Source organism: Rhamphochromis sp. 'chilingali' (assembly GCF_963969265.1).
Source record: "Rhamphochromis sp. 'chilingali' genome assembly, chromosome: 14".
In the NCBI taxonomy this organism is placed as follows: domain Eukaryota; kingdom Metazoa; phylum Chordata; class Actinopteri; order Cichliformes; family Cichlidae; genus Rhamphochromis; species Rhamphochromis sp. 'chilingali'.
The window spans coordinates 5,218,376-5,344,060 of NC_137941.1; the positions used below are offsets into that span (position 1 = coordinate 5,218,376).

Below are 125,685 nucleotides of genomic sequence, written 5' to 3' on the forward strand. Positions count from 1 at the left end.
CCCGGAGGGGAATATGCATGCACAAGGTCAGGGTACCATCTAAAAATACATACACATTGCAACATATAAGATCACTGATTAATTCTACGCATGGAAACCTAGGGTAAACCGTGCCCCAGGCATTAATGTGCTTTGGAAAGGAGATACAAAGACAGCACCGGTTGGTAACTGTAAATAAAGCGTGAACCAAAGCCAGCTTTTCAGGAGAACAAACGGAAATCAACTTCTGGTTTGCGGCTGCTTCACTGCCTCGGGGACTGGGCAGCTTTGACCTATAAATAACAAAAATTTCTACTAAAGGCGACTCTGATGTGGATCTTTAAACAGTATGCAAATAGTTTTCACCAGGAACAACACCAAAAGAAGATAAGGGTGTTTATGAGACAGACTGGAATCTTACTTAAAATGCGGCTGAAGGAATTTTACAGGACAAGCAGTCAAATCTTCAGCAGTTTCACCAAATTTCTCCATATTAAAGGAAAGTTGAATCATACAGCTCCAGCACAACTTTCTTCCAGAAGGATTTTGCCTGAGATCTTGTCATATGACCTAAAAAGAACCACTGAATCAAGACATCCCAAAAATACTGATGAAGAGAATGAAGGAATGGTCCAAATTACCATCTCATTGTTGTGCAAGTCTCATAAAGAGGTTCTCTGAGTTGAGTTCCGCAATTTCAGTTTAGTGTGATGAAAATAATCAGTAATTCCATATATATGTATGAAAACTGGTTTATCCACCATGCTCTCAGCCACTGGTTTGTGAGGACACTTTATAAGCCTAAAGCTTTTGTGCGCATCGTGTTGTTTTGGAATCAAATATGATGAAAGACAAGACAGCCAATGAGAATATCATAGATACTCTTATTTTTTGACTAATTTTCAGCAGAAATTACTCGAGCCCAACCAATATAGGACTTTTAGACCTATAACAATATTTGGTGATTTAAAAATCTAAATTTCTGATATTTCAGCATTTTCCTAACATTTTTTATGTGCAGTTAATTATTTATGTGCTTACGCTCCACCTGACTACACTCTGACCAACTAGTTGTTGCGTTTGTGGCTACTACACAATGTCAACACTTCATGGCTGAAGGGTGTTTCTCCCATCTCTTCTTTACCTTTACATTTTGCATTTACCAACTCTTCTAAAAGCTGATACAGATAAATATTCAAACATCTAATATAATATCAGCCTGTGGATCTAAAATTTACTAAAGGAACACAGTGTAAGTATTTTGGCAACCAAAGAATTTGCCTCCTGCTGGCTAGGAGAAAGAATGCAGGTTCACTTTTCAGACCCAGTAGCTATGCAGATCATTTATGGTATTTATGGGTTTATTTATCACTATTCATGTTTCTATTTCACGTATCATCCCTATGTTTTCCTTTGTGCTAGAAAGTTGTGGGCTGTTCGTCATGACAGGCATGCACACGTTTGGTTACTGGAAACATTTACACGGTGCGAGTGTGATTTAAGGCGTCTGTCTGATCAACTGCCGGTCTCTCCACTCTATACTCACTTCTTATCCAATGGATGCTGGGATAGACTGTAGCAGAACTCAGAACAGCAGTTAAGAAAATGGGAGTATCATTTTCCTTGAGGAATGTTCTTTTTTCAAAAGGATATCAGGGTATTGTTAATTGTGAACCAAGTGAGGAAAGTGCTGGGTTTCATAGCGCCGTTTCAAACCCTGCATCCTCCACAGCTGGCGGCCCTTGAGAATTCTTAAAAAAAAAAAAAATCTACTTTTCAGCAAGTCATCAAAATGTGCTGACTAAAAGAACAACCACTTTTCTGTTTTTTTGATGTAATAGTATAACTGGTGTTTCCTTTGTTTCCTGAATTGGTGATGTGCCTCTCATTCCTCAACCTGACCGCTCACCATTGATCATTTATTATGCCCGCTGCCTGCCGGAGCCATCGATTGAGAGGGAGGAAATAAAATAAGAGTTGTGGAAGTGAGGTATGGTCCTCAGTGAGCGTGAGAGCAAAGGTGCCTGATGAAATTTCACACTCTGTTCTTATTCTCCGCTCATAGTTGACGAGCCTGTAGATGTTCAGCGTTAAAGGTACAGAGCGTGACACATGACAATTCATAAGGTTTGCATGTGACAGCCTGTGAATATAAACACATGAGTGCTTATGCTTTTTTGTGTGTGTGAATGACTAATTCTCAAACTCCAGTGAACTAGAACCCTCTTTAGTTTTTACTGTCAAGCAGCAGTGGTATGGTGCTGGGATGATTGGCCCAGAATCTAATCACTCTAATGTCTGTGGCAGCCCTAAATCACACTCTGTGGCAGGAGTGTGACGCCTGTTCTGTCCTTCAGAAGGGAAGCCTTTCATGACTCCTTCCATATTGTAATTATTCCAACTGGATATGAGCTACTGCACTTATTGGCTGGGGTAAGGCACCGGCTGCCTCTGCTTTCATTGGCTGGCTGGACACCTCTCTGCCACCTGCCATTGGCTGCCTGGAGGAGAGTGGGAGGGGAGCTCACCCCATCCTCCCCCTGTGGCAGAGCTTGTAAATGTAAAGACTCTTTCTCTGTCTATTATCTGAGTGACTCGGGCTTTTGGAGTCTGCCTCCGAGCGCGTGTGTGTTTGTGTGTGTGTGTATGTTGGAAGGAGAAAAGAGATAAAGAGAGAGAGAGAAAGGGAGGGAGAGGCAAGCGGCGTTTATTCTCCCCCCTTTAGCCTCCCCGTCTCCCTGCTCCCTGTCACTCCATCCTTCCTCCCCTCTCCTGGACCACCCTCCAGCCCCGCTTCGAGCCGGACCGAGACCCCCTACCACCCAGACCACCCCGGGACCCTTTGACTCTCCTCACTTCTCCGTCCCACCAGCCACAACCTCTGAGCAGGTAAGAGTCTGCTTTTCTCAGTCTGCACTGAGCTGGAAAAAGTACTTGCTGCCCTCTCCTCTTCTTTTTCTTCTTCACTCACCTAAAGCACCTCTAAAACTGCCGCTCTTTTCTGTTCTCTTCTCACCTTTTTCTGTCTTCTTTGCCTTATCTATACGCATATTACAAGTTTTCCCTGCAGCACTTCTTTCCCCTTAGAAAAGTGACACGGAGATGCTATCAGTGAGGTCACCATATTTTTGTTCTTGCACTGATATTCTGCTTTGATATCAACTTCCTCCTCCTTCTCTACCCTGCAATCGCTGCATCTCCTCCCCTTTTGTCTTTTGCAATCTCATACCCTCCAGCTTTAACCACGTGCAAATTCACTGAGAAGTCTTTTCTTTTTTTCTTTTATTTTGAAGTCTGCCCCGGAGCACAAATTGACAAGGACAGCATGCTGTATTTTGGTAGCGGAAAAGGCATCTCTAATTGATTTCTGAAAAGTGTTTATGTTAGTTGGTGATGGCTATTTATAGCTGCTGACGTGCAAGGCACACATGCTTTCGCTAGGCCACTTCCTAGCAGAACACGGGTCCGTCCACTGGCTCCAGAACACATGACATTGCACAAAGTGTAATGACTTTACAAGGCAGCGACTTGCTTGATTGAATCAAGTAATCTTTCTACCCAGAGAAGTCCAATATTAACATGGCCCATAAAGCATTCCTGGCAACAGCAGAGGAGGAGAAAAAACTGCTTAGTTCTTGAGCCGCACATCCTGTACTTCACCAGGAAGGGGAAGTGGAGTGTGTATATGTCTGTGTGTGTGTGTGTATTTGTGACTGAGACAGAGATACAGCTAAAGTGCTTTAGACATCAATACTGCCAGCCAAGAGATTTTAAAGCCACTCAATCATTTCTGAAAATTGGACCTTACAACAACATCAGCTGCTGCTTCCCATGTGGGGTTTTGAGGGTGGTTTTTGAGGCGCAGGTAGAATGCATAATACTAATTTAACTTGTGTTTTCACTCCACCGAAAAACCTCCTCTTATATGCAGAGTTACAGGTGTGAAGAGCTGAAACGATTTTTATTATCAATCTCTCTGCTAAATGCAACATGGCAATTAAAAATGCCCGTTTCTTACACACCACTTTCAACTTTGCATAGTTTATTTACATGTTCACATTTTCCTATGTGAGAAGTTAAAAACACCATCATTTGCATGTATATTCACATTATATTTCCATAATGCAATCATACTAAGCCTGCCTGTGACTTTTAACTTAAAAAGAGCTCATTGTGTCTTGCAGACAGTTTGACCTTTCTCTCTGTGATAATCATTTTCTAATTTAGACAAAAAGAGCATCTGTGACAAAGCCTTGTGGGAGCGTCAGTCGTCCCAATAGGGCCGCCTCAGGGGAGAGCAGCATCGTTAGTGACAAACAAGAACAGAAAGAAAACACAGAAATCTGTAACTGTGAGCAGTACTTTGATTTGGCATCTTTACGGTGTTTTTGACTACAAATATGTCAGTGTAGAGAGGATTTATGATGCTGCCGACTGCATGCTCATACTCATTTCTTCAAGTGTCAGGCTGTTAGTTTATTAGGAAGTGTAAATTAAGAATGGAAGGAACGTGCTGGTGTGTGTTTGCACCAGTGCACAGCAGAAGCTCAGCTGGCTGTGGCCAAGATGCTGACTCTCTTCTGTCTTTCATTAATCCAAACAATTAATTGTTATTCAGTAACGAAATCTTAGGCTTAATAATGTTGTAGAGCTACTATGGTGAAAGTTCTAATCAATAAGTGTAATCTTGATTAACTCAATTAGTCCTTAACTTGATAAACATCCATTTATTAAACTTAAAATGTGCCTTTTATATGGAGACATTCCTAAAGACATTATGGGGGCAAAAAAACGCTATGGTGGGGGTGGGGACATGGTCATCCAGTACCGAGTTGGGACCAGGCTAGCGGGTGCTTTTGACATCGCTAGGGCAAACTGCTGCCCCGCATCCTCTACTGTGGGACATCTCCAGGTGGCAATGACAGAGGCAATTATGGGCTCAGGTAGCAGCAGATTCATGCGCCTGAGGATACCTGCACCATACCAAAAGGCCACGCTGACAATCAACCAATACCTCAGTTGAGCACCATAAAGTGGAGTTGATGGCAGACCCTTGCAGGTGCAGACGTTAATGCTTCCACGGGGTCACCTACAGACGCTACCTGACGTCGGTTAGATGAATCCCATTGACGAAAGCTTCTCTTTTATATCAAGATAAAGACAATTCTTAGTGAGTTTGGAGATTTAGAGAGGCTTAAAAAACAGACCTCTGTAAAGGAAAGGGGTGCAAAACCAGCAAAAGAGTATAGCAGCAAAAAAAAGTGATTTATTGTTTTCCAAATCATTGACAGACAATTAAATGAAAGACACAAGAGGATGCAAGGGACAGGGTGACAGGGAGGCTGTGGTGACTGCTCAAAGGAGCATCTGAAAAAAAGACGACGGCCTAAACGGAAATTAAACAAAATGGCAAAAGTTGGAATAAAAGATGTAGGTCTGACCAGTAAACGCCATCATTGTGAATGCACCGTTTTCATCAAATAGTCAGCTGCATTTAGTGAATCACAACTTATATTCATGAATTCAGACAGTAATTCTACTGTAAGTAAAAAACATACACCTCAAAGCAAACCTAAAAGGACTATAGGTACATGAAATAAAAGTGGCCTTGTTTTCCTTCTTATGGACACAACTCTCTCATGAGCCCAGGAGCTCCCGTGCAGCTATATTTAATGCACTTACTACGCTCTTGCACCGTAAGCTCTCATAAGAATGCATATGCAACATCCCTAGAAGAATGAGATATTTATGAACCCCTGTGATGTGTTTGCACACGCCTGCTTGCGCACTTGCGTGGCTTTATAAGCCACCACTTTATGCTTAAGCTGAGCTGCGTGTATTTAATGCAGACAACGAGTGTTGCTCACCGTGTCATGGCAGTTTTATACCTTCACTTCACAGAATGCCACAGCTGTCAGTTTAGGGCACTAGGTGTTTGTGGAGGTTTGACTTGAGCAAAACACACAAATGAAGTGCTGAAAGAGCAGCAAATGAAATGTGAACAGGCAGGAATTGTTTTTACAAAATAAAGACTGATTAAAGCTGAGCAGAGATCTATTAAAGGGGTGCAAAATGTGTTAATAGAGCTTGTTCATTTCCCCTAATTTTCCAAATCTAATAACTGCACTGGAAAAAGATGCATCACATGTATCCAGTACTTCCTCCTATGTAAAGCCAATGCAATGCAAGCAGCTGGCCCTTTGTGGCTTGGCCCTTTTGAGCCATTCCGGATCTCCCACTGGCCTGGCCCAGTGCACAGTGTGGTGGGAGCTGCCTGTGTGGGGACTGGCTCAGTGTGAAAAAGACCTGTGACACTCACTGGATGCTGTCATGCAGTAAAGGAGAGCAAACGGACACGAACAAAAGGCCTGACAAAGAATTCCTGTCTTTACACTGTGGAGTTCTTCCCTTTGAGCTAATAAATGATAAACTAACTGAGGACTAGTGTATATATTTCCATAATAAAGATTGATTACAGCATATGAATAACATGGAAAGTCATTTTTACTTCATCTTTGCTTTTCAAGTGGCATTTCAACCCCACCTCTCAAACCCTGAACCCTCCCTTTTTGTGGATGTGATTTAACACCATAAAATGACAGCCTTAAGGATTAAAATGTGTACACATGTGGCATGCTGTTTACATTCAATCATCTAATAGCATAAGATTAAGGTCTTGTTCTGTAAACTACACTTTCAGGATAAATCCACACTATTAAAAACCAAAAAAAAAAAAAACCCAGAAAAATCATCAGGGTTCTTGGTTGTTTGTTTGGTATTTTAATGAAGCGTTCCGTAAATAATAAATTCAATGTGTAGGTAAATTTAAAAAAACTGGGTAAAAAAAACAACAAATAATCCAGAAAATTCCTAGAAAATCGTAGAATTTCTTCTAGCAGTGGAGGGAACCTAGGTGTTTGTGGAATGATGACACAGAAAAATAAAATGAAATAAAATAAAAATATAAAATAGCTGCAGGTATAATGCCATGTCCATACTCTGCACATGATATTTGGCATACATATAAATACAAGTGTGTCTTTAAATTTTTCTCTTGCCAACACAAACCTGGTGTGTACGTATGGACTGAAGCCAAAGTGGTTTAGTTCTCCTAAATCAACTGTCAAACTGGTACATATACCAAATCAGATGACCTACAATAAAAAAAGCCTAAAGCTGCTCATCTACGGCAAAAATGATCATGATATTTAACAGGGGTGCTCATTAACTTTAAGAACACGTTGCATTTACTGTATATATTCTTTTATATTCTATTCTGGAACCATGATTTCCTGCAACTGTGACTCAACAGTCAATCATTCAGTGCAGACTGAACTGAGCCTGACGCAGGCTGGTGGGAGTGATTTTGGACTTTTAGGAATGGGTACTGTTGTAAAAGGAATGGGGGTGTCGGTTTTATAGAACACACAAGGAAATTATCATGAAACAATTTGTGGCAGCTATTTCAATTATCTTGTTTTCATAATTGGAGGAACCCAAAATTTAATTTGAAAAAAGGTTAATTTTCCATGTATTATACAAACCAACTGACTCCAAGTACAGCAGACGAGGTTCATGTGGTTTGAGCAACAGTAATGAAAATGAAATTAAAATGTGCTTCACTACTACAGTCACACTATTAGACAAACCAAACCAATCATCTAGTCACCTGTGTTGCATGTTTACAGGAAAAAAAACGACATTTTGTAATGAACAACTAATGGTCTTGGTGTCACAAACATTTAAAGCCACTGTGCATCAATGCCACTCACATGAGCAGGACAGAAAATTTAAAACCATTTTCCATACTGTATAATTAACCAATACACCTTTAATTTGGGGTGTACCCGCCATAATTATAGGGTGTTGCAAAAACTCTGTGATACTTAGTGAAGCTGCTAGATGGCTAACTTTAGCTAGCTTGCTTCCTTGCCAACGTTACCGTTAGCAAAATACTGAAATCAGTTCTTTGTTGATATCAGTGATTAGTGGAATACATTTCTAAGCTACCATTCATCACTGTTGATGATGTTGGGAGCAAAAAACAGCGACTGAGGCAGTCAGAACTTAACAGGCTCTTTGAGGCAGCTGTGCTTAGGCATGCCATATTTTTTAAGATACATTACAGTGCTTTCATACATCAGACAACTAAAAATGAATAAAACAACTTCAACCACATTGAAAAGACCCTTGCACTTAATTCAAATTAGCAGTTGGTCAGATGCATGAAAGTATATATATTTTTTCATTCTAGCTCGAGTGGTTGAGAGCATCAAGCGGTACAGCAACCAATGGGCATTTAGAGAAATTATACCCTGGGTAGTTGATAAAACACTTGCATAGGAACTGTGCAAACAAACCAGTGGGCACTCCTGAGGCCACCGTCTGTTTTTTTACATTTCACTCCTGCCTTTAGACCAGTTGATTTGTAAGCATTTCTCTGTCACTGAGCTGGGCCATAAACTTAAACAATCTATCAGGTGTCATAATTCAAAGCAATGGATGGGTGTGAGGCACTGCTGAAATTGAACATGGCATCTCTTAAAAGTTGAAGCTATTGGAGAGAATTATGATCTATGAAACCCGAGGGCCGTTCTGTCTCCGCGCAAAAGCCACTGGCTGATGTAATTTAAGCTAGCGAAGGTTTTTGAGATCAATCAGGGAGGATGGAGAGTAGGGAGGGGGCGAAATGGAAGAGGCTGCTGAGGGTTAAGAAGCAAAAGGTGAGGCAGGAACAGAGCTTTAGCCTTCCCCGCTGCTTTCCTTGCATCGCTATGGGTGGTGAAGTATGGTCATAAATAGGCAGCCCCTCTGCCCCGTGTACTATTTTTATACTCGCTAATACGGGCAGTGGTGAAGTGACAAGAAAATATTATTGTTGGCTTGGAGTAAAGCGGACTGTAGTGATTAAAGAGCTATGCACAAACCCAGAGTGGAGGGTTGTGTCAGAATTAGCCTTGTGCTCCTCTGTTTTTAGGTTTTTTCTTAATTAGATTAGAGCTCCACTGTGTTCATTTATTACCGTGTCTGACATGTGTTGAAAGGTCCATTTTATGCTTTGAATACGAGTGCAGTTACTCATTACTTTTCTATTTAAAAGAACAAGCACTTCTATGCAGATTTATTGTTTTCTCAGTTAAAACAACAGCAAAGCTGTGACAGCTTCAAATGAATTAAATATTCCAATTGCTCATGGGAACACTGATATTAAGATTTCTCACGGGAAATTTAAAAAAATGACCTGGAAGAAACAAGCACAATGGAATATAAGATTGATAGAGTTTGAGTAGTGCTAAAGAAGAAATTGAGTGTCCAATTTTCCTGTAATTCCATCCATGTCATACCAATATCAGCTGCTCTCACCATTTCAACATCGACAGTTTACACCTGCTGATGCAGTCACATACTGTGACCCAGATTGTGACAGAGGAACACTGTGCATACCTTATTGGTGTCTCTCACATGTAACAATCAATTATTCAGAGGACTTTTTTAAATCCACACACCCACCCACTGACTCAGAATTTCCAACCACTCCTGCCCCACCCTCCAGAGAATCATCAGCCTCATGACAACAGCCCAAAACCGGTGCTATTAATTTTATTTTTGGCGTTTGACCTCAAAATTCACCTCACTGCTATATGGTATGCACCTAGGTCATTGTGTGTGAATTTAATTAAGCTACTATTTATTCATCTACTAGTATCATTATTATTATTATTATCATAATTGTTCTTCTAATGACCTAAACAGCACAGACTAAATGATGAATTGCAGTCTTTTTACCCAACTCTATAATAAATTAGTGTAAAGACTAAGATCCTAAATTTTTCAAAACTCCTCTACAATTAACAGTCTTACAGCTTTTCAAATCAGTCAGATTTTATCCACTTTTGACAAAGAAAATTGTCAAAACTCTTCCTATGAGTCACACTATGCCAGCTGGAATAGAATCCAGCCCTTCAGGCACCAATAAGTAAGATAGGCAGTTAAGAATATGGATGGATGGAAATAAATAATCAATGGTTGGTTAAAAAGTTTGTGTAACCCCAACCCCTCACTGTTCTTCTGAATGAGCAGCTGGCTTGCAGTCTGCCATTTCTTGCTTCATCCAAGTCTGAAATGTGTCAGAAGCAAGCAAGACACTAAACATTCTGTTGTTTGCTATAAGAAACAACATAATCAGTATTATGCACACACACGTTTTTATATATATATATATATATATATATATATATATATATATTTATTTATTATATACATTTTTTTTTTATCCCTGCAACATAAAAATATGTTGTATATAATTTAGCTTTTTTAAAGATACTTTTCCAAAAGGCACGAAACTGATCAAACAGTGGCCAACATAGTTGTATGTTAGTCACTGCTCTGCAAAGCTAAAGTCTCGATCTTATAAATGGTCTTGCAACAACAGCACTATTATTCTTCATGGTTTGTGCTATGCAATAACAGTTTGTCACACAGCTCAAGAGCTCTTATACAGCGTTCAGGTCTAAATTAGTTGCTGCACACTGGACTGTCAGTGAACCGCAGAAACAAAGCATTCAGACATCGAAGCTAACATCAACTAAAAGCTGAAATTATGTGTCTGAACTTCCTGAATTACACAACACAAGTCTGTGTTTGTATTGGCCATTTGAGAGGAAAGGTGGTTTCCAATCCAAGTAGACATGTTAGGAATTTTCTTTAATGCTTAGGTAGCATGTTGTGGGCAGAAAACGTATACATACCTTAGATTTGTTATGCGTTTCTGCCCAAGAGGAACAGATTTAACAGAATATGTTCCTGATGGGTCTGTGAGCTGATATGCTATGTTTGGCTTTCTCCAAATGTACCTCTGTGCATTATGGCCAAACATCTCTACTTTGTTCTTGTCTGTCCAAAGGATAATGCTCCAAAAGTCCTGTGATCGTTTAGATGCAGCTGCTAAAACCTAAACAGTGCTGCCATATTCTTTTGTAGAGACGAGAGGCTTCCTTCCAAACAAGGGATACTTGTTCAGTCTGTTTCTAATTGTACAGTCAATAAGTTTAACATTTAACATGCTAGCTGAGGCCCATAGAGTCGGAGATGTAGCCCTCAGCCTTTTTTAAAATTTCCCTGAGCATTTCACATCTTGGGGTGAAATTGCCATCTTTAATGTTTTCAACTTGTGAAGAACCTTTCTCACTGTAGAATGACGGACCTCAAATTGTTTGGAAATGGCTTTACAACTGTTCTGGAAGCAACAATTGCTTCTTTAAGACCTTTACCTTTAAGACCTTGCCATTGTGTTAACACACAATTGCCAAAACTTGAGCTTTTATGAAGGTGCTCACACGTGTTGATGATCAATTAATCAAGCCCAAGCATCACCTACATTCTACCCACCCCCTTATTTCCTGTGGCAGTAAGGGTGTATTTTAGTTTTTCCACAGTTGCCTTTGATTTTGTCCAATCCAAGGCAGTAGATAACGTCTGGGTTCATAATCTAAATTAGACTGTCACAGTTGAGCAATGCTGTAACTGCGCTCTGCACCAGGGTCTCCTGTAGTGCAGTAGGTCATGAAAAAAATGAGAACAATAGACTAGAAACTACACAGATTGCCTTCATTCACAGTAAATGTGAAAGCCATTTGTAGAACGCACACATGAATCGCGCTACAAGGCAGCTACACTGAATATGATGACTCACATGGAGTAAAGGACTGGAGAAAATGACTGTGTCCTCTTTAAAGAAAAAAGGAAAGAAAAAAAACAGACGTGTCTGCAGCTTACAGTGAAAATGCACGTCTGGTAATGTCAGGAGAAAGTGTAACAGATATTCTAAAGCTCATCTCTTAGCCTGGGCTCCTGGCACTCGCCACTGCCTCTCAGCATTTTTGCTTGATTAAAAAGCACCCAGGAGTTAGTAAGCGTGTGGTAGGTGCGAGCGCACACCCTGACAGCTTAGCATACTGATTATTCAAGCCTCTTAGGCTAAGCCACGGCACTCGACTGATGAACGTCAACTCCCCTCTCTCCCTCACACAGTCTCGGTTTCTCCTCTCTTTTATTCTTCAGTTGAAAGAGTGGAAAGCCAGTGACAGCTTGCAGAAGGCAAACCTGTTGTCTGGGAAGCAGAGGGGATCAGTGACACAGTGATTCATACAGTGCAAGGCTTTATTTAGACATAATCCAGCCAATGTTGGGTCCGCTCACTACTTTTTATGTGCAACTGGCTAACAGGAGCCAGGCTCGAGTGTTTCTCCTGTGGGGTTTAACACATTATCAGAGCTTGTCTATGGCAACATTGTGAGGTTAAGACATCAGTTAAAAACAAAAAAGATCAGTCGTCCAATGTACGTCTTTGATCATTTCTGTTTTGTTTTTGTAGATGAATTGTACTTTCCACATCACTGCCCCAGTTCAGTTACAGTGATGGGAAACACTCTGATTTCTGTCAACTCAGAGAATAATGTTCCTGTTTCTATTTAGATGCCCTTCAAGATTAAAAAGAAACATTTGAAGAACAATGAATTGCCACCAGAATACAGTGTGGATTTTATCCTGTGTGTTGCACTGCAGTGTAAGCAGTGTTCCTTTCTGTATTTGTGCTGTGTGCACTCTCAGCTTGCTGGCAAGGCCATGGCTGCTACCGCTGAGCCACACCTGACCAACAGATTGGCCCCAGCTGGAGGCCGAGGCCTGAACAGACACTGTGGAGGCCAGTGATTCAGCCGATGTCGTGGACTTGTACAGGTGTAAAAAAACAACTTCAAGAGCTGTGCATAAATCCTGGGTAGCAGAGCTGCTGATTAATAATCTTTGATTTTTTTTTTTTTTGTATTAGTAATCTTGATTATTATTAAACAAATTTCATTATGTTGTTGCTTCTCAACTTATAGGATATTTTCCTGAACTTTAAATAAAATTCTAATGAAAGAAAAATAAATAAATGAGAAAAAAGGGATGGCCTTTATTATGGAGTATTTTTGACACCTGTCCCACCTCAGGGTGGCAGATGGGGGGTGGGGGTGAAAGAGAAACTTAGGTGGTAAAGGACAATGATGGGAAATAGAAATCAACTTTAACTGCTCAATCTCCACCACCCAGGAATAATGAGGATCTGACACATCCTCTCAAGCTGATCAAAATAGTTTGGGGTGGGGTTTTTTTGGTTTTTTTTTTTTTTTTTACAGAAGCTGCCCAGAGCAGATGAAGAGGCAGGAAGTCAGACACGAGAACAGCACAGAGAATCAAGACCAATTTCAAAATAAAAGACCAAGTGGAGAATTAACGCTCCACTTCTAACACACTCTTGGTGTGACTTGAAAGATGAAACTAATTGTAACGCAAAGGCAACGTCAAAGGCACATGCTGGGTATATTCCTAGTGTGACCCTCTGCAATCCAGAGACAAAAGTAGCAGCAGGCAACCATTAATGATTCTTCCACACACTCCCCTACAGATATAGTCTTTCAGTCATCTCAGCTCCAGCTGGCCTAGGTGCTAGGTGACTCTGGGTTTTATGCAAGGGGCAAAGGCACATCACTGTATAAAAATGGGATGCATTTGTTTTATAGCACAAGACAAGACATGTAATCTTTGCATATCTTGTTTTCATAACTGTTGGAAGCTAAAACCAAAACTAGGATGGAGTACAAAATAAACTGCAGCATGATTTGTTCAGTGGTTACACTAGATTTTCTCACCGTGTGAGTTTGAAGGACAAAAATAAGAGAGACATTGACTGAGTGGCTATTTTCATTTCAAGCCCCTCTCACAGCAAATAAGCAATTCATATTTTCCCCCATAGTGACAGTGGCGGGCAGATGTTTTTGCCTGTTTCTAAAGAGGCAAATATGAACTAAATGGGCTCAACTGGGTACTTGTTTGAGCATAACACTTTAAGGGAGACTGCTGCAGAAGAGACTGTCATTCGGATTGGCGTCCATGGCTCAGACAGTCAACTTTTCCCGTCTTATTTATTTGTTGTGAAGGCTGAGAATGCACTTGACTGCTACACTGTAGACTGGAATTACCAGAGATGCTTCATCTAAAGCTTTTTAAAGCAAGGAAGCATTTCTCCAAGCAAACTTGTTGGAAGTTGGTAAGACTGTCTAAATATTGGACTCCCTGATTCTGCAAATTCTCGCTTCAGTGGACGGAAATCTTGTAGCATGCACTTTGTCTGCACCCAGCTGAAGCTCCACCCCTCAGAGTAAGTGGTCAGGGAGCTGAAGGGGGGATTCGACAGTGTTATGTTCGACATACTGTTAACATTGAATCATTAACCTGAGGTGGCACAGCATTGAAAAAAATTAATTAATAAGAAAAAAAAAGCTAATTGCTTAAAACTTAATTATAAACAGCAGGGGTCTTATTAACAAGTCACTCTCAGGTAATGATGTAGTATACACAGGATCATAAACAACAGTTTAAATCACACTAAATATCCTCCCTGTTTGAAGTCTTACACATACAAGAAAAAGAAAGAAGAAAATCCTTGGACACCGACCATTTAGAGTTTAGGAGTCTGAAGCCTGAGTGCATCAACAAGCATTTCAATAGAACTAATAGTTAATAAAATGGTGTGTGAGTGTGTGTGGCATCCTATTCGCATACTACTTTTAACAGCCATTACAAAGTGTATTGTAGGTGTGCTATCAACAACATTTAAAATAAGATTAAATATAGGACAACTGTCAAAATCGAGTAAAATCAACTAGAGTAAGAGTATTGCTGATAAAATTAAAACCACATAGAAAAGTAATACAAGTATAATTCAGAGACCTAGGACTCAGAAACAACACTAACATAAAGATGATTGAGCATGGTGTTTCATGTTTGTCTCTTATCCTTGACCTGCAAGGGGAAAATAATGGTATAGCAGTGTTTTCCGTTTCCCTGACACACTTTTTCCCAATGCTGTCTTTATTTATTCTTTTTTAATACATAGGTGTATATATATATATATATAAAAACACACATACACACTTCTGTGTGCAGCTCCAGAAGCATCTGCAGAAGAAGCTGCTAAGTCAGCGAGAACTCAGCCAAGTGAGCTTAAGCAGAGGGGGGAAAAAGAAAGAAAGAAAAAAAAAAAAGGAAGCAAGACCGCTTCAGGAGCTTGAAAAACTGTTCTCCGGGTTGCTGCCACTGGCGTATACTCAGCATCTTAGCTAGTGGGTTTGATGGGAAGAGGAGGAATGATGAAATAGGGGTAGGTCTGAAAGAGGAAAGCTTCAAATCTTATTAGCCAAGGCCGCGATTTTCCACCTCTCTACGTGTACAACCTAATTCATTAATCAGTAAAAATTCCAGACATCCTCCAGGAGACACATTTAAGAATTCGATCATGTACGATCAGGGTTGACATTTGAATGCTTTGTTGCTCTGAAATAATGCTTTAAGTGTGCAGTAACTCCTGCAAAACCTAACAAACATACATGCCTTAGTGTAGATGCTTTCCCTTCTGTCTTTCCCTTCTTTCCACATTAAGAGGAAATGCTCTTAACCCTCCCTTCTTCCTCTATTATTCATTCAATGGAATACTGAAACTGCAACTACTCATACACTGAACCAGCACTCCCTCTCCTGCCTTGTTCTCTTTGCTTTCTTCTATGCTCACTAACTCATCCTCTAATCTCCCGTTTGCTATGTCACCTCATGACAGAAGAGACATGACATTTCACAATGCTCTTTGAGACACACGGCATCTGTTTTAGCACGGCACATAATAACAGCGGCAATAAGGGAGACTTGTCGTTCACTGTCTTAACGCTTCAGTCAGCTTTTCTTTAACTAACAGACACAGCTCTTCTACTACATTTACCTCTCTGTTGGTTGACATTGTGACGCCAAATCTGGCACAAAAACTATAAGAACATCCTCTTGATGTTCTTTTTAAATTTTGCACAGCTTGATATGAGTGGAGCTACAGTCTTCTTCCCTGCAGGGAAATCCAAAGCGGAAGCAGATTATTTAAACAGCAGGGTGTGATCTCCGTGCGCCCAGATTTAACAAAACTTGATCCACTGGCTAATTTGCTTTTGTCGTCCTGTAAAACGGAGCTGTGTGACGTCATTGATAGCCCATGCAATGACAAGCACACACTCTGTAATTTCTCTGTAAACTTTTTTAAATTATCAGTGTGAAATCCCAAGCTACCACTATAAAACTACTTGTCTTTGTGTGTACAAGTTCAGAAACATAAATTTCCTCCCTCCCTCTTTGGGATTAAGTGGTTACATACTGGGACATCAAAGAGCTTTGGTGCCATCTCGATATTAAGGGAAGGCTCTGTGATGAAGGTGTGAGGATGTCAAATGCTGCTTAACAACACAGGATATTCCCCTGACACACAAACGGAAAGACAAGCACAGTCAGTGCCTGTTTAACACACCAATGAGCCAAACACACCATTTCATGATTTTGTGCTGCTTGTCTTTTTTGTGCAGTCTCCTGCATCTTGCACCTTTCTATACTCCTTCGTGCTGTCATTCATGACCCAAATTTTATCTCTCTTTCTGAAGGCTTTTCACAGGTTTAATCATGTTGCACAGCTAAAAAAAATGCTTGTGAGTGGGACACAGGAGGGGCCATGTACAGGAAAATTGCATCAATTATAGATTCAGCGACTGGTGCTCAACCTTCTAGAATCAATAGCCAAATACAGTCACATGTCACTAATTTACAAGACTGATGCAAACAAACAATATGAGTTCCTTTAATGGAGATACCATCATTTGGAAATGCAAGGAGAGAGATTGATGTGTTTGATATGTTGTGATTGTTGTGTATGTTTAGACTTTACTGGGCAAGCAGTGCCTGCCTTGCTTGCACAGATAGCACACCCATAATATAAAGAGGACATATACACAACCCTAAAGGCTTTACTGCTTGTCTTAATGATGCTGACAGTTGGACATAACAAAATTTTCTTTAACCTAATACCTTGAAATTCAAAATTGCCTTGTTTTATTCATACACACCGACCGAATTAGATCTAGCACTAAACTTTGAACCTGACCTTAGAAAAGTTGTCCAGTCCTTCGTTTTAATAAGATTAATGACCAGAATTGAACTGATGTGCCATTTCTAACTTTCTGGAATAAATGAAATGGTAGTTCAAAATGCAGCATCGAGGTGTGTTATTGGTTTTACTGATCAGTTTAGAGCTCTTCTAGCGCTTGTCCTAAACAACATGGTAGAAATGTGGACCCTGTGTGAAACATTTGAAGCTTTAAATCCTCCAAGGCACTCCTGTCTGTTTCAAAGTGTCAAATCTAAGGTAGCTATGGTTTGACATCAGGATCCCTCGGTTTTCAAATGACCTGTCTGGCTCAATTTTTTTTTTTTTTTTTTAACTGTAATTTTAAGACAATTTTATATCCCTGTGCAACATTTTCTCAAATTATTGCAATTATGTATGTGTGTTTGTTGTTTTTTTTTGTTTTTTTTAATTGCTTGTCATTTATTAAGTTGACAATATTGTTGCTTTTTTGTATTAGGTTTTGTAAAACGTATGGCCTTACACAACTTTAGATTTGTCCTTTTTGTTTTTTTATCCCTAATGGGCATTTGATTGAACTTAGCATTTAGCATTTGCACCGGTATCAAAGGATTCTAAAACTTAGTTCTCAGTGGTACAATATAAATAGAATTGTTTTTATTCCAGATATAAACACACATTATTAGCACACACATGACTGCCTCTTTCAGCAGTACAGAATTGGTCTACACTAGGCTGCAAAGGATATTGAGATGTGTATAAGCACAGGGGCAGTCACATATTGAAATCTCCCTAGACCACAAATAGGACAACTACAGTATTTTAATCACTGCAAATCTGCACATCCAAACTTGTAACATCAGCTCACTGGTACAAAAAACAGAAATAAGACTGGATGATTTTTACATTTGATGTCTGGCTCCATTAATTTGTGTTTTCCTCAGAGTTCCAAGTGCCATCAAAGGGTCTTGTTAGCCAGTGACCTCATTAATGTGGTTGGATCAAACAGACTTGTATCTGATTCTAGCGACCATTTAGCAACAGGGTTCTCAGCTGCAGGGTCAGAACACCACAGGGGGTCAAAAGTCAATTTTACTTCACTGAGTCTTTATTTATGGGTCACCAGGAGTACTTTCATCCCCTATAATAATTGCTAAATATACAGGGGCACCTCAAATAAGGTAGTGCAGCTTATTAAGACATTTTTTGATATACTTTGGATAAAATATGTAAACACATTTTTATCTGCCTATATAATTTATATACTGTTTTACCTTTTAACTATGGAATCTTTTGTTATATGGATTGTTGGAATGTACGATGATGACTTATGATGCTAACCTTTTGAGTCAGGGCAATGGTTGGTCACAACAATCCTGCACACCTTGTGCAATTTGATATGCAATTAGTAAAATATGTGATCAATGCTGGTATGAATGTTTTACATTTTCAAAAATCGAAGGTCTGATATAGGTTAGAAACTGAATGTCCTTGTGGCTTTGAGCCTACATGGACTACCAGGCCTTGTAGAAAAAAAAAAACCTAAGTAAAATAAGGCCGAAAATAACATGTTAGAGATTTTTCTTTTCAATGCTAGGATGATACTGTATGCATCTCATGAAGAGGGATCATAATAGGGCATTCCTTTGATCATTACCCATAGGGGTAAACATCATACTGTATTCAGCACAACAACATGTCAGTCAGGCTCTATTTATTATTCAAGGAAGCAATTATAGTAATGATAGTAATTTTATTCCAAAAATAATAGCTCCTTTGTGTACATCTGCTTATATCTTTGCTTGTGTTTGAGCAAAGGAGAAACTGAACAGCTGAGAAACTGAGTAACTGGCTCCTAACTGAGAAAATTCAATTGAGATGAGAATGCTCAGTTAGTTCAGCATTATTAAATCTGTAATTTACCACCGTAGGGAGCAATCAAGCACCATATGCAATCCATCTTTATGGAAAGGAGAAACTCAGGTAATACACCCTGTCAGAGAAAGTGACTGGTCAACAGTTTGCAACTGGTAATTTATCAGATTTATTAACGCTGGCAGTTTTCATCTGCTCAAAAAAAATTGTACTAGTAAGGGAAAAAACAGCTGCACAATTTCCACACACAAAAGGGGGTGTGTCTCATGATGCATGAAACATATTTGGCTGACTACGTCTTTGTGTACAAACAGGTGACAAATTAAAGGAAAATCTGTATAACACATCTTAGTAGGCGTTGTGACACCAAGTGCCACCACACCAGCTTCAAAAAGCCTCATCTTTGGAACTATGCTGAAGGGATGGACACAGTTCTTCCAAAAGTTATTCCCGCAGGAGTCCAAAATCTCTCGCAGGTGTTCGGTTGAGTTGAGTTCTGGATACATTTTCAGTGCCCTAAGGATGGTGGCTCATGCTGGAAGAGACCATTTTATCAAAGGATAAAGGTCACTCTGAAAAACTACAGACTCTCCATGACTAATGTGAGACGTGGCCCCTCATTTGTATTTGTTTCTGTAGGAGGTACTGTGAGACTTTAGGGAGTCTAAAGGCTATGGAGATGCACTTGTGGGCAGTGCTCCAAAAAGGCAACAGCTTTTTGTCCAGGGGAGACTGCACAATCTAGGGGAAAGCTCACTGGTTATAAAGTTGGCATGAACAGGACGATAAGAGACAACAGTTCTTTCTGTGAACTATAATTGATGGCAACTAAATTCTATTTTTTATATCCATAATAAAACAAACTATTACACATTACAAATCCCACAAACTACACTAAGTTGCAACAGCTTCTCTCACTTAAACAACTCAAAATAATGTGCATATAATTTTTAAAGATAACTGGATGTCAACTCTTTTCTCTTTTTTAATCAATTCCATAATTTTCCTTGAAACTGCTTTGAACCCGTGTTCATACCAGCGCTCATGCTGGGGCTGGTGGCTTGTAGCTGGTTAAGCTTAGCCTTTGTTAGTTTCTTTAAATATATCCATGTTTACCTGGATGGAGGTATTTTAAATGTCTCAGTTTTTCTGGTGTCTCTGTGGTTTGTTTTGGCAAAATCTCTGTCTACACTCATGGTGAAGAGCTGCAATGTCAATCAGTCTTAACTGTAGTAAAGGTGAAGAAATAAATAATAAATAAGTTGCCTTTTTGTCTTTTCCATAGCAGGGGGTAAATTAAAGGAGAAACAGAGAAAAATTGGTGTGTTTCAAGATAGTTACAGAGTGGAGAGACTTGCTTTTAGAAGCAAAGAAGAACAGTGCATATTTTCATTTACTCAATTTTATTCTGATACTGCCCCCTGGTCACAACAGACACCCCCAACATGACACGACTATGCTGGACCTAAAGGGGAACAACTGGACCAAACCTTGTTCAGACACCCCCCAACATAATAGAGCCATAAGACCTAACTTTTTTTCTTGGATACGTCAAACGCCAGGACGAGTGGAATACATTGTACAGCTTAAAAGGGCTAATTATAGACTTTAATTTCTCTTTCATTAGAAATATTTGAAAGAAAGATATGAATACTTGAGCTGGACATAAGTGGAGCAAAGAGGTGGTTAGCTTCTTTCCTCCTGAAGATGTGTGCAGGATTAATAAGGCTCATATCCTCTACTCAGGGAAATACATTACTCCTAAAGCACAGAGGAATAAGCTAAACTATAATTAGAGTGATAAAAAGGAAGAAAAATATTGATAATGTCTTTAAAAGATTTACATTAAATTGGGTTTAAGTCTTCAGTGGAAATGAGTAAAGATATCTTGCTTGAGCCATATACTTTCAAATGAAAGTTTCTTGGATGGATGAGCAACAATTATCTGTTCTAATATCAGCATTCAGAAACAGACGGCAAGAGATTAATAAACACCAGTGGCAGAATCTGATCAAGGGTACTTGATCTGATGCTTGCAGGGTACCTATCCCGTCAGGCAGAAAACAGACGTGGCTGTAAATCAAAGGAATACTCATAAAACTGACCTAGCAGGTCCTGACTCACTGCTGATCAAGGAACTAATTGATGGCAAGACTTATTTATTGAACAAGTTGCATGTCGCAGCAGATAAGACCCAATTCCTCTATGCAGCTTGCAAAAAAAGAAACAATCTGTGGGTGACCACCAACTGCTGGCTGGAGGCACTACACTCACTTTTAAAACAGGACTTGAGGTTTGAAAACATTAACTTTTCAATTTGTGCATATTGTCAGATTAAAACATGGCTGTTCAGAACATAGATTGTTTACTTGCTTTGACACAAAAATGGCAGCATTTTTCACATGGGCAGTTATATACACGTGTATACAACTATCAGTGTGCTCAAAATTCACTCACACAGGTTGTGAATTTACCTGTAGAGGTGGGTGGAGCTGTGTATAACTAATCTGCATGCAGACAATAAAGCAGCTTATGGCAGACATTGTACGCCAAATGCGTTGCAGATAAGAGACCCTTTCATTTTGTAGAGAGATACTTCCATCACATCAGTCCTAAGCTTAAATCTGAAATGAAACAATCAGTGATTTGTTTCACATGATAAAAACCTTTCACACTGCACAAATATGTGGGTAAATGCCTTTTAACTTAGTCTTCAAAAGTGACAAGGGAAGTGTCAGAAGAAAACAAACAAAAACATTTTTAGAAATGTGCCATTAGTATTCCCAGCTCCGTGTCTCAGTGCTCATTCATGCAGATGTCACACAGGATGAACTGATTCTAATAACCGCTGTGAAACGTAATTCATCAGACAGTAACGTAACAGCCCATAAAATTAACCTGACAGGCCTCAGTTTGCTCTCTGCATTTGTCCTTTATGCAGTTTGACTTCATTAAGTGGACGCTCAAGTCACATTTTCACATCTCAGGGTCAGGCTTCCCCTTTTATATATATCAAGATTCTGTTTTGCTGCACACACAGTAATCAGAAAGAACTGCAGCAAATTTATGGAATAAAACAAATTTGGTGAAAATATAATATATAATAGGACAGGATGCGAGACAGATATTAAAACGTGAGGCTTATAAAATTATAAACAGTATAGAAGATTACTTTATTAATATAGTGGAAAAATACCCAATTAAAAAAATATTTCTCATTTATATATAAAAGGCTTACAAATGAAAACATGCAGAACACTGCAAATATTAAGGAAAAAAATAGGAAAGTAAATATTATAACTGCTGATAAAGTGCGGGAGGAGTCGTGTACAGTTTGCCATAAAGGAATTGAAAGCTAACTATGGAAAGAATTTGACTGGAAACTAAAAAATCTCTCACAATCTCTTCATATGTGAAAGAACCCAACTGTTGGAGAAAATGTGGAAAAACAGGAGCACTCACATATCTTTGGGACTGCCCAGTAATCCAAGGATTTTGGCTACGGGTCAAAGAAGAAACTGATCAAATCTTACCAGTGAATTCTCCATTAGAGCCACTGATCTTTTTTTGGGAGCTACACCAACAGAGACATACAGCTCAGACCAAAGGCACAGTCTACTGATACTGATTGCTAAGAAAATGATAACTGTAAACTAGAAAAAAACAGAACCACCATCCATAACTCAGTGGGTACAGAGACTGAAAAAGGTCCAACACAATGGAGCGAATGACGACAAATCTGCAACTGAAACTGGCCATTTTTCAACAGAGGTGGAACTGCTGGGTTACACCGTACCTGAGTGACTGAAGGATTTGGGTTATTGTAGCAAAGCCACTATTGTGATAGAATAGTTAGAAGGAGCTGTGCTTTTCTAGGACCGATATGGTTTTGTCACAAACTTCCCTTTTTGTATCCTTTTTTTAAAAATATGATTTTAATTCAAGTCGTATGTCAGTGAATACTGTCGTTTTGTGGAAAGATGAAAAGAAGTTAATAAAGACAGGGGTTTTTTAAAAGTGAGGTGCAGTTAGTTTCATGTGTTGGCCTCATGGTCTGATACGCTCTCACACAATTAAATCTTTTTTTAAATACTTTAGAACAAAAAAAAAAAACATCCTTACTGAAATTTTCATACGCACGATGCAACTGTATTAACATGTAAAAATGCTAATTCTGAAAATTGTGTAGCAAGTTTTCATGTGTTGTATCTTTTCAAAGACAGAATTTATCATGTTTGCTCTTTCTCCAGGTTAATATTTTTGCCTCATATTGATAATAGCCTGTTTCGACTAAGTGCACTATTCTTTATTTTGTATGTCTTTCTTAGTTTGCCTCCGATTCTTGTTGTCCAGCGGTTGTTGTTTTCCTAATTTGCACTTATTTTAGACTGATTAACGAGATTTCAGTGGGACCATTCTCTATTTAACTGAATAACCAGTTGAGATAGTAAGTAGAATGTTTATACTGGTTTTGTGCACCGTTTTCTCTCCAATCTAAAAATGGAATTGGCCTAAATGAGCTCAGTAACCATTGTTCAATGTGTTTGTTAGAATCACAGACAGTACAAAAGATGGACATAGCTTCTAAAGTTGGAAAAGTAGAGCAAATGCTTTAGGGTTTAAACCTTTATTACTTATTATTAGGGCTGGGCCATATTATACCGTTCACGGTAATACCGGTATAATGTTAGGCAACGATAGGAAAATGAAATATCGCGATAGAATGGGAGTAAAACGCGCATGCGCAGTGCCTTTGTTTTCATACGCACATGGCCGATTGTTGAGTGAAACAGATGAACCAGAATTGGTTTGTAAAAATGGTGCAACTTCAGTGATGTGGAACTGGTTTGGTGTTTGTCCGTTAGATACACAACAAAGCACATTTTTTTGCAGAACATGCAAGCGGCCGTCGTTATTGTCATATTTGTCGGACTAAGATGCTCTTAAATCTGGGAGTAATCTGGGTCCTAAACTCCGTATACTTCAGGTCAAACAACACTGCAGCATCACTGAGAGTTAAAAACTGTCTAAATTCTTTCATCTTTAATAAAACGATCAGCATTGCTGCTTTACCAGGTGTAACTATAAAGTTTAACTTCCAGGCATCCATGAAAACAAAAGTTATTACATTTAACGGAGTTAGAAGTTAGCAGGAAGCTAGCGGAAGTTAGCTCGCTAGTTTCGCTAGTTACCTAAGCATGATATAGCATGTTCTGACGGAGAGATTTCTGAAAAAAATCAAACGTACAGCTCTGCTATCACTTCCAACATAAATGAAGACAGGAAACTAAACAGCAGTGACGTTTGTAGGGTTACTGAAGTTGGGCTAGCTGGTATATAATGATGTGCTACGTGATCGCTAGCGACACAGCTATGTTAGCATAACATAAACAGTGGAGCTGGAGGACGAACACTAACACTTTTCCACTTATAAAAGTTAACGTGAAGGTTCTTCATGGTTAGAGACAAATGCAATCGCATGGCAGGATGCTGTAAACGGACCAAACTTCAGTCAGGAGAACAACTGAGATAATCCATCCACAATACGAGGTTAGTCATTAATATACTGCAACAACATGGGAATAGAGCAGCTGCCAGAGAATTCAACATTAATGAATCAATGGTACAGAAGTGGAGGAAGCAAGAAGAATGAGTTTAATAAAGTTTGATTTATCTGACTGCTTTGTTTCGCTTAATGTGCCTTATAATCCCGTGCACCTTATGGTCCGAAAAATGCGTACTGCACACTGCAGTTTAATGTTGCAAAGCACCTCTTTTTAACTTCAGTGGATATTATACATGGTTATGCTCAGGATATGTCAGCCCATTTCTACTGGAAATGCCTTTTGGTTAAACTTTCAGCAAGGAATTTGCATTTGCACTGTTAAATTTTTATAAAGCTTTAATGTACATAAAAACCAGCTTCTTGTTTAAGTGAAAATAAATGGAAGGTTGTCTTTTTGCGCTAGTAATGTTGTGGAGTTGTATTTTGTCTCGCATCAATTATATCGTCGGTTATATCGTTATCGCAAATTTTCAAATATATATCGTGATAAATATTTTTGGCCATATCGCCCTGCTCTACTTATTATTTTTAAAAGCCACCAGGGGGCGATGCCTGCGGTTGCTAAAAGACTTCCAGTCCTGTTGAAGTTTAATGGAACACAGTCCTCTGTCCTGGCTTCAGTGATCACATTCCGGATGATTTTATAGCCACACTCTCATTTTACATCACAATGAATAAAACATAATTTTGTAAACTTTAAGTGTCAGTAAGGAGGATTAATCAGAGAATGCTCCTTTGCTAATCACTTCTAACAGTTTGACTCTCAGACATGAGTCTTGCTGAGTCTTGTCACATCTAATTTAAAACACCAAGAAATCATCAAACTTCTCACCTCAAGGTCTCAAAACAGGATTTCACAGTGGCTACTTCCATCTTTTACACCATCTATAGTTAGATTGTATAAACTATGCATCTATTTTTAAATCACAAAATAAAAGGTTATAGTTCATGTTCACCAATTCTGGCAATACTTCTATCATCACAGTAAAACACATGTAAACTTAATATTTAGCAAATAAATGATAGGAAATAACTTCTCCCACCTTACATTAGAATTTAGGGGATTTGTAATTTATTTACATCAAACACAAACAAATAAATGTGTAATCGCATACAGTAAAAAGTATGCGCATGCAGTGGGTCTCGTCTTATCAACACTGCACATGAAACGAGCAGAAACCCCACACACCACACGGTTGACTACCAGACAGTTTGTGTGATGAGCAGGCAGAAAGGCGAGCCTCTCCGGACATAAATATGTCCAGCTTTAAGATATACAACTGGCAATTCCATCTCCAGTCGAAGTCTCACCAATTGCTTTTTGCCCCTTCCCTACAACTCATGCAGGCGTATAATCCACAAGACAAAAACACGGCCTTGCCCACGTGCAGGTGCTGCACAGGCTCATAATCACACCGTGGCAGTGTGAGAGAATGGATATTTAAAACAAAATGAAAACGATGCCTGCGTTTAAATGGAGGTCACACTAACAAATCCATCAATGGGATGTGGAAGCTCTGCGCAGTCAAGTAGAAATCCAAGAACACAGATAGAGTCTTATTCATGATAACTAGCAATATTCGAGGATCGATACTCTCGGACTGAGGACTTTAAAAAGTGCTTTGCTTAAATGTTACTTTTGGACAAAAATTGAAATTTATAAATTGTCCCAATAAATAAAATGTTTTAGTCCAATGTCTCCAGTGCTTCCCATTTACAGGCCTTATTTTGATTGGGCATCTAGGTATGCTAACGGCAAACCCCTATTAGCATTATTTATTCATATTTTCCATCCATTTGTGATTACGAAGCCATTAGTGGTCAATTAACTGGCCATCTAGCCTCGGCTCCTTCACTGTACCCATTTATTTTACTAGCTCAAGTCAGGTCTACTTACATTGATATAAGAGAGTGATATTATACCCCTTTCGTCAAACTGAGTGATTTATGACCCCCCTAATTGATTTATGACCCCTAATAAATTATTCATGAGCTCCGGAAGTAATTAAATTATTCATGAGCTCCGGAAGTAGGAAGTAATTAAGTAATAAAAATATGATATTCATAAAAATATGATATTCATAAAAATATAATTGATTATTTAGAAAGTTTCTTATATATCAAAAAATAGCATTCTTTTATTTCTTTAAGCAATTAAAAAAAATTTTTATTTTTTTATGCTCAAAAAACGCCATCTGGTGGCGGGTCAGTGTGTGTGTGTGTGCGCGCGCCCGCGCGCGCCCGAGGCTGTGTGTCTGGGCGCGCGGGGGCGCGCCCGTGTCTCCGGACCGTGCTCTCTCGGGCTCCGTGCTCATGTGTTTAAAAATGTATTAAACCATATTAAAATTGTTTAGTTAAACTTGTGCTTTTGTAACGTTCAGTATGGCCACAAACACATGCTGCATGCCTTGGGGGAAAACTTTATTTCGATTTATATGCATTTGTAGATTTAGAATAAAACTCATACTCAGAAAAAACTCGCGATCCCCTAACCCTAACCCTCCTTAGAAACATAAGCAGGGAAAACTCCTTAAAAAACCCTCCGCGTTTTCTCCAAAACCCTACAATAACTTGTTAGGGTATCCCCTCTATTCCCAAAACCTTATATTCCATAACAGGGGAAATCCTGAAAAAATCCTTAGTCTTTTTTCTCAAATTCAGCGCCCCGCGGCTCCCTTCATGCTCAGCCAAACAAAGCCAAAACTCCTTTTAAAAAATTCTCCGCGATTTCTCCAAAACCCTAGAATAACTTGTTAGCTACCCCTCTATTCCCCCCCAAAAAAAGGCGCTATAATCCAAAAACATTGGGAAAGCTCCTTACTCTTTTTTCTTCAAAAACTTCCCTCTTACTAGCAAGCTCTAAAATTCAACCCACACTCTAAGTTCTACCTCGCTCTTAATCTCCGATCCACAACTTCTTGCAGAGCACAATTTTTTCCTGCTTGTTCGCTCCCCGCTCTGCTCCCGAATGCGCTGCTTACCTCGTTCGAAATTTGCGCCGGAGACCAACTCCCCCCCTTACTTCGCCCCGCTGCCAATCACATAACTATTGCACCGCTCCCTTCGCACCCCGGTTAGCCAATCCGCTCCAGGTCCGATTTTTATGATCTCCCGCTCAGGTTAAGACTACCCCCGAGCTCCCAGAAGACATCTGACTTCAGACGTATCAACAACTGGCGCCGCTCAGACTGCTTGCGAGTTCGCATAGGGAGCGGCCGATTTCAACAGCAACTTGCGTCTCTTTCCTTATCCGCATATCATTCGGTAAGTGTTAATCTTCCTCTCTAACTACATTTTTGCATTTTCCTTTTTACCATTCTGTCAATCCTTTCATTTAAAAAAATAAATAAATATCACAATGGTTTGTAACAGGTACAATACACCATCCATCCATCCATTCGCCTCCACTTATCCTTTTCTCAGGCTCGCGCGGTGCGCTGGAGCCTATCCCACGTACAATACACTTTAAAATATATATAAGCTCCACTTTTAACTCCCGTAAAGGTTTATACATTACATGTCTACATCACCTATCATGGCCTCATCGGGTATCTCATATCATCTTGTTATTGTTATGTTATGCTCCTTTGATATTTTGCTAGTTTGCGTGTTTTAAAACTCTTTTTGTTTTTCTTTATATTTTTAGACCCAGATGTGTTAACCTGATCCCTGCGAAACACCAGCTCTGCGTGGATTTTGACCGCGAGTGACCGGATGTTGTTTCCGGCCTGAGGTTGCCTGAAATGCCGTGAGGCTCGTTTGAAAGATTGCGCCCGAGACCAACTCCGCCTCCAAGGCATGCCTACCTTTAGCTGCCACCAGTGAGATATCAGAGCCGGGCTCCACATATCCAATCAGGAGCACGAGCAAGACAGCTTTTGCAGACTCTCCAGAAATATACAAGTCCTTACCAACTGCTCTGCAACCCAGTGTTTCTGGTCCCCTCACTAACATCGCTTTTTGAGATATTTTTTATGAACCACCAAAAAAGCAATTTTACCCCACAGACTGGGTCTGAGGGCAGCAGCGGGGACAAATGATTGTAATGAAGCGACGGACATTTCATGGCTGGTCTTGCATAATCGTGAGTTATTATGTCATATGGTGATAAGTACATAGTTTTGCAAGAGGCATACAAGCACTGTGGAAAAAGTAATCATAAAACTGTTTTTGTGAACACCCTACGTTATGCTTTAAAAAATGTGATACATGTAATGTGATCATCAAAGAACATGATTTTTTAAAAAAAAAAAACTTTTATTCTTATGCTTTTAAAGTATGTCAGATTATCTTAAAACACTTATTTGTATGTTATAATGTTTTTCTTACACCATGTGTAATTTTTATAGACACCTTATTCATTGTATCAATGTGTAATTATGTATCTTTGATAAATAAATAAAATATTTAATCTTGTATTTGTGTACTTTCTGGTGATTCAATAAAAAATTAGTCACATATCGCTCTGATAAACACAGATGGCTGAAAGAAATGTTTGATGGAACAAAGGAAACAAGTGTCTTGCTGCTAAACTTTTAAGTCACCATGGTTTAAATGAGAAAGTCTGTATGTAAAACATGAAAAACTCCATATCAGTGATATCTACAAAGGTGTACTCATTTCTTTGTAATGGTACTTTACTGTTCCAATGAAACAAAAAGAAAATCTCATTTTTAAAGTACATTTTTCGGCCACCCTGACCTATTTTCAGGGGCAAGAATGTTGATGTTAGACTGTGTTTTAAATCAGGTTGTGATCTTAAACTAACTATCACAGCACTGATTTCAGTTGTAATGTCAATTAGAATCCCAATTTGGCTTTTCTCCAGTCAGTGTTATGGTGAAATTTAACTTGTTCTTTTGTGTAATTGCACATGGCCCAGCAAAGGACCCCTTAGTAAACTGTACAGCATAAGTTTTCAATTCACTTTTGTCAGAAAACTTCACAGTATGAGAAGTTACAGCACAGTTTCTCCAAACGTGTGGTTCTTTTTCAGCCAGCGTGCTTTTAGAGCATCTACATTAGCTCATGTAGTAAAAGTACAATCAGTAAGTGTACTTTAACATTTGAGATTCCGAGTCACTCTTGCTTAGATCATGTGAACTATATCATGAACCTTTTTTTGTATAATGCATCAAACGTGTTCAAATCAGTTTATTTTCAATTTATTTTAACTAATCTAGAGACAAGCAACTCCTTTTTAGCTTCTGTTATGTATTTACCTCTCACACCTTAATCTAGATGTTAGTGTTCTCAGAGTTAACATGTCTCATGTTGCCATGTTGTATTTCTAATACCCAGCCTCAGTGTTCGCCCTGTTGACCCTCAAATCCAAACACCAATGATCTAGATATTCACAAAATTCATAAGGAGATTCTTAAGGTCTTAAGTTTTGTTGTTTTTATGTTTTACAAAAAAAAAACTTCACATTTTTTATATTTTTAAACGAAAGTGACATGCAAGGATATTTTTCTTTAGTGATGTTGCTTCAGCAATCTCAAATACTAATTATTCTGGGAATTTTTATGGTCAAACTATGTGATTTTCCAAATGTGTGTGTGTGGAGTAAAATGACCTTGTTCTTATGATGTTGTCACCGTGAATCATTTAGGATTAACAACACAAATTGTATCGATAGCAGAAACAGTCTTATAACTTATAATTCTCACACGTTACCGCTAGTTTTACAAACGCAGTCTTCTTCAGCTCTGTTTATGTAGCTTTTATGAAACTGATTTTCCATAGTACAAGTAGAATTTAATTTTTCTTTGCTCTCCAGTATAAATGCAATAATTTGCAGGCTTTTTACTGAAACTCTCACAATGCAACACTCAATGCTCAGAGCTTCATATATCAACAGCTCTGAAAATATCTTCTTTTTTAAAGTAATGTAGGACAGGATCTCTCACTCTCTGTGTCTCAAAAAAAACCCAACTAAACTGGCAATCACCACTAAACAAATGAAAGTAGTTTATGGCTTTTTTATCAGCTGCATTTCTTTCATTTATGTATTGATCCCATTGTTTATTGGTAATGCTTTTAGGTCACTGTTTTAGCATGTCTGCCTCACACTCCATTTAAACAGTTTAACAGATAGTGGGGTCTGGTAAGGAAGTTGGGGGGAAGCAGACAACTCCACAGGAAGAGTCTTTTTGTCTGTTCTCCACTGTAAAAGATAGCAAGGCAGTGTGAAACTTTCTTTGCGGGAAAGACAAAACTGAGAGCCATGCTAGGCTCAGTGAGAGACTCTGCTCACCCTCTGCCCCAGCGATGGCAGTCCCTCACCAAGCTTGATTTCTGTTCTTTGTCTTGATTAAAGAATGTTAGCTACCGCTCATCGCTTGTCTGCAGGCTTTATTAAACGGAAAACTTCCACAACAACCTCTAAACAGTGGTTTATGGCTTTTTGTCACCTGCAACACCATGTAACACTTGGATGTTAGATTCTTTTACCAGTCAGTGTTGTTAGCCCCAACCCCCAGGCTCCAGGTGTCTGAGCTCTAACCCTGGCTGCCAAATGTCCCCCTGAGGCCTTTGTGCCTTTTACCACCAGACTAAGTTTGTAGTCCTATCTACTAATATTATTTTATTTTTTTTATTATAGCACAAGTTTCAGTTAGGTTACTACTTTGACTTCCTCAATTTGAGCACATTTCTGACCCGATACTTTATCAAGCTTTTACTCGAGTGTTTTTGACACTAGCAGCTGTACTTCTACTTAAGTGAAAATTGCCTGCAATTTTGCCACCTCAGTTGCCACTTTTTCTGGAGTTTGTACACTTTTTATATTGAAACGTTCAACGTTTTACGTGTTATCCTTGATCACAGTTCTAAACAAGTTAACTTTCTTCACTTCAAAGAAACTATATGTCCAGTTCTCTTTACTCCAAACCTGGTTTAAGGCTATGCTGTTGTTGTGATATGGCCATACAAATAATATTAAGTTTAATTAATCTTTTAAAAAAATGGCTGCTTCATGGCTACCTGTTCAGAGAATTTGCAGACTTTTATGGAAACTGTCACAATGTAACACTCTCACTGTCAAAACAGGGTTGATCCATGTTTCTATGAACACTGATTAATATATCAACAGCTCTGAAAATCCTTTTTTTTTTTTTTTTTTTTTTTTTTTTAAGTAAAGCAGAACAGGATCTCTGTATCTCTAAAAATCCCAACAAAACTGGCAATCACCTCTAAACAAATGGAAGTAGTTTATGGATCTTTATCACCTGCAACACCATGTAACACCTAGATGTTAGACTCTTTTACCATCACATTTGCAAGGGTTTATGTGTTATCCTTGATCACAGTTCTAAATAAGTTAACTTTCTTGACATAAAAGTAGCCCAAAGAAGACAAATATATGTCCAGTTCTTTTTTACTCCAAACCTACTGATCGGAAAACATTATGTGATGCTGGAAGTTTTCATCCTATCCATCTGCAAAACAAGTTTACCTGTAAGCCAACACATTAGACGTAAGCAAATTTGTGAAATTCCTGAACAATGTGCTTTGTGGAGTAGCAGTAGTACTAGAACTAGTACTAGTAGTCCTAGTATTCTGCAGCAACCAGGCTTCAAGAGTGATCACTCTTCTGGCTTTCAAATGGTGAAAACATGTCACAGTCTTAACCGCAAATCAGAAATGTTGGTAAATTTAAAAAGGAATTTAAACGTCAGCTTTGACATAGACACAGACTTTATTAATGCCACACTCAGGAAATTCACATGTTACACATGATTTAGTTCACCTGCTAAATCCCCAGAGCAATAACCACATCAGCATCATTAGCCTGAGTGTTGATCCTCCAGGTGAGTGAGTGGAGTTGAGTGTGTGTGTGTGTGTGTGTGTGTGTGTGTGTGTGTGTGTGTGTGTGTGTGTGTGTGTGTGTGTGTGTGTGTGTGTGAGAGAGATCAGAGGTGAAGCTGCTTTCTGCAAAGTCTCATCAACAACCAGGAAGAGTCTAAAAGCACTAAATATGAAACAGACCATTTACCATACCCAACACTGAGCTCCTGCACAGTCAGATGGAGTGAAACATAATGTCCCAGTGGTATTCTGTTGGATTTAGCAGGTGAGCGTTGTTGCCAGTCAAAACCTTTTTGGAAACTCTTTACAAGAATCAATGTAATTATTTGTTTTACTTGAATCAAATGTATTGGTTTATATACCTGAAATAAAACTTTTTTTTGGAAACCAGTTACATCAAATAAAACTTTCTTGGAAAAGCATTGCAAGAATCAATCGAGTTATTTGTTTTACCCCATTCAAATCTATTGGTTTCATTACATCAAATTAAATAATTTTGGAAACCCGTTACATCAAATAAAACTTTCTTGGAAAAACTTTACAAGAATCAATGTAATTATTTGTTTTACTTGAATCAAATGTAATGGTTTATATACCTGAAATAAAACTTTTTTGGAAACCCTGTACATGAAGTAAAAGGTTTTTGATCTTGTAAGTTCTGGCTTTAATATTTTCAGCTGATAAAGTGAACTTCATACAAACTCTGTGTTAGAAAAAGGGGATAGTTTACTACATGCTATAAAAACACAATCCTTAATCTTTTATTTTGCAACTTTATCTTTCTGTTCTGGTTTTTAGAGTGAATTAGAGATTCATTACAAAATACAAAAAATAAAAATAAATAGTGCACAAATTTAAAACAAGCAAAACACCTATGCAAGAGTAACTACTAATGATTTACAAATACTTGTCATATACAACCAATACACTCAGAGAATTTTACCATATCAGTATAAAGCTCTCTGTAATTCCTGGACAGTTCGTGAAATAATTTAAAATTAAATCTGCACTTCAGTTAACTATTCTTTTTTAACAACAGGTTTATGTCTTAGATCTACGGATACAGCTAAAACACTCTGCTTGTATAATGCTGTATTCTCTCCCAGCTTATCCTTTTCTCACAACAGGGTGATTCCCAAAGTACGAGTCAATAAAACAATCACTCTAAAAACCAGAACAGAAAGATAAAGTTGCAAAATAAAAGATTAAGGATTGTGTTTTTATAGCATGTAGTAAACTATCCCCTTTTTCTAACACAGAGTTTGTATGAAGTTCACTTTATCAGCTGAAAATATTAAAGCCAGAACTTACAAGATCAAAAACCTTTTACTTCATGTACAGGGTTTCCAAAAAAGTTTTATTTCAGGTATATAAACCATTACATTTGATTCAAGTAAAACAAATAATTACATTGATTCTTGTAAAGTTTTTCCAAGAAAGTTTTATTTGATGTAACGGGTTTCCAAAATTATTTAATTTGATGTAATGAAACCAATAGATTTGAATGGGGTAAAACAAATAACTCGATTGATTCTTGCAATGCTTTTCCAAGAAAGTTTTATTTGATGTAACGGGTTTCCAAAAAAAAGTTTTATTTCAGGTATATAAACCAATACATTTGATTCAAGTAAAACAAATAATTACATTGATTCTTGTAAAGAGTTTCCAAAAAGGTTTTGACTGGCAACAACGCTCACCTGCTAAATCCAACAGAACACCACTGGGACATTATGTTTCACTCCATCTGACTGTGCAGGAGCTCAGTGTTGGGTATGGTAAATGGTCTGTTTCATATTTAGTGCTTTTAGACTCTTCCTGGTTGTTGATGAGACTTTGCAGAAAGCAGCTTCACCTCTGATCTCACACACACACACACACACACACACACACACACACACACACACACACACACACACACTCAACTCCACTCACTCACCTGGAGGATCAACACTCAGGCTAATGATGCTGATGTGGTTATTGCTCTGGGGATTTAGCAGGTGAACTAAATCATGTGTAACATGTGAATTTCCTGAGTGTGGCATTAATAAAGTCTGTGTCTATGTCAAAGCTGACGTTTAAATTCCTTTTTAAATTTACCAACATTTCTGATTTGCGGTTAAGACTGTGACATGTTTTCACCATTTGAAAGCCAGAAGAGTGATCACTCTTGAAGCCTGGTTGCTGCAGAATACTAGGACTACTAGTACTAGTTCTAGTACTACTGCTACTCCACAAAGCACATTGTTCAGGAATTTCACAAATTTGCTTACGTCTAATGTGTTGGCTTACAGGTAAACTTGTTTTGCAGATGGATAGGATGAAAACTTCCAGCATCACATAATGTTTTCCGATCAGTAGGTTTGGAGTAAAAAAGAACTGGACATATATTTGTCTTCTTTGGGCTACTTTTATGTCAAGAAAGTTAACTTATTTAGAACTGTGATCAAGGATAACACATAAACCCTTGCAAATGTGATGGTAAAAGAGTCTAACATCTAGGTGTTACATGGTGTTGCAGGTGATAAAGATCCATAAACTACTTCCATTTGTTTAGAGGTGATTGCCAGTTTTGTTGGGATTTTTAGAGATACAGAGATCCTGTTCTGCTTTACTTAAAAAAAAAAAAAAAAAGGATTTTCAGAGCTGTTGATATATTAATCAGTGTTCATAGAAACATGGATCAACCCTGTTTTGACAGTGAGAGTGTTACATTGTGACAGTTTCCATAAAAGTCTGCAAATTCTCTGAACAGGTAGCCATGAAGCAGCCATTTTTTTAAAAGATTAATTAAACTTAATATTATTTGTATGGCCATATCACAACAACAGCATAGCCTTAAACCAGGTTTGGAGTAAAGAGAACTGGACATATAGTTTCTTTTTTGGGTTACTTTGAAGTGAAGAAAGTTAACTTGTTTAGAACTGTGATCAAGGATAACACGTAAAACGTTGAACGTTTCAATATAAAAAGTGTACAAACTCCAGAAAAAGTGGCAACTGAGGTGGCAAAATTGCAGGCAATTTTCACTTAAGTAGAAGTACAGCTGCTAGTGTCAAAAACACTCGAGTAAAAGCTTGATAAAGTATTGGGTCAGAAATGTGCTCAAATTGAGGAAGTCAAAGTAGTAACCTAACTGAAACTTGTGCTATAATAAAAAAAATAAAATAATATTAGTAGATAGGACTACAAACTTAGTCTGGTGGTAAAAGGCACAAAGGCCTCAGGGGGACATTTGGCAGCCAGGGTTAGAGCTCAGACACCTGGAGCCTGGGGGTTGGGGCTAACAACACTGACTGGTAAAAGAATCTAACATCCAAGTGTTACATGGTGTTGCAGGTGACAAAAAGCCATAAACCACTGTTTAGAGGTTGTTGTGGAAGTTTTCCGTTTAATAAAGCCTGCAGACAAGCGATGAGCGGTAGCTAACATTCTTTAATCAAGACAAAGAACAGAAATCAAGCTTGGTGAGGGACTGCCATCGCTGGGGCAGAGGGTGAGCAGAGTCTCTCACTGAGCCTAGCATGGCTCTCAGTTTTGTCTTTCCCGCAAAGAAAGTTTCACACTGCCTTGCTATCTTTTACAGTGGAGAACAGACAAAAAGACTCTTCCTGTGGAGTTGTCTGCTTCCCCCCAACTTCCTTACCAGACCCCACTATCTGTTAAACTGTTTAAATGGAGTGTGAGGCAGACATGCTAAAACAGTGACCTAAAAGCATTACCAATAAACAATGGGATCAATACATAAATGAAAGAAATGCAGCTGATAAAAAAGCCATAAACTACTTTCATTTGTTTAGTGGTGATTGCCAGTTTAGTTGGGTTTTTTTTGAGACACAGAGAGTGAGAGATCCTGTCCTACATTACTTTAAAAAAGAAGATATTTTCAGAGCTGTTGATATATGAAGCTCTGAGCATTGAGTGTTGCATTGTGAGAGTTTCAGTAAAAAGCCTGCAAATTATTGCATTTATACTGGAGAGCAAAGAAAAATTAAATTCTACTTGTACTATGGAAAATCAGTTTCATAAAAGCTACATAAACAGAGCTGAAGAAGACTGCGTTTGTAAAACTAGCGGTAACGTGTGAGAATTATAAGTTATAAGACTGTTTCTGCTATCGATACAATTTGTGTTGTTAATCCTAAATGATTCACGGTGACAACATCATAAGAACAAGGTCATTTTACTCCACACACACACATTTGGAAAATCACATAGTTTGACCATAAAAATTCCCAGAATAATTAGTATTTGAGATTGCTGAAGCAACATCACTAAAGAAAAATATCCTTGCATGTCACTTTCGTTTAAAAATATAAAAAATGTGAAGTTTTTTTTTTGTAAAACATAAAAACAAAACTTAAGACCTTAAGAATCTCCTTATGAATTTTGTGAATATCTAGATCATTGGTGTTTGGATTTGAGGGTCAACAGGGCGAACACTGAGGCTGGGTATTAGAAATACAACATGGCAACATGAGACATGTTAACTCTGAGAACACTAACATCTAGATTAAGGTGTGAGAGGTAAATACATAACAGAAGCTAAAAAGGAGTTGCTTGTCTCTAGATTAGTTAAAATAAATTGAAAATAAACTGATTTGAACACGTTTGATGCATTATACAAAAAAAGGTTCATGATATAGTTCACATGATCTAAGCAAGAGTGACTCGGAATCTCAAATGTTAAAGTACACTTACTGATTGTACTTTTACTACATGAGCTAATGTAGATGCTCTAAAAGCACGCTGGCTGAAAAAGAACCACACGTTTGGAGAAACTGTGCTGTAACTTCTCATACTGTGAAGTTTTCTGACAAAAGTGAATTGAAAACTTATGCTGTACAGTTTACTAAGGGGTCCTTTGCTGGGCCATGTGCAATTACACAAAAGAACAAGTTAAATTTCACCATAACACTGACTGGAGAAAAGCCAAATTGGGATTCTAATTGACATTACAACTGAAATCAGTGCTGTGATAGTTAGTTTAAGATCACAACCTGATTTAAAACACAGTCTAACATCAACATTCTTGCCCCTGAAAATAGGTCAGGGTGGCCGAAAAATGTACTTTAAAAATGAGATTTTCTTTTTGTTTCATTGGAACAGTAAAGTACCATTACAAAGAAATGAGTACACCTTTGTAGATATCACTGATATGGAGTTTTTCATGTTTTACATACAGACTTTCTCATTTAAACCATGGTGACTTAAAAGTTTAGCAGCAAGACACTTGTTTCCTTTGTTCCATCAAACATTTCTTTCAGCCATCTGTGTTTATCAGAGCGATATGTGACTAATTTTTTATTGAATCACCAGAAAGTACACAAATACAAGATTAAATATTTTATTTATTTATCAAAGATACATAATTACACATTGATACAATGAATAAGGTGTCTATAAAAATTACACATGGTGTAAGAAAAACATAACATACAAATAAGTGTTTTAAGATAATCTGACATACTTTAAAAGCATAAGAATAAAAGTTTTTTTTTTTTTTAAAAATCATGTTCTTTGATGATCACATTACATGTATCACATTTTTTAAAGCATAACGTAGGGTGTTCACAAAAACAGTTTTATGATTACTTTTTCCACAGTGCTTGTATGCCTCTTGCAAAACTATGTACTTATCACCATATGACATAATAACTCACGATTATGCAAGACCAGCCATGAAATGTCCGTCGCTTCATTACAATCATTTGTCCCCGCTGCTGCCCTCAGACCCAGTCTGTGGGGTAAAATTGCTTTTTTGGTGGTTCATAAAAAATATCTCAAAAAGCGATGTTAGTGAGGGGACCAGAAACACTGGGTTGCAGAGCAGTTGGTAAGGACTTGTATATTTCTGGAGAGTCTGCAAAAGCTGTCTTGCTCGTGCTCCTGATTGGATATGTGGAGCCCGGCTCTGATATCTCACTGGTGGCAGCTAAAGGTAGGCATGCCTTGGAGGCGGAGTTGGTCTCGGGCGCAATCTTTCAAACGAGCCTCACGGCATTTCAGGCAACCTCAGGCCGGAAACAACATCCGGTCACTCGCGGTCAAAATCCACACAGAGCTGGTGTTTCGCAGGGATCAGGTTAACACATCTGGGTCTAAAAATATAAAGAAAAACAAAAAGAGTTTTAAAACACGCAAACTAGCAAAATATCAAAGGAGCATAACATAACAATAACAAGATGATATGAGATACCCGATGAGGCCATGATAGGTGATGTAGACATGTAATGTATAAACCTTTACGGGAGTTAAAAGTGGAGCTTATATATATTTTAAAGTGTATTGTACGTGGGATAGGCTCCAGCGCACCGCGCGAGCCTGAGAAAAGGATAAGTGGAGGCGAATGGATGGATGGATGGTGTATTGTACCTGTTACAAACCATTGTGATATTTATTTATTTTTTTAAATGAAAGGATTGACAGAATGGTAAAAAGGAAAATGCAAAAATGTAGTTAGAGAGGAAGATTAACACTTACCGAATGATATGCGGATAAGGAAAGAGACGCAAGTTGCTGTTGAAATCGGCCGCTCCCTATGCGAACTCGCAAGCAGTCTGAGCGGCGCCAGTTGTTGATACGTCTGAAGTCAGATGTCTTCTGGGAGCTCGGGGGTAGTCTTAACCTGAGCGGGAGATCATAAAAATCGGACCTGGAGCGGATTGGCTAACCGGGGTGCGAAGGGAGCGGTGCAATAGTTATGTGATTGGCAGCGGGGCGAAGTAAGGGGGGGAGTTGGTCTCGAACGAGGTAAGCAGCGCATTCGGGAGCAGAGCGGGGAGCGAACAAGCAGGAAAAAATTGTGCTCTGCAAGAAGTTGTGGATCGGAGATTAAGAGCGAGGTAGAACTTAGAGTGTGGGTTGAATTTTAGAGCTTGCTAGTAAGAGGGAAGTTTTTGAAGAAAAAAGAGTAAGGAGCTTTCCCAATGTTTTTGGATTATAGCGCTTTTTTGGGGGGGGGAATAGAGGGGTAGCTAACAAGTTATTCTAGGGTTTTGGAGAAATCGCGGAGAATTTTTTAAAAGGAGTTTTGGCTTTGTTTGGCTGAGCATGAAGGGAGCCGCGGGGCGCTGAATTTGAGAAAAAAGACTAAGGATTTTTTCAGGATTTCCCCTGTTATGGAATATAAGGTTTTGGGAATAGAGGGGATACCCTAACAAGTTATTGTAGGGTTTTGGAGAAAACGCGGAGGGTTTTTTAAGGAGTTTTCCCTGCTTATGTTTCTAAGGAGGGTTAGGGTTAGGGGATCGCGAGTTTTTTCTGAGTATGAGTTTTATTCTAAATCTACAAATGCATATAAATCGAAATAAAGTTTTCCCCCAAGGCATGCAGCATGTGTTTGTGGCCATACTGAACGTTACAAAAGCACAAGTTTAACTAAACAATTTTAATATGGTTTAATACATTTTTAAACACATGAGCACGGAGCCCGAGAGAGCACGGTCCGGAGACACGGGCGCGCCCCCGCGCGCCCAGACACACAGCCTCGGGCGGGCGCGCGCACACACACACACACACTGACCCGCCACCAGATGGCGTTTTTTGAGCATAAAAAAATAAAAAAAATTTTTAATTGCTTAAAGAAATAAAAGAATGCTATTTTTTGATATATAAGAAACTTTCTAAATAATCAATCATATTTTTATGAATATCATATTTTTATGAATATCATATTTTTATTACTTAATTACTTCCTACTTCCGGAGCTCATGAATAATTTAATTACTTCCAGAGCTCATGAATAATTTATTAGGGGTCATAAATCTATTAGGGGGGTCATAAATCACTCAGTTTGACGAAAGGGGTATAATATCACTCTCTGATATATGTTCTCTGGTATTTTACTTTATGTCCACATTTGAAACTGAAGTTAAGACCATAACCTCTAACATCTGAGTGCTCATTTTACATGGAAATAATGTTAGAACCATATATCTTATGTCATTAGTGGCAGCTGGGCTTGCCTTTGCATCATCCTAATCTACAGCTTCTCAAACCTCAGGAGAAACTAAAGTATTTCTCCTGCTTGGGCACATAAGCCGATTTCTTACCAAGAAAGCTTTCCCTCTCTTTCACAAAGGCCCCAAACTGGCTGTCATTTGTATCAGTTGGATACTGTTGCAGTTTTCCGCTGGCAGCTATTTGGCTTATAGTTCTTTTTTTTATTATTATTATTATTATTATTATTATTATTATTATTATTATTATTATTATTATTATTAGTAGTAGTAGTAGTAGTAGTAGTAGTATTAATATTATTATTAATACCTTTTCTTAGTAGCTGCTGTGTGAATCTCCTTTCGTTGTTGTGTCCTGAATGAGCCGGGCTTAACAAAAATCATAGCAAAGCCACTGTCATAAGTTAAATTATGACATCAAAATTTAAGCAGTGGAAAAACAGCAGCTTGAAAGTGATTGCGAGTTAACGTGAGAGAGAGAGAGAGAGAGAGAGAGAGAGAGAGAGAGAGAGAGAGAGAGAGAACACTGGCTTAATCTGTAAATTGACTGGTTCCCTTCTATTCTACTTGAGCAAGTCTAAGTGTTCAAGTAAAAGAAAAAATTATATGAGTATGTCTGAATGTTAGAGCATAGCACCTCTGTGCTCTAAAATCCTGCTAAATACTATAAGGTATATATAGCTTATATAGTTCATAATTTATAGCTTCTAGTTTACAAAGAACTTTAGACTTGGCAATGTGAACAAAGCTATTTTTATAAGTCAGCTGTATCAGAATTTAGTGCAGCTGCAAAGTGATAGATTTCATCCACAGCATATCATTGGCTTTAATAAATAATATACAACATGTGAGGTATGGATAATATCACTTTTATAACTAAAGATTTAGTTATAAAAGTTATATTATGTAGGCCAGTGACGCAGCAAGTGCACATCAAAGTTCAGCAAACTTTAATTCTCTGTGAAGTCATAATGGAAATTCACGACAATGTAAAAATGTTTCCGTGTGTGTTGCTCACAGAGTGTCAGTGACGGGCGAAAACACCTCGGAAGCAAAAATCCTTAAAACGCAGCACTCAAGAAAGCTGATGCACACTCTCCAATAAAAATAGCATGACTAATCCCTCCTCACAAATGACAAGGCCTAGTCATCTCACACACAATGACTTCAAAGCTAGGCATTTGCCACGATTCAGACCGGAGTGATGGAGCTTCATTTCTCTCCGTAGCATATAGGGTTAACTAAACAAGCAATTTCAGTGCGGCAGCATTTACTAAAAAGCTTGATGGGGCCAGCTAAGCTCCTGTGATTGGCCTTTGTGTGTAAAAGTGACCACTTAAGTGCTGTGCAGCCTCTCCTGAGTGTGTTTGTAGGCATAAGCATTTCCTCTGACTTTTTGCCTGCTTGCACTGTGCATTTGTGTGTGTCCTTGGGAACGTATTGGTGTGAGTTCCTGCTCGCTGGTGCATTTGGGGTTGATCTGCTGTGTGCGCATGTGTGCAAGAGAGCCATCTGTGTTTTTAAATGCCTTGATTTGTTGTGGTGCCGTAACAATTTAAACAAGCTTATGGTAATATGCTCATTTTTCAGCATTCACAGAGTCACATGGAATTTTCCTCAGTTAAAATATTATTTGTCATCATTGAAATTTATATTTTTTTTTTCTTTAGCGTAATTTTTATGCCCCCAAACATTACTTAAAAGGCGATATAATCATTACAACACTGATGTAATTTGAAATGTTTTCATTTCATTTGTTGACATTCAGCTGGATGATATATGTTTAAGTTAAAAGCATCTATCCACTTGTTAAGTGTGACAACATGTCCAGGTGCAAATGCTAACTCAGTTCCCTGAAAGAAAGTACCTAACCAGGGCATCTTTCAGGGCTAAAATGGTCTTTTAACTACAATCAAGTGATCAGTGTGGCTGAAAACTAGATCTGACAACAGCAGACACTTGTTTGTCAAGTGAAAAGGAGCTGTCAAATAAGACACCCAGATTCCTGACAGTATCAGAGAGAGAACAACTAAGAAAACCAAAGGCATCCCGGAGTTTGGCACGAAGGGCATTACTACCAAAAATCATAATCTCGGTTTTCTTCTCATTAAGGATAAGAGAATTCGACAACAACCACTTCTTGGCCTCAGACATGCATTCTCGGAGGCTATTCAGAGACAGAGCAAGATCGTCGTTTAGCTCAAAATAGAGCTGGATATCATCTGCATAATAGTGATAAGCAATATGGTATTTCTCAAAGATGGCACTTAAAGGAAGCAAGTATAATGAGAAAAGGGTAGGGCCCAGCACAGATCCCTGGGGGACACCACAGCAAACAGGTACAGCCGAGGAAGAGGATGTAGCCAGATGTACCGTAGAGAGCCGATTGGAGAGATAGGATTTAAACCAATCCAGGGCAGCGCCCTTGATGCCTACAGTGTGCTCAAGTCTCGCTAATAAGATATTATGGTCAACCATGTCAAATGCCGATGATAGATCCAAAAGCACTAAGACTGAGGGGCGTCCATTGTCAGCCATTAGTAGGAGATCATTGAAAACACGAAGCAATGCTGATTCTGTGCTGTGATGTTGTTTGAAGGCCGATTGAAATTTATCATTTATATTATTCTCATCAAGGTAGGTCTGCAGTTGGAGCAGAACCACCTTCTCAAGTATTTTAGCCAGAAAGGGAAGCTTAGAAATTGGCCTAAAATTGGCAAAATCACTAAGCTCAAGGTTCCTTTTTTTTAGAACAGGTTGGATTATGGCATGCTTGAGAGCTGAAGGTACATAGCCAGAAAGCAAGGAGAAGTTCAATATGGACAATAAACAAGGTCCAATTACACTGAAACAATCCTTAACAATACGGGATGGGAGAGCATCATGTACACAGTTAGTATTGTTCAGTTTATCAATTAGACGCTTCAGAGTGGAGAGAGAAACGGGTTCAAATTGATAAAAAGTGGCCGAACAATCAGGAGTAGACATACAATCAGTCACCAGAGGAAGAGTAGATCTAAGGGATAAAACTTTATCTAAAAAATAGTTTGAGAATTTTCCACAAAGACCCGGGGAAGACAGCAGTGGCATAGAGGGACGGGGGTTCACCACAGAGTTAAAAATTTTAAATAGAATTCGTGGATTATCACCATTAGTGGTAATAATTTTAGAGAGAAAAGCCGCTTTAGCCGTTCTGGCAGCAGTTTGGAACTTCGAGCGGCTAATACGTAAAATATCATAAGAAGACTGAAGTCTATCACTCCTCCACTTCCTCTCATCACGCCAACATATACGTCGTAGGGCACGAACAGAATCATTTAACCAGCATTGTGAGAAAGTTCTAGGGCGTTTCATTTTGATGGGTGCAACAATGTTAAGAATCGAGGAACAGGTGGTAAAAAGAGTATTAGTAGAGTTCTCAAGTGGGGAAGAACAATCCAGCATACTAAATGGGGAGTTAACAAAAGACGTAGTAAAGTTGACCACAGTATTGGCATTAATAGTAGGATAAAGAGGAGAGTTTAGGTATTGTCCAGTATCACCCAGGTCTACATCGAAGATGACCGGGGAATGATCAGAGAGACCAGTATTCCTGATTTCCTTAATGCAAATGTCCACATTGAATGAAAAAACCAAATCAAGGGTGTGGCCTTGAACATGGGTAGGCTCATTCACCCACTGAATAAGATTAAAAGAATCAGTCAGCACAAGAAAGTCTTTAGCCAATTGGTCATTCATACAGCAGACATGAATGTTAAAATCTCCAGAAACAATAACAGAATCATATTTAAAAAGAACGGATCCCAAAAGATCAGCAAATTCAGAGATAAACATCTTATGATATTTAGGCGGACGATAGACCACGACACACAAAGTGGTCCGAGAGCCCGTCAGTTCCAATAGCTGAACTTCAAAACTGGAATAGGTTGGAGAGGATAGCAGCCGTGCATCATGTTTATTATTGAAAACCGAGGCTAAGCCACCACCTCTACCAGTTAGCCTAGGTGAGCTAAAGAAGGCACAGTCAGGAGGTAGAAGCTCAGAGAAGGGGATGAACTCACCCGGAGAAGTCCAGGTCTCCGTTAGAAATAGGACATCCAGTCCCGAGGTGCGAAAAAAGTCATTTAGGAGGAAGGCCTTATTAGAAAGAGACCTGACATTAAATAAGGCCATCCGAATCCGGGGGGCCAGGACCTTTGTAGTAGCCCGTCGCAAGGAGCAAAGGTTGTTATGTTGAACACCGCGGCCAGGCGGTGTTATCCAAAATCGGGCAGAGTGGTAAGCCACTGGGCGAGCAGGGTAGGTTTGAAGGCCGACGGAGCAAATCCAACGGTGGGTTAGCAATCTAGCCGCAGAGTGGCTGCTGAGATAGTGGAAGAAACAGGATAGCTCACGGCTTGTAGAAGGGAAGTCCATAGCCATGGCTCTGATATAAGCCTTAACGCGGACACGGACGCCGCTCCTCCTACCCCGTTTCCTGAAGCGTTTCCTACGGAGCATGGGAAGAGGAGGATAGGTCACATAGGTAGGGGAGACAGGCATCAGGGGGATAGCGGCACCGGCGGTCCCAAGGCAGTCAGGTCGTTGAGAACAGGAAAACCGAAGATTCAGGAGCGTGTCTCTGTCATAAGTTATTAGTGTACAATCACCTAGAGAACATAAAACCAAAGATAAAACAACGAGAAGTACAACGCCAAGGCGAAGACGTGGTCGGAGACGGTCAGCCATGCACACCGGCGCCATCTTGCTTCCACGTAAGGACCATTCACTACAAACTCATTCACTACAGCTAAGTGGCTGCTAACCTACAAACATAGACAGATGCTGCTGCCTCAGTGTTAACAGTAGCCATGCTCTGAGTGACCTTACTTTTAAACTAAATGATTAGTCTAAAAGTAAATTAGCTTTTAATTGAATCACAAAATTAGTAAGTACTTTCTTTCTTGTTTCTTTTATTCCTAGAAGACCAGATGAAACATCAGGGGACTGAACAGAGATCCACTGTGAATTTTACACTCTTTATTCACAACTTCCTTGTTACAAATACTTCATATAACCTGGCCTAATCTCAAACTTGTAACCCAAAATAGTCTGAAACAATTCACTCGTTCGCTGACTACGTTGGGTCACCTTGTTTAACAGCTCTCTGAGCTCAGCTATTCAGTATTTAGTAATAGTATTTATACACATGTATCACGGGAACAACAACTTTGCTTTAAGACACAGCTAATGGGGATTTTATTAAACAAACAATTAACAAATTAAGCAAAAAGCCTGTCTAAGTTTGCTGGTTTTACATAACACATGTCACAGATAGCGCTGAGACACAAGATGTAGTTTCCTTCCTACTCTTTTGATTTAAACACTCACAGCTTTTCCTGCATATGAGTCACTTTTTAACACCTCCATATTTCATATGGTCTCCCCTTAAACACATCTTAAACGGCACATTAATTTCATTCATGTCATGTGTGTGTATGAGAGAAGGATGCATTTACCATCAGTGAAGGGTGAGTCCTTCAGTAGACAGGGTCAGTGCTCTAATCTGAGGAGGTGATGATATTGTGAGGATATTTAATGAGAGGATAAGAGCAGAAGCGAGAGGTGGGGGAATTAGCCTTTTTAGATATCATTAAACATTAATATTCTCGGGGGACTGGAGCACACTGGGGTCCTTTTCATTGACTTTCATGCTGCGTGCTAATAGAGTTTCACCTCTGGGGACCTCAGCACCCCTCACCCACCCCTAAGTGCAGAGCTAAAGCTAATGGAAGATCAGATCGCCATCCCGCTTCTGAGGATGAGATTAGTGGGTGTGTGTACGTGAATGTGTGTGAGTGTGTATTCGCTGTATATTGTAAGATTTCGTACTCTCTTTTGCACCCTTTCTATCTTTTGCTCACATATACATGCAAGCGTAGCATACATTAAATATAGCCATTAAAAACTATTAAAATTCTAATGGACTTGCATATGTTACCATAATACTTAATCTGGGTGCCTAACATTGTCTCCTATGGCATGTTATTCTTACAGTATTAAGCAAATTGACGTTACCTGCTCTGTTGTTCAGGGGTTCAATCTGAATGACTGTTTAAGATATTTGCATTTTCACCTGCACGTTTGTGGGATAATCTATAATAAAGTTCAGGTTCTTCTGTGGTTTATATCAGAGACTGCTATAAACGCTCTATTTCAAACAGCTTCTTTCCAGCCTTGGATCTGTGTGATGTCATGTTCAGGTGATATCCCTAATATAGCCATGTCAGCCATACAGCTATGGGTGTCAGCACTGACGTTTAACTCACTGGCATTTACAATCTTTCATTTTTCGTTTTTTTTCTTCTTTTCTTTTTTTTTTTTTTAATGAGAGACAACCAACAAGAGGAACATCGACTTAAAGCTTAGGGTGGACTTATAGGGGGACATTTCAGACAGTCAATAAAATGAGGGGCTGCATCAAGTAGAGATGTACCAGTCCAATATTTGGATCAGATTTCTGTCAGGTCCTGATTCAAAAAACTGGATGTGATAGTATATGCGAGTCTCGTCCTCGCAGTGTACATTACAGATTAATTTAGCACTGGTACAGGATCAGTACTCTGCGTCGGCAGATCCGTTAACCCCTGTGTCTGTATCAGCTCAGAAATGGTAATGGCTGGATTGGTGTATCTCTAGCATCATTATAAGGCAAATGAAGATCGCAAATCACCAGATACTACAGTAGCTTTGCATGAGTCACAGACCAAAGTCCAAGAATATAAATATTCAAATGGAAATGTGCATGAGTCACATTTAAAACTGACCAGATTACTTTGAAATATGTTTTTTTTAACTTAAACAAACATAGTCTGGACGTTTGGAATTTCATGTGAATCAAATCATGTAAAAGCAAATGGGTGCTGGTGATGTACTGGATGGTTTTAACCACCTGAGGCAAAGCCTTCCCATACTGGGCGGCGCATATTCCCATACCAATTTGTGATTTTTCCAGTTAGCACGCTTTCTATAGCTCCCTGACACGGGATTAGTCGTCTTAACATTCCTCAAGAAGATTTCTGAGTTTTCTTCGCCAGTGTGGAAGTGTGTGTCGAGCATGGCAGGTGTTCTGTGCATTCACCTTGTCCACCTGAGTGCGTGCCCTTGCCTTCTTTTTAGCTAGAACCTTTTAGATTAATAAAAATTAATTAATTATCAATTTTAATTAATTTAACATTAACTAATTTTTTAATCTAAGCACAGGTTACAAATGTGCATTTTGGACTGTACAATGTTTGTGTGTGTGTGTGTGTGTGTGTGTGTGTGTGTGTGTGTGTGTGTGAGATATGCATTATATAACAATCAATTATGGAAACAATTATCCAATTGTCCTCTTTATGGCTCCTTTTCTATTGTTCTAAATATCTTTAAAATGGGTGGTGTATGGCACATGGAGCGCCAGCAGAGGGCGGTGACTCCCTTCTAAAGAGAAGAGGCTTGGCCATCAATACAGGAGCTCCTTTGCCCTGTGTGTGTGTGTGTGTGTGTGTGTGTGTGTGTATGTGTGGTTCAGCTGGGTGTTGCTGCGCCTGAATGAGCCCATGTGCCCACTCTGCTAAGTGGGATGTGGGCAGATGGTGACACAGGGAGCTGTTATCGTACAAAACCCAAGACACACTGATACTGCAATTAATAAATGAATCCTTTTTCCCCCCCCCAGGGATTCCACTCGGGTCCTCTCCTCTCTCGGAGTGCTGTCTGTGAACATCTCAACCGCACAATGTAAGAAACATTAAGCACATTTTCATTTTTAAAGTTGAAACCCTTTAAAGCTTGCAGTTCATGCAGTTTGATAACATAGAAATCATCATGGAGTGAACGATGTGCTTTTAGATATTACACATCACCCTTACAGCAGTATTTTTCTTTCTTCCACAGATCCACTTAACCCAGCTGCCACGCTTAATTTGATCTAAATAAGCTTCTGCTGACCAGGCGCAGCAAAGTAAGTGCTTGTACCAAATTTGATTTATCTAAACACACAGAGCAAATTCACATCTTTTCCACAGCCTCAATCACAATCCCCTCCTAATGAATCACTTTTCTCCTCTTTGCACCTGACTTGCATTTTTGGAAAACCAAAGGAGTAACCTTTGCTTTGGGGGAAAAAAAATATCCACAAAGAGTTTTCGGCCTTCCTCCACAAGCTCAATTTTGAAACTTAATTTACTCGAGCATAAAATAAATGTTTGCTTATTGAACTAACTGTAAAGTAACACATAGAAATGTCTTTAATTATGTGGCCACCAATCATGCTTACATGGCTGAAAGGACCTTCCTGAACAAGGACCCTTGGTTATGGAGGTCACATTAGCCTTAGCCACAGATTTACAGAGGCCATGGGAAGCATGTCAGTCATTTTAATTTAAAGGTTTTTCAGTTCAAATGGTTACTATGAGAATGTCTTTCACACATCCAGCCATGCAGCCATAAGTAATACATTGTCAAAGATGATTACGCCTCAGTACGAGAAAAGTGTAGGTATGCATTTGAAAGTGTGACAACTTTTATTTCCAGGCTGGAGAGCTTCTATTCTCTCCTAGATGTGTTGACTGGTGTTAGAAAGAGGATCGATCTCACAGAGTTAGCAGAAGTTATATTTGTGACAGTGACAGCACAATAAAAAAATATGATAGTAGCACAGCTGGGCAAATATACATTTTCAAATGAAAATCCCCACTGCTGATTACAAATTGATAGGCACTGACATAAAATCATCAGTTGTTAATACAACTAATGATTTTTTAAAAGCAGGAAGAAGGAAGGGGAAACTTATCCCGTTGGATTATTGTAGACCTAATAAACAATATCTTTTTTGCAGATTACAGATGATAAACTTAGTAAGTAAGACCATCAGACAACCATTGATTGCTGATATTTGCATCTGATATTTGCAGATGGGTGAGTGTGCAGCAGAGGAACAAGGCACCACCTTGTGGCTATATTCATCAATTGCCCCTTACAGGCCAATTATTAGCAGACTTCTATTCTTAAAGAAAGAGACTACTAACAACTATATGATCAAAATTAAGCACCACAAAAATTACCCTACAAAATCAGTGTGAACAGTAGCTGCAGGAAAACTGTTAAATAAAGGATCTATATTTATGTGTCTATATCTAATTTGCATGTTCCGACAAGTTTATAAAATCTTAAAACTAGTAAAAGCCTCATAATTCAGCCAACATGCAATAATTTAAACATGGCCACGCTCTCATATGATCTGTTTAGGTCCATCAGCCAGACGTCCAGTCACCTCATTCTGCTGAAAGGCTGATAGCCACAGGTCACATGACCTGGAAGAAAAAGCCTTGGAGACTTTTGGGATCCCTCTTTGGTCAGACACACCTTCTCATTGTTATTTCTTGCACACACTGTGAGTAACTTGACTGATGGGCTTGTCTATTCTGATTGAAAATCTGTGGTGGGAGAGGCTTAGTTTGCTTCAAAAGGAATTGATCCAGTGCAGAAGCACAGGTTTTATCAAGAAAATCTGCTCATTTATTGATAATCTATACTGTAATGCAATAACAAACGCGATTTGAAGCGAGCTACCAATTTAAAGTACGTAATTATAAAAATATGTGAAAAGAGCAGATTAGTGCTGCTATGTCTCGTGCATTAAAATGTATTCAAACTGTTTAAAGCACAACTACAAAGAAAAGCTGATAAAGCTTTTTTTTTATTAATTTTATTGTTTTAGCATGGACTGGTTATCAACCTGAAGGGAAATCCAAAGGCTGATGAACTGATCCGTGTCTGTGTGAGACCACATTGCTCTGGTGTCCTATATGCACTGCGAACACACCACGCAGGGCAACTCTGGTGAGTAACACCACTCATTTGATCATTCAAGGTTAAACTGATGGGATTTACTCCATTTCATTACTGAAACATTTTAGTAAGCAGGCGTCCTTGCTTTGAAGTTTTGGAAAGGACAACAGTTGATGAAGGAAGGCTGATGATGAAGAGGACGCCGATGGTGTCAATGATTTTTAAATAGTCTCATCTTCCAATGACATGATTTTGTTTATTTGAAATCAAGAGCAATAAGCAAAAGCACTGGTCAACTAAACAATTAAAACATAACCCTAACTAACTAGAACCAGACATACTCTCCAGTTTAACTAATAATTCATAATATACACATTTTAATTGCCAGTTCACTGTTGGTTTCCCCTCTCTCTACATAATGGGAAGAGAAGAAAAAAAGCTGTGTGGCGCAGGGCAGCTCTGCAGTACTTCAATCTGTTTGTGTATAGACCGTATAAACGTAAATTGGCTCTCAACCAGAACAATGCACAAATGTGTAGATCCTAACCTGCTAGGAAGGAAGGGTGTTGTTGTGCCACTGCTATCCACAGACAGAATAAAAGATGGACACAGTTTGAGAAGTGAAGCCAACATCAAACTGCCTTAAACCTGCGTTCTTTTCACTGGCCACAAGGGGCGATACCTGTGGATGCAAAAAAGATTCCTACTTCTATCAAAGTCTACTGCAAACAGGACCTCAGTCATAACCTCATCAGACACTTTCCTGATGAGGTTATAGGTTCACTCAGTCATTTCATGCCACACTGAATAAAACATGAAGCCTATTTTTGTGATATTTGGTCATTCTAACAGGAAGGACGATCATCAGGGGTATGCTTACTGGCTAATGACTTGAGCCTGCAGTTGCACTGGGAGTTACACCCCTTGCTCATCACATTCAGTTTAAAACAGTCATATCAAGGCTTCAAAGACAAAACTTCATAAACCAGTGGGTGAAGCCAAGGTGACTTTGTGCATCTTTTGTACTGTCTCTGCAGCTAACATTAGCCTAAACTGACCTTGTTTTTGCGTAACCTTCTGCACAGTGCAATTCAGCAACATGTTACTTGATTATTGAAGAATGTGATTAGTACAGGTAGGGTTGCGAAGCGAATAGCTCATGTGTAGCAAGCAGTCAATGTAACATCTATTTACTTATGTCTACTACAAGTAAACGTTCTTTGTCTAGATTTTATTTAGTGTTTAGTGTGAGGTAGAATTCCTGAAGGGGAAATTTAGCCTCTAATGCTTTAACACTTTCCAACATAGAAGTGGTCAGTCGCTGCCAAAGAAAGGAATGACCGACATTTTTGAAAACGGCACAACAACGACAAGTCGACACTAATACAAAGCCACAAGAACAGCCATAAGGAAAAACATAGTGCTTAAAGTTTACAGGGAAAGTTCAGAGTTTAGATGTTTTTATCTAACTGATTTAATTAAGATTTGTAGTTAATGGCCTAAAGGCAGATTATCTCAGCTTTCACATTTTACCTAAATGAGATGGTCTACACTCACAGAAAGCAAAATTAGAAGTACATTTGTTTTATTTTGGCCAACTTGTGAAACTGAAACTTGCTAACAGGTTTTTTTTTTTTTCCACTTAAACAGCTTCCCTTATTCGAATGACCCAACATTAAGACAAAATACACTCCAGCAGCATCAATATGGTAATACATTTGGAATTTGCAATATTAGCTATAATGTCCTAATAGACAAACAGTGTAGAAATGGTTTAAATTACAGAAATCATTAGCCCTAAATCAAACTCTACAATAGATTCTTGATTGTCTAGTTTATGAGGTGAATTTGCCGCTAACTGGTGACAAAAATGTAGTTGTAGTAGAGTGGCAACAATGCATTGGTCAACAATGGATTATCACACATAGAATAATTATAGAAGTGCTTGTGTGAATTGGTGAATGGGACATGTTGTCTTAAGCGCTTTTCTACTCTCCTGGAGTACTCAAAGCACTATATAAGAATCAGTCCATTTACATGTAGCTGAGTAGGCATCACAGCTGCGTAGACATCACAGCTGCGTAGACTGTATAGAGTCATGTAGTCTTCATGGTTCAGTGAATCCATGAACTGTCAAGGATACACCTGCTAGGTCTTGGCTTAAGGCAGTATTTGGTGAAGTCAGTAACCAAACAGTCTAATTAGTTTTGAGACATTCAGTCTTGAAATGTGGACTTTCAAAGAGGCAGACACATAAAAGCCACTTATCCACGTGACTCCAATGTAGAGTTAATTAAATCTGCCCCAACAACAATAACTACAAATTCATTTACTTTGATGGTACAGATGCAGAATACCCCTTATTCCCAATTAGCTGATATTGGTCTTCCTGCATTTGACTTCATCTTACAAACTACCCTGATGCGCTTCCGGCGATTGTTTATTTCCTAAAGCTATTCAATGCATTTCTACACGTAATCCTATATAACTGAAGTAAATTTACAGTTCAAACACCCATGTGGTAGAGTTATTGAATGTTATGTTATCGAAACATTTCCCTCATTGTTCCTTCTCAGCTGCTTTTCCAATACATACAGTCAATATAAAAATACAAAGCTATTGTGTGGCGAATGTAAACAATACTGAGGCACCAACTAAATGCGGCAGACCATAATGGCCACATATTATAGTTGCTGTGACTGATAATGGCCACCTTCAGCTGTTTTGAAAGCAACAAGGAGGAAAAGGAATAAATGTGTGCAATTCCTTTCAGGTTTTTCCTTCACTGATATATTTTATATTTGTCTGACCGTCTGCCTGTCTGTATTCAAGTCCTTTGAGCTTTTTATACATGTCACTGCATACACATGTATGTGTGTTTTGACACTTTAATACTGGCAGCAAAGCTTCAAGAAAAAATATCTAAGCCGGCTCCCTCTACAGAGAACTGCTCTGTACTGATAGGACTAAGTCAGGAGATACCGGCATTCTTTTCATAACTCTGTAGGGGAAGAAAACTGCTATTTCTAACCATAGCATAATTCATAAATACACAAAAACACGCTAGGGTATTCATACATATACATATAGTTCAGACAATTTCTCTTTCACAAACTAAACTGAACAGGCTAAACTATTCATACAGTAATCAATGTAAAAATCATAACTAAAAAATCCTGTGTGGAAAAATTGAAAAACATAAAGTACATTAGATGCTGTTTAGCTTTTGTGAATGCAACTACTTTGCCTAATGCAGACAGTACCTTGTGTTATTTTGTGGCCCTAATGATCAAGCATTAACAAACTAACTAAAATTGACTTTATGTGCATGTTACGTTCTGTTCTTTCAATAATTGCTGCAGTGTTGACTTTGTCAATAATGAGGATAATTAGAGGCTTGTCTCAAAAAAAAGAGCACTATACTGAGTACAGTAGGATCTCTGTTGGAACTGATGGTATGCTGAGTAATTCTGACAAAAGGCTATCTCATGACTAACAGCGATAGAAAGAGTTCATTCCAATAAGTGCAGCACATCAAACTGAAACACTAAGGCTTGCAGCGAGTTATACACACCATTTCTAAAAATGCTGGGATGTTCTTTAAAATGTAAACAAAAACTGAATTAATTACTCAGTTACACTACATTTAACTGAAAAGAGTATATCAGAGATTTTAATTACCTTTAGTATATATATATATATATTTTTTTTTTTTTAAATTTACTATAATATTTTACTTTATGAAGCATCCTTATTCCATTACATTCAACTTTTTACTTTTTATTGTATGCTATTTAGCTTTGTACTTAATGACCTCTTCTGTGTTATTTAATCTGACTTAATTTTTTGTATTCTAAAACAATTCTCATTTTTAAACTGCTTGTGAAGGAGAGGAAGCCTCTTCCTGCTAAAAAGAACATGGCACCATCGCTGCATGGTTGCATCTGAACAAACTGCAAGATGTCTGGAACAATGTGCTTTGGGCCAAACGAGAGCAAGGTGGAGTTGTCTGGTGTACCACAGAATGACTAAAACAAAAATGACCCAGTCAGTCGTCAGCCTGATAAAGATGCTGTAGCTGGACCTTAACTGAGCCATGCATTAACGAACAAATAAGCAAAGCAAGAGCAGGTCAAAGTTGATTCTACAAACTACTAAATGATGGGGTTTTCAAAGTTGTCTTTAGTCTATTTAAATTAAACTGTGGTTTCTTTTCTCCCCTCGGTGCAGCCAAAATGCTTTGTTTATGGTGTGAGCGTGATTCAAACCAACTACCAGATGTATGTTATCAGTTTGAGCTAAAAAAAAAAAAAACAACCCCAAAACATTATGTAGCCACGTATGCTTTATATTCTCAATGCAGGAATGTACTGTAGATCTGCACAAGTGAGTACAGGCCAGGAACTAGCTGTGAAATGAATGTAAATTCTCTGTGTTCACAAATAATCCAGAACGCAGCACCTTCTTCTGTACTTACTTTTGTTGCTCCCGCCCCACACACATCTGCCCAATGAGCAGACTGAACATTCTCACACAGTTTGTAATGATGCATTCTGGTTTTCTTGGAGTTCACTTGGATTTGTTTTTCTATGTGAAGGCAAACCTACAAGTTTGTAAACTCATCAACTGATTTTGACCAGAGTAAAGGAACTATAGGTGTGAAAACATTTTTTCACAGGACTACTAAGGTTTTGCATGTCTTCAGTTCAAAAGAGGAGAAACATGCTGATAAACCCTACCCACTTTTAAGGCTTTTAATTCAGTCAAATTCCCACTGAAGTAGAGCTGGGCGATATGAGATTTTTTCATATCATGATATGTTTTTTTCATTTCAGGCGATAACGATATCTATCACGATATAAGCCAAATAACTATATTTGTAAGATTTAAATGTGCCGTTGCTCACAAGTAAAATGTGAAAGAATCAGCAGCTTGTTTTTATTTAAATATTTATTTCCCATAATAAGTTCAACAGGGTAGATGTACTTAAGGAACATGAGAGTTTTTCAGATAAATAAAGGCAAATATTGCAAACTACACAAAAGGCAGCCGCTAAAGCGTTTAAGTTTCAAAATAGAACAAACAAAACAGACTAAATTGTCAATTCCACTTAGAAACAAAATATTAATTCTAAAAATGAATCTTAGTTTGTTTTACAGAAGAACAGACAAAACTGACTAACTTTTGTCAATATCAAATAAACTGAGAACTAAAAGGAAATTCTCAATCTCTCCTTGTTGTATAGCTTAGCTTTTCAAACAGTTTTAACAGTTACTTTAGTCTGACAAAAGCCGAATGACGAATTAGCGCTTCCAGTCAGAGACTGAGGCTACGTCCACACGTACACGGGTATTTTTGAAAACGGAGATTTTCCGTTTTCGTTTTAAAAAATGATCCCGTCCACACATAAAGGCAGAAATGAAGGAAAACGCTGCTATGAACATGCCAAAGCAGCAGGTGGCGCTAGATTCCTAACTGTGCAGAAATGTTGGCCAATCAGAAGTCTAGAAGCCTCGGTGGGAAAAAGTAAACAAAGCTGGGGCATAGAAGCAGAACCGAGTTGTATGTGTGGAGGGACAGTAACTGTGTGTATATGTAAGCATTTAAACACTGCAGAGAGTAGAATTAACAGTAACAGTATTGTAGAAATTCATTTCACCGAAACAATAACGTGGCGCACAGTGTGACGCATGCACCAGTTTATTGTATTTCCAGACTTGCTTTCGGCACAATTTACAGTGCACGCTACTCTGTTTTTTGTCAGACTTGAAATAGCCGAAATACCTTCACACTACGGAACTTCTATGGCTCTTCCGTTTGACAATCTCTCCGGCATTGGAACCATCATCTGTTTTCTCTTCGGTCACGCTCGGTTGATTTTTCTAGTCGGCACACTCATTTCCTCCATTACGCGCTGGCTCCATTACCCGCTGGCTGCTTCCCAAACAAACACACGTGCGGCTTGGCACTTGTGCTGTACGTAACAAGTCACGCGACGTGACGCTGCGGCTGTGATTGGTTCGGCTCTGCGCTACTTAATTTGGATTGGCTGACCTTTTTTTTTTTTTTTTTTTTTGAGGACAAGAGCGGCGAGGTCTATCGCGATAGCTTAATTTCTCTATCGAGTAAAAGTTATATCGCGATACATATCGTTATCGTTCTATCGCCCAGCTCTACACTGAAGAGATCAACACAGGGCGATAGTTTCAGTCAGAAATAAGCCTAGTTCACAGATTAAAAGGGTATTTATTTAAATTTCGAAAAAGTAGTTCTCTAGGGATCTGTTAACAGAACAAATATTACTGATGTGGTTGTGATACTTTATAATTTAGCATCCTTTTTAATGAATATCTCTTCATTTTAAATTTAATATGTTCATAAACTGATTTGTTTACTTGTGCTTACAGACTGCTTTTGATTCCAATTAGACTAAAGTTCAGCCCACATAATAAGCTTGTGCGTCAGTAAATGACGCACACAGCTCAGACTGGGTGTGTCAAACACAAAAGTATTTAAAGGTGCAAGATATGACAATTTGGGAGTAGGAAAAAAAAATGCAGCCTTTTCATGACAGCTGACGTGCATCAAAACGCTGCCAGTGTGGGCCTATGTGGAAAACAATGGATATGGGTGTTGTGATGAACATCAGTCATACTGTGTATTTGTGTGCTGCTCTTAATTCTTTGCCAATTTAAATAACAAGCAGAAGCATCGGGATAGGGGCTGAGATTTTAGAGTGCTGTCTGACCAGTATAGCTATTTCTTATCAAGCATTTATAATCACTTGTGTCTCTAAAGCCAGAAACATCTCATTTGGACTTCATATCAGAGAGTATATCTGCAGACTCTACGTCATGGCCTGTTTTAATTAAACAAAAAGCTCACGGGCAGGCGGTTTCCATTCACCTTTTTCCTGACTATTTACAGCTTCACAGCTGCATGCCATGGCCACATCTGAGTGAACATCAAAATGTGTTTTAATGAAAGGATGCCATCCTCATGATGACCCACCCATTATCACTCAGTTCCCCAGATCAAATTCTGATGCCAGGGTTACATATGCCTGAGCAACTTAATGAAATAAAAACAAGTATTTAAATATGCATCAATCACTGCCACCCTGTACTGCATCCAGAGAAAACTATATTTCTCATTTTCTTCGTCATTGTGGTCAGTTCCTTTGATATAAGGCAGCAGAGAGTAGTCAGACTGGGAAACCAAATGTGACATGTTTCTCAAAGTTAGTCATTTTCAAACATTTACTCACTGCCTGCAAGCAGCAGCTGCCAACATATCTTTAAAATGCATATTGAAAAGAGGCAGGGGAAGCTCTGTACACACACCAAAAGCAACATTTTTTTGTATCACAAGAAGGCCTCTGCTTCTGATGGCCTGACAGTATAAAAGTGAAAGCTATTTCGACAGCAGCTTTCAGTCATGCAGTGCTTATTAAAAAACACTGCATGACTTTTAATAAGTGCAACAGCAAAAATGCAAACCCACTAAAAAACTAAACATGTGCCGTTATGAACCAGTGAAAGTGATCAATACCGTTCCTGAGAGAAGCAATAAACGCTAGTTAAAGCTCATTAGTGTATTCCCATGAGCAATAAACAAACATGCCATCAGTTAAGGAATGTGTCATTAGTACACTGAAGAAAATAACAAACACACACACACAAAAAAGCAGATGCCATCTGTAACCTTTGAATTGCTGAAGGATGAAGGACACAGAATTTCTTTCTGAATGGAGAGCTTAGGAAGTTCAGCCATAGCTTTAGGGAACTTGTCATTTGTTCTCATTGACTGATTTGAGCGGAAGTGAAGCCAAACAAATCGAGTCACCGCTTGTTTATTTCATACTAAAGTAACCCAAGCTGCAAAACTCACACTGCAGCTTGCAGTATGAGATTTGAGGGATAAATATTATTTAAGTGATATATCCGAGAACGCCGTGGCACAAGAACGTCTATGTCAGCTTACTTCCACTGATCATAGCAACAAACTTAGACATATTACATTAAGATCTGTGGATCAAACCATGTGACTATTGAAAGAGCTGCTGAATGTGCTGCTGCACATTAGATTTTTTAAAGTTTTCACATTAAAAACTTAAAGAGTCTAGAAATGGAGCACTGAGGCCAGGCAAGGTGACTCCAGTGCCAAATAGAAATCCACCCATACCTAAGGAACATCAGGAGACATGATTATGGTTATATGTTAAACTGGCCAGACAGTTGCAGAATACCACAAAGGAAGCCACTCCTCTCTCAAAATAAAAAGAACAACAGATAAATTATAACACTAATAATAATTATGTAAAACAATTTTTAATCACTGCTTTTGAGGTTTGGTTTTTTGTTTTGGAGAAACACTAATGTATGTAAAGAGGCAAGACAGATGGGACGAGACCAGCACTGATGTGGTGACCACAGACGGTGGGATTTGCCAGTTTGTAGCAATGACAGGCTAAATTATTATTAGCAACGAGACTCTGAGATAAGAGGCTGAAACAGCTACGAGTGGGAGAAAAGGATTACGCTCAATGATGGAGCCTGGAATCTCCACTGGCGATAAACTGTTAGCTAAAAAGTGAGGGGTGATGAGTGACCTAAACTTAAGAATATAAATCTGATGAAGCTGTTCTGGGAGAAAGAACAGTCAGTTCAAAATGTATCCTGGATGTTGTTTAGGTCTGATCTGCAGCTACTGAAATAGTCAAAGTCGCTGCTGTTAATAAATCCAAGAGGTTCTCTCCCACCAGCACCGGCAACATGTGCTTGCTCGCTTATGTCTTGATAAATTTAGATTATGCTTGTTTGTGCTTGTGATTTAGATTAAGATAAGATCAGACTGTGGTACTTTAATGAACAAAAAATAAATAAAAATCAGCAAAAAAAACAAGGTAATTACGAAAAGTTTCATCTTATTCTTGTTTATTCTTGTTTAAAAGTGCCACCAAGCAGGTTTTCATCCCCAACTGTTATACAGTATTCGATATATCCTGACGTAATATTTAATGGATATCTGGTTTCTGTAGGCAGGATGTGAGTGTTCAAACAATGCTGTGGGCATTTTTACTGAAAAACTCTGTGGGAAGTCATTTTAGTTTGATCTCGGGAACTGGTGTTATCCATCATCGTGTTTTAATTTGTAAACTAAACCGCTTGATTTCTGCAATTCATCTCACGGTCATGAAGAAAAATGTTTTACTGGAAATGAAATTACAGACCATGCCAAGTCATTTGTTATCTACTGAAATATATATCCCACCTGTTGAGTTTACTTAATTGTAAACCCATTTTACATTTAATAAATGAAATTGCAGTTAAGCAAGAATAATCTAATGTGCAAGAGGAAATGATATACTCAAGATTAAGATGACCTCACTGTGGCTTCTCTTCTGTTACTCTACCTTTCTGACAGGCTTTCACAAGAGTTCCTAGTGAAGATGGATGTTTTGTGTGAACATGTGAAAAACAATATATATCTCACAGTGACTATTACCTCATTTGACCTTTTCATTCTCTTCAGAAAAGGTCAAGGTTCAGTTTGATACTGTCACCATATTAGGAAAGATAATAGCTTGAACCTGGGAGGTCCTTGGGGTGGGGTGGGGACCATGCAACTTACACCATGTTAGAAGCAGGTTGCTATGAGGGATGGTGTATTGGTTCAAAATATGTTAATATAACTTTTTTTTTTTTTTTTACCTAAAGCATCATTAGGGGGGAAATGGTTTAAGACTGACAAAAGTGTCCTATAGCCCCTCCCCCAGAGCAAAACTGCAAAATAATGACTTGCACCTCATGCCCTGCTTTAGACACACATCTGAATGCTGCAGGTATCAGGTTTTGAAAGCAGTTACAGTAACAATCACGAGTTTTGTCAACTCTAAAAAAAAAAAAAAAAAAATACTGGCACCCACCAGTGCTACAAGTACCTCTCAGACTCCTAGCAGATTAATTTGGAAGTACCCGGTTAAGTCCTTCTAGAGTTACCACGTTCACAAGATTTTCAGAAAACGTGACCACTGACCCTCTGGTCCCTGGGATTCAAACTAAAGATATTTTAGTAGATGCAGTGATACGAATTTTCTAAATCCTATGTTACCTCATTCTCGAGTTACAAACTTTGGTGTCTATGCCGCCCACCCTTCAGGGTGACAACAATACCCCATCTGGCTTTTATGGCTGAGGGTTAAAAACATTTCCTTTCTCTCCACATGGGATCACTGTCTTTGCTGTGTTGCCGACTCTTCACAGTCTGTTCTGTGTGTGTGCAGAGCTGCAAGCTTCACCATAAACTACCCATAATGCCCTTTTCATTCCTGCTGTGCTAACTTTTTTAATGAGCAATATACAGACTACCTAATGCAAGATGTGAATCAACTGCCCCCAGCGGTAACATTATAGTGGAATAGTAGTGACACAGTGATATAACAAATATTCAATAGTCAAATGTAAGCACAAAAGTAGCCTAGGGTAGAAAAGTGGGTTTGTAAAATAAGGCTACGTCTACACTAATCCGGATAACTTTAAGGATGGCGTTTTCTTCTAAAAACGCTCCGCGTCCACATTATCGTTTTCATCCACACGGAAAACGCCACGTTCCTGTACTACGAATGTGTGAAACGTAAGACGATTCGACCTGTGTCATTTCCGTCTGCCGTTTATTTACTTTCCGGCTCTTGAAACGTTGCGGCAAAATGTTGAGGGAAAGTGCAGAGTTTTATCTGGAGCATGTACAAACTGATATTAATCTTTAATAATGCTGTCCAAATTGAGAGCAAGCAAAAGAACTGCTGTACAATTCTGTCCTCCATCTTAGTTGAATTGGTCACATGACTGCATCACATGACTAAAATGCATCACAGTTTTTGAAAGCCTCCATTTTTGCAGTCCACACTGCGACGCAAAAACGGCATTTTCAAATTTATCCACTTTGGAGAGCGTTTTCAAAAAACTCAGTTTTCCTTGACCAAAAACGCCATCTCAGTGTGGACGAAGGCCAAAACGGAGAGAAAAAGATGCGTTTTCAAACAAAAATGCATTTACTCTAGCAGTAACTAAAGTAACATAACTTTGTAACTCCCCAGGAGTCTGCACAACATAATACAATTGAAACTGAAAAATATTTTCTACCAGAAATGTTGTATTTTGGGTTTGGCCTGTTAACCACGTGCTCAAGGCTTTCTTTTAATACTGCTTATTATAAAACTTTTGCTCTTCCTGTCATATGAAGTGCAACTAACAAGTGTTCCAGTGAGGTCATTTGTTTACACTGAAGTCATATATCGCCAGCTGCGAGTGTCTCCTTCCATGTAGCCTTGCTGTACTTGACTTGAAAGACTTTATTAAAAGAAATGTCAGAAAAGTTTTTAAAATAAGAGAAAGAAAAAAAATGCATAAAATTCTATCAAACAAGGTCAGGAGAGCTTCATTGTCTTGACTGTATTCAATTGCTTTGTTGCTTTATTTCAATTGCAAGGCCCATTTAGAGGTAGTAAAAAAAAAAAACCAAAAGGCAAAATGTGGACGTGGAGGATGCTGGTTAATGAACAAGATAGTAGAAAGACCAAATGTACTTTTTTGTTCATGGTTCTACCATAGTGGATAAATTACACAGAACACTGGCTACTTTGCATGCAGGGTCCCCCTCGGGATGCTTACAGCACCAGACGTATCTATGATTTACAGACAATGACAGCAGCATTATCAGAATGGGGAGAAATTAATAAAAAAAACAAACATGGGAAAACAATAAGATAAGAGGAAAGTTTGCAAGTGTCATTGTTGTCCCGAATAGTAATTGGCAAATGCTCGGTCAATCAAAACATATTCTATGAGTTCAACAGAGTCCTACTAAAGTGGGTAGTGAACTGGAACCATTCAATTTCAGACTCTTAATGCTCCTTTTGCTTGTAGCAATACAGTGACAGTGTATGCAGCAAGGAATTACTTTATCAAACAGCAAATGCAGCTTTAGTGTGTGGTTTAACAATATGTGCAAGTCAACCCACAATGCAGGCAAACCAAATACTTGGTTAAATGCAGATTAAAGGTCAATCGCATGTTTTTATTTGTTTTGTTTTTTTTCCAATTATGTCATTATTAAAAGGTAAAATCACAAAATCCGAGATGTGGTACAGAAGTTGATTTTAGCAATAGGCTGACAGAAAGATTTAGCATCCATGTTCGATGGATTTACCAACATGTCACTGAGAATATCCTGGCGCCCACTGCAGTTGTTTGCCACCTCCAACCTCCCCCCAGACCCTGAGGGGGACCCTAATCTGGGGCACTCGTGTCTTCTGTCCATATAAAAGAGGACGCTTGTCCATGACGAAATGGACAGGTCTGCTGCGAAACTCATCTGAATCGGGGACTATTTTCGGGTTACACTACAAATGTGACCTCACCATTTTTGATTCGCCCACATGACCTAACGTCTTGGCCAATGGCTTGGCGGCTTTTTGTCTCGTCTTGGTGGTAGGAAGATATATTATTTTGATTCCGATTGATTCATCTTTTGTTAACAGCTGAGGCGGGGGTCATCTCTTTGGAACTGCGATCAGGTAAATTTATTATTCTATTTAAAGATGATGTCCCATGCGTTTTGATTAAATTTTTCTGGCCAAAGGTTAAGATTTCCTAAAAGTAAACGTCTTATTTAGGATGGCTTTTCTGGAGAAACACATTAAAATCAGACTCTGAATTGCTTTAAATTGATGAGTTGAGATGTTTTATCATGTTAATTTATCCGATAGTTAGTAGAAATTTGGGGTCATGATTAAGGCTAAACTCAACTCTTAGATGGCAGCTTTTCATGTTGAATGCTTAAATGTGACTTCTTGGTGCAGAATGTCTTTCAAGGTGACTGTGCCAATCTTGCACTGTTGGTTACAAATATAATTTCAGTTCATGGTGAACCGGAAAACCTGAATACTACAATTTTTACATAAGCAGGGGAGACATGGTTTCACTGGTAGCAGTGTCTACTTAATCAACCAACGACCCTGTAAGAGAGGCATGCTCTCCATTAACGATTACTGACACGATGTACAAAATAAATAATTTCTCTATATATTCTTGGGAAAACTGACAGCTAATCACAACGACAACACATGTTAGCCATCCAAGCTAATCCTAAGAGGCAGAGGAACAATGCAAGCGGCCGCCGGCCTGTGAGTCTAATTTAAGCTGAGATCTTAACCAGGCCGACTGATTGGAGATGACAGGCTACAGCCAGCTTTTGGGGGCAAATGGGGGGGACTGGCTGGATGGTTGCTTACAGACAGAGGTGCAGCAACAAAATTCTCCTCGGCATATGTAAATGCAAATATATTATTCTCTTTCTGCTCTAATATAACTCAATACCCTAAATGCATCAAGGCTGTTGTTTTCTGAGAGACCATTTTGATTTTTTAGAAAGGGCTCTTCTGTGGAGCGAAGGTGCTAATAGGCCACAGAAGCTAGCAGATGATAATTAATCCAAACAAAATGATGACAATTGTTCTTTGAGGTTATTCTTGCAAAAGATGTCCCCGGTAAGCAAAATGCACAAAATTGTTCCACTGATATATGCATGCATGCATGCATGCATACATGCATACATGCATACATACATACATACATACATACATACATACATACATACATATATATATGTGGAGAATGACCGAGCTAAGATCCTGTGGGACTTCCAGATACAGACGGACAAAATGGTGGTGGCTAACCAACCGGACATAGTGGTGGTAGATAAACAGAAGAAGACGGCCGTAGTGATCGATGTAGCGGTTCCGAATGACAGCAATATCAGGAAGAAGGAACACGAGAAGCTGGAGAAATACCAAGGGCTCAGAGAAGAGCTCGAGAGGATGTGGAGGGTGAAGGTAACGGTGGTCCCCGTGGTAATCGGAGCACTAGGTGCGGTGACTCCCAAGCTAGGCGAGTGGCTCCAGCAGATCCCGGGAACAACATCGGAGATCTCTGTCCAGAAGAGCGCAGTCCTGGGAACAGCTAAGATACTGCGCAGGACCCTCAAGCTCCCAGGCCTCTGGTAGAGGACCCGAGCTTGAAGGATAAACCGCCCGCAGGGGCGTGCTGGGTGTTTTTTTTTATATATATATATATATATATATATATATATATTTTTTTTTTTTTTTATTTATTTTTTTTTTTAAACACATCACACTCTTTACCCATATGGAAAAGATATATATAAATCTTATAAAGTTTGTATCTGTCTTGTGTGAAACTTGTATGAAAAGCATACAAGAGTAAAAACAGATATAAGATCCCTTGAAAAATTATATAATGAAACTTGTATGTTTTGGATACTTACTAAAACAATATATGAAAGTAATGTGAAAGTGGCCACTTTCATGAGTTAAGTCATATAAGTTTTTACTATTTCTTTTCCATATGGGTATGTTTGAACCACAGGAGGCAAAAACACTAAGTGATTTCTAAAATACTAAGGGTCGCTTTTCAAAGAGCCTTTTAGTATAGTTACTGACCAAACTGTTTGGGTGAATGTGATTATAAGATTACTGCATGTGATTTATAGAGAGTATTTTCATGAAACTGGATAATCAGAAACTTCTGCTTTCGTTTTAGTAAATGCTTATAAAACAGGCATCACATTTATTTTAATACAAAAAAGTGTATCTCACCAATTTGGTTAAACATTTTACTGTAACTTTTCCTGTTATAGTCCTGAGTTATTTTTGTTCCCAATTCCGTCTGTCCTTGTAGACACAATAAACAGACATCAACAAAGATCAGATGGCATTCAACTCACACTCGTTTATCACCAAAGACAACTATCATTTAGAAATCATGATGATTTGTGTTGGATGTTCGACGCTGGAAAATAAAGATACAAATTTAATTTAAAGTAACTGGAAATATCAAGGAATTGAGCAGCATATTTATTTATAGGACTATTTATGGTTATATAATACCATCAATAGCCTTTACCAAAATAGTTTTTTAACCTTTTTATATAGCTTACAGTTCAGTCTCTGTTTTCGGTTGAACATGCTCCATGATTGTTAAAACAGGACAGAAACGATCAGGGCTTTATTATAAATATACACTGAATACAAAACCCATTTGCTATACGGATTTAATCAAGCTTATAGAGTGCAAATTCTAAGAAACACCATTTAAACACCACAAAAAGTTATATTATGACTAATATAACTTTAAAGTATCTGAGATTACGAAACATTTTAATTAGTACAATTCTACAGTATCATATATATTTCTGCATGCAAGTGTCTGTGTGCACATGTAAATAAATAAATTAGGCCTTTAGAGTTTTTCTGTCAAGCTATCATTTTTCCATCCGACATGTTGTTTATAAAATCTTGAGTAATTTCTTTTTTCCCCCCATGACGTCCTCTACGCATTCCTTCATTTACTTTCAAAAAGCTTCCACTTTAAAAATCTGCAGCATTCAAGCATTCAAGCATTCAAGCTTGTATTTTGTTAATTACAGTAGTTGTGGATTAATAACTCAGTGTCATCTGAAAAGAGGCTTTTAGCTGTGCAGTTACTTTGAAGTTAAAACTATAAGAAGAGCAATAAACTGAACAAAACACAAAAACAAAACAATATGTTAAAGGTTTATGCCCATTTAAGGTCTCACAACTCATGATTTACTTTGTGGTTTTTCATTTGAGAGGTTATCATTTTTGATTTGGACGTCATTTGTCTTTCAACTGAACTATGATTCATATTATGAAAGCAGCTCCAAAAGCCTGCCTGTTAGCGTCATTGAAAATGGTGCACTTGCTTTAACTGGATGATGGGTTGATTGTTCCTTTGTGTTAAATCTAATCTAAATTTATTCGTAAAGCATCATTTCATAAAGAGGTGGTTCAAGGTGTGTTCTTGCAGTCCTTAAAAATTAACACAAGGTCTATTTACTTTGCTTTTTAAAAAGACTGTGATTGGTGCACTGATGATAAATGCTATCTCACTTCACTTTGAAAAACCCTAGAACAGGGGTAGGCAACTCCAGGCCTCAAGTGCCGGTGTCCTGCAGGTTTTAGATGTGTCCTTGATCCAACACAGCCGACTCAAATGGCTAAATTACCTCCTCAACGTGTCTTGAAGTTCTCCCGAGGCCTGGGAATGAACTAATGATTTGATTCAGGTGTGATGACATAGGGTGATGTCTAAAACCTGCAGGGCACCGGCACTTGAGGCCTGTAGTTGCCTACCCTGCCCTAGAACATGTAGAACTACCAGGTGACCCAAGCGGTCTAATAGGTGTGTGTACTGAAAGCATGTTTGGTACGTATTAAAAAAAAAAAAAAAAAGCACTTGTTATGTTTGAAATGTTTGTTTGTCAGCAGGTGACAGCCTTTTGATAATTTTCTATACAGTGGAGGTAGTAATTATTTGATCCCCTGCTGAATTTCTAAGTTTGCTGTATGTTTGAGTATGTTTCATCGGGAAATCTACGACTAAACTGACGTGCACCTCCAGAGAAATGAACGCAGCCCGCAGCTATTGTGGTTGTCCTGTTTCACCTGATTCCTCCTGTGCATTTTTTACTACTTTTTCACCCGAGTTTTTGAATTTATGAGCGAGGCACTTGCAATCGTTGCCTTAATATAATGAATAACAATCATAGCATCAATTTCTGCATAAATGTCTGCAAGCTCTTGGAGCGAGATTGGTGCAACTGTCAGAGAGGATGTTAGGGGCTGTATAATGTATAGATGTAACCATGTATCTTGGATAAAAACTAAAGAATGCTCACTTACAAAGAAATGCACAAAGTTACAAACTGTGGACACTGTGGAGCAAAATAAACAAAAAAACACTATAAAACATATAGCCTTCTTACTTTTAATTCTAAATATATTATGCAAAACGTGTAAAAGACAACCTCAACTGGCTTTCTTTAACAGACATTATGCTGAGTAAAGCTAGCTATCCATATAGCATGACAGTCTGTTAAAACTGTGCACAACCTGTGACTACCTTTCACAATAACAAGAGACAGAAGCTGAAGAAAAGAGAGCAGAGACGGACCAGAATAAACTAAATAAAGTGACCAAGTGAGAGCTGTGTAGAGGGATTTTACATGCATGAAAGTATGAAAAAAATGAAAGACCTAGGCCATAAACCCATGAGGAAACCATTTACTGAGCTAGGGCAAAGGTCTGTTTTCCCAGAGGCCTCTATAGGAGCATGGACGTTTCCCCATCATAGCCAATCAAATAAATCCTGGCTTAAGGCACTTCCATACTGGCTTCTCTTTTCAGACACGAAAGCTAAAACTAGCTGTCAAACTGTAAGTGTTTTTGCAGCTCTGTGCAGGCCAGTCTTAATAGTGACTAATCAAATGAGTCATAAGTTGATTTTGTTTGAAAATAATGTCAACGTCTAAATAAAAAGCATAAAAAACAATGTTAAACACTGTTCCACAGGCCCATGGTAAATATTAAGACCACACAATTTGCCGTTTTGGGTGTGTGGTCTATTTAATTTTTTTCCAATGACAGCAAATTTATTTGTATTATATATACTCCTGAGAGAAGAATGAGGTATTATAAACTCATTCTAAGAGCCCACTTATCCAAAAACAATATTAATACTATAATAACACGAAACATCAGAATGCAATGACAAAAATCTATTAGAACCTACACATCACTTTGGTTTTCTCTCAGATATCTTGATTACAACTGTTCCTACACTAGCTGCCTCTGAGCTGCAAGGACAAGAGCAGGATTTCACCTTCCCCCTCAACTGAAAAGTGAAACATGTGCCATCATAGCCTAGGGAGAAGTGATATTGTTTTAAAAATGCACATATTTGCAGACGCTCTGCAGAAACATATTCCTAGCATTGTAGAGTGTATATTACTTGCTTACAGAAGAGTTCAAGCTGTCTCTTCTGTACACTTAGGGAATCATGACTTGAATTCAGTAATGCCAATGTCATAGCATGTCATATTTTCAGGAAGTCAGGGAAATTGTCAGGAACCCTTTCCTTCCTGACATCTGAGCAGTGTTTGGGAGGGAGGAGTCATTACACCAAACAGGAGTAGAATGGTGCCTTAATGCACTGGATTGAGTTGAATAATGTATACAAAAACATTCAAGGTGTTTCCAGTGGATTTTTGTCACTATTTTATGAAGGAAGTCTACTGGCCTCATAAAATTATTAACTATTTTTTAATGCTAGCTAAGATACAGCAGTTACATTTACTCCCTGAACATTAGTCTTCATCCGTCCTATGTACTGATTCTTGAAACGGAGTCTCGCACTACAGACCCCAGTCACATATTTTTACACTTCAAATTTGTTTAGTAAGTTACTAAATTTGGTCTCGTCACTCTCTAGTTTCTGTTCTGTCATTGTCTCTCTTTGCCCTCTTCCACTGGTACCTACTCGGGTTTGGCACTGCTCAGCTTATAGGGTTTTCTATTAGGTAGTAGTACATGGTGCCAGATACTTTTTTAGTACCTACTTGGCCAGGATTACAAGTGAATCTGAGGCAATCTGAAAATGTGGCATCAACAGATTGCATGCTACCAATTGGCTAGTCAGTGGGTCACTCAGGGAGCCATGATGGCGTCTTCTTCATGAAAATCCAAACCGCTAGTTTTTAAACTCGGCAATAAGGGAAATGGCTACACAAAAAACAGTCTGTCAAAAAGCCATACACAGAGCAGCAGGTAAACTACTGGCTTAAGTTTGGGAAAAGTTTATGGTTTAGGTTCAAACTAGAATTAACCTTATAATAAACCGTAAAAACTAGTCTTTAGGTTTGACAGAAATAAATACAGAAAATTGGCATGATAAGATCTTTCCCCCCATTTTCACCCATCCTAAGTTTACATTCTGCTTGACTCTGTTCAGATCGCGTGTTTTCTGTTTATACTGTTCCTAACATGTGTGCAGCCTCCTAGTGGACAAACTACGCAATGTCAAAACCCAACATATGTATGGTGTTTCTCTCATCTCTGCTTTTCTTTCCTTCATTTTCATTAATCATTATCGTTTATAAATGCTGATACTGATAGATTGCCAAATAGGTAATAGCAGCCAATAACACTGACCTGCCAGTAAATCAGTCAGGCTGTACATTACTTCATTCTTTGTTATGAGACTGCGCTGAATGAACAGTTTCCCATAGCTGCCAAATACTCTTTGTTTTGATAATGCAGTGCTTGCCCTACAGCTTACTGCTTTGGGTGAGAGATGTTACTGCGTTATTTTTTGCGGAGTTTCATTTCAACAGCAGCTAGTTTTTTTCCTCAAGTGTTACTCCATCTCTGCAGCAGAAATGCCACGAGGGTTAAAGCCTGTGTTCATCTGTGTTTGCTGCGTGGCTGTGCTGTAAATGAGCAGCAGAGCTGTTTTTGCTCTAGCCAAGACTAGCTTCCCTGTCATCGGATGTACAGATGTTTGAGGTTGTTCACCACCAGTCCATCTTTTAGATTTTAGACTAATTAACCCTTGCTGGAAAACTTGAAACTGGGGTGTTATTAACTCAGTTAATTTTGCCTTCCCTTCTGCAACTGTGCCACATGCTCTGTTCCACCACTTTCCCCTTCACACATATGCACACAGTGACAGCCATGAATAGAAGTCAGGCGACAGAATGAAATTACATTTAGTAGAGATGCTCAAAGAAGTTAAAAGAAAAAGTTTCTATAGTCCTAACTGAGAGGCTGGTTTAGTCAAAATTTAAATTGACAGGTAAGCCAATCCCCAAGAACATCCCTCGAACAAACTGTGCTATAGCAGTTTAGAAAGAAGAAGACAACAGGCGCAGAGGAAGCAGGAGAAACTGATGTTTTAAAAACAGCAAGACTGATATGTGAACAGTTTACTATGGGGTCCGATTCACATGTGGACAATTATGTGACACATGATGCTTGTTAACACCTTTGCTGCCACACGCTGTCTGACACCTCTTGACAAAGGCACCGTGATCATTAGACCCGGAGCAAGATGAACACATTTGTGAGCATTTTTCTTTTTGTACCTTTATTTACACGTCAACACGGTATGTTTTTTTGTTCACAGCTCTCTAGGTGTTGCCAACTGGTTAGGGGGAAAAAACAAAACAAAAAAAAAAACAGCATCACTACGAGGTGCAAAAAGCACAAAGCCCAACGCACCATGTTGGCAGTTTTGTCTGACTCATTTGTTCTAACACCACAAAATATCACTCTGCAGTTGACCCTGTTTCTCATAGCAACACGTGAAACAGTCATGATAACGTCGTCTAAGTGTTTGTGCTCATGGATATGAATCCTCTCAGTAGTCAGCACACCTGTTAAGCAAATTTATTTGTGTTGATACATTTTATTATCATCAGCAGGGACACATCACTCTGGCAAACAGCAAAACAGAGCTTTAAAAGAATTTGCAACTTCTGTTTTTAAAAAGAAAATCCAAAAACATTAAGTCGTTTTTAATGAGAAATACCACATTTCAAATTACTGTACCAGCCACATGCATATAGAGGCACATGCTACTAGCAGGTAGCCCTTTGTGCAGCTCTCTGGCTGTGAAACCCCAGGCAAGACCCACATTAGTAGTTACTTGAGTCAGGAAAGGGCAAAGCAAGAAATGCAGTATGAGGAGACAGACCTGGACACCCTACTGATAAACACATGTTTGCTGAAGGTTCCTCTGACTGCACGGAAGCAGGGTAACCCAAAATCCTGCAATGGGACTGTATTGCAGGAAAACTAACAGACAAGCCTACAAGGTTCTGAGCAGGTGTTCACATAACTGCCCATTTATAACGCATCAAAAACTGCACCTGCATTTTACATTAGGTGGGCCTCAAGAAGCCTTGAAAGAGGTATAATAGTAATGACTAATACTCTGTGACGTCACTTAGGATAGATGAGGCATCTCACTACCAAGCAGTAACAACCCAGGGGGGAAATGCAGGGGAACCTGTCTCAGACAAGGTCCCTGTTAGGACAAGAGGCAAGGCTGTAGGACAGAAAAACTAACCATGCCAGTGCAATGGCTGGGCCTGGCTCTTACCACTTATTTCACAACTTTGTGAAATATTCATAATAAACTAATTCTAGTTTCAAAATGCTGTAAAATTATAAACTTACCAGAACATTTTAACTGAAACATCTGTTACCTGTCCTGTACAAGAAGTGATCTCATCTACTTTGATTTTTATTTTAAGATGTGTGACTGGAGGTTTTAAAGAACCCAAAGCAAATCATAACATCTCCCATGCAAGGAGAGGAAGGATACCACAAACACCTTGAATGTGATCAAAAATATCTGATAAACTCAGAATAAAATTTAACACACAACTAAAACTACAACTACTGAAACACTTAAAAGTTATGTTTACAAGGAAGTGCCAACAAACGGACTTACATTTGTCAACCAAAAAAACCCGAAAACGCTATATATCTATAGTTTATAGTTCTAGTTTATTTATTTATATAGCACATTTAATTACAACAGTACGTTGACCAAAGTGCTGTACAAGAATACAAAATACCTAGTAAAATAACTTTGTAGACATTTGTGGTTGTATAATACATTATACAACATCTCAAAACCAAACCATGTTTGTAAATATATAAAGTCCTTTCTACCTATGCAAGAAAGACATTTACACCTTTAAAATGAAAGAAATAACCCGCACAAAGACAAGAAATGTACAATGTATACATAAAGGCAGGTAGGGGGGTTTGCTTTTATAGAGGAATGATTGTAAACTATAAGAGAAAACACAATTTAAAAAGTGCTTTGCTGTGTTTACAAGTAAAACTTTAGCGGCAAACAGTCAGTCAACACACACGAGGTTGTATATAACACGGAGAATGTAATTACCAAACTGAAAACAGCAGAGGTGGATTGTTTTACTCACGGCATTCAGATGAAGGTCATTCTCTTTGTCCGGGAGAATTACTTGAAGCCCATATTAGTTCATTTTCCTGTTGGCTCTGTCTGGGCTCGTCTCGGCCTTCACTCTGTGCCGTTAGCGTGGTTAGCTAGCTGACAGCATTAGCAGCACACTTGATAGTAGTGTGAGTCAGTGTGACGTTGAAGTTGTTGCCTTTAGTTCACTTTGTCGGGGTTTACTACAGCTTCACAATGGCTTCACGTACATTTAGAAGTTTATTATTAAAGGACTGAATCTTACAATCTGGCTGTCTCCATGCAAACCTTTTTGAACACCTTCCTTGATTTTGCAAAGCTGCTACAGCTCCAGCACAACCTCAGCACACCTGTGGGCAACTCTTTTCCCAGAGGGCCATGCTGGCTAATAAACATTAAGAGAAAGACCCCATTATTTCAACTTTTTTCTTATGAATCTGATATATAATCTCTAAATTTGGTGAAGTTATCCTTTCCCTTTCTAAAAGTGCAAATTATTACTTGTTAATTGGTGCTCAGAGGTTCCCAAGGTGCTTGGCAGGTAGTTTCTTCTACCTGTCTTGCAGAACCTGCCACCTCCCCCCCCAGGTTCTTGTGCCTCCACTTCTATTACATCTCATTAATCTTGTGCTGTGCTGAACTCCTGTTTTTTTCTGAATATATATTAATCTGAAATTAGACCACCTTTAGCCACAGCAGTTTAATTCATTGCATATCACAGGAGTATCTATAGATGTGCCACACTTACACCTGCATTCCATAGTTATGCAAAAATTAATGATAAATCCCACTTTTCTGTAGCACAAGTAGGCACAAATATTGGTAGGCTACAACAAAGCAATCTTTATTTCCAAAGATGTATAACAAAAAACAAAAATAACTGACTGGTGTAAGTGTGTTGCATAAAAACAAATTTTGCATTAAAATAATATTTTAATTGATTAACCATAAAGAGTATTTTTGTTTATTAAAATATGAACTTTGTTTTCAGTGTACCAGATGGTCATCAGTGCTATTTTTTGGATATAATGAAATATCCATTCTTAACTGATGATCTGACCTGGGGTGGCCTGAAGCTTATCCCAGCTGCCACTGTGCAAGGAAAGGCAGGGTGCACCCACATCACCAGTCAGTCATCGGGCTAACACACTCTAATGAGCATGTTTTTGGACTGCTAGGGACTTGTCTTTATTGGATCCCTGTTAAATAATTAAATTCCATTTAAAATGTTTTTGCTTACATATGAGGTCTAAAATGATGAGGTAACTCTGGACCATGTTTATATCAATCAAATTATATTCCTGTCTCATGTCTGTGCCTACCAATCATCCCTCAGCCCTTTGTTTAAAAGCAGTAAAGTTTAGGGATGAGTGTTTCTCGTGGGAAACACAACACATCTGATTGTTTCAGTGGGTTCTAAGCTAGACATATTTTTGGTTCGTGGATGTGATCACTTCAAGGTCCACAGTCTTACTGCTTCTTCTTGTAATAAACTAAACTTTTACCTTTGAACCACATAAAGCTCAATTTAAGCCCAGGTGGCTTGTCTGACCCGCAGCTGTGGGCCTGTTCATTGCACTGACATCAGGGCTTCCTGGTGACCAGACAAACCGCTCTTTGTGGCTGACTGTATGTGTGGGGTTACTTTCATGCTGCAGAATGAATTTAGAACCAATCTTATGCCTTCCTGGTGATGCAGAGTGATAGACAGGAATCTGCATTTAAAGTTGTCCCCTGCAGGTATATTTAAGTTGACCTCTAAAATGTAACTTACATATATCCAGTGTGGATATCAGTATCTGTGGGTTTTGCCCTCACTTCAGTGCAGTTAGCATGATTTATATTCCTTTTCTCACAATACTCAAACCAACCTCACTAACCAAAATGGGTGGGGAGGGCTGCTGTGCTAATTTTTATATATCTCCTCTTCGTCTTTGTTTTCATAGGATAATATTGTTCCATTTTCTTATATGAGCACAAAAAGTAAACAGTAGCCTAAGGTTGTGGCTGGCTGGAAATTAGAAGCTGTAGCCAAATGAGTCTCCACAAAAACGCAGAAAATAGAGATTGGAGAAGAATCCCCTGGGGCTGCTTGATAAAAATTTAAACCTCAAACTTGCAGGTAATGATAACAGCAGTAACTCAACAGGATGGGTGATTACATCAGATTGCAAACTGTATCTACAGAAAACTTAATATTGACATTTAGATGGTATTGTCTGAGTGAAATGACAATAGCCAAAGGGTTACAGAGCACCACACTAACCACGGGACAGTAGGAAATGTGAAACAGACTGGATTCAGGCTCTGCATCACATCACACATGATATATTGACATTCGTGTAACAAAGGTCATTCTAAACTTGGCAACAGTACAGAAACTTTTCCTTTACTCATTAAAGATTTCTTTGTTATAGACTTTACATAGACTTAACCAGAACACCAAGTCATTTCTTATAACTTTTTAAAACACAAAAAGCAGCTATGACTTTTTGGCACAGCCATCCAAGCATACAGACTGGTCTGTTTGCCTTTGCCTTAACAGCAAAGGCAGAGGAGAGCAAAGTAATTTGACTAACTGTAATAAGGGCACAGGAGGAAGACTTTAATGTCTGAGTCAGAGGAAAAAGCTTTTTAGCAGTGAAGACTCGGAGGATTCTGCAAGTCATCGTGCTGCACCTTCAAAGCAACATTACATATATACAGATAAGGCATTCCTGTAGTCCATGTATTCATTTATTCACCTAGTTTCATCTCAATGGCACGGTCCTCCGTCACAAATGTTGCAAATTATTTTATTCCTGTATTGGTCAGTCTGGTATTTCCAGTATATTCCTAGACAGTTCGTGAATAAGAGCTCAGAAGAATTTTCTCTCTCTCTTCTGATCTGGCCTGCAATTAAAAACAAAACAAGTGATTGCTTTGTTTTTGCGTTTGAATTTTTAACAGAGCAAATAAACGGGGGAAAAAAATACCTAGGGGGGAGCGGAATGTGATTACATTCGGTTATCTCTCGATCTTCTCAACACAATTACGTGTCATTCATGAAACAAATATTGAGCAGGCAGCTCATAAATGTGTTGCTTAGCCACGCTGTAGTCGAATGGGCTCTGCACTTTGGATTTTAAGCCTAAAGTCATCACTTATTTTTAATTTAGGCATTTGTGGTTAGTATACCCCAGAAAACAAGTGTGTTATTTGGTGCTGAAGATATGAGGAGTGTGCAGTGTCACAAACTAATGAACCACTGAACATTAGTTAAAATCGCTGAAAGCTTTATGTTGTGTCAAAGCAGTCTGTAGATTAATGGCTTTAGAAACTATTTTATGTGTCATACAGCAGAAATATGATTCCGTTACCGCATCTGCAGAAGCACCAAACTGCCTTCTTATAATAATTTAATGCAACTGGACGTTGATATCATCTGCTGGTTGTGAACACACCGACTGTGTTTGCTTATGTGTGATGTTGTGTTTTGTAGGTGACTGGCTGGCTGGAATACCACCGCACTCCTTCTCCTTCTGAGGACATCCTACTGCTGGACCACCAGTTTTTCCTCCCCCAGCATGGAGCCAACAAAAGTCCAGTCAGAGGGTGGCCTCAATGTCACCCTGACCATCCGCCTCCTCATGCATGGAAAAGTAAGTGAGCACAGTGATTGAGTGCTATATTGACTGTTAGGAAGCCTGAAAAGTGAGAGACATGCAGAGGGATTTATTTCTTCATTTCAAGATCCTTTCAGTGATGAATCAGGTGCCAGTTTTTACATGGCCTCTCTTCCTAAACCTTTCATCTGATTTTAATGAAGTTGTATTCAGATAAATTGGAATTGTACAAATTGTGCAATGAAATCAACTTTCAAATCGTTTCTCTATTTGTCCTGTTAACCTCAACTCTGACCTTAGATTTGACTGTCCTAGTAGCAGGACATCTGTAAATTAAAAAATTTAATTATATGTCACAACCTGCTGTAATTCATAGGACTTGCATCATAGTGGTGCCTTAAATTTTAAATAATTAAATTAAGTAAGTTGGTTTGTGGAGACATCTGTAGACGTATACCAAAACATCTATATGTCACAATATTCAGGATAGGTGATGAAAAAGAGAGAAATTACAAAATATTTTTAATTGTTTACCACACTTAGTTCCACTTTACTGTCAAGGTGTGTGCTGTGGCAGGCGGCAGGTAGGATGTAGGACCCAAACGCAGGACTTGTACATGGAATGAGAAAACTTTCCACAAAAATAAATTTCACAACAAACAAACCAAATCCTCAAATAAGAAAACTAAACTGGACTCTAGAAAATAAGAAACAAACCACGGACTGAGAACTAGAGCTTCTGCAGGAACACAAAGGCAGAAACACAACACTGTGAGGGCACAACATAACAAAGCACAAATGGAACACAGGGCTTAAATGCACAGTCAAGACAACGAGAGGATGGGGAACGGATGGGAACACATCTGGGACAAATGAGACATAACGAGACGAATGAAGCAAAGCAGAGTACATTGGCAAAGGACACAGACTGTCAAAGTAAAACAGGAAGCATGACACAGAGATACAGACTTGACACTGAGACATAGAAACATGACAGACTCTGGAACAGCGGGAACATGAAGCACAGAGACAAAAGTAACAAGACGTGGGACACAGGAAAGACATAAAGACAGAAAACTAAGACTAAGCATATAACACACAGAGAACAGAAACAGAACAGAAACCTAGAAACCAGGAACTGTAAATATAATACAAAACAGAAAACCATCATTCAAAGAGTATAACTTAACCCAAAAAACACAAACACTGGATCACCAGACCCAGTGCCTTGACATTTACTATTAGTTCTTTGTGACTAATATTCTCCATAAAGTACCAACAACAGTACAAAAATAAACAATTGTAGCCCACAGACAAGCGGTTCCATATACTATTGATACTGCTAACATGTAGACGTGGGTTTAAAAAGCTCCTACTAACTCCTACTAAACTCCGCCTACTAACCAACAGGGGCTAAAAAGAATCCTGCTAACGTGAACTACCGAAAGCCACTAAATGGTAAACAAAAAAAGTACTTTAAATGTTAAAAAGTAGAGAACTATTGTATATTAGCATCCTGGAGGCCTAGGGGTTGAAGGTATTGAGTAGCATCAACATTCAAGTCCAGATAGCCATCTTTGTTGTTTGTAATTAGCAGTCTCCTTCCTCCCTCAGTTCCGTCCATCCATCTACTTGTCTAATAAAGGCCCAAAGTGCTTGAAAAATGACTGGTGGGCATTGAGTTTGAAAGATGCTTAGGAAGTGCCAATAAAATCTGCAATTTGTCCCATTATGGAAACCGTTAGAGCCAACAATAGCTTTGCTTTGACAACAGTCTAGATCAGCTTGAATGAAAGTACAACAGCAGCATATGCTGTTTCCACTTACTGTACACAGCATTAACTCATATTATGTAAGATCAACAAAATAAGCTAATGGCAGCAGATGTATTTTGCCTTCCCACACCAAAGTCCAGCTTTGCTCTACTTTTACCTTTCTTTACTGTGGGGTTATGTAAGCAAGCTTCACTGAGGTTCAAAGGCCTTTGGAGACTTCAGGCCTTTAAGACTGAAAATCTCCTGCTGTGTGTTTCTCTGCTGCTGACTCAGCTCAGCGTGTTCTTGTTCGCCCTTAGTATTTTCAGATTTCCCAGGGCATGGTGTATAATGTATTAATGGGCACCAACTTTTTAGCAGTTCTTATTTTTTTAGACACATGTGTACCATCCTCACTCCTTTCTACTCTTTAAGTGGCCATCAGAATTAGTTTGTGTTCACCTGGTTTTATAAAGAATTCTGTATTATCATGGCTCTTGCTTTCCATCCCCCACCTCTTGTGCTTTACTTTGTAAATAATATCTGTATGCAACGACCATTACTTTCTTGTCAGTGTAGAGTTTGTAAAAAAGCAGATTTCTTCTTGTCTAGAACTGTATGAACGTTACATAACAGCAGCTCAGTTACAAGTTTGCTTCAAGCTAGGCAGCTAAAACCCGCAGCACACATGCGTAGCTGATAATGCTGGTAGATTCTGCAGGACAAAGAATGAAGCTCACATCTTCTCCTTGCCTGGTGTGCCAAGCAGCCTGTGAATGGCCGTGCAGGTCAGCCTGCATGACTGCTCATGTAATCGCTTTAAAAGCCAGTGACCCTGTGACTGTTTGAATAACCCCACATCCTGGCAGGGACATAACCACAGCAGCCACAAGGGAGGATTTTGGCAGGATTACCCACGTCCTTTCTCCACAGCAGTGAAGCCCTCAAATTGAGAAACCATTGGGTTACATTGGGTATTGGAGCATTTTCATCATTATCTATTGAGGGCAGGCAACCCTCCAGCATCCTGTTACACTTTCAAATGACTTTTTTCCCCTTTTGTGATGCCCAGAAAAGAGTTTTTGGTAGGCTCATCTCTGTGTCCCTGAAGCTGGAGTGGAGTGGCACAGGTGCCATTCTCCTTTCTCCCTCTGAGAAGAAGTTTATATGAGTATAAGTCATTCAAGAAGCTTGCACCTCAGCCATGTTTGCAATTCCAGGCAGTTATTACGAGATAACGTGACCAAACACACATCTAAAAGAATTGGAAGAGACATCAAATGTATTTCAGTTGTTAGTGGGACAATACAGGAAGACAGATAAAGAATCACCCCTCAAATATGATTAAAAAAAGGCTTTGATGATGAGCAGGTGACTTAGCCTGAAAATATGGTTTAAACCTTTTTCCCCTGCAGGTTATACTTGTATTAAATGTAGGAAAAGTTCCACTTCATTACAACCACATGAATGAATGCAATTGTAATTTGATTTACTTTAAGAAGAAAAAACAATATAGTTAATGAAACAGGGCTGGATGGGTAATCTACTGCACTTCTGGGACAATGAGTCAATGCAACGGCCCTACAAGCACAGACAGCAGCTCATTGGTTCATTTGGTTTAGAGCTGGCACTGACCATTACAACTGAAACTTGTTATGTTTATGAGTATATTGTCAGAAAGTTAGTTTTGGAGTGTAATTTAATGTAGCACTTGATAAATATAAATGATTCTTATAGGGTAGAACCTGGCGCTGTGAACTGCAACTACCTGCAGCTTTAACGTCACAGTAGACGTAACCCTCACACTTTCTGAGGAGAGGTCGGGGAGTGTTGACGCTTGCAGCCAGCGCTGCCTCTGTGCCCTTTACCAGCTGCGCCACACCAAACCCATAAAGAGTGATTCAACAAGCATGGAAAGTCTGACCCTGAACATGCCTGTCTTCATGTCTTGGCACAGTTTTTACACCCTGTTCAGTAAAAAGAGAAGCAAACAATTAAAAAGTACACATTTAAACAAATAAATATGTTTATTTTCTTCACTTTTTCTTGTTGTGTTTTCATGTTACAGGAGGTTGGAAGTATAATTGGAAAGGTATGTATTTTCATACTCATTTTCATGATTATGGAAAGATTCTGATTCACTTTGATGTACAAATGTACTTTTTTTTCAGAAAGGAGAAACAGTAAAAAAGATGCGAGAAGAGGTGAGTTTGAATATAGAAAAAATTAGCAAAAATATTTATTACCCTCCCGCCCATTGCACCCCCCCCCCCAGCAAGTCACTAAAGATCACAATGAAATACCAGGCGAAGTTAACTTTGTAATGCATGATTCAAATTTGCTCAGGATCTGTTTGAATAATTAAGGTTTCTTATCACCGCCACTGAAAATGAAAAGTAGTTGCTGGTCTTCCAGAGTGGAGCGCGAATCAATATTTCTGAGGGCAACTGTCCAGAGAGGATTGTTACCATCACCGGACCAACGGACACCATCTTCAAGGCTTTTGCTATGATTGCCTACAAATTTGAAGAGGTATGATCAGTCTGTACACAATCAAAATGTACTCATTTTGTATTTCAATTCACCTTTTGCTCCTGTGGTAGTTCCAGACATTCAGCTTTCTTTATGTACACACAGTTTTCCTGCAAGCGTGGGTTTCTCGCTTTGAGATAAAGATCTGTCTGCAAACACAATCTCAGTGTTTGTATTTAGATAAAACCAAGCCAGACTCATATACATACATATATACAGTACACCTGCAAAGGGAACCTGTATCACTGAACAGTATGAGGTGAATTTTCAGCTATCTTTCTGCTGATGTTGTCTTTGATGTGTCTCCTCTTGCTAGTGCTGTGTAAGTACTGTGACTGGAACTTGTAAGAGGAGACTGACTGCTGAGTTCTCGGTGATCTGTGTAAAATGTGCCGTGCCAATAGGCTGGGTGTTTACAGGAGGGTGCATTCAGCGAGCGGAGGAGATGAAAATACTCAAGGAAAATTTAAAACAAGTGTGTTTTTGCAGGTCATTTTGCACCACCTTTGAAGTCTGGAAATTTATTTGGACATTCATTACTGAGACAGTTAACATCACGAATGTCTCGATGTCACATCAAGAAAACATTACCCTTACAAGATAAAATACTTGCTACTTTTGTTGTTGTTTTCCAGGACATAATCAATTCCATGAGCAACAGTCCAGCAACTAGCAAGCCTCCTGTCACCTTAAGGCTTGTTGTGCCAGCCAGCCAGTGTGGCTCCCTCATAGGGAAAGGAGGCTCCAAAATCAAAGAAATGAGAGAGGTGTGTGAAACATTTTTCTGAACGACCTAATTATGTTAATAATGTTTATCCTGTTTTTTAAAGACAAACAGAACATTTACAGACAAATAGTTTTATTTTACGAGCTTACATTCTTCATGAGTAAATAAATATTAGATATTTGAAAATTAATGAATAGTTTAACTAAACTGTGTCATTTTTCCTAAATAATTAACTGTAGGCTTGTTTTTACTTGATTATGTGTTACTTAATAAATTATTAATGAAATATCTGGAACGTTCAGCAGCAGTTATGACCCTGCAGCCACAGGACATTTAGCGAGTGCAGTTTTTTTTTTTTTTTTTTTTTAAATCAGGACAACATTTCAGGCCTTAATGCTAGAAAGCCTCAGAAGAGGAGATACAGTATGACAGGCAGCTGAGCAGGACTCAAAGTTTGGATGATGCCATCTTGCGGTATATACCTTCACAAGGCCATCATAGCACCATCTGCACAGTATCGCTATAAAAATTTGTTAAGACATGTCACTAAACCAGAAAATTGCCCACCCCCTGTTGCTGGTGCTTGAGGCAAAGTCAGTGCATTTTGTATTCTGGGTGGCAGGAACATTTATTTCAAAATTTGATGCGAAGCAGTCCGATAATTGTTGAGCTACTTCAGTCTGGATCAAAGTGTTGGACCGACCAAATACCACTGCTATCGCTAGAGCCACACTGCTAGTGTGTCTAAAAAATAAGTAAATAATAAATAAAATATCAACAACCCTTTAAAAATGCCAGGTGACAGTACAGGGAAGCATATGACATTTGCTGTTAACTCATTTGAATTGTCTGTGTGCTATACAGTTCCCTATGTACAAGCCAGACGTTTTGTGCAGGTCTAACTTTTAACTGTGTTTAATGGATTCTCTATTGCATTACAAAAACTGTCACGAGTCTTTAGATACAAAACTAATGTGATTTTAAACTCAGACGTCTTAATTGTGCTGTGGCTCGTCTGCTCTGTCTGAGCAGCAGGATTTTAATTACAGTCAACTGCCGTAGTGACACTCCTCAGTTTATCCACTGTCTGAAAAAGCACTGTTTTAGCGCCTCTCCCTGCTTTTAAGCAAAATTTCTTCTGATTGGCTTCCTTAAAAATCAGGTGGGCGGGGCTTCTGTGCTCACAGCCAGGCTATTTTAGGGACTTCTGCTCGCTGAGACGTCTTACATATCAAAGAATGGAAAACACTGAAAAACTGTGAAGCCTGAGCTTACTTTGATCCAGTGATTGATACTCAGATTAGTTTATATATGACAAAAAAAGCTATTATAAAAGTTTGAACCATTTTATGTATTTTACAGTTTTGGAAGTGCAAGTGTCATTAATTCACAGTCAGTATCATGAACACTAGCATTTAATAGCATATCAAAGCTACATTCCCAGTCATGATTTTATAGGTGGGTAGATTACAGCTGTTGTACATAAAGTTATCTCTGTACAGATTTGTGTTAGAAATAATTTGTGGAGAGAGATGTAAATTTTAACATCCAATTATCCAAAAATAGCAACTTTTTTGGCAGTGGTTTTAAAAGTGGTGCAATTAGAGATAATTATGAATAGCTGGTGGACACTAATGGTGGAGCAGTGCATCCAAAAAGTCTCCGAAATGCGTCAGCTGTAGTCTATGCTTGTTTCCCAGTGATGTAGCAGACACTACACAGTGGCTGAATGAGTGAGTGGGTGAAGTGTGGGAGGATGCATCATTATTGTCTTTTTGATGGAAGCTGAAAAAAAGAAGACGTGGAGACAAAATACAGCCATGAAGGCAACATGTTTTGACCCCAGGTGGATATGTGGCAATTGAAGGAAATAGTAAAGGACAAACTAAACATCCAAATTGCCATGGTGCTCTTATAGAGGCTGAAACGGAGTCTATCATATAGCCTGCACCTTGAGTACTTGAAGTACCTTTCAATTTTAATTTCCCTGCCAAAGTAAGTGCCTGTACTCTTGAGAGAAATGCAAAGCACAGCCTGAATGTGTTACAAATGAATTTCTTTCAACATCATCAAGCCCCTCAGAGTCCCTTCCTCTGCTCCAGTCCACAGGGGCCCAGGTCCAGGTAGCAGGCGACATGCTGCCCAACTCCACAGAACGTGCAGTGACAATCTCTGGGACCCCAGAAGCCATCATCCAGTGTGTCAGACAGATCTGTGTGGTTATGCTGGAGGTAAAGTATGTACAGATTTAGCAAAACGACTCTAGTTTAAGTGCCAATATGACTTACTATACAGTCTCAGAGAAATGTATTGAACAGACAGAGTGTGTGTCGCATTGCACTTCTGGCTAGACCTATAGCGTGCCTCTTTAAGAATTTATATTTAGTGCTTGTGGTCGTAAAGCACATTTTCTAAGAAATTGATTTTTGAATGGTCAGAACCACCTGGCAATTGTTGTCCATAAATGTCAACTTGACAGGCAACCGGCTCGTGCCAAGAAGGGTCTACATGCGTACATTTTCTATTATGCTGAAAGTGAGAAATTGTTTGCAGCATAGCAAAACAGACTGCAATTTAAATCATTCTGATGCAATTTAGAGGGAGAAATCTGTAATTATCGATCATTTTTGTGCATTAGTATCCAACTGAACTGTCACGGAAAGAGTAACACCATTACTTTGTCTGGATATTGTATCTGAAGTGGATACTCCTGCTGCTGCAGCACAGCAGCTACAGTGGAAATTTGATTAAGCCTTTCCCCCCGTCTTGAATAGTCTTGTTGCTGATGCACGGCATGAATCAATAACTTGGTGTCATTATAGTAAGTTCGCAAACTGGAAATCCCCTTCCTTCTCATTCGTCATGGCTCAGAAAAAATAAGGTGATGCATTTACACAGCAGTGCATGAAGACTAAAGACATTTTCTTTGTGAAAACTATAACGTTTCTCTCAGCAAGACACTTTATTGCCTCAGAATAATTCCTCTGCTTTTCTGCAGTAAAGCACTTTGGAAAATATGATTATATATGTGAATTGACAAGTGGGTGGATGCTATCCCGCTTCATATGCATTACACTGCACACAGTGATACACCAAGTCAAAAAATATTACAGTATTTTAAAGAACTGTTCACTCTCTGTTTTTTCTTTTCTAGGTTTTATTAACAAAAAAAAAGAGCACATCAGTACCATTAAATATACACATTAAATAAGAAGCTATTTTATGTGTATATTTAGCTAGTGTATCTTAGCATAACAACCATTTAGCTAGTGTATCTTAGCATAACAACTCTAAAGACAGGGAACAAAAGCTAAAAAGAGGTAACAAAACAGAAACTAGCATCACCTTGTAGCCACTTTTGCTAAAATAATGGAGTTTACTTGCTATATGTGGGACTAGGCTTTGGGAAAATTTCCTTGGTACAATAATGAACTGATTTTAATATTTTCACTTAGCATGCTCTGTTACCTTCAAACAAATTGTGGCAAGCATCCTGCTCAGCTAATTGGCATCTTTAGCTTTATAATTTGCTCATCTTTAAACTAGTTTCCGTTCATTGTTGAGTATAAAAAAAGTAAAACAATTCTTGTGCAGATGTGAGTTTGACGCACTTACATTTGCAATTATCTTGCTTTAGACTAACTCTGACTTTTGTTTTTCCTAGTCCCCACCAAAAGGTGCCACTATCCCTTACCGCCCAAAGCCCACCTCCACCCCTGTCATTTTTTCTGGTGGCCAGGTAAGTGCTGAACTAGCTTTAGCTTGTTAGTTTGTGCCTACAGCCAACTTGAGGCTTTTGCTGCAGCATCAGCATCACTGCCTCTTTAGTGCAAGCTTCTGTTAACTTTTATTCGCACACTTGCAATTTCTGCAACTCTGTCGCCTAAAAATAAATTTTATATAAGACTAAACTATATTATTTAGCAGATTTAGGTGCAGCATATTAGCTGGTTGTATCGTATTTTTTAAATGACATTTAGAAACTTGTAAGGATGTGGTTGGGGTGAATGACTGATGTACAAATCGTTCAATTTTCACGTTTTAGGCTGGAATAAATGGAAAGCAGTAGATGAGAGAGCACTTCTTAAATGTAATTAAACCTACTGTGTCATAAGACACAATGAAGTACTTTTATATTGATCAACTACTACTGTGTGAAACTACCTAATCATTGTTCCTTTTGCATAGAAAAGAGAGAAATTGGTTCTGACAAGGATGATTGTCACAAAAATTACAGCTTTAGTTGTTTTATATTGGGGGAGTGGCTTCAGTAAAAATAGAAGTTTTATACCTGTAGTAATTTCTATCTGGTTGCTTGGCTTTTGTAGCAGTAGGAACCTCTCTGTCAGAACTAGCACTGTTACCATGAAATGAATGTGGCTTATATTTGACTGACTTATATTTAAACAATCTTGCATTTGTGCAAATGATAAATGCTCAATTTTATTAGTTTGATTAGGTGCACCTAGCTGGTACCCAGTTGGACCACTTGTTGGTGTCAGAACTGCCTTATTTAATGTCTTGGATTCAACAAGGTTGCTGGAGACATTCCTCAGAGATTCTGGTCGACATTGACACGATAGCATCAATTATTGCAGATTCTTCTCCAACACATCTATGATGTGAACCTCCTGTTCCATCACATCCCACATGTGCTCAATTGCATCGGGACTGTGGATGTCAATTGCGTAGCCAATTCACTGACATATTCAGAAAACATTTTGAGTTGGCTTGAGTTTTATCACATGGTGTGGTATCCTGCTGAAAGCAGGCTGGGGTGTTTAGAATCGGAATCAGAAAGGGTTTTATTGCCAAATGTTGAGCAGGTTTACAACATTAGGAAATTGCTGCGGTACTTAGTGCAAACATGCTGTCATATAACGCTTAAATAGACATAAAAATAAGAATTAAAACAAGCCTTACTGGCTACTAAGGGGCCTAAAGTGTGCCAGAAATGTCCTCCGCACCATTATACCACGAACAGCAAAAGAAGTGTTGATACAGTGCAGGATGGAACCATGTTTCCATTTTGCTAATCTCAAATTCTGAGCCCACCAACTGAAAGTCAAAGCAGAAATCTGGACTTGTTGAGCCCAGCAATGTTTTCCCAATCTTATGTTGTTCAGTTTTGATAAATCTATGTGAATTGTAGCCTCGGTTTCCTGTTTTTTAGTTGACAGGAATGGCACGCTGTCTGCTGCTGTAACCCATCTGCTTTAAGGTTCATGCTATGTATTCAGAGATGATCCTCTCCATACCTTGGTTGTTACAAGTAGTTATTTAAGCTACTGTGACTTTACTGTTAACTTTAAAGTAATCTGGCCAGTCTTTTCTCATCCATTTTCACTCATCTAACTGCTGCTCTCTGGATACTTTCTCTTTTTTGGACTCTGGAAACCCTTAGAGATAGTTCTGTGGGAAAGCCCTAGCCAATCAGCAGTTTCTGAAATACTCAGACCAGCCTGCCTGGCACCAACAACCATTCCACATTCAGATTCACTGGTCTTGACCATGTTTACATGCCTAAGTGCATTGAGTTGTTGCCATGTGAATTTTCCGATTTAATATATGTATTAACAAGCAGCTGGTGTACCTAACAGGTGTACCTAAAAAAAGTGGCTGGTGAGTGCATTTTGGCTGGACAGTCATTGTTGTTTGAGTGCACCGGATAGTGAAAGAGGGAAGCAGGGACGGTAGCAGAACCATAATGTGTGAATCAGTAACAATGGCATTAATGTCAACAAGAATGCTGGGTGCATACTAATGTCTGTCCAGCCATATCCATAAGTTAATTGCAGATTTGGACTAAAAGCTGTTGAATGAATTTGAAAACTTAGCAAACAAGAGATGCGCTGGAGGAACAGAGCACATAAGAACTTGTAATGACTCCAATTTTCCTTTTGTCTGGGAATAATCATCATCACTGGGTGTTAAATGGAAAAAAAAACCCCCACATCTGAAGCCTTTAGAAAACAACTTACACGGGTCTGATTTAGAAAAAACAAAACAAAAAAAACATGCACAGACAGAAATGCAAAAACATCTGTCCAAAATAAGGTAATTCAGTTGACTAATATGCTATGTTTAACGTTAGCATATACATACACAGTCTAGACTGGGATTTGAATGATTACTCACCTGAGACCGAGGCAGCTATTTTGTTTATACAGTTGAATCCATGAATTAAAGATGAAACAGGAGAACCAAAAATGAGGAGTCATAAAGCAGCACTAAGTTGCATTGGCAGCCATCAGCAAATGCGCTTTATGGACATTATGAAACATTTTCTGCCAGTCATCGGATATATTTTATTGTATTTTTGGACTTCCAAGACTTGGATCTCATTGTACTTCATCTACATATAATAAGCCTTTTCTGATACTGCTTTGAATATGCTAACACTTAAGTGGATCATCAATTAATGTTAGTTAATGTCATTGCTAATGATGCATAAGATTAAGTGAACCATCACTTTAATGTCATTACCACTAAATGGTAAATAAATGGTAAATGGCCTGTATTTGTATAGCGCTTTTACTAGTCCCGCCTAGGGACCCCAAAGCGCTTTACACACCCAGTCATCCACCCATTCACACACACATTCACACACTGGTGGAGGCAGCTACAGTTGTAGCCACAGCTGCCCTGGGGCAGACTGACAGAAGTGAGGCTGCCATATCGCGCCATTGGCCCTTCTGGCCAACATCAGTAGGCGGTAGGTGAAGTGTGTTGCCCAAGGACACAACGACCGAGACTGTCCGAGCCGGGGCTTGAACCGGCAACCTTCCGGTTACAAGGCGAACTCCCACTTCGCCCCACTAGAAACACATACCAAAATTTATAATCAGTATTATATGTAATATATACATTATATATAGTACATAGACACATAATAAGAAAAAGGAATATTCAGTTGTGGTCAGAGGTTTACATATATTCATCCTGGGCATGAAGGTCAAGGTTATTTTGTGTTTTTCATGATTTTTTTTTAAACTGTTTTTCATCCGTTGTGGAATGATTGCACAGTATACAACTTTAATGACGTTTTAATTGAATGTAAGTTTGAAACAGGGTCAAAAATATTTACACTGGGTCAAATATATAACTACACCACTAACTAATATTTGGTTAAATATTAGTGGAAGTTGCACATCAGCTAGACACTTTTGGAAGCCATGAGCAAGTTTCTGACATAATGTTAAACTGAGGTAACGTTTACGGTGAAGGTAGTCCTCCTTTATTGTTTCATCCACTTTATGCAATGCACCACTACCAAAAGTAGAAAAACTGTTCCAGAGCATGATCCCATCATAGATTTGAAAGCCTCACCTTTACTCCTCCAAACATAAAACTTTTCTCCAGATGGTATTTGACTTACCCATATGGGTTCAATTGAGCTTAAATGTGTTGGTTTTTGAGCAGGGGATTGTTGCTTGGTCAGCTTGGAACATCCTTGATCTTGGAATCTGTAGGTCTTTAAGGACTGGCTTTAAAAGACCTTCACCTGTCAATCAAATCATTTTTATTCTGGCAAAAAGAAACTATGAGTTGTAGGCAGCAACTCATTAACAAGTTAAAAGGCATTGTAGAACCACTTATTAAAAGATTTAAGTGAGTGTAGGTATAAATTAAAGCTTGTACACAAACTTTTGACCCTGTGTGATCGAAGGAAAATCGACAATAAATTCAAGCTTGTGCACGCAATTCTTGTATTTTTAAAGTAATTAAAGGTGTATGCGGTACAATCATTCCACTCCGGAAAAAAGAACACTTCAATTGATTAAAGCCCAAAGTGATTCATGCCCAAGATGAGTGTTTGTAAGTGACTGAAAGGCTTTTTGAAAGTGTTTGAAAGTGTACAAGCTGATTTGTTCTTTATTTGATTTTTTCCCCCTCTGATACTGAAGTCTGATTTTTCTTCTATGTTTTACCTTTCCAGGCCTACACAATTCAGGGACAGTACGCCATACCACACCCAGATGTAAGTTCTTAGTCTCTTTTTAAAAATTTAATTTTGAAACAAACCTGCGTTGTTTCGTATATAAAGAGCAGACATTTGATTAGATGCACACATCAGCTCTTATGAGATAAGCTATAAAGCCCTTCCACTTTCAGAACCACTGGCTGTCTATAGTTTAAGGTTTTATTGTGGCTGAACTACCAGAAAGATCTGGTCGATAACAAGCCAGTGGCTCCTGGTGTTAACGATCAAGGCAAAGACAGTAATGGCAGTTTTGATGTAGACAGCTCTTTAATTCCAGTGGACCATATAGTCTCCATTAATAATCTGCCTTCATCTGTCCTTGTCGTAAGAGCATCTCAAGAGCTACCTTGTGTCAGATCCACTAATTCAAAGTTGGGCAATGATTGATGCCAGTGGAGGTGGTGGTTGACGGTACAATCACTCAAGTACGGGCCTGACACCCTCTTCCTCCCTCATTAAAACTCCTCTTAAAAGGAGAGGAAGCCTTTAAAGTATCGGCCTTCCCTTATTCCTGATGGAAATGATATACAGCAGCGGATGGACATCCTGTGACCATACTGGCTGGGAGAGCAGGTGCTCTTGCAGTCATATGGGTTCTCTGAGTGTGAGTCAAAACTGCCATTTAGAAAGACGTGGTAATTAAGAGGGCAATAAAAATTATTTCCTGCAGTTAATGTTAATGTGCTCACCAGTGGGTCCACATTTTCAAAATCACTATGCTAAAATGATAAAGAAACAGGCAGAACAGAAAGGAAAATATCAAATTATCTAATAGAGTCCATCTCCACGACAGACAATCATCCTCTCTCTGTATCTCTTTTTCTCTTACTTTTTATCCTCCACCACCCCGTGCCATGGCCTCCTTTTCCTCACCGTTTCTTCACTCTAGTTTTGGTTGGCTTCATTTCTTGGTGTGACCTGTGTAACAGTAACCTCTTAGTTCTACTTTCCCTCCTAACCCTTCAGCAGTTGACCAAGCTCCACCAGTTGGCTATGCAGCAAACCCCCTTTACCCCTCTCGGACAGACCACCCCTGCTTTCCCTGGTACGTACCCACGAGGCCCGATAGATACTTCCTTCTCTTTGCATCCAGAGAAACATTTTTCTCTTTCCCTACCTTGCACCCTATCTCTATTTTGGCACAGCATGTCTTGGCCCCTGTAGTTTCTATCTTTCTTTGATTTGTCCATATATGGGTTTTTTTTTCTTGGATATGTCTGATATTTTGCCACTGAAAGGTAAAAAAATGCCTTCAGGCTTCACTTTAAAATGATGTATTCCAAACTGCATTATCTCTTGGAAACAGGGCAAATTGTTTATGCTGTTGACTTTCCATTAAGGAGGGAGACTCTAATGCCACAGGCCCGATTCTACAATAATAATTGTGCCTCTAGCTCTTTTATAGCTCTTGGTGTTTATATTAGCCTATGTGCATCGCAACCTCTGCATCTGTGCAGTTGATCAAATGAAGGTCTCGTGAGTACGTTTTTATCCAAAAGCCTTAGCTATAATGAATGCAGAAATGCAAACTTAGCATTTTGAGATCAAAAAAGGTCACCTATGAGATTTATGTGGATTCAAGGCTTTCGGGAGTAGTCCGGGTGGATAAGAAACATCTGTAGTTCACCTCTGTGGAATGCATATTTCAGTCTAGCAAGGTTGTAGGTTATTGGTTTAGCTTTTCCTTTCTTCCATATTTTATTTTATTTTTTCAAATTCTAACTTGTTGGGAAAATAAATAAACAGGACGGCAAAACTCTTGAAATTGAGTGTAACTTGTGAGACAAGTATGCTGGGCTGAGATAAAACAGAATATCAGGATATTTTATGAGGCCTGGTGACCCAAAGCACAGGGAGAGCATGCAGGCGCCACGCAAAAAGGCCATGTGCTGGTTTGTTGCAGTTTCAACACCAAAACACTAGTTGGTGGTGGAGTTTCTCTCTTTGACCTAGCGGCGAAAGAAGACGTGGACAGTACCGTGAATCAACAGTACTGAATGGGCTAATCACATTCATTGTGTTGAGTCAACGTTGCATTTCTTGTGAGATGCATGTCAAGTTACGGTGAAGGGTTTCACAAAGGTTTGGAGTTATGATTAATCACATTTAAGCCACCATGCTACTTTTATTCCATATATCCACATATCAAGTTCTGGATTTTTTGACAACTCAAATAACGTTGTCTCCCCTCATCGTCTAACCTCAAAAAGTGAAATAAACCTAATGGGTGAAACAGAGAGCAAAGGAGTCAAGCTAGTCAGACTGTAAATAACAAAACAATGATGTAAGAAACCAATTACACGGCTGATATACCGGAACAGCATTAGTAAATAAGCAGCTATAACCTGATTTCCATTATATGCTGTTTGACTTATAGGTGCATTCGATTCACACTTCTACTGATTCCTCGTGTGTTTTACGTAGGGTCATCTATCCCATGGTGGTTGTTAGATTTCATTTCATGGCAGCTGTATATCTTTTAATTTTGTTACCTGAGCAGCCACACAGCGTTCTCTCTCTTTTTCTTTTTTTAACCCTTACTGTGCCTGTCTGCATAGCTGTACATGGAATGAGTAACTGATTAAACAAAGTTCATGATCCCCCTTCTGAATGTGTTTCCTTTTCTCTCCAAGCAGGAAATTTAATTTACAGTGGGGCAAAAAAGTATTTAGTCAGCCACCGATTGTGCAAGTTCCCCCACTTAAAATGATGACAGAGGTCAGTAATTTGCACCAGAGGTACACTTCAACTGTGAGAGACAGAATGTGAAAAAAAAATCCATGAATCCACATGGTAGGATTTGTAAAGAATTTATTCGTAAATCAGGGTGGAAAATAAGTATTTGGTCACCTCAAACATGGAAAATCTCTGGCTCTCACAGACCTGTAACGTCTTCTGTAAGACGCTTTTCTGTCCCCCACTCGTTACCTGTATGAATGGCACCTGTTTGAACTCATCATCTGTATAAAAGACACCTGTCCACAGCCTCAAACAGTCAGACTCCAAACTCCGCCATGGCCAAGACCAAAGAGCTTTCGAAGGACACCGCTTGGTGTGGAAAAATCAACTGTGGGAGCAATCATCAAAAAATGGAAGACATACAAGACCACTGATAATCTCTCACGATCTGGGGCTCCACGCAAGATCTCATCCCGTGGGGTCAAAATGATCATGAGAACGGTGAGCAAAGATCCCAGAACCACACGGGGGGACCTGGTGAATGACCTGCAGAGAGCTGGGACCAAAGTAACAAAGGTCACCATCAGTAACACACTACAACGGCAGGGAATCAAATCCCGCAGTGCCAGACGTGTTCCGCTGCTGAAGCCAGTGCATGTCCAGGCCCGTCTGAAGTTTGCCAGAGAGCACATGGATGATACAGCACAGGATTGGGAGAATGTCATGTGGTCAGATGAAACCAAAGTAGAACTTTTTGGTATAAACTCAACTCGTCGTGTTTGGAGGAAGAAGAATACTGAGTTGCATCCCAAGAACACCATACCTACTGTGAAGCATGGGGGTGGAAACATCATGCTATGGGGCTGTTTTTCTGCCAAGGGGACAGGACGACTGATCCGTGTTAAGGACAGAATGAATGGGGCCAAAACCTCCTTCCATCAGTGAGAACTTTGAAGATGAAACGAGGCTGGGTCTTCCAACATGACAATGATCCAAAACACACCGCCCGGGCAACAAAGGAGTGGCTCCGTAAGAAGCATTTGAAAGTCCTGGAGTGGCCTAGCCAGTCTCCAGACCTCAACCCCATAGAAAATCTGTGGCAGGAGTTGAAAGTCCGTGTTGCTCGGCGACAGCCCCAAAGCATCACTGCTCTCGAGAAGATCTGCATGGAGGAATGGGCCAAAATACCAGCTACTGTGTGTGCAAACCTGGTAAAGACCTATAGTAAACGTTTGACCTCTGTTATTGCCAACAAAGGTTATGTTACAAAGTATTGAGTTGTATTTTTGTTATTGATCAAATACTTATTTTCCACCCTGATTTACGAATAAATTCTTTACAAATCCTACCATGTGGATTCATGGATTTTTTTTTCACATTCTGTCTCTCACAGTTGAAGTGTACCTCTGGTGCAAATTACTGACCTCTGTCATCATTTTAAGTGGGGGAACTTGCACAATCGGTGGCTGACTAAATACTTTTTTGCCCCACTGTAAGATTTTGCTGTGTAATTTGGGAAATATGTTTTTAATTTCTTTCACTTAATAAATATAAATTAAATAATCAACAGCAGCTAAAAAAAAATTCTAGTGGCTGCACTTTACTAGGCATTACTCGTAGTGCCTTGATTAATATAAAGCCAGAAAAAACAGGGTAGTTTATTTTAACTCAGCTGACCTGCTGCTAGGTGGATGTGCTACCTTTGATAAAAAAAAAAGAAAAAGTTCCTTTTAGAGATGAACTCTGCTAAAGTATTGAAATTGCAATGTCTTTTCTTATAATGTCCGCGGTGCAGGTTTGGATGCCAGTCCACCAGCCAGCACCCATGAACTCACCATTCCTAATGATGTAAGTAATGCTGGAAAGGTTTCACGAGACATCAATTTCAAGAATACAGTCATGTATTGCTGTTTCCGCCAGATGAAATTTCAAAAATCTCCAATTTGGTCTCATCTGTTCTAATGAAACTGTTCCAAAAGTCTTGTGGTTTGTTCAGATGTAACTTTTCAAACCTATGGAAACTTTTTTTAAATAATAATATATATGTTTAAATATATTATGTAGGGGATTTTTTATAAGCCGGAGAGATAAATTGATCTAACTATTTTATGTAAATTTAATAGAAAGGATTACTGTCTATTTGTAAATATATAGAAATAATGATTGCACTGAGATGCCATCTTTTTAAAAATGTAAGTGTTATAAAGAAGAAATGATTGTCATTACCAGACGTGAAGCCTTGTTCAGATTCAAAGACTTTTGCTTTTTCCCCACAGTTAATAGGGTGCATTATTGGACGCCAGGGCACCAAAATAAATGAGATTCGACAGATGTCTGGGGCGCAGATCAAAATTGCAAATGCCATGGAGGGCTCATCAGAGCGTCAGATTACCATCACAGGGACCCCCGCTAACATCAGCCTGGCCCAGTATCTCATCAATGCCAGGTAACCTTTCAACTCTGCTGGGCTCAAGCACAACATTAAAGATAAAAGTAACATCTGAATGAGCATGCTCATAGTGAAGATCCAAGAAAGCTTCTCTCTCTGATTGGGCTTTTTGGAATAAAAGGAGGTCGCTGACAAGTTTACTTTTGACACTGAGACTTTGATGAGACTCTAGAAAATGCAGAGAAAAAAATCTGTCAGATTTACACAAGCAACAGATAAGCCCATGAATAATGTGAGCCATGCTGGGTCCCCCCCCCCTATTTCCCTTTGTTTGTTCCTTTTGACTTTTGTTCTTTACATCCAACCAAGTGTAGACATTAAAATGCAGTAAGTTTCTGGGAGAACACTCTTTGCAAGTAAGTGTCTCATGGGAGCAAGGCCAACTACTGGAACGAGTAAGCTGTGCCTTTGAACAGAATCTGCAGATTAGTAAATTGGATGATCAATAAATGAATCATCAAATGTTCAATGCTTACTTCAGTTCACAAAGTTGGCCGACACAAGAAGGTATACAATCTCTGCGAGCTTAATTTAGAGATATAACTGCTGTAAGACTGTTTTTGCACATAAGCTGTCAGTGTAATTAAATAAAAAGAAAATGACTCCAAGACAGTTACATCTAAATCCCATGCAGGACTAAAGAGCAGTGGCTGTGTAGTAAGATAGTATACATACCAGTAGATAGTGTGAAACAGTTTTTAAGTTTTCTTGGCATGCTCCACTACCCCTGTTTCTCCTCTATCCAGCGAAACCTAATTCATTATCACCAGTGAAAATAAATGTAAAATCCGCAGCTCTGAGAAAACAGAACAGCACTGATGTCCACAGGCTACCTGCACCTCAAAGTCATATGTTATCAGCATTAGTGCAGGGGAACCCACATGCTCAACACAAAGCGATTTTTTGTTTTTGACTTCTAAAGGGGATTTTAGAGAACAGCCCACAAAGAAACTAATGGCTACTGCTTTCCCGCAATTCCAATGGCAGGTTCAGGGACGTGGCCGCCATGTGGAATGACCCTTCATCCATGACAACATCCTGAAGTCGCCACAAATCTGGTTCTGTTTTCAGAAGCTAACATCAAAACCACAACTTCACGATAAACCTCTATGTGTTATCCTGTGGGACTTTTGCTTTGCTAGTTGTGCATATAACTTCAGCTCTAGCCTGTAAGAGGCCTGTATTGACACCGGGGTCTGTTTAACAATCGATGTAGCCAGTGTATAGATTAAAAAAATAGTTTTTACTTTGGAAAATATGCTTATTCACTGTTTTTTGCAGAAATGTTGACAAGAAAATTAATTACAATTTCTGTGTCTTAAATGGGAAGCAGCTGTTACGTAAAGGAAACAAATCCACCCAGAAACACATCTAAAAGCGAGTGACTCATTAGCTAATCAAGGCTATTAATGGCAAGCTGTTGTCGTGGATTTTTCCCTAGACTTTACAGGTAAAACCCAGAAACACAGATACTAGTGATAATTAGTGCTAAGCAACAAACAAAGATTTCTTTTGTTGAATTTCAAAAACTAATATTTGGAGTCAACTTTTTTCGATGGTCTATTAGTGCAATCAAACATGTCTAAACACACATGAGGTATCTGCATTAAAAATCCTTCAAAAGGAACCAAAAACCAACATGGATGAGAAGTCCATTTCGGCGACTTGAACCACCACTTGTACCACCTCCATCCATCTTATCAGATCAGTCAGTTCCATCGGCATTTGGACCTCGCCTTGCTTAAATATTGTCACAGTTTTTTATCCTAAATTACACTGACAATGTTGTGAAATAAATATATATTAATGAGAGAATACTTTTACTTTCTCTCTCTTCTCTTTTTTAATTTCTTTAACCTTTTCACGCATGAATTATGACAACCTTAATCAGGATTTTTTTCTCAAGTATTTTTATTCATCTTTAGGCATGAAAAAAGATTTTTAAATTTCTTTTTTTTGATATTAGATGAGATGAGATGAAACTTTATTAATCCCTCGGGTGGGTTCTTCTGGGAAATTCAGTTTCCAGTAGCACAGCACCGACAGAAGTTGCATGTTACAGATACAATAAAGGGGAATGAGAGTAAGGATAAAAGCATAAATATACCATATATACATATATACACATATATAAATACAGAATATATAATATGGAATACCAGTGGTAACAATAACATGTACTTTTCAAAGATTTTTCTTACATGTCCACTTAGGTGGACAACATCACCTTTGGTGTGGGTGGCAGGGTATGGAGTCACACATCAGTGTCCAATGTAGTGGTTTATGTGCAAGTATACCATCAACACTGACACAAATACAAGAAAACAGCCCTTTCACGCATAGTGGTCACTACAGTGGACAGTTATTTAAAGGCTGAGACTGGATACTTTATTCTTTAAAAATTTGGAGTTGAGCACTGTTACTTTGTACCTTGGTCAGAACAGTCGTGCCACTACACTGCATGAATTATGGCCAAATGCAGTTTAAATTGAGTATATAACCCTCCTATACAGGGGTTCAGGAGGGAGAAAATTGTTTTGTGTCAAGCTGTAAACATGTTTACATGCTCTAGATTTGAGCATTTCAACATCTGAGTCTATGGAAACTGAGTTTTGGAGTTAGAAATCCAGCTTTTAGAGCGAGCCTGAGGTTGTTTTTTTCATCATTTTTTGTCACTTCAAAGTTGACTTCATATTGAAACTCTGGAGGTCGACGCTTGGTATCAAGCTTAAAGCAACATTTGATTCAGATGGATACTTTGGTCTCTGGTGATTGGTTACAGGGAAATCAAATCCCCACTTCTCTTCAGACCAAAGATGAAAAAAAGAGTAATGCACAGTTTGATAATTACAAAGAAGCTTTACTTTACATGTCTAAATAGGTAGATTATGTTAGCTTCCAGCAGAGCCAGGTAACTTGTGTTCACCTGTCCTCCCTTCCTCCAGCTTCACATTTAAAGAACCCACATCAGAATACCATTGATCTTCTCCTTTTACTTCCTGCAATGCAGCGAATAAGCATATTGTCCCCAAAAAACAAGCAAACAGCTTCTTCAACTATTTATTTAGCATGCCTCATTTCAAGAATATCGTGTTTCTTTTTGGTATCGTTATATAAATTTGCCTATAAAGTCCTCTTGTGTCATTGTCTACAAGGAGTAAAAATAATATTTAAAAAAAAAAAGGGAAAATAAAAAAATAAAGTAAAAAAAAAGGCAGGAAACGTGAGTGCTACTGAGCAATGCTGTTAGTAAGAAGAGTGATGTGATGCCTCTGTAATGCAACTCACTATTTCATAACACCGTTTTTCTTTTAATGTTTTTATGTTTTTTTGTGTGTTTTTGTTTTTTTAGTCCACTGCATGGCTTCATGAGAGGCTTTAGTACTGCATGGTTATGTATCCACATCTGTTTTATGTGAATGGGTGCAATGAGAATATGGTGTCAAGTCTCTGTGAAGAAAATGCACCAAGCAAGAAAATTCAAGCACAAAGGCAACCATTGCAGCATAACTTTCACTGCCAAGCGAAAGTTCTTCTTTCACAGTTGTTTTATTTTCTGTCTACCCCCGCCCCCCCTCCCCCCTCCTCCCCCTTCTTCCCTGTACTGTTTTAGGCTGACGTCTGAAGTCACTGGAATGGGCACACTCTAGTTTCAACCCATCTTTCCTCAGTGCATCACATGACCCTTGAGCGAATGAATGGCATTGTACCTAATTTATTGGTTTCTCTGTGTTTGGTATTTTTTAAGTGACTTTAACTTTGATTATTTATAGTATATAGTGTAAACATGTGTATCTGCACTGTTGCTAGGACTCCTCACACCTCGTTTTACGTTTTTGAAAGGTTTTACTCCACTCTAGCATCTTCCATGCCATCTCATGCACTACATCACTGTGTTGTATTTCGCGTTTTATAAGACATCACCATACTCGTTCTTTTGTAATGCAGGCACCTGAAAGTAAACACAAAGTAAACCTAAGTATTGGTTTAACAATTTACAATGAGGTTGTCCCTCCTCCAGCCCCACATCCTTTTACACTGACCCATTTTTTAGACTGCTAGCTGGGACAATACATTAATCAACACAAAAGTTCAGCAGCTATATCATTTACTTTATTCCAAATCATTTCACACTGATTTCATGATTGATGAAATTAGTGCTCTACTTTGTGCCTGTAGACATTTGCCTGTTCGTCCTAGCATTGTATGTACACTATAGAATGATCTGCATGACGCACAAACCAGACTACATTTCACATTCATTTTCAAATCAAACAGGTGGAACCAAACGGAAATGGAAGAGTGAAAGGGATGGGTGTATCACTCTGACTCCAGTCTGAAATGACCGAGGGTGTGAGCCAGAACAAAAAAAAAAAAAAAAAAAAAAAGGAAACCGTGCTAATGCATAAATATTAGCCTTTCTGAGTTTCTCGTGAGACCTGACAGAAAGCTGGGATAGAAAAATGAAAATATATCAAGAAAATGACTGGAGCAACAAGTGAAATTCAAATGCATGCGATGAATAAAGCCCTTTTTATTCACCTATACTCCACCACCATATTTACATTATTCATGTCGTCATGTCATAGCTACTGTGTACAAGCAGCATGGGCCATATGGAGCGATTTCAGAATTCTCTAGTGTATATTTGCGCTCACATGTAGCTCATGTAAAGATTTCATTGTAAATCACAAGAGCTGAAAAGCTCATGGGTAGTGTCCTTGAAGACACTTGTTACAAAGTGGTAGGAAGCAAGCCATTTTAGAAACAGAAAGTGTAGAGTATTACTGGTAAGCATGCATGAAACGTTGGGATATTGAAAACACTGAAAGCATATTTTTCAATTTAAGTATTTACACATGATTCAGTTGATAGCCGTGCTTACATACACGTATGTATAACTCTCTGCAGCTGCCATCTAATACAGAGAGTACTGTGGGTGACTGTATTGATTTTATGGTATGTGTTCACAGGGGCGTTTCTGGAAGTAAGCAGCTGCACTCAGAACTTGCCACTAGGTAGTGTCAGTGTCCATATGAACATCTGACAATCTCCTACTGGATTTTAATTATGACCCATATGCCAGCTTGCTTAATTTGACCAACATTATAGAAACAGTGGGACCCAAGAAATAAGCCAAGTATATCATATATTTAGTTTCGCACCAGTTCTTTCTGTTGAAAGGTAAACACAGGATAGTAGAAAATAGCCACAACAATCTGAAAAATTGCTATAAGCAAGCACTTAGCGCTGGTGGGGAGGAAAAACTCCCTTTTTGAAAGGAGGAAACCTCAGATCCAAACTTATGGAGGGGCAGTCATCAGCAATTATTATTTGACAATGATTATGAATTCTGGCATGAGTTTCCAGGGCTGATGAGTCATGCCACTGTGGCGTTATATGTATAAGTGCATCCCTACACATTGGGTCCAAATTACTCCAACAAAATGTCTACAGTGTTTCCATTACTCCCACCTACAATATCTTTTGACTGGTATGACACATCACAGCACATCAGGCTAAAATATTTTTCAGAATAGAAATACTTTCAGCTGCATACATGATCCCTGGTGGTAATAAAGATATGCTTAATTGTTGTTAGGATGATGAAGAGGACCTGGCCCAAAAGGTTTGAGAATCCAAGGTCTGGTAGCATCAACGGGAATATTGATGCTACCAGAAATGAAAGATCCTGTGAACATGTACCATTATCTCTAAATGGACACACAACTTTTGGCCCTGTTGCTCAATCTGAAGCTGAATGTACTTCAAATATGTGTTTTTAACTAATATTTACATGTCACACTGGGCTATAGTAATTACACGGGTATATTTTCAATCAGGTGCATCAAAGCTAAATGATGTAAACAATTATTTAGCAAACGTTTTTGAACGTTACAAGGTTAAGAAGGTCACCCTCAAATGAAGTCGGTTTCAGATGATGTATTAAATAATTACCATATTATTACACTAGATACATACAATATTACATGCTGAAATTATTTTTCATTATGGTAAATAAAAAATGTAAGCCTAAATGTTCCTGTATTTTCTGCAAGAAAAAAATTTATTTAGCAAGTGCAGCGCTTGTTTCAGCTTGTGTAGGCTATAAGATCAAAACTAGGGGATACCTTCATGTGTCATGTGACTGAAGATTGTTTTGGGGGGATATTTTTACCTTTTTTGATAGCTGAGGTAGATATAGGCAAGAAATGCTGAAAAAGATAGGACGTGCAACTATTACATTTTTTTCTCAATCCCACTCTTTCAAAAATTCTGACTATATTACAATAATTACACAATTTACTTACAAAGTGTTCATACATGTATGCATAAATCTTATATGAACTATTGGTCGGGCCATTACAAATTTGGCCCAGGTCCTGAGTATTTGGATAGAATGGATTATATATGGGTTATTACTTTTGAGTATAGAGTCAGTGATATTGTTTTGTTACATTTCACATCTTTACACACTTACATTGTGAATGTATCTCTCTACATTGTACATTATCACTCATCTGGCTGCATTCAGATGAACAAATGGAGCACTCACTGATTGAAGGCTGATGCGTTTTAAACATTGTGTTCATGTAAAACTGTTCTAACTGTAATTACTTGAGCAGAGTGGGTAAAAATTGTTCACATTACTATGAGATTTTGATATCAGGTATATAGCTGCCTGTTGTCAAAAAAGACTTGCAGAAATATTTTGCACTAGCACTAAAAAGACCAATGCAGCAGATGTTACAGACCACACAATGTCTAAAATATTACATGGCAACCATCTGCCTCAAATGTTCAACAAAACAAAAGAAGCTAATGTGAACAGTTTATGTGGCACACGGAGGCTAACCACCTATTCCACTTCTCTATAATCTAGCCATTAATGTGTTTATTTTTTCATGTTGCACAATAATGGTTGTGCTTGTAGGTTCAGGGTATCTGCTGGTTGTGTGCACAGAGGTCAACCAAGATGCAGCCCCTTACAACTTTGCAAACAACTCAGTTGCCTTTTTGATTGCCATACTTTTCTCATTTATGCTCATGGCATCATTCATGTTCTCTTCACCCTAAAATGCTCTGTATGTCGTCCACCTATTGTTTTGTTGCTTTTGTTGATAAACCGAGTCAACACCTTTTTTTCTGTGCTAGAGCAGCAAAAAGTTAAAGGTTAGCACTGAGGTAATATATGATGTACGTAGTTTGGTGCTGTTTGAGGAAATGTGTCAGATCATGTTTAAAGTTGATCATTTGCACCATGAAGGTCAGTATTGGATCTATTATTTGTTGGGGTTGATTCTGAAATGTTTTGTAAAAAGATGATAATAAAGTTTGTGTTTTTTTCCCTTGACGTCCGTCTAATTTGTATTTCAGAAAGTCCATTTCAGTCAAACATCCATCACTCACATAGATATGGATACACACAGGCAGAGCTCCATTGCAGTTAAATGTTTTCACACATCAGTAATAACATGAGTGATCATTAACCCGGCCAGTAAAATTAGTCAGAAAAAAACAGACTGATCTCATACAGTTCAATGGTTGGCCCTCTGAACTCAAAGCTCTTAAAATAACTTGAGCGATTTCAGAACGATTAAATAAGCAGCCTCGAGAGACTGAGGTGAAGGTTGTTAAATGAAGTCATGTGTATGGAGGCAAAGCATCTAAGACAGGAAGATGACTGTGTATGGGAAGCTAATGCAAAAGCATCAGTGCAAGTAAAATATGATGCAACCTTTTTCCTGCCCTGAAAAAAAAATATTGGCATCGGTAGTAAGTATAATACCACAGGGCATGGATATCTAACATACCCAGCAAACAAAGCCCACTGGGTGGTTTTGCAAAATGAAAATCTGCATACAAGGAGGGCATAGATTTTGCACTGGACAATGAAAGAATGGATCACATCCCAACTGTTAATTATACCTGAGCCAAAGGTCGAGATAAATGTCAGTTTGACAGCTTTTTCACTGACAAACATGTTAGCTATGGACTTTCATACTACACCAAAGAAACCATTAAACCATTTTGAAACAGAAATTTTGCCTTGAGCTGATGATTTTGTTGTAAATGGCACTACATGAATAGAACTGAAATAAACAGGAGATCAACACGGGCGTGGATGAAAAGGGCATTTTGGTTATCATTAAAGTTTTTCCATTCAAGCTACACTTATGTAATACAGTGATTTGAGATCCATTCAGAATCCAGCCTCCTCTCTTTTTAGGACATAACATGGGCAGAATACCTGTAATTATCCCAAACTGAGTAGATTTGAATACTCTGTACAGCTACTTAATCAATAAAGCGGAGATAACCCTGCATGAGGTCAGTTAGTTAATACTAATGTACAAGTTAAAGACCTCAAAGTGGAGCCAGTCACAACAGGAAATCTGCAAACTGCAGCCAAGCTGTTTGATGATTAAGACGGTTCCAGACATCCGTGTGACTGACTCGTGTACCTAAGGGCAGCGGTCTCCCACTGTGTCAAAAATTTCCATCCATTCTCACAATGAACCCTGGTTTCAAACTAACTGGAGAAGTAGTTTTCTTGTTATCACATAAGGCACTGTACTGTCAGGCCTTTCGAGATTTTTGTTGTGTGCAAAGTAAATCGGCCACTGTGTTCTGGCTAACAGCATATATAGATCTGTTGTTTTTATAATGTCTGAATGTATAACAACAGATAGGGATGTAAAGAGGGTGGACAAAATACCAGGAATGCCTTGCAATGTGATGCAATAGAAATATCCAAGAAAAAAAAACATGTGCAGTTAATGATGTTCTCTTCAAGCTGTCAGTGAAGTGCTGCTTCAACTCTGTGCATTAAAAAAATAAATAAAAACATGTTCTTTTTACATGCAGACCTTTTCAGACTGTAACAGGTAGCAGTGTTAATTATTTTCCCATCTTAAAACACCATCAACGAAACAATTATTAATAGTTCTAGAGTGCACCCATAAGAAAATATGTTGTGATGGGACCAGTCTCAGTGCCAGTTCTATGGTCACATCCATGATCGAGGCTTAAAAAATAATGATAAAAAAAATAGGTCACCTATTGTATTCGTTTCCAGCTCCATATTTTTGTTCTTGAACTCTTTTTAAGTAGGTTAATATTATGCTGGGGCTGGTGCAGCCCCTCACTTGAATCTGTGTGAAACAAACCGTTTTAGCTCTTTCCAACCTTCCTTTAAGCCAACATCTTTCTTTGCCCATCAGAAACAGAAGGTTTGAACAGCAGGTGGGAGGGGCTTCAATTCTCCCAGCCAGATCTGTGTGCCTGTGATGACCATATTAGGGATATCCACTCTCGTAGAAATCACACAGATGGGAGAAAACGGAGCTCTTGGTTCACAGTCATTAATTGCATATATGCTGAGGGTAAATTGAGAAACTTTAATCGTGTTTAATATCAGCATGCAACATTTGAAAAGTACACAAGTACACATGACTTAAAGTACGAGTTCCCATTGTGGAGGAATATCAAACTGCTAAAACTTCTACTTGCATGTAGTTGGTCTCACTTGCTGATGACCAATTAATAAAGTGCATCTGATTAGCAGCACCTAGCTTCTACTTACCCTCTTCATTCTATTGAAAGCAGTGTTTACTTAGAAGGGATTATATATATATTCAGTTTTCCACATGAGTGTATGTGACGGATCATAAGGAAAAACATAATGTTTAAGTGCATAAATTGCAAGGAGCCATGGGGCCACTGCCCCCCCCCCATCTGTGTACATGACCTCCATTATAATCCCATCTACACACATATAAATGTTCCCGACTATAATTTACATGATTACAGCATTGACAACCTGTGTCCACAGGCAGGTGTATGAACATGCGCCAAACTACTTCAAACTCCCTTTTTGGCATGGCCCATTTTGCCTTGTTGACACAGACATGCAGATTCATCAGGTGACAAGACCAGCCGGGCTGTCGTAGATGGTAAGAATTTAGCCCGAGAGCAAAATGTGAGCAAGAAAAAAGCCCTCTTATCGTCTCTCACTGTGTTAGCTCCTTCTAAAAGAGTCACTGCTGTTAATTGGATGTAGGTCTGACATTCAGCTGGAGTGTGAGTGCAAGACACTGAGCCACAGGGGACGCCTTTGTCCACAGGCATGTTGCAAATTAACAGTGTCCCTCTTCTGGGGCGACAAGAGGTCACCTTGTATACAGCTCCACCATCAGTCGTCACCAATCTTTCATGGGTGTTAAATATGCCTGGTTTCAAGCAGCTCTTGATTACGCTCCCAAAGTCCCTTATTGCATTTAGTAGAACATTCACCAAGACTAAATAAGGAGAGATAATCCCCACACTAAACAATTGACAACCTTGCCAAGTAAAGAGCAAGCTACAAATTGTGATTTTGCCTGGTTCAATAGCTTCATCATGACACCATTGTCATTTCCACTCAAAGAACCAAGACACAAACTTCTGTGCAAACGTCTCTTAAGACAGGTAAGATATGACATGCCAGGTCTATAATACACAAAGTCATGCATGGTCTTTCCACACAGTTGGCAAGTAGATGAATGGACAATTTTTATTTTGTTCCTAAAGAAATATTATTGATAAAATAATCAACGTTGAAGTTTGGTTTTCAAAAGTTGTATGTAAAATTGTTAAATTCCAAATTGACATCATAACCACAAAACACTTCTTTTACTTAAAGCCCCCCATAAAGTTTTCAACGTACTCAAATATGGTGTTTGATGATGAATAAATGATGAATTTTCCTTGTGGTTTGTTTTATAAAGATAATCTTTTTACATTAACGTGTGATATAAAACTCCTCTACTAAGTTTGCAGAGCAGTGAAGCTTAGGTGATATTTAAAAATAAATACATTAAGTCATTTTTGATAAATTTTGGTTATTCTAAGGTTCAGAAAATAGCCCTGGTCAGCTTTTATGAACATGCAGTTTCAAAGGTACCCAAAACACCAAGATGGCAATAATGAAAAACACTCGTTTCTGGTAGCATCATCCATTATTTTTACTGTCTACATGCTCAGCCAGTAGAGGTCAGGCTTCATGAGAGACATCATGTCTATTTAGTGCAGTTGACAAAAATTCATTTTTTACTACTTCAAGGTGATTTTATATAGCTTAAAAGAAATGCAGTCCTGTAATGCAGAGAATTTTCCTGAAGGTTTGATTGAGGCAATATCATCACCATTGGTTTCCAAACTGTTCTGAAGCATCAAGATGAATATTTTCACTTGACTCCATTGAAGTAAAGAGCATCACCAGGAATGTTCAACTACGGGATCAAAGAAATAGCCAATCTGTATATGACTAATAATCCACTTTGAAACCGAGCTTTACAAAATTGGCCAAAATATTTATTCAGTATCACCTGAAATGAGAGGCTGAGCCAAAGAAATCAGGAGGAAAGTGTTTACAGACATCATGTCGGAAAACTCGTTTCTAAAACACTTCTGATGCCTTCTGCAACCACAGATATCGCCATCTAGTGGTCTTAAGCTAGAAGACAGGTTTAACACACTACTGCATTGGCTTCATATTTCCTCCCCTGAATCTACATTCATGTGTTATTCAAAACACATTATTATGGATTTCAAAATGCTATTTGATTTTTGTATGTACCAAACAACCTTTATTTGACCACAGCATAATGAAACTGGAAATTCTGTTTTTGGTGTGCCAACAGAATATTTTTAGTAACCCCCATATGGTCACCCCTATGAAAAATTCTGGAGGCACCCCTGCTTCTCAGACTCCTATATTAAAATGCTTAGAAGAACTAAACATGTTTGCAATCTGGTTCAGATAGAGCTAATTACCCCTTCCATGACAACTACATGGGTGGTATTTTTTTTAATAACTTGATGATTCAGGACACCGTTGCTTTTTCTGACAGGTGGATTCTGGCACAGGTGGCTGTAGTGATTGTACAATCATATATATACAAATATGACTGAATCAGATCATAGTTTGGGTTTAACTGTGCTCTTTTAACAATGTCAGCCACGTCTTATAAAGCCTGCCTGGCAGAAAATCCTGGAGGCAAACTTCTCCCATGTGCTAACAGGTCTCTCGCCTAGTTACCGTTGCTAATGTCTGACTGGACATTGGCCTGTTATGCGCTTAGGGAACTGTCAGATGCTTCATTGACATTAAAGAGACATGCACCAGACTCATTTCCCAGTTCTATTCAGCATTTTATTCCCATACAGAAATCAGAAAACTGGAAAATATGTCTAAAGGAACTAAAAATAAATAAGGCTGGCTGTTTCAATTTTTGATTTTCTTCTTTTGGCACTGTGATGGTAAAAGAAGTGTGCTGCAGCAAAACCCCAAATTTATTGGACACTTCTAAAAATGCAAATAACGGACAACATGGGGGGGTATTAGAAAGTATTTAGGGAAAATTACTTGAAACTTTAATGTATTCTATAATTAACAGCTTGCACCAAAACCTTCCTTGCTTTGGTCAGGCCCATCCATCTGGCACTCGGTGTGTGATAAAACAGTCTCTGGTTGAAGTTTTGCAGCTTAGTAATATCAGATGGTGCACTGTTTAGCTGGAATGGAAACCCTTGGCTCTGTGCCGCATATTATTTAAGGCCAACTCATTTAATCACTGATGAGTGGCTACAGATAAATACTTCTAACTTCATTTTTTAAATATTCTTTTTTATGTTGCTTTGATAGAGAATGTTTTATACGCCAGTCAACAAAAAACTCTTTAGTGCCAGCAACGCATTTCTAAAAAGTTTTGAAATGAGCTCATATTTCAGAAAAAGAACATTTTTTAGATGCAACATTTCACAAGTGCTGTTTGCAATATTTTCAAAGAAAACATAAGGTTTAGATACTTCAATGTTTCCTGTTTTATAATGAATGCAGACTATTAGTGTTATAGCAGTAACCATAGACAAGACTAACTCATACCCTCATTATTCTTACCCCTATTATGTGTCCGTGTGACAGCTCAGCACTGAAATAACAGGAAACTATGTTCAGCTGATCAGTGCTCAGGATGGACAAAGAACATGCTGGGCAAAAGTTCACCACCACCAGGACTCACAATCCATAACTCAACAGCCACACACTGAACAACTGAACCAAAGAACGCCACATGTAGTGCAAAATGTATGTTCAAGTTTGGTGGACGAGACTGTAATACAAAAAGCCTGGACCCTTGATTTAAAAACAAAAACAAAAACACAACAACTCTTGGACTTTCTTGGGTCATTCTGGTGTATTCTGACATAAAACACGCCCACATCAGTGAATGCAGGAGCTATTCACATTCACATTTGATTCCAGTTATGAGCAGATACATACTTGACTGCTGTAAAGACCTGCCTCACTGACAGGATATTAGGTTAAAACGTACTATTTTTAAGCAAACACGTTTTTCCATTTAAATTGTTGGGTCGGTCGTATAGCTGAGATGAAGGACACCTCCAAACTAGCTTATGAGAATGAACTATAACTGTTAGATCCTTTAATGACATGTCGTGAAATGGTGTCATTTAGCCTAATGGGAACATTAGAGACGGTCACCTCTCTTTGCAAGACCATCAAAGTCTGGCGTCATGTCTGTCTCAGCCGTGAGCAGTAAGGAGTCCATCAAGGAAAAAGTTTGTTTGGAATCGAGTTAAATCGCAGTGCAGACTTATTGCAGTTACGTTAATGAATCTCAAGGTGAATAACATTTCAGATTCATTAACATTTCAGACCCTGCATTTCCAACAATCCAGGGTCTGACTTTTTAAAAAAAAGTTGATATTGATGGTTCATCCTGTGGACTAACAACTCTACATGTGACGACACAGCACTGGAAAATTAGTCTGAAGCCAAAATGTTCACTCTTTACTTTTTATGTTTCTTAGAATAAAAAAAAAAAAAAAAAAAAAAAACACTGATAGATTAACATGTGAAAAACAGATTTGAAATATTTTTCTTGCCATGCTTTATATGGATTTTTAACATCCATCAATTTTCTGGTACACCCTGGACAGGGTGTCAGTCTATCACAGGGTTAACAGAGAGACAGACAATTCTTACTCACGTTCGCACATACGGTCAATTTAAAATCCAACTGTGGGGTTAAAAAATCTAATCCCACTAACTGCATGTCTTTGGACCCGGAGAGAACCCACACAAACATGAGAAGAACATGCAAACTCCACACAGGAAGGCCCTGCCAGATGGAGGATCTGAACACAAGAGCTTCTTGAGGCAACAGTACTAACCACAAGGTCACTGTTGAATTTTTAAATTGAAGATGTCAGAATGAGTCTGTTCCTTACATGCTGTAGCTCGGGCGCTAGAGCAGGTCATCTACTGATCGCAAGGTTGGTGGTTCGATTCCTGGCTTCCCCTAGTCTGCATGTCAAGTATCCTTGGGCAAGATACTAACCCCAAATTGCTCTCCGATGCATCCATCGGAGTATGTGTGTGTGACTGTTACTTAGAAAGCACCTAGAAAAATGTGCTTGGGTGAATGCACAAGTTGTGTAAGCGCTTTGAGTGCTCAGAAGAGTAGAAAAGCGCTATATAAGAACCAGTCCATTTACCATTTACATTATTGTAGCTTACTATTGATACAAATTGATAAAATACTCACTTCTAGCATTGTAAGTGATTAAATTTCACTAGATGTACACAGGAAAAAGAAAAGCTCAAGGAGTACCGAGGACTGAGCAAAGAGCTTGAGAAGATGTGGAGGGTGAAGGAAGCAGTGGTCCCAGTGCACTGGCCAGGTTGCTAAATGGCTTCCACTTGTTGCTGACATGTTTGCATGAGAAGGATTTGGGCAAACAGTGCACCATTTATTTGTGTTTTTTGCATCAGAATGTGCAGACTGCATTTCCAGACAGACTTTTGAGAGATATTCTAGACAGTTATAAATAACCACTGTAAATATCAGAAAGTCTGGTTGTTATTGGTGGCATCATTGCTCGGCTTTTTTTTGTGTGCACTCAGGAATTTTAGTTTGATTGTAGTTTGGGCCATAAAACCAGAACAGGAGAATTTTAAGATTTTTTCCCCATCTTATTCAATGTTTCTTAAAGCAAGAAACACCGTCTGCACTCGTCATATGACTTCCCTGTGATTATTTGAACATGGCGCTGATTTTCATTCAAGTGTGGGCTTCTTTTTTATCTGTTTAGAATTAAAAACCACACTATAATCAATGTCCCTCCATGCTATATTTAAGGGTCTTAAACTGGCAACTCTGCTGGCACAGTTCTTAGTGCCAGGTGCCGATGCAGCAACAGGCCAGAGATAAGAAGAGATTAGCTCATCTTCTGAGAGGATGCTGAGCGTGTGAGTTATTATTATATTTTTTGCAATGCAAACTACAAAGGAAGGAAGCTCTGGTGCCGTAAATCTATCATGGTTCATTAAGAGAGTGAAAGCAGTTAGCAGCTGATATTAAGAAAATATCAGGGTCAAACTGTGACATGACTCTACAGAGAATTTCTTTTATCCTCTTTTTTTTTTTCCTCTGGCATTTTCCTTCTGTCTCTTAAAAGACACTCGGCTCTCCCAGTCTCAGAACAAATTGCAAGGCATGCTGGGAAGGAAATGAATCCACCCTTGGGTTTAGATTAGTTCTTTGCAGAAGTTTTGGGATTTGTGTTTCATAAAACTGTGAGAATGGAAAGCAATTAGGTAATTTACCTCATGAATCATTCATGGTCTTAAAATTAGCTGTAGGGTCACAAACATCTGTTTAAAGAGATTTTCTGCAGTGCAAAGGTGACGACACTGAGCCCTCAAACTAATTATCTTTATTTTAACCACAACAACCATATTCTCACAGCAGTGTTAAAATCCTGTGAAGTAATTAGTAAAAATGTCAAATATTTATTAGATATAGGATTCTGAACAAATTCAAATAATGGCTTGTAAAGTAAAAGGTTAAATGAGGCCAGACTTTCATGTCGTATCTGTGTGGCAGAAAGGTAACAAGTGACGCTCACCCACGGTGTTCAGTCTCAGTGAGGTAGTTTATTTGGCACAAGTGATTTGCAGTCATGAAGCTTCTATTCTATGTTCAAAGACACTGAAATAACCTTGACATCCATGTGGGAGCCACTTTGAATGGCGACACTGTCATCCCACGCAAGTGGAGCGACTGACAGACCGGGCATCTTGGTGCCTGCGTCAGTCCGAGCGTCTGTTACTCAGTTATTATTTATTATATATGTATTTTTTTAAATATATTTTTAGCGAGACTGCTATCTGACGACATCATTTCATCTCTGTATGGAACTGTAACTTTCCTAAGAAATAAACAGAAATGTCTATAATCACGAGCAGTCTTTGTACCTTCAAAAGCAAAAGATTTGACTCTGATGGGTATTTTTTTAAAGGCTTTAAAAGAAAACTCTTTCACTGGCACAAAAACAGTTATTTGCGGATTTTTAAAAAAAATTTGCTTGGATTCCTGCAGCTTCTGCCACAGTAGTTTGTAGTCTTTCTGCACAATTTTGAAACACATTGGAATTGGAGCATGGACAGATACATAAAAATATATATTTTTAAACAAAAACCAAAAATAAAAAAACAACCCCAAGGTAACTAGAGATTTTTGTCACTTGCAACAAAGTAACAGGAGATGCTTAACAATGTACTTACATTCCCGTGTTTAAAAAGTTGTTTAAATTCCTCTGATCAGAATTTGAAAACACACCTGTTACGACTTCATGTCCAAAACAGGGCAAAGTAGGGCAAGAAAGAAACAGCAGACATTAAAAGAACTGCCGCAAAGAAGTGAAAATACTCAGCGACCGTGGCAATTAAATGATGCTTGGTTGTATGCAAAAAGTCAAAATCTTACCAAGTATATTTGTCTTATTTCTAGTCAAAATGATCTCGTTACAATTAAAATAATACAAAATCAGCTACAAAGCAACATTCCAGTAAGATATAAGAACTTGTTTCGAGACAGTGAAACTTGAAACTAGAGAAAAACTAGAGAATTTTCTCTTGTTTCATTGGCAGATTTTTTCACTTATTTGAAAAAAATCTGCCAATGAAACAAGAGAAAATTCTCTAGTAAGCTGCAGCTTCAGTTTCCTGTTCTTGCACAAGTGACAGCCAGTGTGGTGTTCTGCAGCTGTAGACAGTCTGTGTCAAGGCTCAATGTGTTGTGCATTAAGAGATGCTCTTCTGGATGCCTTGGTTGTTATGAATTTTTACAGAGTTACTGTTGTCTATCTACCAGACTGGAGTACCCTGACCATTCTCCTCTGACATCAAAGCATTTTAACGCAGAGAACTGCTGCTCACTCTGTAAGAGTGGAGATGGCTTCAGCAGGTCATAGCTTGCTTTCAGAGTAAAAGTTGTAAATCAGTGCTGCGGTCAACGTGTTTCAAAGAGCACGGCTCTTACATTGGAGGCAATGCTTCTCCATTTCTGGTTTGTGTCGCACTTTCAGTTTGTGCTACTGCTCAGCTATTAGTTAGCAAGACAAAAAACTACAGGAAACTGTGGCAGAATGTGGATAGGCTCAGCTGCAGGGGGAGGGATGGAGCAGTGGGTTTAGGGTGTGGTGTTGGGGGGGTTAGTTGGCACTGCTGGTAGTCATACTTCTCCTATTTCAGTAGGACGCCGGGACTGGGAGAGGATGGACAGAGACAGGAGCTGCACTACGCAGTACTGGATGTATGTGGAAGTGTGACAAGGACTGGTCAGGACTGACTGGAAAGCTGCACTGTAAATAAAAGTGCACAAAGCAAAATCTGAACTGCGTGTCTGTTGTACCGGCTCTGTAGACTCTGTGAGCGTTGCACAAACAAAACAATTACTTTTGTACAGCCTCTTCTTTACAACAGATTTCACCAGTAAGAGCCAGCAACCTCCAGGAATCACCACCAACCAGTCTGGAAATATACTTTTCCCTAGTAACCAGCGGTTATGTTACAGGTGTATAACAAGCTGAGTTCTTGTAAGGAACTGATTCATGCAGAGTTTGCACCAATATTCTATTTGCTCTCATGTAAAGCATCTGCCATTTATATAACATGTGAGTTGTTTCCAGTTTGTTTTCTAAGTTTTGCAAAGTTAAATAATCCTGGTGCTTCTTTAGAAAATACACTCAAGTTAAAATCTGCTGTAACACCAGTGAAGGACAAACCCAGAGAACTACAAAAATTTAAAAGTCTAATTTGAAAGGTACAGTAAAGAGTCTGGACATGGAGTTTTGAGATACTTTGTCATACAGAAGCAAGCTATCAGCTTCACGGCAATGCAAACAGTTCATAGGATAGTTTGTTTTTTTTTAAGGGCAATGGTTAAATACTGCGAATTTTGGCAACAGAGTTTATAAGGATGCCTTCACTTGTAACAAACCCAAAAGTATCAATTTGAGAAGGAGCATTTTTTGCCACTTTGTCCCTTTTCCCACTGCTACTTGAATAAGCCACATCACTGGAAACTTTTTATGTATGCAAAGAAATTCACACAATCAATACAAACATACCAATAGTATCACAGATAGTCCTGCCAATGATGCCAATTTGATGGTGTGTTACATTTGCTTTTTCTCTTTTATGCTGAATAAACACTGTTTTTCTTTTACATATATGTGTTTTGAAGCTCTGGACATTTCTCCCTCATCACACTAAGGATACAGTGCAATTACAATAGTTTCTTTACAGCAGTGGTGAATATGCAAGCCTACGTGTTTAGTTCATATGAAACATGTTTTTAGAAATACATTTTTATTAACTAGGTTGAGTGACAATTGATCAAATCTGAACATAGCCAAGGCAAAATCTTGTTACCTGACTCTGTACTTACCCACTGCCCTCTGCTGTGGGGAACATTGTCAGATTCAACTCCTGCAGCTTCCTTCAGTGCTGCTACCATTACTGCAATCAAATTACACACTCGTCAGTGATTTTCTCGTACTCTCCATTTTGCAAATGGCATCATATTCCTTCATATAATAATGATGATAAACACGCACAGGTAAAGGGAATCAGTGCTTTTAATTACTTAAACACCAGTTCCAGTTGCTTCCAACCAACTGGTACAGATCACATCCCAACCCCTTCTCTTAGTTCAATTCTGCGTCACACTGAAGCTAAAGTGCTGCATTAAAGCAGCAAATTAGTAATTCAGCATACTGGCATTCTAACAAGACTATGCCCCTTTCTTATTTTTTTATTTTAATGACGTCACAAATGCTCGCCCTCTCCTTAAATTGTAGACAGCTGTAAACAGTTTGTCCTTCATTAGACCCTCTGCTTATTTTCAACAGCATTCATCTCCGCTCAAGCTGAAAACTGCTGAAAAACAAGAGTTGAAACTGAGGTCATTTTCTCTGGTCAAAATGGTTTGGTTAAAACTGCAGAAACATTTAGTGAAAAAACAACCCCCCCCCCCCCCCCCCCCCAAAACAAAACAAAAGAAATTCACCATCATTAAAATTGCCCATCATCTCTAAAAGCACCTTGCTTATGTGGGTTTGCTTCAATGAAAAGTTGTATAAATTTCATAATTACCACATGAATATACTCAAAGAGCTGGAGCCAGAGACTTGCAGCAGTTTTAAGAGATTTATATACGGCAACTGGGAATTTAACAACACAAGGAGTGAAAACAAGAAGCAAAGCTGATAATATAGCGGTTTTTATTCCAAAGTTGACTGTATTTTTTTAAGGAAATGGTATTAATTGCTTTCTAAGTTAGGATATTGAGAAATTTGGGAATAACTTCAGCCATCCTTTCATTGGAGACAGATAAGAGAGCAAAGTTACACGGGACATGAAATAAGAACTAGTACTCAGCATGGAGTCAATTACAACCACAGCAGCAACAACAATCTGTTAGAGGCTGGAGGCACAAGCTGGTCTTTAAATACTACTTCACAGATGAGGAGATGAGAGACAGGTGTGGCTGCTGAAGCCTGGGAAAACAGAGGATCCACCAGCAGGTGGGCTGGGAAGGTAGGGCCAGCCATCAACTCTACTTGAGTGAAAGAGAGCAAAGGGGGGGAAACAGACTGCCTGGCTCATGACAATGTTTCACAATAGTCTACGCAAGAAAAAAAAAAGAAAACATAGCAAGGCTAAATGGGATCCATTCTAACATTTCTGATGTGTGAAAACTAGCAGGTTCATTGGATTGGATCCATTGGATCACCTCTAAAGTTTGGCAGACTATACATAATCCCGTAAATGGAAAAGGATGAATTGCTTGCTAAACTTTATTAAATATAAATTTATTTAGCCCATCTGAATTTAGGAAACACGTGAAAAATATATCCTACAGATGCATGGAAACACATCATTACCTATGTTTCCTAGGTTCAGTGGAATCAGTGGGATCTTACACCTTTGCCTAGGCAACCTAGCGAGGGTTGATCAAGTCTCAATCTGCGTCCCAACAGCTTTTAGCGATAGATCATCTCTCTTGATCCAAAGCAGCACCGGAAAGCTCTCTGCTGCTGCTTTTATTGCAGTCTTGATGGCTGTACTTCTGAGAAGCCCCTCATGCCCAGCAGGATAGGGACTCTGTAGTATCCAGCAGAGCTTCTGCAGTCTACCTCAACAGGATTGATCCTGCTCACCAACCCTGCTAAGCTCATAGTTAGGGCTGGATCAGGTGACCCTGAACCCTCTCTTGCCTCAATAGGCTGCTGGGAGCAACTCAACTACGCATTGAGCATTTCTTCTTATCTCTTTTCACTCTCTGTGTGTACACCACTCTGCATTCAATCATTAGTTATTATCAAACTCCACAGCATGTCTTTTGTCCTGTCTTTGTCCCAACACCTCATGTCAGATGACTCTCCCTCCCTGAGCCTTGTTCTCTTGGAGGTTTCTTCCTGTTAAAAGGGAGTTTTTTCTTCCCATCATCACCAAGTGCTTGCTCACAGGGGGTCGTCTGATTGTTGGGATTTTCTTTGCATTATCGCAGGGGGCTTACCTTACAATATAAAGCACATTTGGCTTTATATAAATAAAACTGAATTGAATTGAATGTTTTCTGGCAATCCTCCAGGCGTCCCTGGTACTTGGCCACCTTCCGTTTAAAGGTCTCCTCCTCCTGCCAGGGTACAGTCAATTCAGGGCAAATTGTTTTAAGGCCTCTGACAGAATGACAACATCTGATTGATGAGTTGCTTGGTGAGATCGACCATTAGCTGCCAGTCATGTGAGCTGAAGAGCAGGCCTCTATTCTGCTCTATTCTGTTGTTTCAGCTGCTCTCCTGCCTCAGTGAACAAAAGATGCTTTGTGGTAGGGCTGATGTCTGCTTGTTATTAATGAGGTGCTCTCAGCCACCGCCTTTAGCACCTGGTCATGGCACTACACCAATAGTGACTATCCCTTTGGGCCTTCGGGCAACTTGTTGACCATGCCCATCCCAGGACAGAGAGGGCAGGAAGGCTCAACCAGATTTGCTTTTTTATTTTGTCCGATGGGCTGGATCTCTACGCCTGAACGTTTAAGGCATCCTGGAGTCCCACCACTTTACAATGTCATTCTACTTGCACTTGAGCAAGAAGTCTGTCACTTGACTTGACAAGATGGTAAAAAAAAAAATCTTGCCTTTGACAGTGAGCAGTGATATAGTGCTAAACTACTCAGTGCTTGTTGAAATTTCCTCCACTGATTGGTAACAATCCCCCAGATTGTATGTAATTACTTCAGGAGGAGTTGGTGTTATGAGCACCGATTGTACACACTGTAAGGTACTCCAGTTAGTTAAGCCTGAGCTGGCTCTGGCTGCTTTCATCACCTCTTGCACTCTTTTTGAGTTTGGCACTCTTATGTCAAAGTTGACCTGGCTGGGAAGCTTGAGAAACGAACACATCGATGACACAGGGACAAAGACAAGAAAAGACAAAGACTAGAAAAACACAAACTAAAATAATAGATGGGAAATCCAAGGCTATGATACTAAGAAAGGATGGGACCTATACAGTACTGTACATAAAGGGGGAGAAGTACAACAACAAGAGACTATGGCCATCTGTAAAACATGTTGGAGGCTCTGTCATGATTTTGGGCTACATTTCAGCCAGTGGTGTTGGAGGCCTTGTCAGAATTGATGGAAATATGAGATCAGAAAAGTAGGTTCAGGATGTGATCCACTTTACAAAACCATCTGGGAAGCATCTGATTGGTTGTGGCTTCATTTTACAGCAATTTACGAAAAAGACACTGCCACTAGTGTAAAAGCACAGCTGCTTCTGGATTCAGTTATAGGTTAACCTGTCCATAACTGGGTCTCAATAGTATTAAGGCAGTGTGGGATCACCTTGACAGAGAAAGGAAGGGGGAAAATAGCCATCTTACAAAGAAGAGCTTTGAACGTCCTTCAAGAAGCCTGGAGAAATATTCCCGGAGAACTATTACTTAAAGAAATTACAAGAAAAACTTCAGGGAAAGAGTTCACTTTGTTGAAGAATGAAGGTGGTTATGCCAAATATTGACCTTCAAGTCCATTAGAATTGCACAAACCTTGCTTTTGCACCTATTTTCTTAGAATACGCAGAAATGAGGGGTAGCTGAAGACATTTGTGTAGACTGGAGATGTTGGGGAATTTGAAACAGATGATGTGAGAGTGGGAGTCAGCTGTCTCTAAACAGAAGGCGAGTGTCATCGAAGGAAATACTGCTGATATGACAGGCGCCGTCAGCATTGTAAATATACACACACAGAGTCCTCTGGCCAAACAATCACCTTTTAAATAGTAATACAAAACCAAACTAACAGGGACAGAGGCTTTTCAGTCAGTGGCACCGAGGCTTTGGAATAATCTAGAACTCATGCTATGTTTAGGTGACTCTGTGGACGCCGTTCAAAAGCAGGTGAAAACCTTTCTATTTAAAAAGGCTTTATATTGAGATTATATTATAACTTTTTATAAGATAACCCAAGGATCTTAAATAGACCTTTCATTGTCAAAAACCCTCCTTTGTGGCTGAATTAAAATAATTCTTCAAAGAATGCACCAAAATACCTCCACAGCAATGTGAAAAACACAGTTATCACAAATGCTGATATTTAGAATATTGAATTTTGTTTTTCTATTTTTTTTTTAATCTAAAACATTTAAGTGACAGATATGCAAATGATCTGGCAAATTCCTTTTTTTCAAAGCACTGTACTAGTTGGAGGCTAGTGAGTGGATTAAATGCCAGATTGCTCATTTTCTCAGTAAGGACATCACAGTCAATGTCTTACTGTTAAAGTTCAGAAACCAAAAACTATTCAAGAATTCAGTTTTGGTTAAAATACAGGCTGTCACAGGGAGAGAGTCGGATATATCCTGGACAGGTCTCTAATTCACTGCAGGGCTAGACTTGTATCTCTATAGTGAAATCCGGACACCTTGTACATACTTGTGCCCTGGGAATGTAACTGGGCTGGACAGTGACCAGGAGTGAAAAGGTTATACATACACAGCCACTGTGACAGCTCCTGCTCATGCTGGAGGTCAGTATGACTATTAAGAAAAATCGTTTTTAAATGTAACTTCAGTGAAATCTTCATAGGACAGAATCCATAGTCCTTATTCTGTGAAAGAAAATCTATTTTGGTGTTCTCCTGAAGTCAATATATGACTGCAACTGTTTGAGTTAATCAAAGTATGAGGGTATGATTCAAAATCAGCCTTTTTAATTAAATTAATATTTATTGACTGCAGTTTCAAAGGGAACCACTGCAGAAATGGAGCAGTGAATTTTCTAGTGAAAAGATTTTACTTTTGACTCAGACTATAAAAACTTAGGTGTGTAAAGGAAGAAATATTTAATAGAATGATTATAAAGAGATCAAAATCAGTAAGGTTGGTCTTTATGACAGACTTATGTGAACACGTCTTTGATCTGTTGAATCAAATGTTATTTTAATCTGAGCAAATTGTGATTTCACATTCAGAAAGAGTCAGTTTAAACCCATTCCATGTTTGAGCCTTTCCTCCTTGAGATGTGTAAACTGAACCAAATAGCTAGTCTAAATAAAAGAAACACAGTTAAGTAATGAAAGTGAGCCTATTATACTTAAAAGCCTAGCTCTCACACAGAGAGCGCTTTCTCCATACTCTCTACGAGATCTATGAGAGTGAACGAAGACACACAACTTTTACCATGAGCACAGATACCCCCCCCCCCCCCCCCCCCCCCCCCCGAGGGGCACCCAATCAGAAGAAAGACAAGTCTCACACTCATGTTATCATTGAGAGTCTGCCACACCTCTAAACCTCAATTGTTCACTTTTGTTGCTCTTTTAACTTGAAGACTATCTGTTCAGCAGGTTGGATGACTTCCATTGAAAGAGGTGATGACAACTTCCCAGTATGTGGGGGAGGACACGTTATAGGCATATACATGGTAGCAATAACATCTGAGAACAGCCCTTCATTGGACTTGAAAAAAGTTGCACCACGGACAAAACTATGAAAATAAGTCAACAAAAGTCAATAAAATGCCATCCATCCATCCATCCATTCGCTTCCGCTTATCCTTTTCAGGGTCGCGGGGGGCGCTGGAGCCTATCCCAGCTGTCATAGGGCGAGAGGTGGGGTACATCCTGGACAGGTCGCCAGTCTGTCGCAGGGCTAACACACAGGGACAGACAACCATTCGCGCTCACATTCACTCCCGCATTCATACCTAGTGGCAATTTGGATTAACCAATTAACCTATCCCCACTAACTGCATGTCTTTGGACGGTGGAAGCTGGAGTACCTGGAGGGAACCCATGCAAACACGGGGAGAACATGCAAACTCTTATAAAATTATAAAATGCCATCTGATGTATTGAAGTGAGGTTGCACACTTCAATACATCAGATATTGATGCTATGATGATCACATATGGTTATGTAATCCTTTAAGCTATATATCTTTTAAAAATGAGGTGGTAAAAAGGGTGGTGATAAATCATCCCGGTCATTTACTTCTTCCCTTCCATCTGTGCTATTACAAGTCATCATGTCACACACAAACAGCTGTAAATGTATTACAGCAGCTAATCAGACAGTCACACCCCACCTCTTCCTCTGTGGATGCTATTAGCTGCTAATGCTCTGCTCCCTTGGACACTTCAACGGCAAATAAATGTAATTGTGATGAATTGCTTCAAACTAAAGGTTTCACTCATCAGTATCTCGACCCTCCTCAAAAGAGATGAATTTACTTTATCAAAAGAAATCCAGGGTGACACACTTGGGTAGGCAAGTAGGTGGCAGGAGGCTGAATTGACTGGAAGAAGGTGACGTGGGTAATTTGTTCATCCCGAAGGGCTGGAGCATTCATTAAGGGAAAGCTGAACAGGAAGATGAGGGGAAAGGCCCGCTGGTGACAACTGAACCCATGGTTTACACCTGCAAGGTAAATGCTGCCGTACTAACACACACAGATACCAAAATAGACCTCAGCCCTTTATCGTTAGTGTCACAACCAACTGGTCATAGATCAGCAGGCCATCGCTCCTGGCAGAGTTGGATAAATGTGTTTTGTGTTTGGACCTGTTATTGGTTGTTCCAGGGGCAATTACAGGCAAGGACTAGTCAAATTTGTTCTAAGCAGGGTATAATTTAAATGGATGATGATCATTAGCAACACCAGGTTGACAATCATAGGGTAAATATGGATTTATCTCATCTTATTTACAGCATTCCTACCGACGAGCTTCACACACTTGCGCATTTAGGACAAAACATGTTTTGGCAGGAAAACAATCCTGACGTTAGGGGGATTTCTTCTGTTGCTTTAATAATGATGATATATCTATGCAGAGTGGGTGGTGGGGATGGTGGGGGTGTTCCTCAAAATGAATAGCTGCCTCCTTGCATCCCCTCCAAACCCTCAGTTTCTCCATCCAAGCCTCTTAAATTGATTGAGGAAGGTTAGCACAAGTCGCTGACGTTGAAACCCCGCTCCTCTCTGCCAGCAAATGTGTGGTGTTTCTCCTGCTCCAGCTGTGCTCCGAATTCTTGACCTTGGCTTCTTTTTAATCTGCCTGCCACAGTCCCTCTATTTTCTGACTCAGTCAGTGTGTGTTTTGGCAGAATGAAACTACCGGTGATCCCTTTTATGACCTTTTATATACTCAGACAAAGCATAAAATCTGTGTGTGGAAGTGTCTGTGTGAGAACTGTCAAGCTCAGCAGATCTGCAGAGATAAAAATGCCCCCTCCAGCTGGTTGTGTTGTCTCCGAGCCATGTTTTTCTATTCACGTTAAGTATTGTTCTGCCTTTTTTCTTCTAATTTAGCATATTTAAAGCTGCTGGAGTGTTCCTTTGTTGGGACTAAATCAGTGATGATCGTTAGCGGTTGTGTGTGGTGCATAAAGTAGGGGGCAGGTAACGATGATGCTCCGTGACAGTCAGTGGAAGTAAACTTTGAATGTAAGTGGAGCCACCATGCCTCCCAGCATGAGGACTCCAAATTTAGCTCTCCACCAGTGTGTGGGTGTTAAAGCAGTGCCTAGTTTTTAAGGGTTTTAGCCCCTTTAACCTCATGAACCTTTGGTTGTGATGCATCACTTGTTAAAATATAACGTGTGCTCAAAGTCCTGCTCTGCTGCCAGAGAGCCTCTGCCTTTTCCGTTTGTAAGGGAGCCAATTTAACATAGCTTGAACATCACATGAATCTGGAGAAACTTCATTATACAAGCAGAGAAATTCATTTTGCTCACTGCATGACAATCAGGACTTACCTCGGCTGTGTAGAGCAGATAGGTAAATTTAAAAAATGCACACCTCCTTATCTAAATGCTTGCATTCTCATTCTAACAACACGAGCACCACTACAAAATACAAAGAATGAGAAGGAGATAGCATCTTCTATCAACTATCACCAGCTCAGTCAGCTGATACAGCCATAGCCTCAATCTGCGCGATAGCCCGCTGGTTCATTTACATGATCCGTGTCTGATAATTGGGGAAAAAACAGAAATCTCAAATCTGGCTACAAGAGGAGTTTTTTTTTTTATTAGATCTTGTATCTTTACAGGGATTCATAAACCAAACATGCTGAGAAAAAAATATATGCACATTTATGTATATTCAGTATTTGCATGTACCAGGTTGGTATAGATTTAGGGAGTATTGCACATAACTATTCTTTGTCCTGTGTGTATCGTATTAATGGTGCCTGATTTTTTTTGTGGTTCTGTTTTTCTGTTACTTGCTCAGAGGTCAAGGATATTAATCAAATTGGTTATTAAAAGTTTAATTTTTCTAATTAAGAGATTTCTCTCAGATGAATGAATTTACAGTGATTGCTAGGAACATTTGAAGGCCAGTACAAATGAACTACTGTAAAGGCAGGCAGATCCTTGTGATGATAAGCCCACAACTTTCAATCTATTATTATTATTTATTTATTTATTTATTTGCTTTTCCTACCTCGTGGCGGCAATGCAACAATTTGAAATAGAGACATTGAATACTGGCCTACCTTAAAGAATTGGCCCCATAAAATGTTAGCAATGAGTTGGAAAGCATCTGTTAAGAGGCGCTTTTTCTTTTGTGTTGCTCGTGCAATCTAAAGTTTGGCTACTTGGGGAGAGCTTCTGGAGGTTTCAAGGAAAAAGTGTTCAGGAGTCTTCTTTTACTTAAGTATGTACAAAAGTTAAAGGAAAGCTTTCTAAATTCTAAATTGGTTGTGTTGGCTGCAGAGCAGTTTATTTTATTTTTCTTCTTTCTGTAGCCAACACATCAACATTTCCATCATCAACACCAAACCTTCCAACTGGCAAGACAAACACTGAAGTCAAAGTCTGGAGTTCCATAAAAGAGTCTTGTGGGTTGCTTCCTGTGTGGGACCATTATTTTGAGACTTGAATTTTCTTTCATTTTAGACTCTTTGTTTTCAGTCAACAATCGGTGATGTTGAGACACTAAAACTATTTTTGATTTTTTTAAAAATAAGATTTAGCAAAGGATCATATTTTGCGTAAAATAAACCATTGCATGGAAAATCAATGTGCTTAAAACATGTCCTGCTTTTTCGTGGTTACTTGAGCAAAGATTTACTGATTAGAAATATATTTCACAGAAAAAAATAACCCTGCGAGAGGCAGGGTTAGTGGCAGCTGTCTTAGTTCGAGAGGCAGGGTACACCCTGGACAGGTCGTCTGTCGCTCTAACACATAGACACAGACAACCATTCACACTCACACCTATGGGAAGTTAACCTGTCCCCACTAACTGCACGTCTTTGGACTGTGGGAGGAAGCCGGAGTACCTGGAGAGAACCCACACAAACACGGGTCAACATGCAAACTCAACCACAGAATGACCCCGGCCTGATGGTGGAATTGAACTCTGAAACCTTCTTTCTGTGCAACAGAGCTAAGCGCACACAAGAAAATACATTTCCTCCCCCAAGACACTGCAAATAAAGTTTAGGTGTAGAGGAATTCCATTTCAGGGGACAAGGCTGGATCTGCATGGACACTTGCTAGCTGTGAATTCTGTGGTAGATTATGTGCTGTATTCAGAGGCACTGCTTTCCACTAGGCAAGCCGGGCAACTGCTTGGGACGTCCTGCCAGTGGAGGTTCCCCAAGGTATCAAAATCAGCAGTGACACTAGAAGAAACCAAAACCCCACTAAAAGGCCACCGCCTGATGCCACCGTATGAATCTGTTTAAACAAACCGATGACACCAATGAAAAGCACTTGGTAAAAATGAAGAAGAGTTATCCTTATGTGAATGAAAAAAGAGAATGGGAAGGTGAAAAAAAGCAAAGCATCGTTAAGTGGAGCAGATAATGATGCTAAATAATTTTAAATATGGTGATGAATACTTTTTGGAGAAGCCCCCTGTGAAATTTTGCTTAGGACACCAGCACACTCTAGAACCAATACTACCTGTACTCACATCCAGGCTCAATTACACCGATTCTATGTTAACACTGATTTTATACCCAATGTCTGACTAATTCAGGGATTTTCCTTCTAACATGCAACTTTTCCAGTTAATTTCTCCAAAATCTCAGTACATATGCATAATGTCGTAATGATATCACTGTTTATCATCCATCCACTTATTAACTTATCCAGTTTAGAGTTTTTTGGGCCTGGAGCAAATTCACATTCACACATAGGGCCAATGTAGAACCACCAAGTAACCTAACAAGCTTGTTTTTGGACTGTGAGAGAAAGTTGGAGTACCCGGAGAGAACCCGCTGTCACTGCTGTCAGAGACACAATAAAAAAAGATCATTTTTTAGCAAAAATAATCCACTAAAGCTTCACAAAGTGAAAAGAAAGAAAGCTCTCTACACATGCTGAGAGGAACTTCAGAAACTGTTGATAATTCTCTGTGAGCTTCTTACTGAGTTGACCGTTTTCACATTGCACATAATAACCTATTGCTAATACAGAAGTATGGATTAGTGCAGCTTCTACATGTTACTATTTAGTGTTGTTAATTGCCATGAATCTCTTGTAACTCACTGTGAGGTCTTAATGCGACAACCACAGAGGCAATTATCTTGTAAACTGAAAACTTAGAAATTCTCCAAGGAAATCCTGGACTTCTCTGTAGCATCCATATGGTCCCACGTGAGATTGGATTCGTTCAGTACATAAGCACCACATATAGCACAGTTCATTATACCAGCTGCCACAGCATGAGGTCTGAGACTGTGACGGGACTGGGCTCCATGAAAAACTTGCACTTCTTCGTAGTTCAAATGACACCTGGAACATTGGGACAGGCTGACCTACATTTGAATTACATGATGGGGAGTACAATTGGAATTGAAGCGCTTCGTTTGGCTGCCTCTCTGCACATATTTGCAGATTATTCTCCTTCTTGCCAAGGTTATCTGGAAGATTTACATAGCACTTTGTTTTTTTTATAACCTGCACTAAATTGTAACATTCGCACATTTCACGAGCAGCTGTCAAAGACAATTTAAAACTGCTGTGCTATGGAGACACACACACACACACACACACACACACACACACACACACACACACACACACACACACACACACACACACACACACACACACACACACACACACACACACACGTATAACGCCCAAGCCTTCATTTTATGTCTGCACGTGTGTTCATCGATCTGTTAAGGTCACATGAGAGCTGATCTTATGACTGATATTGATGCTTGTTAGTTATACACATAAAATTACTAACAAATGCTGAATGTCACACATATGGAAAACAGCCATGATAAAACTGATAGCAAATGTTTAAATGTCTTGTATAAATTATGCTTTAATATAGTTAGGAAGTTGCCCCTTTATACATTTTTCTCATGCAGCATAACTGTATGAAACAAATGTGAACCATAAGAAAAAAGAGAAACACATTCCACATACTGTAAAAGAGATACACTGGTGGAAAATTCTTATTCCATTACTTACTTTCCATCTTTCCAACATTACTAAACGCATAGTTATGAGCTAATATAAGGCAAGTGTTCATATTTACTGTGCTGATGCAGAGATGCATGGTGCGTGAGTGAAACAGAAAGTGGGGTTGCATTAAATGCATGAAAAGAAGACAAAACCTGCACACTGTACTTTCTATGCAGTTTGTGAATGAGGAATAAGCCTCCGCCGCTTGAATAAAGCACTTACCAGCGGAGTGTGCAGACCTCAAAGCTGACATCTTGATCCACTGCTGTGCAGCCTAAAATCCCTTGGGGTGTTGGAAATAATCAATACAGCACCTCTCAGTCAGACATGAGCAATCGGCCTCGAGGTGGTGGCGGGGCGGGGGGTTACCCCAGATAGCAAGGAGACATTGAACAGATGTTGATTTTCCATCTGAACCATCAGAATCGTCAGGATTGAAATGTCAACACAAAACCAATGTTGAAACAACATTGAAATACTGATGAAACCTTACACTGACATTGAAATAACATTGATTCACTGTTGTTCTGTCATCGTTGATTGTTGATCTATTTATAGTTGACAAGGTGACAACAATCACGTTGAAAAACCATCGATTTATGGTTGAGCGGGAAATTAAAGCTGCTACCACTTGGACTATTCCGCAGCACCCCTCTCAGTGGTACATCCCTCCAGGTAACCATTGTCTTGTACAGTAGAGCGGGACATTAGATTTACTCTCAGCGGAATTGACCGGAGAAGGCATCAGTTCATGCACTGCACTGGCCTGCGCCACGATTAGTATAAGGTAAGAATGAATGACTTTTGTTCTATTCGTTATTTCCACGGTTGCATTTGAATAACAGTAAAAAAAAAAAAAAACTTGTTAATGTAAAGTTTCGGATAAAATGTGGGAGCCCGAAATTGTGTCTACTTTCATCTTACAATCCGGCAACAAATAAATTGCACTGCAAACAAAGTCTATCAACAAAGAAAACATTTTCGTTTCATACTTTTCCGTTATATTCCCTTACAAAGCTAGCTTTAACGCTTCGAGGGTTCCTTTGTTCTTGCCGTCGCCTCGGCGCTTGACCCAGACTTTCGCTCTGTAGTTGCTTTTTAGCATAGTACTACAAAAAATTGTAAATCTGTGATATATGATTGATAAACGTAAAGGTAACTGTATAAATGTGTTCAATGACTTTGTTACTTTTAATGATTGGAGAGCACCCGCTTCGATTCGCACTCAATTCAAACTTTACGCTGCATGCTCACCTAACTTGCGTTTGCACCTTTTGTCCACACGTAAACTGCGTTTAGCATTTACGTGTGGACGAGGAAGACGGAGAAAACGCAGCGTCAAAGGTGCACTGCAAAAACAGCTATACTTGAAACAAGCCAAATATTCTTAAATCTGACAAATTTTTCTTGTTTTGAGCAAAAAAAATCTGCCAATGGGGTAAGCAAAAGTTGCTTGACTAGAATTCTTAAAACTAGCAAATTAATCTAACTGCCATATGCCTTTTAACTAGACAAAATTGTCTAAAATGTATGCTTATTTGAAGAAAATGTGACTTATTATAAGTAAAAGACACTTTGATATTTAGAAAATCTGCACCTAAAATGAGTATTATGCTTTCTTGAACAAGCTGTTTTCAAGAATTATTTGCTTACTTTAAGATTCTACACCTTAATTTAGATTTTTCACATTAAAAAAC

General features: G+C 38.9%; 1 protein-coding gene and 2 long non-coding RNA genes across 11 annotated transcripts; 2 read left to right on the top strand and 1 right to left on the bottom strand.

Annotated features, from left to right (window-relative positions):
- Nucleotides 1-2,580: 2,580 nt before the first annotated feature.
- pcbp3 (poly(rC) binding protein 3) lies at nucleotides 2,581-100,969 on the top strand. 9 transcript variants are annotated; one of them, XM_080901963.1, is made up of 17 exons: nucleotides 2,581-2,868; nucleotides 47,880-47,941; nucleotides 48,098-48,164; nucleotides 49,451-49,595; nucleotides 49,923-50,044; nucleotides 75,380-75,539; nucleotides 79,326-79,349; nucleotides 79,429-79,461; nucleotides 79,658-79,789; nucleotides 80,425-80,556; nucleotides 82,619-82,747; nucleotides 84,181-84,255; nucleotides 88,456-88,497; nucleotides 89,467-89,545; nucleotides 92,975-93,027; nucleotides 93,456-93,625; nucleotides 94,616-100,969. In XM_080901963.1, the coding sequence occupies exons 6-17, from the start codon at nucleotides 75,465-75,467 to the stop codon at nucleotides 94,668-94,670; spliced, it is 999 nt and encodes a 332-aa protein (XP_080758089.1). In that variant the 5' UTR covers nucleotides 2,581-2,868; nucleotides 47,880-47,941; nucleotides 48,098-48,164; nucleotides 49,451-49,595; nucleotides 49,923-50,044; nucleotides 75,380-75,464; the 3' UTR covers nucleotides 94,671-100,969. The 9 variants fall into 9 exon arrangements, with proteins under 9 accessions (XP_080758089.1, XP_080758088.1, XP_080758093.1 ...); XM_080901962.1 differs by having other exon boundaries at nucleotides 49,451-49,556; XM_080901967.1 differs by having other exon boundaries at nucleotides 49,451-49,556; nucleotides 97,242-100,969.
- LOC308410213 lies at nucleotides 26,624-28,829 on the top strand. The gene is made up of 2 exons (XR_013974141.1): nucleotides 26,624-27,677; nucleotides 28,060-28,829. It is a non-coding gene; the product is annotated as an uncharacterized lncRNA (long non-coding RNA).
- Nucleotides 37,553-39,691, bottom strand: LOC308409764. The gene is made up of 2 exons (XR_013974067.1): nucleotides 38,703-39,691; nucleotides 37,553-38,320 (listed from the first exon to the last, which is right to left on the bottom strand). It is a non-coding gene; the product is annotated as an uncharacterized lncRNA (long non-coding RNA).
- Nucleotides 100,970-125,685: the final 24,716 nt, after the last annotated feature.

Bases quoted from the DNA above. Each gene is read 5' to 3' on its own strand.
- pcbp3 (XM_080901963.1), top strand. From the start codon at position 75,465: ATGGAGCCAACAAAAGTCCAGTCAGAGGGTGGCCTCAATGTCACCCTG. The intron at 79,462-79,657 runs GTGAGTTTGAAT...AATGAAAAGTAG, and splicing joins TAAAAAAGATGCGAGAAGAG to TTGCTGGTCTTCCAGAGTGG. The intron at 82,748-84,180 runs GTAAAGTATGTA...TGTTTTTCCTAG, and splicing joins TCTGTGTGGTTATGCTGGAG to TCCCCACCAAAAGGTGCCAC.